Source organism: Blennius ocellaris (genome assembly GCF_963422515.1).
Source record: "Blennius ocellaris genome assembly, chromosome: 23".
Classification (NCBI taxonomy): domain Eukaryota; kingdom Metazoa; phylum Chordata; class Actinopteri; order Blenniiformes; family Blenniidae; genus Blennius; species Blennius ocellaris.
The window spans coordinates 14,649,567-14,793,623 of record NC_137672.1 but is presented as its reverse complement, the minus strand read 5'-3'; the positions used below and the strand labels follow the sequence as shown (position 1 = coordinate 14,793,623).

Below are 144,057 nucleotides of genomic sequence, written 5' to 3'. Positions count from 1 at the left end.
CAGGAAAACTAGAGAGGTTTTCCGTCAACACACCCGCCACCACAGTAAGAACGCACACACATCTTGAGTTCACATGTATGCATGGACACACACACACACACACACACACACACACACACACACACACACACACACACACACACACACACACACACACACACACACACACACACGAAAAAAATACTGCAGGCCTCAGCTGCCAGTTGATTCACACTACAAATGAACTCATAAACTGAGCTGAAGTGGAGATCTCACACACACACACACACACACACACACACACACACACACACACACACACACACACACACACACACACACACACACACACACACACACACACACACACACACACACACACACACACACTGGAAGTAGGGCTGGGTTTTCCATCTGTGGCTGCAGGAGGAAGGACAGGGTCGGGTCAGAAGATATTGTGGGTTTGGGTCAGCTGTGTGTGTGTGTGTGTGTGTGTGTGAGTGTGTGTGTGTGTGTGTGTGTGTGTGTGTGTGTGTGTGTGTGTGTGTGTGTGTGTGTGTGTGTGTGTGTGTGTGTGTGTGTGTGTGTGTGTGTGTGTGTGTGTCTGGTACATGGTAGGTATATTGTGGAGAAGGATGACTGTCTCTGCTTCTCTTCTTTCCTTGTCTTGAACTAAAAAAAAAGAAAAAAGAAAAAAAAAGTGAGCTTAGCAACCACACTCACCAAACTGCAGCGGCTAAAGACATTTTTTTAACAGACTGGAAGATTATTAGTTGGATTCAGAGCATCAGTGTCTGGACATGTCTGTGACATGTCAAAAAGGTCACAGGCAGCCAGACCGTTAGACCAGAAATGGTTGCTCTTGGTTCTCTTTTGGCGGGTTTCTGCTGGAGATTAAATTTAAGGATGAGGGAACAAATGTCTGTCTTGCTGAACCAGGAACCCCCATCATCATCATCATCATCATCATCATTATCGAGAGAGGGGATCACTATTTAAAGTTCCCCTGCTTAGGTTACATCAATATTTTTGGTTTTTCTGTCATTTTTAAAGTCCTCAGAGAGGATATCGAGTTCTTCATAGCATCAGTCCATGCAAAACCCACTGAAATGCTGAATCTCACCGATCCATTCATCCACCTTTTATGTTGCTTTATCGTCAAATCAGGGTCTCAGGGCACAGGGTGAGATTTTCTATCTTTCCCCTCAATGCATCCTTATCTTTTTCTGATTTAATGACAGAATAATATTTATATCCTCTTCGCAGTTAAAAGCTCCTCTGTATTTATTATCACTCTGTTGTCTGGCATCGTTTTATCTTGTGAAAGCAGAATATTAAATGACAGAAAAGATCGAGGTTGAAACATTACACACAAAAGTTGAGTGAGGTACTTAATCCACATACATTTTTATGACTATTGCATGTTGTCTCATGTTTAATAGTTTTCAGATGGATTTCACTGAATGTTGCGCATTTTTGCGTTTTAAAAACACCGATTGCACTAAAGTTACATTACAATAATGTATATTGAAACAAAGCTTGAAATGTGTGGTTTCTGACTAATTGTGGTAGTGTTGAGAACACACTATTGTAAAGGTTTAATATTTACTATTAGTCTTTCGATTAGTATGTTGGCTTGTATGTTTCAAATATGAAATACACATACTTACATTCAATTTGAACAAAGACAGTAAATCATATTTAAATTGTATTTTATAGCATGTAAAAATGTATATTGTGTAAAAATGATACTATACATCCACATACACAATCTGTTTAACTGGGATGTGGAGCTTTTGATGAGAGGAGTCCAGAATCATCAAGAAGTCTGGAAAAAAGAAAATCTTTATTCTATTTTTTTTTCTTACAAATGACACATTTTTACTATATTTCTTTACATGACAACGATTCACATGGCAACGCCTAATCCGTTAAAAAAAAAAGAAAAAAGAGTGCGTTTACGCCGCAGCAGTGGACACACTGACAGCGATGGAGTTAGTATGCCGGGCCATGGGAGGGCGCTGTAGCTTGATTTTGTAACGAAACCACAGACATATGTGCAGAGAACAAAATGCTTTAAAAGTGAAGAAAATGGAGAGCACACGACATCCCTATGGGCTGATGACGCATCGGATGCTATCAGGGGTGAGTCTCAACTGTTAAACTACTGATATGGAGGATAAAACTAGAACCGTGCTGACAAACATGAGTGATACCACGACGGGGCCGCCATGTTTGTTTACAAGTGGATGGGGAGAAGGAAGGGGAGCTATGTGCGCATGCGCAGTAACAGTGCTCTATCGCCTCTGTTTCTGCAGGAGGAAATAGAGACTATGAAAGAATCCGGATACAGTGAATTACAGTAAACAGACCCCCCAAAAAGTTAAGAAAGTTTTGCAATGTCGTGTAGAGTTTAGTTTAAAGGTTAAGTCTCTAAAGTCATGAAGTCACAGATGCTTAAACAAACATATATATGATGGAAATAAAATATTTCAATGAATACACTGAAAAGAGTTAACACAACTACTCCTTCTTGTGTTGGTTTGTATGTCCAGCGGTGCTTGGCTTCACTGTAATATTGTGATCTTAGACTAAAAGTGGAGTCCGTAGCCTAATTTCAGGTTAACTGGGAAACTGAGAACAAAACAACAGCGTGAACTACTGCTTTAACAAATTAAAACGGTAATATAAGTACATTGTATTGTGCTTGTGATTTGAGGATGGTGACAATCTTATATAGTGACATTGGGCTAATTGTCATATTAACTCATATAAAATGATGAATTAACATCTCATTGTGTTAATGATGTACATTATTATTATCATTATTAATGTAGCTGGTGATTTTATCTTGAAGGAGGAAAAATACTGTCAAGTGCCAACTGTAGTGTCTATATCACTGATTCAAGATAGACACGCACGCACGCACGCACACACACACACACACACACACACACACACACACACACACACACACACACACACACACACACACACACACACACACACACACACCTTCTAAAGAAAACACAATTATCATCTTATGGCCCCTCTACCCCAAACATTCCCACTCCAGTTATGTCAATGGAAAACGGAATGTGTGACTTCGTCACTCTCACCCACACACACACACACACACACACACACACACACACACACACACACACACACACACACACACACACACACACACACACACACACACACACACACACACACACACACACACACACACACATTTAATGTGTTGACTGCAAACTGCATGGATGGACGTCCACAGTGTGTTTCTCATGATTCCATGCCAACCAGAGAGAGAGAGATGAGAGAGAGAGAGAGAGAGAGAGAGAGAGAGAGAGAGAGAGAGAGAGAGAAAGTATAAATCTGAATGGGCTGCAGTGGGAGAGAGATGTGAATGAACTTAGTTGAGACACACACATACACACACACACACACACTACTCCGGTGTGAGTCAGTGGATGACTGATGTTTGTATCGCCTAGTGGCCCCATCGTTTTCGGCTGCCATGGAAACCGTGGCGTCTTGAATGACTATAATATCATTAATGTGTCCGCTTCCACTTCTGCCCTGTTATTTTAATCTGTGTGGGTGTCGAAGTGTGTGTGTGTGTGTGTGTGTGTGTGCGTGTGTGCAGACGCCAGTGGATCCAGTATGTAGTTGCCTGTATATAAGCATACGATGTGTATGTGCGTGCACTGCCGTCACAGAAGGTGCAGTTGTGTGTGACTGTTATTGTAAGTCTGTGTTTGTGTCTTATTATGTCTGACAGGATATTGTGCATGTGGTCAAAATGTGTAAGTAGATGTGAGTGTAAGATAAATTACGTGTGTTATTGTGGGCGCAATGACAATGTGAGGAGAGGATTAGACAAAGTTTTCCTGTCTCTAAGATGATGTTTGAGTCAAGTTGACCTATTTACCCCCATGAAGAACACGTCTGCTGGCTCGGACACGTGTCCTTTAACCAAATGTACATCCTTTACTTGTTTTTATATATTTTCACATTGCAACAAATAGGTAACGAGCTGTAAATGGTGAAATGTTCAAGACACACACACACACACACACACACACACACACACACACACACACACACACACACACACACACACACACACACACACACACACACACACACACACACACACACACACACACACGTACACACACAGAACACTTAGCTAATTCAGATTGACAGGAGGAAAGCGGAGTTTCCACAAGGCGATCATTTTCTGCATGAGGACACACACACACACACACGCACACACACACACACACACACACACACACACACACACACACACACACACACACACACACACACACACACACACACACACACACACACGCACGCACGCAGAAGGAAACGTGAATAGAAATATGAACTATTTTTATCAAAACTTTACAAACCCCCCAAAAAAGAAATCAGCTGAATAAATCCATGTACACATTTATATTTATACCTCTGCTTGTACTTCTATAGAATTATAGAATGAACTAAGATTCTGCAGTAAGAAACAAGCTATCCATCGCTATCAAAATGGGCGGCATAGAACACAATTTAAGATCGAGACATTAGGATTCATTTGACATTCATTTATGAGTAAGTTTGCAGCTTCAATTAAGTATTTATTCATATTTTATATTGGCTTTGATGTTCATGATCCTTTGAAAAAAGGAAAGCAGTTTGAAGTTAGCGCCGAGGAATCAGGAGCTGATGAGAATGTGATTCGGCTGCTATTTTGGCACAGTGGCTAATGTGATCTGCATGTATGATTGGGTCAGTAAGTTTTACCCCACAGGCCCACAGCGACCCGCTGTAGTATACTGACAGCACTCAAATATCGAAGGACGCAAAACAACGAAAGACGACAAAGAAAACAAGGAATGGAACAAGCAACAGCATGTATTTATTGTGTGAAAAGCTGCATTCGAAAAAAGTGGAAAAAAAACCCCACTGAATATTTCTTTACATTGAAATATAGTAAAGTAGGAAACTCTGACAAATACAATAACGAACTATCTGCACACTCAGAAAACTAGAATTTATCGAACTGTCTTTAGTGAACCAGTGTGTCTTCATGAAACCTCGTGTCTTTGTCCGCCGTGCCCTCTGGAGAACAGGGAGAAGGGGAAGATGTAGCTGCAAAGAAAAAGAAAAACAGACGTACAGAAGCGTTCTCAGTCTGTTTTAGTGAACTGTATCTCTGCAACACAAGCCTCTTGGGCTCCCTCCATATGGCTGCTACTGTATGTAATTATCAGCATGAAATGACTAAACTGGTAAGATTGTTTGGCATGCTCGCTCAACATGTCGGCCCTTGATCTGCCCAAGGACATCTGGCGTCTGTCTCAACAGATATTTCACGGGAATATTGTCATTTCTGCACATGTAACAGCTGGATTTCCCCAATCCACTCTCATCTTTGACGATGTTTCCTCACAGAGCCGCAGCGCGAATCAGCCGCTGTCGTTCCCGTGAGTGTAAAAGTCAATCACAACTCGCAATGAGCAGAGCTGCTCTCACATTTGCTTTTCAAACAAAGTCCAACAGAACCAACCTGGCCAGTCGGGTCAGAAACCCCCCCTTCGCAGCTGTATCTTCATCATCATCATCATCATCGTCGTCCTCGTCTTCCTCCTCTTCCTCCTCTTCCTCCTCAGCTTCCATGTATCCTGCATCCTCAGTTCCATCAACTCTTTCGGTTGTTTTCTGCAAGAGAGCATGAAAAGAATTGAAACAAGTAGCTTTAAGCACAACATGCTCACGAGTTGACTTCAGGTCTTCGTAACCTTACCTCTGAATTAGAGCCACAAACATTATTGGTAACCACATTATCGTGCACGATGCGGGTTCAGTTGCAGAAATTCATGTTCAATATGAGCTTCATGAGTCTTACAGCTTTATTGGTTTAAGTTAATATAGTTCATTCAGTGAGTGCCAATCTTCACAGCCCAATGCTACGATAAAGTGAAGTATTTGAGAGTAAAATACACAAAGCTATCTTAATCAGTAGAGGTTCTTATGTATCAGACTAAAAGCAAAACACACAAGTTGCATTTCAAGACAAACAGACTGAAATTCTAACGCATGGAAAATATGGTTGAGCAAATACTTTCAGGTGTCAGTACTCGGCATGATGATTGATCTCTACTCTTCACTCCACTCACAAATATTGTTCTACGACTTACATTTTCAATACAGGCCTCTTTGAGCTCAGGTAAAAGTACATTATTCTGAGTTATAGGTAGATGACGCAGACATGTAAAAGCACTATTCATTCAATTTACATTCAGCCACGTGAAGTACGATTAACTTATTAAAATGTTTATCCATCTCTCGAATTTGCTCCTGCACGAATGCGTGGTTTCAAAAGGATCACCTAGAGATCATCTCAGTGTTCAAACCTAATCCCTTTTGAAAGCCTGCTAACTTGGATTGGCATTTCCTTCTCGCTGTTAAGAAAATAAATAACTCAGTGAGCTGACATAACGGGTTTAAATCATTTTTTCCACTTGAAAGTAATGCTGAGGGGGGAAAAAAACTGATAAAGAGAGAAGAAGTGGAAAAAAAAAAAAAAGTCCAAGTGGACAAGTGTAAAAATACAGAATGAGATGAGATGAAAGGGTGAGGAGGAAGAGGGGGGTAATTCTGGGACTACGTTGCTAATCAAACTGAAGCACATCAGCAGAAACACACGGCAACTTGCACTCCCTCGATCTGATGTAATGCTATTATTAACCTTAATCACACTTGTTATCCTACCTGTCTGCGCTAATGTTAGCCCGGGGCTTCAATAAAGACAGAGATGCTGCAAGTGTGTGTGTGTGTGTCTGTTTGAAGATCTGTTGGGGAGGAAATGAAGTTATGAGATGGAAATTGGAAGATGAATTGTTGGAATCAGACAATTTTAAACAACTGCGGGCTGAAATGACTTGAGTCTTTAATTTGACATGGGGCGCTGTGACAAATGAGCTAAATTGTTGGGAGCAATAGCTCAAACAGAAATGTGAGCTGAGGAGACGTACCTTGACCACGTGTGCTGGATCTTCCTTCACCTCTTCTTCTGCGTGTTTATTTCCCACATCCACCGTGCTGTAGATTAGACACAACCGTTGCCTTTATTAACTGACAACATGCACATTTCCAGATTTATTTCCAGATTAATTTCCAACAACTTGCATTGTTCTCGTTCTTCACAGTGCGCAAACTCTGAAGATCTTCATTCATCAAGTCAATCTCTTTTGACATGAAAATAGTTAAGGACACCAGAGCAGAATGATAGATCGAGTAGAAATAACAGCTGTCATTTTTCTTTCTTTCTTTCTTTCTTTTTTGTTTTTGTTCTGCGTTCACACTTGTCCTCCGAGTTGTCTGCTCCCATTTTTCCAGCTGGTTTAACAGAAAAGCACAGCACCTGTCGCTCTCGGCTCTCATGTAGACACAAATACCATCAGTGATGGGCCAGTGTGTCGAGGAACTCTTCAAGAACTGACAATATGTGTTGCGGTCTTTAAGTACTTCACACAGAAGTTGTGCTATATTTGTGCTACTTGTTGTCTGAACTTGAATATCGTTTTTTTTTTTTTTAATCTGCTATTGTGGAGCACCTCTGTTGGAACGTCCTGTGATGGTGACTGTGGTGGATATAATTCGATTAGAAAAGCTCAGTGAGATTTGATTTCCTGATGCTGGAGGGTCTGCTGTTGGCAGGATGTTTACACAGGCTGTGCATCGGAGTGTATCTGAAGAGCCGAGATCCTACAGTACGTGTGAGTTAAAACACCAGATCTTGTTTAATGACTGTTAACAAAAGAAACTTGTTGAAGTGTAGAGATAATTAGATTAAGGATAAGGTTAGAGTTCCTTCGCTTGTTTTCTGTTTCAAGACTGTATGACCCATTAGAGCATGTGTGTGAAGAAAAGTGGTCCTCATAATATGAATCACACACTCATTGGAAACAATTAGCAATAATCATTAATCACTTTAATGATGACTGTTATCGAATGTGACCATATTTTAGAAAATACATCTTTTACAGATAATTGACAATTCAGTGATACCAGAAGTGGCCCTGATGCCTCACAGCAAGAAACCTGCTGGTGGTCTGAAGGTTTCAATGATCTAGTCATTTTATTTCTACCAAGACCTCTTTGCTTAGTGTTGATATTTACATTGAGCGTGAAACCATTTCTGCTTTGTACAGCTCTGAGCTCCGAGACGCAAGGAAAATAGTGTCATTCAATCTCGTATGAGAGCAAATGCAGCCATAGATGGTTCATAAAGCTGGGAAAGAAACTCACTGAGTCAAAGATGGCATTCTTCTGACCTCCATGTCTTCAGCCAACTCCTTTATTATGGCCTCCTCTAGTGGCGACTCTGTCCTACGACGCTTTGGCTTCAGCGCAAGTGAACAGGGTTCAAGTCGAGGTACAGGCACCTTGTTCTTCTATAGAGAAACACACTGCAGTCATTTTAGGAACTTTGTTTAGTCGTCTTTGATTATTGCACTGTACTTTAAGGTAAAGCTATATGACATCCTGTGTGGAGTCCAACAACACAGCTTCAAACTGAGTATTTTTAATCTGGCTGAATGTACTAAAATATGAATTCAGATTATGTGCATTACACCGTGCACATGCATTACTCTAAACATGCAGTGTGTGGGAGATGATGTTAGCAGAAAAGAACAAATCAGACAAGACGCCTGCGAAGCTTGAACACGAGACAATAATCATGTAATATTTGAATTTGATAAAATGTTACCTTCTCCGTTTGAATCCCTGAAATGAAACAAAGAAATCTGCGTGAGCGTGTGAGATGACACCATGCTGGAGCAGTGTCTTATGGTTATTCTTTTTTCCGAAGCAAAATTCACAGCATCTCTTTAATATCACAGCAGAACTCACATCACAGCTTGAAAATAAGCATTTAACTCCTCAGCCAGTTAGAAGGAGGTGATTCTATTATGTTCAGTCTGGCTTTTTTTGATCAGATCCTTTCACTTGTTCAACCACTGATCTAGTCGTATATTCTTGATACGTAGATAAAGACACGGCCTTGAGTAAAAAACAACAACGGGTTACCGCTCATTAAGTTTAACATTGCATCGCAGTTCACTGGGGCTTTGTGTTTGAATGGCTGAGGGCATGCAGTCCTTTCAGGCGTTCAGCTACTTCTGGCTCCATTTTTACCATTGTCCAGGTTTTTCTCCACGTAGAGGATAAGAACATGAGGATAGACTCTCTGCCACGTGAGACCAGGTTCAGTGAAACTCTTCCATGGCTCCTTATCTGACGAGTCCAGCTCAGAAAATACAGATGAATCCAGCTCACGAACAGACAGATCAATGTTGCCTCTTGTTAACACGTACGGTTTTCAGAGTACATTGTTTTTTTAGCAGCATTAAAATGACCAGTGGTGGAGGGAACATTATTGTAGTATGTGGTGTTTTTGGGGTATTCTTTAATTGTGTGTTCTCAACTAAGTGGTTTGCAAAAGTATTCATACCCCTTGAAATTTTCCATATTTCTTCACATTGTAACCAAAAATGTATTTAATTGGGATTTTATGTGATAGATCAACACAACCTGCTGCATAAATGGATGAAGAAAATGTCAATTTCTTGTACAAATAAAAAATGAGATGAGAAAATGTCTTAAGCAACACCAAGACGAGGTGTAAGAGAAATTGGATTTAAAAAAAATTGGAATAATGTTATTTACTTGTTACGAAGGTGATGATGATGGTGAACACGTTGACAACATTGTCTCGCGTTTAGAGTGACAGACGAACAAACTAATGTAAAGGATACATGGATAGACGGTGTAGTGGGTGGAGGAGAAGGGCGTGAGATTGTTCAAGTTGCCAAGAACGGTTCGGACAATTTCCTGGAACAAAAAGAGTGTGGAGTTTTGCACATTAACTTCAATATGAAATGAACAAACCGAACAACGGCGATTAAAACAACAAATGTTGACACAGAAGTGAGTAGGTGAGGCGGTGCACGTTTACCTCAAATTCCTCATGGAAGCCTTCTTCACGGTTGAAATCGACACACCTGATAAAATATATTAAATATCCTATAATACACGAAACACATTACTAATATGAGAGTAATCAGAGCTGATTAAAATATACTGCACTTTAAGTACCGGTATGTCAATTGTAATTGATTCAGATTTCTGATAAAGGTTGCTGACCTCACAATCCTGCTGAGTTTCAAGTGCCAAACATTAACTACTATTTAGACATAAAGAGTATCTTTACTCACAAGGACATTTTTCTTACAGCTCAGTTTTATTCTAAAATGTTACCCCCTCTCTACGGGAAGACAGATCCTGTGGAGCCTCAGATCCTCTTCCTCCGCAGATGAAAAGAAACGTCGACACAAACTTGGGGAGCACACATCAGGGCATGTAATAGTGGTCGTCGTGGGAGGTGATTTTAAATAGAAAGGAGTTAAAAGCCTGAAACAGTATCAAGGGTTCTTCACTTGCCCGAGGCTCAGCGGTCTCCCCAGCTGATTTTAAGGTTGAAGAATATTTTAAAGAGCTTTAAAATACAGAATCCGGAGAGAAGGGGGTGTCGTGCATAGAACACTAATGGTGCAATCAGTAGAGTTTCTCTGGCATCTATGCCAGCTAAAGCTGTAGTGCACCTTGTTTGAAATGTAAGAAATACACTTAAAAAAAGAAAATGATCAAAGGTAAACAATGTCAAGTAACTATTCTTTTCATGCCCCTACCACAGACTCTGTGTAGACTTTGTTCTCAAACAAAGTGATTTCCTTTTGATTTATCTCTGGATAAGCAGTTAATCGGTTGTTGCACATAACTATTATAGAAGATGGTCGCCAAAATGTACTAAAAAAAAAGAGAAGAAAGCACCCCACAAAGTACAATTTCTAGCTCAGTAAAGCTTGGGATTTATCTGGTATCAATAACCCTCACTACTTGGCTGTATGCCTTGGGAACTGGAAACCATGTTTTTTTATGCTTTGACCAAACCATGGGAGGTAGTATACATAATTTAACAGTGGATAACAATGTCTGCCTTGCCTGAAGGTGCTGCCTGGCCTGATCTTGAACTTGAAGATGGTTCCATCCGCGTTAAGAAGTCGTGTTTCTGGGAAAGGGAACACAAAGGGCTGCAGTGGCATGGTTGACCTGCAATGGTTTGAGAAACACAGAAATTGTTAAATTATTGATGGAGTCATGGCCTTCAGCACAAATTGGAAAAAAACTAAATGAAAACAAGACAATTGTGTTTGTTTATGTTGGTAGTCTTTCCCATACATTGTGCCAGCTAACTTGCTGGCTCGCTAGCTATTCCACTTTACAGTTTTAAAAAATGAATTAATAAAACCGTTGCTATTCAAATCAATTTAAAGTACCTTCCTGCTGAAGCTCTTTAATTACCGTAAAGCCTCCAACAAGTAAGCAGCCTCGTCTATGTCTTGTCCTCCTTCACTCCAAATCTTGCCCCACAACAGAACTTCAACAGTTAAAAAGGAGTCTGTCACTCAAATCAAGTGATGCCTTCCGATTCGCCAGCGCCGCTAAAGTCCCGCCTTTCTCGCTTTTTGCTGTCGGTGATTCGCTGGATCCTCGTCCAATCAGGTCTGTGGAACCAGGTGTCACTATGGTGACGGCAGGGGAAAAAACCCGCCCAGGCGCTCACATGACTGTCAGCTGACCACGCGCCGCAGGAACCGGCGGAGGCAGCTAAAAGTTAGCTGAGTTTGTTTGTGTACATTTTTTTCCTCACGTTGGCAGTTTTCCGACGCACATCTCCATCGAAAGGACTCACGACCCTAAAGGTGGGGTGAAATGTTGACCACAGAAAAAACGTGTACTCTCTGCATTCAGTGCGCCACTCAGAATTAGTAATTTTGACGTTGATTTACGTCAGCCTCACGTCCCAGGTGTTTGTACCTGAAACAGCGTAAATTACGTCACGACGCGTGTTCTTTACATTATGTTCCTACATTTGAATGCTTTTTCTTATCAGCGTTTGACTGACATTTGCAGTGTCGCATTGCATCATATAACTGTGCGTTAGTGAGTAAGAGAGAAAGAAATATAAAGTGATCACTCGATTTAAATGACAGACTATTGGAACATTTATTTAATAAAACTGTTTTGCTGCACTAATACAGAACGTGCATTTCAATAGTATCACGTCAAAGACCAGTTTATATCACATCACTGATTTGCATGAGGTTTTTCACTTCTGATGTCTGAAAATGAAACTATTATTTGTGGATGATTGTTATTCAGAGGCGTGCCCAGTTATGGTTGAATGCATGATCTCAATGTTTGTTTCACATAATAGATTAAGAACATATTTTCCGTGATGACATGACACCTATTTGCAGTAAGTCTATTATGTACAGAATGCAACTGTTAAACTTCTGATTTTGCAGGAAAGTACAGTCACTTATCCAACCATAAGTCATATAGATGCCATAGAAGATGCATCATCCTGATAGAAAACATGATGCTCACTAAACTTTTTTTCCCTTCTTTGACATGTTTAGGCAGACCAGGGAATCTAATCAGCTACCACAGTGGACAAAATTGTCTGACAGACCAGATGTCCGCCTCCAGCCCGTCTGTTGCCCTGAACACAGGGGTTCAGATGCCCCTCCTGGGTTTGGGGACGTACAAGCTGCAAGGCTCCGAAGCAGTGCACTGTGCGGTGGATGCTGCCCTGGCTGCTGGCTACCGGGCCTTCGATAGCGCCGCTGTCTACCGAAACGAAGCTGACTTAGGTCTAGCTTTGCGGGAGCTGCTGCCCAAGTATGGCTTGACCAGAGAGGATGTTTTTATAACCAGGTGAGGAACAAGCTTCCACTATTTTTGCAAACATGCATGACTTTCATGACTACAGCTACAGCATAGATAATGTATTTAAAAGGGCTGTTTTGTAATGTTTTCGAGTGTAACAGCTAAAGTCCATAATGCAGACATCGACTGACTGAGGAAACATGTTTGTTTTGGCTTTGACTCACGGATGCTGACGTTGCCTTCTAGTGAGTTCAAGGTCATGAAATTCTTTTAGTGGTCTGTTCAGTCTTTTCTTTCTTGACGCAGTAAGCTGGGCCCTAAGGATCAGGGTGAGAGGGCTATGGCGGGAGCTCTTCACAGCCTGTCTCAGCTGGACTTGGGTTACATCGACCTCTACCTGATCCACTGGCCTGGCACACAGAGTCTTGCAGTTTCTGACCAGCGCAACCCAGGTAGACCTCGCGTTACGTCCGTGTATTCAGTCAGAAACAGAACTGACTGCATGACCTAAAGATTTGATTGTTTGAGAAAACGAATGCAGCACAATCACAGTAACACTTTTCATTTTGCCAAAGACTTTTGAATTATTGATGAATTAATCCTCTGCTGATCAGGAGATTGAGCCGTCGTTTCACATTTCTACTCTCCGCTGTTGCAGTTCTTAAGTAACCTTGAAAATTCGATACCTAATTAATGTTTGATTCCAGGCAATCGAGCTCTGAGTTGGGCCACACTGGAGGAGCTTCACAGTCAGGACAAGCTCAAGGCCATCGGCGTGTCCAACTATACCCCAGCACACATGAAAGAACTAATGCAGAGCTGCAAAATCCCCCCTGCGCTCCTACAGGTACGACCTCAGATAGAGACCGTTTCTAATCGGCGGTGTTGCATATGCATTTGTGGGTGCTTTTCGTCTCCAGGTGGAGTTTCACCCACGCCTGTGCCAGGCAGAGCTGCGGCGGGTGTGTGACGAGCATGGAGTGTGTTTCCAGTCTTACTCTTCGCTTGGTAAAGGAGAGCTGCTCACTGATCCCGTGGTCATGGAGGTCGCAGAGACCTGCAAACGCACACCTGCACAGGTGAATAACCACGCGGAATTTCTCATCTTTTGTTTGACGAAATTGTAAGACCGTTCCCGAACACGAGTGTGTTTCACTTCCCCTCAAGGTTCTGCTGCGCTGGACGGTGCAGCAGGGCGTCCCGACCCTCCCCAAGTCTTCGAGCCCCGACAGGATACGGGAGAACGCCCAAGTTTTCAACTTCACTCTGAGCGAGACGGACATGGACAGGCTGTCGGCTTTAGATTGCGGCCAGAGATATTGCTGGGATCCTTCAGAGGTGGCATGAAAGCTGTTCAGCACTGACAGTTATGGGGAAACCACAGGACACAAAAAAGAATTCAGTTTTTTAAAATCCCGTCTCAAGTCATATTGCTGGCATTGGCCTCCAAAGGGACTTTGGCTAAACGTCTTGCCTTATTCATGAATGTGCTCAGTCCCTTCTGATGTGTCAAATACACTGGGCCATTGTACAAACTGTGCATAGTGAGAATGGAAAATTTAAAGCAAGTTTTGCGACATACTGTTCATGCCATTGTACACCAAAGCCTTTCACGTAAGAGCCTGCTGACTTATTTTCTCTTTATAAGTCTGTTCCTCTGCTGTTGTATTTGGATTACTTCCCATATTATCTTTGCTTTCTGCTGTTCATCACAGATTTTCTTTTTAAACTAAATTCTTCAAACTTTCAAAGCCTCCTGATTGTATTTTGCAAAGTCAAAATGAAGACATGAAACCACTCTTAATTTTTTTTCTTTTTTTATTCGGGACAGCATATTACCAGAGGTTTCACAGCTGTAGAGAAAATACATTTACAAAAGTCATTAAAAACTGAAAAAGTGGAAATATTAAAATGTGACTTTCTCCACTCCGGATTCAAGTAATGCTAAAAGAATGGCTGCAGAACTCCCGGCGACCCCGGAGACGTGGCTCTTCCGGGGTTGTTGTTCACCGCCATTTGTGTCAAAAGCCCCCCCAACCATAACATGACCCTTTTGAATTCTGCACAAGTCATCTGAACCGGTTTTCCTCACAGTCGGGAGAGGAAGCGCTCCTCTACGTAGTCTATTGTGCTTTTTTCTTTTTCGTCCGGAGCAAAAACGCGAGACGCGGCGAGCAGTGAAGTTTTAAGGCGGTAACTGGATATACGGAGAGAAGGCTGGCCACGTGGCTCCACGGCACCGGGCACAGCGTGATACTGTGCTCAAAATTAGCTGAAGTTCATTTTTTTTTTAAAAGGAGTAAAGCATTCATATCTGGCATCAACACCATGCATATATCCTCTGCCAGCTGGTTCAACTGTACGACGTGTGTCGCAGCACACTTTTAGTAGCGACTTGTTAAAATGCACAAAACGGAAATACTGCATTTTTTACTTATATTTTTTTTGCTTCATGTTGCAACTGTTTTTCTAAGAAAAATTATATAAAACAACAAGGTCACTCTTTGTTCGATAGAAACTAGTTTAGACAGTCTGTTGAAGCACAATCAAGAGTTTTGAAGCACCGATGAAATTTTCTGGGACACTTGCTTTAAAATCAAGTTGGGAAAAAAAGTAAAAAGATAAGAAATTTGTTTTAAAAAAAAAGCCAAGATTTTAGTAAAAAGACAATACAAATGCAGCCCCCTTAGCCTGCACATCTGAGCACTTCACAGTTCGACCCTACCGGTCGAGTGGAAGAGAATAAGACACGAGTAGAACAAACCTTTTTTTTTTTTTTTTTACCATTTTCAACAACCACATACTGATAGACAAGTCACCGTTAGCCTAATCGTGTTCGCCGAGCTGAGTAGAAGCGCCGACCCTACGGATGCCAACTTCGGTAAAGGTCACATGCTGTATGGTATGTGCCATTTCATCTCCAAGAATAGCAAATGTAGCATCAGATCAGAGCTTCTACAGGCAAAGCTCGACACGCTTAAGGTCTCATATTAGTCACATCCCAATGCAAAGCAAACAAATTAAAAAAAAACCAAACAAATCTGACACAAGAAACTGATTTGTCTATAAAAAACAGTCTCCACTGTTATATATTTTATATGTGACTGGATTCCCCAGATCTAAATGAGACCAAAGGCTAATGCGCTGGCTCCTTAAACAGCAGATTATTTATCCCACTTCTTTGATGTACGCACAGTCACATTAGTCTCAACATGGATTGTACACTGCCTATTGCTCAGCTTGCCAAGCTAATGGAACAGCATGGAAACCTGCTATATAGAATTCTGGCTGAACTGCCTGTTTAACACGCCCAGGTCGTGCCATTTGATAAAATATCAACATATTTACACATAAAATTCAACAATTTTTTTTTTTTTTGCTCATCCAAGGCTTTATAAAGATAGATTTATATTGGTTTGTGCTTTTATTTTTTTATGTTTAATGTCATCTATAATCTAACCCTGAAGTTTTACAAAAAGATATTATTTGCAGAGCATCAGATTGTCCTTTAACAAGATTGTTCTTTTTATTTGAGAAATAAAGCGGTTACTGGTAGTCGAGTACAGTTGTTTGAAGTGGCGTCGGTTTTGTAAAGTAGCGGAGCGGGAAGCTGGATGAAGGATTGAAACCCTTTCAAAACTGCGCTGGCGCTGCCTGCGCTGATTGTTTTGGCACAGACGGCTCTTCATGAGCTCGCGGGGCGCAAAAATATTTTGGAGCCGAACGAGCCTCAGTTAACGCAAAGACGCTGCCGATGCCAAGGAAGGAAATTCTCAACAGCGCTCAAGGTGGCCTTGGATTGTCAGGTGTGTTGGTTTCAGTTCATTTGTCTCCTCATCTCCAGCATGTTGCATAGCGTCGATGTGAGAGACAACGAAACGTTGAGTATCTAAACTGACTGCTCTCTACAGTGCAGGACTATACAAATCTTGGTTTTTTTCTCTTCTTTTTCTAGAAATCATGTCTCCTCCCGCGACTCTGTATTTCAACAGTCCATCCTCAGGCCGGACCAACTTTTACCATCGCACAACGGGCTGCCCAAACAATATTGGTTACATCACAATCAATACAAATACAAATTTACTCAAATGTAGTTACCAATGACGTATAAAAATGACATGTTCAGGTCTTCAGCACGTCTTCGTGTTTGGACTGTTCTCCTTCCATCACAGGTCACACTGTTCTGTATCGTAACTGCCCCCTTGGCGTCCTTGTCGCTGTCGCCTGATTCCGTTCCTCCGTCGCTCCCACGTAGCGTCCCCCGCTACTCTGTGCGGTCGTGGTTGTGGTTTTCATGGTGGTTGTTCTCTCCCTCGCTCTCCTGGTGGCTGAAGAGGTAGCTCCACCAGCTCCTGGAGTGATGGATCTGTCTGGCTGGGTCTGGATTCCTCAGCTTCTTCATCTCCTGCACCGCGAAGAGAAAAACAGGTTTAAAACGAGGCGCTCGCAACGAAGAAAGACCAAGAGGAAGTTGATGGAGCCACAAAGGGTTCGAGTTTGTCCCTTTCATCAGAAATTCATTCTCACCCCTTTATCCAGCAAACTGTCGAATTCGTCGCTCATCCTTCGAAGCTTCTGGCCGTACTTCTTGGCGGCCCACAGGGCCGGGGGAGCCGATTTGGACCGCCCCCGGAACGGAGCCCCCTCTGTGGGCGTGCCGGCCTCCTCTTCCCCCCTGGCCTGCAGCTCCTCGTCTCTGGAGGCCGTGGAAGCGATGGACTCCGAGTTCAGCCTGATTCGACCAGTTGCTACACCAGGAAAGGAAAAGGTAGGTAGTGGTTGGCGATGAGAGGTTGCGTTACATAAACAATGTAGAGATGATATTTTTGTTGGTAGTAAATGATCTGAGTGAAAACTCCAGGAAGTATACAAATGCACCCCTGTCACGCCACTGAATAAAGACATTTTAAATGCAAAAATAACCCAGATTACTTAAACGGCAATTTCATTTTACCATGACGGACAGAGCCTCTGTGTACAGGATGTCTCTGAGGTTTAGTGTTTTGAAAACAATGTAGTATTCATGTTGAGACACGAGTAGGTGCTGTTTTTACGCTCCTAAACATTGAAACACCTTTAAACTGTCTTTCTTCATTGTTTTGGCTCACTCAGTATGGCTTGGTTGTAAGAAAAATAATGTCTCCAGATGATGGGAGTAGTAGACTGTATGTAGACCTTGTTGGAGAAGCACTATTAAATTCCAGCATGAACAGCACACACCTCATTCAATGTTGAGAATGAATCCCGCTCAGAACTATTTGCTACGACCGCATTGCGCATGTGCAGCAGAAGCATTTTCAAATAATTCAGTTTTCATGTAAGCAAACATGCAAAACACCAAAAGGAGTTTGCAGTTTCCCTTGAATACAGGGCCTAAATGAGAAAGGAACAAATGTTGGCAAAGTTCAGACTCAATAAGGAGACAGTGGACTCTCCTAAGCTCCGTTTTGATTTGCCCTATTATGTAAAGTCTCCAAGATGTTGTCACGATAACCTGGCACACAAAGGCCACGGCTTGAATTAAAATAAAGCACTGTGGGAATCACACCATGAAGAATGGAGACGGTAGCATCAGTGTAAAATGTGGTAGAGGTTTTGAATGAAAGTGAGTGGATGCAGCAGAGCTGGTCACTGTGTTTTCTCACCTAGTCTGAGTTCAGGTAAGGTGAGGTTGTGACGCTGGCGGACATGCTCCCCTCCTTCTGATGTTTGGTTGCTTTCCTCCTCTTCTGGCTCGGACTCACTGTCTGAAATCGTGAACTTGGTAGTCATCTTGACATCTGCAAAGATAAGAGTGATAATACAACTTTGAAACTGGAAATCATAGCGTATACCTCAGTGATTGCATGCACAGCAAAAAAAAAAAAAAAAAAAAAAGCAAAAAACAAAACAAGACTGATCACAGACATGGTATTTTATATCAGCAAAATATCAGTTGAACAACTTTAAGGGTGCAAAAAGTGAGACTGCCGCAGCGTTACTGCCATTTTATTAACATGCAACACATCAGGAAGTTTATCCAGACTCGTAAAATGGCATCGTCCATTGTGAGTGTGATCCGGCCACCTGTGTAACACACCCAGCAGCCTCTCGTCCCCTCCGACGTTAGCCGGTCCAAAGGTATTTCACAGATAAGCGCCTTGTTTTTTGGCAACACGCAACGCAATTTCACGGGGGCGCTATTAACGTGTTGTCACGGTGCCGGCGAAGCGGAAGAAACCCGCGGCTCTGCCCGGTCAAACCCTCGCCGACTCGCCTGTTGTGTTTGTTGTTGACTGAAGAGGACAAAAGAAACTTCCCACAGGGCGGAAGCCGCCGGTGGACAATTTCAGCGAGGAGCGACGCGCGTCGACACGCAAACGCTTGCGAGACAAGTCTACTCACCCGAGGTCTTTACAGTGTGCGGCCGAAAAGTGCGAGAGTGTGCGTTGTTAGCCTCATGCGGGCCGCGGCTGTTGTTGTTCTTCTCCTCTTTTCGCTCCACGATACACTTTAGCCTCGCGCTCGCCCAATCGCAGAGCGTCACTGCTCCGCCGCGGCGCGCTGACGTCACTGTTGCGAGCGAGGACTGGGCCGGGCGGGGCTTTTTGTTTGTCTCCGTTTTTTTTTTTTTTACCGTAATGTGCAGCACACGTGCGCAAGAGGCTTTCTTGCGTGGACGGTGATGTGTGATAACACACAACTTCTTGATCCACACAAGCAGGGCATTCATCTCAAAGGGCCGGGACGTTCTGTGCTTTGTTTGCATGTTTTCGCGGATCCCTCTCCCATATTGTAAACACGAGTTATATGTTAGTAAACAACCATTTCTATTTTCCCTGTGATAGACTGGAGACATTGTCCGTCCTTAACCCTTTGTTGCCAAATAAAGCATAATAAAACAGGGGCCTAAATAGACCTAGGAATTCGTAAGCCATTGACTTTTTAACAGTTTTTTCGATAATATTCTTAAAATTGGATATACATTGACACTGTAGGAATTTAACTGTATAGTTTTGCAAAAGTATAGACATTTTTAAATGTATACTCAGTGCGACAACAACTAAAAGTTTATATCTGTCTATATCTATCTATGAAATTGGGCTGTTTGTGGCTCCTGAACTAAAGTGAGTTTGACACTGGTATAGAAGAAAAAAGTTGCTCTGTTTTGAAGCAAGATATATTTCTTTACTATAACATTTGTAATTAGTCCCAACTTTTTTGTACTCACCTCAGAAATATTTGAAAATTGCAAGAAGAAATGTTTGTCTTCTCTTATAATCACTTAATAATAAGATAGCCACATATAAATATCCTGAAGTCAAAATTAGCAAATAATATTGGCATAATGTGTAAAATCCAATCAGTATTGCGGTAGATCAAAACTTATTATATAACTCCTTTATTTCTTCCATATCTGAGTTATGGTGTGGAAATATGGGGAAATAATATGTTAATAATACCGGTAGTTATAAAAGTGAACTAATGGAGAGGAATTTCACAGTGCAGTTGACGAAAGCTTCAGTTCAGCTACTTTATGTGTCTTTACAAAACATGTATTTAGTCTGACGTCGGGACCCGGCTTTTTATACATGTTTCTTTCCCTGGCCATTGTTGAGCTACTTTATGCTTTATTTGTCTTTATAAAACGTGTTTTAAGTCCGACATGCTTTTTTTTTTTTCCTTCCCCACCGTGATTCTAAACTAATGTTGAGCCACTTTTTCAAAGGAACTATGTGTCTTAATGTGTAAAAATACATTACTGTTCATCCTACGTCACTGAAATGTTACAAATGATTCACTTATTATAATAAGTCGTCTATCTGGGAATCGTCTATCTGGGATGAAACTTCACAACTTGCTTTGTGCCTCTGGTGAAGTGGGAAACACCAACATCTCCAACTGTAAAGAAAATGGCCAGAAGGGTCTCTGGAGACACTCCAGGGGTGCTTTGAGGTGACAGACTGGCCGGCACCCTGTGAGCCCCATGGCGAGAACATCAACAGCCTCACAGAGTGTGTGACCGGTTATGTAAACTTCTGTGTGGATGTTATCAACCCAACCAACACTGTCCATTGTAATGCTAACCACAAGTCATGGATAAGTGCCTGGGAGGAACCAACCCCCCCCTTTAAAGCCTCTCACCTCCCCCCATGTAACCCCCACTGACTGAACTCCCACTGTCTGCACACCTCCCCAGCAGAGGATTGCCCGCTTCAAAGCATCACAGAGGTAGATGTGGAGCTGAGGAGACTCAACACAAATAAAGGGTGAATGGACAACTTGTCCACAGCACTGCGACCCGGACACAGTCGCGGACCTGACTGGTTTTTCCGCCCTGGCAATAGAGTATAAATGCAACCCCGGACAACTCGTTCACGGATGAGATTTCAGAATTTTGAGGAGAAAATAAATCCTGCACAATGTACTTTTACATATTATTTCTAATTGATATTTTCTATGTTTCATATATCTAGTATATGTCCATATATATTTAGTAGAGTATGGCTTTGTTTTTTTTTTGTGCACATGATGACCCCCCCCCCTCCACGTGTCAAATAATTCACCCCAGGCAAAGTAATCTTATTCAAAGATTAAGTTTGAAAATGTGTTGTAATTCCTGGTCTGACCGGCAGATGGGGTGGTTGTATTACAAACTGAGCTGTGGTGGCTTCAGCTCTGCCTCTCTTTGGTCACACACTTGCTTCAATCTTCTGCTATGAAAGGTTGCTATGATTTACAGAAAAAAAAAAGAGAACAGATGATCGAAAACCAACCAACAGCTTATTTAGAACTGCAGCTGAGCGCTGACATAATATCACTTGCAACACGTTGGCATTTTTTCATGATGTCAAGTTGTGGATACACCAGGAAAATTGCAAAATCAAAGCCGGGTCAATTGGAGGGGAATACACTGTTTCTCACTTCCAAAAATTCCTGTTGTGTAGAAATGTCTTTGTCAGTGTGTTGCTTGGAGGAAAGAGCACGGACCCCTTCTTGGTAGAAAACCTGTAGCTGTACGGCTGTGTGCAAACTCCTCTGGTCGTCTCTCGTACTTCCTTCTCATCAACAGGAATATCAAACCTGTAATTATCTACCATTTATATTTAGCTCTGCTTTGATTCCTTTCCTCCAGCCCTACGTCATCCTTCTCTCCCTCCTCATGTGCATTAAGAGGCTCTTGAAGCCCAATGGTTTAGCAAAGTCAGTCGCTGGCACTTGAATATGGGAGGAATAACTGTGTTGTGGAAAGTGCGACTGGATTCGAACTGATGTGATGCAGCTTCTTCTGGTCGGGTGCTTCCAATTATTGCAAATGTGACTTCCTAAGCTGAGACAATCATCTAAAGTCAGCTTTCCATACTCTGGGATTGAGCAGCTTGGGAAAATGTGCTTCTTTGAATTGTATTTCTAGAGGGATTATGTGGAAGAAAAAAAAATTCCAGAGAGTTTTGGTTGGATTTGGGTGACATTTGAGAACCACACAGTTTTATTCATGTTAATCCATGTGGTGTGCTCAGTTGTTACACCATCCATGGGAGCATGTGAAGGTGAGCATGATCCGTCACACTTTCTGCATGGGCAGAATGATCATTCTGGCACAAGCACTGACAAAGAGTGTGTGTTTATGCATAAGTCTGCTGTGTTTAAGTGTAATCTGAAGGAGCCATACAATTAGCATCCATTTATATCTCTCTGTACTAACCTCGCCCTGCCTCCGTGCTCCTCATCTGGTGGTTATTTTGGGAAATGGAGGCGTATGCACTCCCACACTGTCTCCAAACCACCACTCAGTGTGTATGAGTATCCCCATGTGTGTGTGTGGCTTTTTCAAAGCCAATGCAGCAGTGTTTTTAAGCAGCTCCTGAAATGTTCCTTTCAATCTAATGTCAGGTCTGTGCCTGTCTGCTGCTGCTGCTGCTGTACTCGCTGTTCTTTCATATGTTTGCCCTCGCTGTAGCGCCAAGTTCAGCAGTGAACATGTAGTTCAGGGTGAACTACATGCTGGAGCTGGTGACACTGCAGGTGTTTGAATGATGTGAAATGAGAAAGAAAGATCGCAATGAAAAAAAAAAGTTGACTTTTTATTCCCTGCAAAAAGATCAATTCTGCACATCCAAGTGGGAACCAGACACAGTGAGGCACATAAGACACTGGCAAACTATTAGATGATAAAGGATGAAATACTGGAGGCGAACAGAGATTTAAGAAGTGTTTGAGAGCGAGAGAGAAGTGAAGAAACAGGAGAGGCAAGGAATAAGCAATGAATGTAACAGAGTTTGATAATGGCGCACGTGGAAAGACTGGAGCACAGAACATAACCTACATCAGAGTGAATTCTCTCCTCCAGCCTGCTCTTTCCACGACAGCCCTTTCATCACGGCTCCCGGTACATGCTCATTATACGCAGACCGCTCCCTCGCCGTGTAACTAAAGACACCCTGTGATCATAGGGCTGACATATCGCAGCTTTCTAATTTGATCCACCCCACCCTTGTCTAACCTGCTGGTATTACAGTCGAGCTTTTCTAAAAACTTAAGTCGGCTGAGTTTTCTCTAGCGGGTACTGTTCCAATAGAATAAATAGACTCGGCTCTTGAACTTTTTCCTCAAACACATCGGATGGAGGAAACTATCTCATTGCAGCTCATGTTTTCTCTCTTTGGTCCGTGTGGATTGGATTAACCATACCAACTCTTAGGTCTGTATACTGGTGTGGAATACAAGTTGTTTGACGTTGTTTAGTATAAAACACAAAAGTGCAACTACCTTGACTTTGTCAATAAGTAATCCACCCTCCCTCTTAAAATCAATACTATTTACACATTCCGTTGACTGCAGAGGAACCACAGTATAAAGCGAAGAAGCAGTCTGCCTGTGCACCAACAGTTCAGTGTTTTTGAGGAGACAAACAGTACACCAGCTTCAGAATTTGTGGTAGCTGAAGTTTCTCTGGTAAGAGCCAGATTGAATGTTTCTTCATCTGCCGTGGCTCAGTTGGTAGAGCAGGTCACCTTACAATCCAGAGGCTGATAATCAGATGCCCCAGGCACCTTAAACTGGCTCCTCGATCATGTGTGTTTGATTGAGTGGGAGAGTGAATTAATGTGACTGATCATGTAAAGTGCATTGAGACTTTTGAAATGAAAAAAAAAGTGCTGTATGAGCACAATCGACTTACTATTTCTATAAAGCCCTCGGCAAGAATGTAACCGAGCAGAATTCCCAAAATGTGCTTGGTTGACAACGTACTATGATTAACCTCTGGCTTGCCTTTCCTGGATGCTGTCTCTCCCTCCCTCCTTTATTCTGTCATAGTAGCTTTATAAAAAAACAACCAACTCTTTAATATCACCCCTTATGAAGGAGTTGTCTTCATGTGGTTGGCGTGGTGTGGGTGGGTTCAGAGAGTTATGGCGGGTGTGTATAAAGGCTGGTCTGAAACAGAATGTCCTCCATATGCGATCTTTGAGGTGTGTGCTTACATGTCTGTAATTGTGGATTTTCCGACATGCTCTATTTTTACGCCACTCTGGCTTTTTTTGTACTGTCTCCTAGATTATGTCTGCTCGTCAGCAAGACATAATCTATAATTCTACATCAGATGTCAATTGATCCCAACTTCTATCCTACATTGCAGCCGTCATAATTACGATGACCACTAGATGGCCCCCATGAATCTTTCCTTCTGATTCCAGTGGATGAAGCTGCTGTTGTGGCGTTGATGCCTGTTCATGCCAGATTTTGCCAAACACCAAATGAAGTCAATTTTTCCCATTACAATTAACAAGCCACGGACATTTCAGTTACTGTGCACAATGCCTCTGTTTCCCCCCCCCCCCCCCCCCCGTCTCGAACATGAGCGGCGGGTAATCCATCCTCCTTAAAGATTGCATTTGGTTTGTTTTGACAGTGATGAGAGGCAGGGAATTGGATGGAAAGGCAGAACGTGGACCAAAACAAGCCGCGCTTTCAGCTCGGATGAAAAAACAAGGTATTCGCATTAGTAAATTCATCTTCCTCCCTGCCTGATATTTTTCCTTTTCGTTCCACCAACTCACCCGACATTTGCCTCTTTACTCTTTCGTCTCCCATCCACCTCGACTGCATCTCGCCTCTCTGTGTTGATTCCTCCATGCATTCCTCCTCCCATTCATCACCGCTGTTTGTCATTTTCTCACTTCCCTCACCCCCCCTTCTCTTTCTCCCTCTCTGCATCCTTTTCTTGTAGTTTCACTTCTGCCTCCCCTCTCTTTTCCTTTAACCCCGATCATTCCATTCGCTCTTGAATCTGGGTTGCTTACTGAACTAGTTCAAGACCTTGCTTGCTGATGGCATCATTGCCACTGTTTAATTGATGCTGTTTGATAGAGACAAGCTGCTTATTGAACTCAGTCAGGCGGCAACACAGTCTGAAGGGCCTGACTGGAAAGAGGAACGAGTTTAAACCACGAGGTAAGTAAGCCCTTTTTCTTAAGGAGGCAATTCCAAATGTGGACCTTTAATTTATGAAGAGCTGCGAGTGCATTAAGCCACAACATGGTTCAATCTACTCGTATTTATACTTCTCACTCTCAGTCTGTGAACCCCATTTTTCTTTATTTTACTTTTTATTTTACTCTAGCCTCAGTCTGGAGTTGGCGAAGTTCTGCTGAGGTGTGCGGAGGCTGCAGCACAATTACAGATACAAAGCACTGAATGCTAATGAGAAGTTACTCTCTGACTGCTGGCTCCAGCGGGTCCCAGTCAGCAGAACAGAAATGAGATGAGTTACTGTAACATTAGCATAACAATACAAATGTGCGCTAAAATAATAAAATAAAGGCTGTGATAGATGGCCGTCATTACGGAGAAATGAATAGGGGCTCATTTGCCATCAAACCAATGTATTCCTCAATCTGTTCCCCCAAGACTACTGGATTTTGTTCAAGCTTCACACAGGGTTGCGTGTCAGATATTCAGCATGACTCGGATTTTGATGTTGTACAATGGGTAAATATGTAGGCTACTTGTATATACAGTATATGTGTGTGTTTGTGTGTGGTGATATGAATCATAGCGAAAGGTCAGTATTGCTTGGGGGGGGAAGAAACAGAGGAGACAGAGTGATGAATTGCACTTTGAGATCATTTTCCTTGCACCACCGCAGGTTAGATTGAACCGTGCAGATGTACAGTGTGTATGAGACACTATTTTAGAAAAGCGCAGGTTCATGCATGTGGAGGTTCAGCATTTCTCAGAGGATATCCATCGTGGAAAGTTTCAAATAATACATTTATGTTGTTTTTGAATGTAAATGTGCTTGTATATAATAATGTAAAATTGTGCTTCAAGCAGAAGTTTTGCATCACATGCAAATTTTACACCTTTTCAAGAATTTGAAATAGAATAGCTGCACTAAAAACTAAACTACACCAGGCAATCATTAGAGCAGCATTAGCATTAGAATTAAAGCATCCTGATTATGTGGTAATAACCTGAACATACTGAGGGTATTCCAGTTACTACAGGTTTATTTCTTCTTTTGAGATTTGATGAGGATGGGATAAGTAGGATACAACCCTCTTCTCAAACAATCTTTGATAAGGAAAGGACTGGAGGAAGACTACGAGAAGATTTTAGTAATTACACTTGTGATTTTGTTGTGGAGCGTATTTGTCTTTATAACAATCACATTACATTATTCAATTATAAAATGTGTGTTTTGTCAACTTCCAGGTAATCTAGTGATGTTGATTCTTCATGATATATATTATCACAAAGTGTTTTGTAATTTTTATTTGGGCAGAAAATCCAAAAGGATCTCCAAATGATATATCTAAGTTTTTTCACTATGAGGAAAAATAACTGTAAGTGGTGTGAATTTCAAACAACGGTTTGTCTGGAGTTCCTGTTTCAGACATTGAGAAACAAACAAAAAAGACAATTAAAAAAAAACCAACTCATTGACTGGAAAAAGTAGTCACGTTTGCTGTCAATATTGCACGTTAAGATGTGTACTTAAAATCATACTGTGATGTCACAATATATCTGAATAACAACAAAAACCCCAACATCTTTACCTTTTGACAATACACCTGTGGTTCAGCTGCTCCTTAACAGGGTGGCACAGTTGATCATGTGATTTCATATTTAACTTGACAAAACTTCATCACTCAACGTCATTCTGTAGCCTGAACATTCATGCCTGTAACTATCTGTAGAGGGATTACAAATGCATTTCTAGGGTAAATCAGTACAAAATATACCAGGACAAAGATTCATGACCTCAAGCCACATTGAGCCACTGCTCACAAGCCTCTGGTCTATACATAAGCATGTGCAGAAGGTTTTTTTTTTGTAGTCGTGTAATTTGGCTTGAATTGTATTTTTGTCCAGGGTGGAGCTGAAAAAGTTACATTTCTCTGTTCCGCTTTATGTTTTTGCAGTCACACTGTCTCCTTCTGGAAGTGTAACTCTCCCCCATGACCTTGTTTCACTTGCAGTAACTTCTCGGTTTAAATTTTTAAGAGCGCCATTACGCAACAGGAACAAGCGGCAGTGGTTCAGGAGAAACTCCAACGCGTTTAAGGGAGAAAAATCTCCATCGTTTTTGGTGATGAAGATGACTGATTATAAGGAAGCACTTTCCCACGACGGTGCAACGCTTCCTCAGCTGAGGCAGACACAAAGACACAAATCACAATGAATTGTGGCAGGAGGAGACATGCAGGGGTTCTGCGTGTGTGTGTTTGTGTGTGTGTGTGTGTGTGTGTGTGTGTGTGTGTGTGTGTGTGTGTGTGTGTGTGTGTGTGTGTGTGTGTGTGTGTGTGTGTGTGTGTGTGTGTGTGTGTGTGTGTGTGTGTGTGTGTGTGTGTGTGTGTGTGTGTGTGTGTGTGTGTGTGTGTGTGTGTGTGCGTGCTATGGATCTGACTGATTCCTGCTTCCTGATTAATCAGCAGCTCCGTTTCAACACAGATCAATAACGCGGCTGCCTGACTTAGGTGGTCCGTAGCTCATCGCATGTTTGACTGCACGCTGCAGCTTTACGACATGACCGCTTGCCTTGTGTTCAATGTGTGTGTGTTTCAGTAGGTGGAGACAGCCATGATTAGAATAGAATAGAACAGAAGCTGCAGTACATGAGAGGGTGTTGTTGCATGTGCACATATGAGCAGAATATTAATTCAGAAGTTTAACTTTGATAGTGATCGATGACACAGCGAACAGTGACAGATGATTTAAAGCACTTGCACGGCTGTTAACTGTATAGTAATCTTGAGTGGACAGGAGTAAATTAGCCAGTGTGTGTGTGTGTGTGTTTGTGTGTGTGTGTGCAAGCAGGCGAGTGTGTATGACTCTGCATATTTCAGCAGACGCAAGAGGGGGTTGATGTAGTGGGACTCATCTTTTCATACTTTCAAATGATCAAGGCTCATTTGCTCGCAGTCCTCCTCATCTTCATCGAGTTCAGTTTCACGGCTCCCCTATGGACCGTACTCAGCATGACTTACAATTGCTTCGGTGGTCTGACACAATGAGTTTGATGCTGTTCATGCATAATGAGCCGCCAACAACACTTTATAAGGCCTGAGATAAGACAGAATGGCTGTATTAGTAGACTGCTGTGTAATCATGTCCAATATTTGAGCTGTCTTCTCCAGTGCATGAGGGGAATTTCAAATGGATTCCAAAGAGTTTGGCCTCTGTTACACTTAATTTTGTTACACTTAATCCCAGTTGTTTGTTTTCAGAAGCACTCTTTTGTACACTTTCAGCATCAATGGTTGTCTTAGCCTCCTGATTATTTTATTATTATTATTTTTATTATTTTATTTTAAAGAAAACCTTCAAAGTGATGTAACTGCAAATACGTATTGTGAAATAGGTGAATGTTTTCATCAGGAACATTGGCTAACAAGGTAATTTAATTTAATTTAATTTAATTTAATTTAATTTAATTTAATTTAATTTAATTTAATTTAATTTAATTTAATTTAATTTAATTTAATTTAATTTAATTTAATTTAATTTACAGCAATAACAACATATACTGAACTGCTTTCTTCTGCTTCCTCCTTGACAACAGGATGCCATAGTTTGGAACACATGTTGAGTGTGTGAATACAATACAGGAACAAGTGTGCAACACTGGTGGGAAAAAAATGTCTAAAAAATTCTCTGAGCCCAGATGAACCACAGAGGATCAGGTGTAGAGGACAGTAGTTGGGGGCCAAATCAGCATGAAAAAGAGCCGGCCCAGCTTTTACCAGGCTTTCTAGCTGTGCCAAGAGCCTGTGCAGCACACGACACAATGCAACATGCATTGTTCATCTCGGGGAGTCAGTCATAAAGCAGCAGTAATGTTTACCTCCAAAGAGAAATGAGGTGCAAGTGTCATAATCTGTCGCCTTTGTACCATAGAAAAGTCTAACTTCACACCTTATTGAAACGTAATTCTCCTTTTGGACGCTGGTAACTTGATACAGTGGATTTGAGACTGTATTTGCCTTCAAACTGTCACACTCGCAGCAACTGTTAAAGTGGCCTGACCTTGGCTAATTAAAGCAAGGTATTTCTGAGCTTTTATCTTATTCGCAAATGTGACAGTTCTCATTATTTTTCCGGAAAAAAGGTATATAAGGCTGCGAAACACCAATGAGCAACTTACAAAGAAAGTCGGTAGCTGGAGGTTAATAGTAACCCCTACTAACTGAATATTCTGTGTAATGCACTTCTCTGAACAGAACCTACAAGCAATTATTTTCTTTTTGTTGAAGAACAAAATGGATCGAAATACACACTCCCCCCCCAAAAAAAGACCAATTCCCACATAACAAAGAGTAATCATTGTCCTACAGGTTTATGATCCTCGAGCTGAATAACCGACTTGAATATTTCATGGAAAGCAGCAATTATCCTTCAAGCTGAAACTGTTCACACATGCTGCTTTCAAAGGCCCCTCTGCACTTTGGTGCCGCCGCGACGCTTCCTTATATTACGGTCGCGAAACGGAGGGTGCCGCTGAGTCTCCCATTGCCATAGAAACCGAGTAGAACTGGTGCTCTCACTGAAGATATTGTGGTTTGTTTGGCAATATAGTATTGAGGCAGGCAGAAACACATTCAGAGGTGAAGGGGGGAGGGCTAATTGGCACTGAATCTGTAATGTTTTGATGCTGTGCGGAGGGAGGAAGAGTCGTGTCAGAAAACGACAGGTGGTGGAGTCTCGGTAATCCAAAGAAATGACAGTGCAAGCGGAGGTCTGGAACACCAACAGTGAAAGTACAGTTTTTAAATTCACTTTTTTTCATTTACACTTTGTCATTAGTGACAATCAGCTCAATTGCTTCCTGTCGTCGGTGCAAGTGTAGATCAGCGATGTATCACTATTACATCCCAATCAATAAGACACTCCCTGCAGCAGTGGGCGCATCGGCATTTCCAATTGGATGATATGAATCGTGCCAGTGCTTTAGTTTGGGACTATTATTCAATGACTCGTAGCATTCAGCTGTGAAACAAACGACGATATGAGCCCAATAAGGTATTTATGCTTTTTAAATGACTTTCTATGATCACCTTTACAACTGTTTTTGTTGTTTCTCTGGCAATAAGAACGATGCTTCAGGTGACGTTCGATCGCACATTTAAGAATAGTTACCCTTCGTTTTAGCATTAAACAACACAATTAGTGTTAAAGGAGGAGGGTCATGCTTTTTGAAAAACAAAAACAACATTGATTGTGTCTTTTAAAGGGCAGTTTTCTCTATTGAAATTCAATGCTGGGTGCGTTCCAGGGCCCATCCATCTACCCACACCTCCTCTACATAAACTCTGTAGCTGTTTATTTTCATATAACTGTGTTTACTATCGTTCTTTATTTGAATGTTCAGGCAGAATTAATGAAAGAGTGCATTTAAGGAAGTGTATTATAAGAAACACCAATGTAAATTTCTTTTTTTACATATACCTGCAATAAAGATTACTATCAACCAAAGAATTAGCCTCAATATAAGACTATCAAGTGAAAGTATAGACGTGTTCCCATAATTGTTGTTACTATACATTATATTGCCACACAACAAAGAGACATTGAATAAAATTCTAGACGATTTAGGGTAAAAATCACTGCAAATGATGAGAAAACACCTTTACATTTATTCTTTTACAGAAAATCTATTTCAATTGTCCGCATAATGCAGTGGACAAGATCTCGCTTTAGAATGGAAAAAAAAAAAAGATGCAAGTATTTGAGTACAAATACCAAGAGTGACTGACGACTTACTTTTACCTGTAAACATGCTTTTGATGCACATGTTGGAAATGGATGCTGTCACTCTGCTGTACATGTAGTGACAGAACTATGCTTGTTTGGATTTGTATTTTCAGTAGCAAAGAGTGTGGCAGAGCTGAAAAAACCCTAGCTTTTTGGTGAGTAATGACTCTGAGCAGGATCCTTTTCCCATTTTCAAACCCAGCCTGCCGTCTTCTTCATCATATCACACGTGCCACCGTTGACAGGAGCCTCGGTTCTGTCCGTGTCGCCTCTGCTCAGGCGACGTCAGCGGAATGCGCGTGTGGGCGTGGTGGACATGGTCGCATCTGCATGTTTACATATATTTGTTTCATGCACACGTTGGCACGTCTGTGTGGTTATGCAGAAGCAAATGCGCTTGTTTGTCCGGCTTATGCACTTGTGGTTTATGAAGTAGGTTGAAATGCATTTTGACACGAGTGGTTTTGGGCCTGAGTGTGTGTGTGTGTGTGTGTGTGTGAGGTGTATCTCTGTTCTCTCAGCGTATAGGAACTGTGTGTTTGTGCATGATGTTCCCTTGGGGTGTGAATTAGCTTGCGGTGTAAGGGCAATGCTTCACGCTGAGACAGAACTCTGATCAACTGTGCCGAAAAGACGGATAATGTAAAACTACTCCCCTCTCTCATTATTTACAGCCATCCCTGCACTCCTTTGTGTCAACACCCCCGCATCCTCTTCTCCCTATCCACCTCCTCTATTCCCTTTCTCTCCCTCATCCATCTCTCACCTCTCTCACGCCAATCCTCTGGGTCCTCTTCTCTAAAGAGGTGGAGGAAGGCAGAGCCTATCAGTCTCTACCAACGTTTGTGTGTGTGGTTTTTTTTTGTTTTTGTAACACACAGCCACATTCAGATATTACAGATCAATGATAACACCGGCTTTCATGTTTTCTTCACAAGCAGTGTACATTAAAAGCATTACCACCATTTGGAGGTTAAGGTTCGTATGACTCCATTCTCTTGGGTGGATTTGTTTTGCAATGACGTTGTCTCGTCTGTCTGAATGTGCATTGAATTAACAAAATCCAAACAACACAGCAACGACATAATGAAAGTACCCAGAGGTTCACATTCATACAAAAGAGAAAGCATTAACAACAAGACACAACACATATCCACATAAACACCCCTGAGTACACTAAAGATTACAACAAATAAACAATGGCAAGTAATATGCATACAACTGGCAGAGAGAAACTCAGTGAGCAAAGCAGTTTTTAATTTGTTTTGTGTTTAGGAATTAGGAGCTTCTGTCTCAAGGCAAGAAGCAGGAAGTCGCTGTTTAACGGGTGCAGGAGTTGTCATTTTTGAATAAAATACACCAGCTCCTGTAAGTGTCTGGTGTGTAGGGACATTTGAGTGTACTTTCAGCTTTTCTCACATGAGCAAACTTATGATGTTATAGAAGCAAAAATTTCCCAAAAAATATTTTTAAGAGTTAACTGCAGCCATTTGGAAGTTTTCTTACATGTCACTAGACAATTAAGTAAAGTAGCAGCAAATCATTTTGAAAAGAAAGTCCAATATAAAGAAACGTCTCTCTCATTTAAAAAAACAAACAAACAACCAAAAAAAACGACAGCAGGTGCATCACTTTACTTCACATGCAGTAACCACAACAGTGATTATACAATAAGGTAATAGGTTATATTAGGTAGTATGGCTTTTGGACTCAAGATAAGCATAAGCAGGAATTTCCTCTTTTAACTGGGTTGTGGCCACATTTTGCTCCTCCATTCATACTATTCTCATCTAATACTACTTTCTTTCTTTCTTTCTTTCTTTCTTTCTTACTTGTTCTACCTCAAAAAGACAGTTGGGGGAGAGAGAGAGGGCGAGAGAGCGAGAGAGAGAGCGAGAGAGAGAGAGAGAGAGAGAGAGAGAGAGAGAGAGAGAGAGAGAGAGAGCGCAGGAGCGCACGGGGGTGAAGTGCGCTTGCTCCGTTGCCGCTGCTTCAGAGGCGGAGAGGCTTTTATTCAGCTGCTGAATGAAGGAGCTCACGGAGGGAAGGATGAGCAGATAGAGGGACGAGTCAGTGAGTCAATGACCGGATCCCGACCCGAGCTGTCTCCACTCTGCCGAACCGGTGAGCCAAAGCAGGCAACCTGTGTTTTTTTGGGGGGTTGTTTATTATTATTTTTTTTACGTTTTTACTGCGAATATGCATTTATTATAATTGTTTGTTTACACATGTGAGCCGAGTGCGTGTGTTTGGCATGGAGACCGGTGGGTGTGTGGAAGTAGTGTAGAGGCACGTAATGCATGAGGTCCGATCACTCCGTCAGTCACGTTGATTGCAGCGGCCAGTGTAATTTGCGCAAATCGGTGCCTGCGTGCGTAAACGAGGAGCGATAAAAAAAATAAAAAAATAAAATAAATATATATATATATATATGTATATATCCATACCTCTGACATTTACCGGAACACTGAAGTGCCCTTCATGACCGAGAGTGTCTCTGCTGCTCAGGTGTGTGCGCCACAGCGCAGCCCTGCCTGTCCAATTAGGGAACGGTCTCCTCCGCTGAGGAACCGCAGACTCGTGCGTAAGACGGCGGATCTGAGGAGGAGAGGAGCTCTCAGCGGGAGAGGAAGGGGAGGTGAGAGAGAGACACAGAGAGAGAGAGAGAGACACTTTGGGGGATTTTCATGAAACCAACAAGGGCGCAATCCCGGCCGACGAGGCTCGTGGATGTGCTCAACGAGTCGCTGGTGCCCCGAGCGCGCTCGCGCGCCGGGGCGTGGATGGACCGCACACCGGGTCAGAGTGCAGGAGGGGAATTGCAGCCTCATAGTGTCGCTTTAAACAGAACATGCATGGACTCATGCCTGTTCTGTTATTGGGGGACATTACAGCACAATGAATACATGTTACGATAAACGAAACGGTGGTGTGACGATGGAAATGATGCTGCCGGATCTTTGGAGTGATGGAGCTGCTGGTCATGATGATGGGACACGGAGACTTGAAAAATTGTGGCGCTGAAGACAATGCTGATATGATAATGGTGCTTTTATGATAATAGCCGGACTGTGGTGGCATGTTGACAAAGATAAGCAGGATGAAATGTTGCCAGCAATATTGATAATGATGATGATGATGATGGTGATGGTGGTTGTAGTTTTATGATCACAGTCGAGCAGAACGGAAGCATGGTGATGATAATGTCGAGGATCTTTTTTTTCCCCAACAGTGTTGAATTATTCACCCAAAGATATGTTCCCCTTTCAATAATTCAAGGGCCCAAGCTGTCGAATAAAAAGTAGGTTATAAATTAATTTGCATATCTCACACTATTTCCATTGCACATCAGCAACAATAGGTCTTTTTCTTAAGCAGCTTTTTCCACTCTCTGGCAGTGCTTTTACTGAGTCGCTTTGGCTCATGGCTTTTGCCAGGTGGTAATTGGACATTTTAGAAAATTGGAACTATATAAAGCTGCTATTTAAAATAGATCTGGGATTTATTTTGACAATCTCAAAATGCATGTGTGAGTTAAGTTGTTAGAAAGTACCCTCACTTCATGGGCCATGACACGACAACAACATTTCTGTTGCTGACTATGAGTGAATTTTAGCAAAAGCTTCATAAAGAGACTATCCATCCAGTATATTTGTACAACCAGACACCCTGAACACAGCATCAGTATGTGCAAAGTAACTGTAGATGACGTCAACTGTCAGGAAGCCAAAACACATGCATTTATTCATTTTTTTTATTTTGGGAAGCAGCCTAATCCCAGAAATGTCAATATTAACATTGATTCGGTCGGACTGTCACATTGACTTTTTGTGTGCACACAAATTGTGTTTCCGTCTTACCTGCTAAGTCTGTGTGTGTTTTTGCTGCTGCCAAAAATACTCGACTTTCTCTCTCTCTCTCTCTCCCCCTGTCTGTGCCTTCCTTTCCTGTGACTGTATCCTCAACTAATCCATTAATGACTTAAACAACATACGAGTTTCCTCACTGCACAGGGTGGTAACCCACATCTTGGCCTCTATTCTTGTCCATGTTAATCTGATTATGTGTATCGCTGGCGCCGGCCTCCGGTTGCTTGTGTTGCCACAAGTTAGTGAATCCCGGGAATCAGCATCGTGTCTGTCCAGTGGCTGAGAGGGACAGGAAAGTCCCTGCTTTTATAATCCTCTTCTCTCGTGCCTACGTTTGTTTGTTTGTGTGTAAGTGTGTGTGTTTCTTGTTTGCTGCACGGTGGAAGTAGAACCAGTGGGGGGGTTGTTGTTGCAGCCCTGGAGATGGATGCCGTGCGTTGTGAGTGGTGTGGCAGACGAAGATGAGGTCAACACTGCAGGAAAGTAGAAAAAGAAAAATGACTCATATTAGATAGAAAAACGGGCTTGATGAGCCACAGAAGCAACAACACGGGCACAAGTGGTGTCTACAAATTACTTGCCACATTATGTTTTATGGATAAAACAGTTTCTGATGGCAGTAATTGATTATTGATTTGAAACATTTCCACCTGAATGGACCCAAAGGGACATTTTCCATAAGATACATTTAAAATACTATATGAAATATGTAAACGGCCATCAATGTCAAATAAAATAAAGGGAACATTTGCGAAAAATGCTTCACACAATTAAAAATACCTAAAGCTTTGATTTTTAATCTGAATTAAAGCAGAAAGATAGACCTCGCTTCATTGTTAGACAAATGTGCTTGCAGTGCTTTATGGTCAGTTTAAATTAGTGGTAAAAGTATGCCAGGAGCATACTGCCACCAATGTGAGAAAGAACATGACCTCTAGTGGTCATTGTAGTTATTACAGCAGCAATGTAGACGTAGCAGAGGGTGGAGATGAGTGGGTATCAGACTGCATTCAGGGTGGTTTTTTTTTAATTTTTTTGTTCTTGCTGTATAAAACTTACAACAAAGATGTGAATCTTGATAACATAATGACATCTGATTTCCTTATTTTTGTGCAAAGTAGTATCAGTAGATACTATAACGGCTCACATTTAATGTAATTTCCACAAAACTGTGTTAAACAACCTGAAATGTCTCTTCAAAACATGCAATCTGAAATCCTCTTTGCCACAGTGATTCTCCTCGGACTTATGCTTGCAAAAGCCTGGAGCTCCTCAGGTTGCACGGTTTCTGCATAATGTAGTGTTTTCACAGCCTCAACCTCACAGTGTGGATTTAAAGCTCATACAGTTTAGCTCGCAACAACACGGAGTGTTCACTGCTTTACTATCTTGCTTGGCTGTTTTCTTTGTGTGCAGAACGACGTCCCACCGTGGAGACGTTTGAGAGTTAATTTTTAATTAAAAAAAAAAAATTGAAAACAATTTTCCTTTGCAATTTTGACACTTTGCAGTCATGTCACCGGCCAGATTAGACCCTCTGGAGGCTGGATTTTGCCTGCGCGCCCTATTTTATCCACTGCTTGATTAAAGCAATGCAACAAAAAGCAGTTATTATTGCAAAAAGTTGAATGTTCCCCGTAACCCAACCATGTGGTTATGTTATCGAAATGAATTCCAAATTAACAATTAAAAATCAGTTTTAAACTTTCTGCTTCTGTAATCATTAATATTATGATTGCTTTTTAATTCGCTTTAATCACAAGTACCTTTTTTTCCCCAATGTATCTTCCAGCTTAAGACCATTAAACTTTGAGCTTCGAAACCAGCTCAAAAAAACACATTTTAATCTCTCTGGTGTCTAAATACATAATAAAGTCCACTCTATCTCCATCATTTGTTTAGACTGCTGTTTGAATCAGAATAATTTCTGGAGGCATTTTAATCTCACCACTATTCAACACTGGGCCACCCCTGGAGGTTTAAAGTGCGGCCTCCTGCCTGCAGGTTGATTAATTAAGTCACTGTGACAATAGAAGGTGAAGACAGTGATATATCGAGGTGCTCACCTCTTCGCTGACTGTGACGCAAAGTCTATTGTCCTATCTTGTTTTTTTTTTTTTTTTTTTATTGCAACGGCTGACATTCACCAAAGTGCCGAGTGTGTGCCGACGCTGCCCTCACAGTTACACCTCAACACTGATGTGCTGAGAGTGAAGGCCAAAGACTGGGGCTCATAACATTAACCCGAAGTCTGTCAAACTCAAAGCTCGCCGGCCCGTTCACACATTTGTTGAAACCACTTGCACAAATATAATTTCTAGCGCGATGAAAAAGCCTGGTGTGGCAACCAGGTTAAGAAATACTTGAAAGTTTGCTTGACCTATTTTGATAAATGCAGGTGAAAATTAAAAATCCAATTATTTCACCACCGCCAAGTATAAAAAAAAGCTAAAGAAAAAGAAAAATCAATAATCACTAACACACAATATGGGATTCAGATATATTCTGAGTGAAACACCTCTTTGAGTAAAAAAAGAAAAAAAAAACCCTCTATAAAGATGAGTAGTGCCGACCTTACATGGCCTTAATGTCCCTCGCGGGGCCAAACGGGTCGTTCGATCTCGCCACATCATTCGTTCCACACGGCTCTGTGATCGCTCCCAAAGCGTTCCTCCCGGGATTCATTTGACACGTTTATTGCCGGATAGTGCGACGCGCCGACTGGGCAGTGGCGTCCGACGTGGCAGCGGCGCTCTCACTTGCACGGCAGACAGACTCGGCCGTCACGCTCCTGCACTCCGCCCAGCCGTTCACAGGGCAAAGTGACTCATGGTGATCTGAGCTGTTGATAGCTGGAGGCACTGAATGCTGCATGCAGCGGCCTCATCGCCCCTCATATCGACCAAATCAAGCTTCTTGATTGGGAAAAGCACAGAAAGTACAGTCTTGTGGTGCCACTGATTCCAACAATATCACTTGCGGGTGTATCTGTTGTTTCTATTTACCAAACACAGTGTGTGATGAATACTGAGAGGCTCCAGCAAACATAGTAAATTCAGATTGAAGTTACTTTTTTATGATAACAAAGACATAAAGACTGGTAGTGACACACTCCTGGACTGAGACAATCCAGAAGCTGCAGATTTGTTACATATGCATGAATGCAAGCGAAGAGATAGAAGTGTCACTGCAAGAAATCTACTTTTATTTTCACCCCGGTGTGACAAGTTTGTTTTTCTTTGCTTAGTTTTGTGAAGTCATGCTCGGTTTTTTACTTATCCTTACAAGTAAGTGACAAACGTTGATAACATAGTGTTTAGATGCGTCGCTTTTCCCCAAACGCTCATTAATCAGCTGTGGAACGATCCGTTCTGGATGAGGTGGAGATGCAGAACTATGCAAAAGCGGTCGCCTCAATAACACAGCGCAGGAACAAGTCATGGAATGTGGCTTATATGTTATGCACAGCATGAATTTCACAGCTCGTACTGGAGCCTTTCTGTGCATGTGTGGGCTTTATAATTTTATACAGGCATTTCAGTTTCCTCAGGCAATTCAGAAACATGCATACGAGGTTGATCGACAGTTCTAAATTGCCCTTAGGTGTCTCTGAGTGATCGTTTGTCTCTCTGTGTTCACCTGGTGATGGACTGTTGACCTGTCCAGGGTGGAAGCGGCGCCGTCAGCGAAGATCTGCTGCAGTCCCACGAGACGCTGAAGTTGGTTGGGGCTGTGCTGAAGATGGATGATTGTGGTTAAACGACTGCTGTTCTGTTTGCACCCGGCGTACTCTCCTCGCTGGCCGCCGGAACACATTACCATCTTAAATGAATGGAACTAATTGTCGTGTGTTCTGTTATTTGGTAAATGCAGCCTGACGCCACATGATCCTGGTGAAAAAGCCAGTGTGACCGTCGCTCAGTTCACGGCGTACTGCAATGTTTTGTAATACGTTCAGGTGTACAGCATTTGCACCGTGGTCACAGTGTCTCTGAGTAACAAAGTTAATCATCTAGAAAGATATTTGACACAATAATAATACAAATAATAGATATATTCGATGCCAACTTCCATGAAACTAAAATGTACATTCTAACTATACGTCATCCAGCGTTCTCTGTTAAAAATCCTCCAATTTCACAGTATGAATGATCAAATAATTGTTAACTTTGTATGTTTTTATTCAACATCCTTGCTCCCATTCAGATGTTTTGTTGCAGCAAAACTGCGACATAGGCCAAACTGGGTGGACGGATAACTCATCCACAAAACTGCAAACCCGGACAATTCGTCCACGACTAGTTTTATTTCAGCATTATTGATTATTAATAATAACACTGATACAATAATACACTAGATATATGAAACATATATGATAACGTAGTATCAATTAGAAATAACATGTAAAAGTACATTGTAGAGGGTTTATTTTCTCCCAAACATTCTGAAATCTCATCCGAGAGATGTCCTCGAATCCCAAACTGAGTCCCTGCAATACTTTTTTTTCTCGTGATTCTAAGGCCTCATTAGCATTCAAATGACTCATTTTAGCATGGTAATGTAGGATCTCAGTTGCCAGTCATGCATAATTGCCAGTGCATGACTCTCATGCAGAATTAGTCACGGAGGTCCACTTGGCAAGGCCCCTTGCCCAGGTTATCTCCTTCATCTTGAAAGATTAGCAATGCTATGACATGACCACTGCCACACTCGGTTCATGTTCTCAAGTCCTCGACTCTTCAAAGTGGGGAGCCACGATTATCCACCGCAGAATGCAGAAATGTGCAAACACCAAGATGACCAAAAGGCTTTTTACAAATATAGACGTATAGAGGCACTTGATGGCACCGTCATCACTGTGGTGCCACCAGATGATGTTTAAAGATGAGCCGGGCAATGATATGCAGAGGTTCACCCTGCTGCTGCTAAGAATAGAAAACACCAAGGTGGAGGGTGGGTGGGAGGGTGTGTGGGGGGGGGGGCATTTGTTTCATGACTAACCTCAGCATCACACACAAACACACACACACACAGAATATGTGATGCCGTCTGTGAGCCTGTCTTTCGCTGTGTGGTTGTAGCTGTCTGTTTTTTGGCGATTCACCCGCGCAAACTGTCCAGGAGAAGTTGTTATTGTTGCCTGCGATGTTGTTATTGCCTCAAATTTCCGACAGGGCTTGACGCTTTAGCAGCATGAAACTGCACTAAGTGGAGGAAAAGTGACAAAGGTGTTTACGATTTCTAAGAGATAGACGACGGAGCAGGAAGCGGCCCTGCTGCTGTCCTTCCATCAGTGCCAGGCCACATTCATGGGAAATCTGTTCTTTTCAAATCATGAAAGACATGAAATGCACAATCACAGATTTAACCAGCCAACTGTGAAAATGGGAACTGATGAAGAAAACATTGACCTTTACAATCTTTTCTGCCCTCGGCCAGATTTTGGAATTTCAGCACGATAAACAAACCCAAATCCATCGCAGCTCAAGCCAAAATAAACAAGCCTCAGCTCTGTGGTTAAGGTCCATTCAGGAAACCCAATTAGCGCCCCAATCCATTATTGAGAGAGAGTAAAAAAAAAAAAAATGTCACAGAAAGTCACCGCTAGTTTCGAACCCTAACCTCCTCAACTGCAACTCTACTGAATAAAAGGAGCAAATCTGTGCCACCTCCATTTTAGCCCCGGCTCCCCATGGCAGCCTCTCCGTTCCAGCAGTTTGAGAGCTTCGGAGAGTTGAGCTCGCTACGCGTTTTGCTGTACGCGTTTTGCTGACCTTCTCCAAACAGTGGCGATGGGTTTTGTTTTAATAGCCGTTATGGGTCGGGTGGAAAGAGTTTCAGCTTTCCTGAATGGACTGACATGGATAGATTTCATCAGAGGCCAACTGTAGCACATGTACTTTCAAAGAGCAAGGAGCAAAAAGAAGAGTGCAGCGAACCACTTTCGAGTGTCCACTGGTAGTTTCGCAAATGTAAAATTATATTCTGGTGGGGTTTTTTTTTTGCTCTCCGTGTGTCTGTCTTTATTTCCATCTATGTGCCCTGTCATTTTTCCTGCTTCTCCTTCTCCACCCTGTTTGCACTGTGTTCCCTCTTTAATTTCCCTGTCCGTGGTCGCTGTGCCTCTGTCATCATTCATCGTACGCCATCTTTTAACTTTTAACTGCTGTTTCCTCTCTCAGCATGGACAATTCCAGAAATAGTTCTCTGTCTAAAATGTGTTTTTAGATAAAGTCCAATAACATTTGGTGCTGTTACATTGATGGTTTTGCTTGTCTCGTAAGCCTGTCTGTGTGGAAGGAATTTAGGAATTTATCTACCAACCTTATTGAAGAAAAGCCCTCATCTAAATTTCACACAAGAACCAATGCACATACTCACACTTTAGTTTTTTTGAGAGCTGCTCAATACCACCAACAAGTCATTAAGTATGAAATCTTTGTGAAAGATACTGGACATTTTCTTGGATGAGATCATTTCTAATTTCTAACGATTGCTTAGCATTTTGGAAATAATATTTTGGTCTTGGTATCCTTTGTATAAAAAAAGTTCAAGAATATCAGTCGGGAAGCGTCTGTTGATTTCACACAGACATCAATACATATATTTTATTCCCATAAGCTCCCACATAACATAAACTAATAAAGTAACTTCGGACTCCCAAAGTATGAGAAATTGTCTTTGTTTTTGTGTTTCTGACTCTAAGAATGTAAATACAAAAATCATTTGTAATGAAATTATATTTTTCGGTGGTTTTCTGCAATTTTCTTATTGATGTCTGATGTTTGTTTTGTTGACTTTCTTTCTCTGAGTCTCTTCAGGCAGCTTACCTCCCACCCTGAAAGGCAAGTTTGTAAATAAACCCAATTGTATTAAAGTTATGATATAAATCCAAAACCACTTTTCACCTCTTAAAAACAAAAAAGGCTTTCTCGAGGGGAGTTGTTGACATTGGTGGCCATTCTCGCTGACATTGACAGTAATAACCACACCTTTCCAATTCAAGTAGCAAGTTGGCCCGTTGCTAATATGAAAATATTGATCGGTGCGACTTTAAAAAAAATCCTGCTGTTCTCTGTGAGAAGTGAGATCTGATACCAGAAAGTAGTAATTCCTTCAATCTTAATAACAGTGTAGAACTGTGATGTGAAACCCATGCGGAGAAACGATGAAGCCTCCAGTGTTGTTGGATGATTTTATTATGATAGCTGAAGACGAGTTGTTACACTTTTCTATCCCTCCCCTTCTTTTTTTTATTCTTGTTTTGCTCTTGCTTTCATTTCCCTGCTGATTTTTGCTCATTTACACTTGTTCCCACATATTTTCTGCTGAGTACCTCCTCTCTCGTCATTCCACTCATCAGATCTGCTCTTCCTTATCCTCTCAGATCTCCCAAAATCCCCCATCTTTCTCTCTCTCGCTCTCTCTCTATGAGTGTCATGTCCGCCTCCCCTCTCCTCTCACCTCTATCTCCCAGCTCGGCCCATTACCCCTCTCATCCTCCTCACCTCTCGCCTTCCTCCATCCTTAGTCTGTCACTCCACTCCAGGGTTGTTTACTGCCTCTGTGTCCCCTGCTTCATCACTCTTCACTCTTCCTCTTTGTCCAATTTCCTCCGTCACTCCCATACGTCCTTATCACTGCCTCTTCCTGCTCTTCTCAACATCCTTTGAATCAGTTGGGATTTTTTCCCTCATCCTGCCCTTAAACCATTTATCTTAAATTATTTCCTAATATTTCACATTGTATTCTTGCCATCGCTGCCCTTTACCCCCCCTCCTTTTTTCCCCCCTCCTTCAATTCATTTGTGTGTAATCTGCCACAACAGCATAAAACCCAAACCTGGATTATATAATCTGATAATAGTCCACACACACACACACACACACACACACACACACACACACACACACACACACACACACACACACACACACACACACACACACACACACACACACACACACACACACACACACACACACACACACACACACACACACACACACACACACACACACACACACAAGCTGTCCAGCCATGTTGCATGCATGACTAGGGGCTGGTTCTGCATGCAATGAGTGTGTGTGAGCGACTGTCTGTTCGCGAGTGCATGCAGATGCGATTGTGAAGCTTGCTAGTGTTATCTTTACTTGACCAGGTGGTTGTGTGTGTGTGTGTGCTTGTGTGTGTGAAGGTTTAGAAGGACTGTCATGACCAGGGATTTTATGATTGGATTTGAGAAAGGATGAGAATTGAGAAATACTGAGGAGAATATAAAATAAAATGAAGCACAAGTGGACTGCAGCCACTTCAAACTCCAGTAATCCAGTCTGTTGTCATACGAGCACCTGTATTTGTCTTTCTTCACTAACCTGTTTGAAAATGCCAGGTTTCTTTTCCGGTCGTTCTCCCAACAGTGAAGTCAAATTCCTTAGCACTTGATGTCAAGCATGAACGTTCCATGGTGTTGGATGAAGTTTTGTGTCCTTTCAAAGTCCCACGGGCCGACTTCAGAGTGTCCAATTTCTAAAGGGCAGGAGTGTCAGTGTGAATCTGATATGAAGCTTGTGTTCTTTCAGTTTTCTTAAAATAACTGTTTCCCTTGAACGGCACATTGGGGAATATGTTCTTTCCCCCGCCTCGTTCTATTCACACAGTTCTATTTACGGGTGTCACTGTCAAGGTTTGATCATGCAGGGGAAAGCACCGAGCTAATGAAGCGCTCGCTCCCTTTTAAGTTCATTAGTTTTACCTCAGCTCTGTTGCTCTCATTTCCTGAACACAAACAAATCAAACGGCGTCTTGTTATCCATCTGCTCTGTTATCAAACTGTACTGCTTCTTGGCAATGCTCACAGATGCATACACACACACACACACACAGGCGCCTGCACAGTGTGGCACACCTCCTTTTTGGCATTCATTCCAAGAAGCCGTAATTTCTCATCACCACGGGGGTATTTACTTTTGGAATTAAAGAAATGGAGGGGAAAGAAAGCAGAAGAGTGCCAACTCTTTATGAACACGGCTGAGCGTGAAGCCAGAGGACTTTTAAATCTCACTTTCTGCGCTCGAGGAGAGCCGCGACCAGGCGGCGGGGGTCTACAGCAGACCAATCATATAAAAAAGGATTAAAGGAGGCGGGGAAGGGAAGGTGAAAGATGGGGAATCAGGAGATGACAACGGCTCTGTAGAGTGACAGAATCCTCAAATGACAAATGTAATACTAGTTTGATTTGTTAATTAGTTTTGAACTGTACGTTGCAACCTCTAGTGGTCATAGGCTGCATGTTGGTGGTTTGATAATAGAAATCAGCCTTTAAGGTTGGATGTTCTTTCTATATGCAGGTTTTCTCTTTCCGAAGACAAAAGATTCAGATTTTAGGTACTACCGGTATGTGTGTATTCGTGTAGTCATCTGTCTCTTTGTGTTTGCATGGTCTAATGGCCTGGCCACGGTGTATCCTGCACTGGATATCGTGGTATAGAATATGGATGGATGGCATTCAAGGTTAAAGATTGACTGTACAAAAATTATTTCCAAATAAAATGGGACCAAGACAATTCAAAGTTATGTACTTATAAAGTAGTTTTAGTGCCAAAAAACTTTACAGGTTGAGAAATTAAGTTGTTGTGGCCGTTTTGTGGAGTCTTTGGTTCTCAAGTGAACACATTTTTCACACAACCCGAAATTGCGTGAATCTGAGCTCCCGGAGTGGCTTAAATATATTCAAAGTGCAACACAACACGACAAAAACTATATTAATCTTCTCGTCCCTTTTCAAGTCAAGGGGTTTCTGTCCTGCAGAGTCTATCCAAACAGCAAACATTTAAAAACATGATGAAAACTTTGAATATTCTGTGCGCCTTGGTGACAAATGTCACATACAGGAATCTGTATAAGTATAAGCTGCAATGACTTTCTTCAGTGGGGAGCAAACCACTGATAGTAGCATGTTTCTCAATCCATTCATCCATCTATATTCTGATCCACTCAGTTCCATCCAGGCTTCACAGAGGAACCGAGAAACTCACACTTCCTTTAGGATCTGGGTCAGGATCATATAGCTATTGGCGACACCTCAGGGCCGCCGTAATGAGCTCCAACTCACTGTCCACTTGGAGGTCCTGTAGCTCTGCTCCAAGCTCCGCCCACATGCTTGAAGTCCTCACCCTATCACAAGAAGTGAAGGCCGCCCCCCCACCCCCTTCACATTGGGAATAAAAACAATTTTAGCTGCTTGTTTTCTTAATCTTACACTGTTAGTCACTACCCTCTGTCCACCGGCGTGCATGAGGGCAGGGATGTGTGCCGACCAGTAAACAGAGCTTCGCCTCGCAGCTCAGCTCGTCCTTCACCGCTGTAATCCGCTACGTGCCGTCGCTTGTCCCAGCGAGCAGCATTTTATGTTACTTCATACATTTCAAAGACATTTAAAAAAAAAAGAAGCAATTAACACTATATATAGTAATTTAATGAGCGCATGTTTTACTGTGTGTTACACCAGATTGTTTTGATCTTTTTAACCCACTTTGTTTGTTATCTGATCTTTTTTGGGGGGATTATTGCGACAATCACACTCACAAAACAAAGCACACAGTGGGGAAACGCTTACATTTTGCATACAGATACTAAACTTTTTTTGCCTTCTTGCTTTGTAATCGTCCCGAGATGTATCCTTCACCCTCTCAGTGGAAATGCTGCTTTTGCAGTGCTGCATTAGTATCAACAATCCCACCATGTCTTAGATAATGTACTACAATGTACACTGACAACATTTTCTGCAAAAGGAGCACATTGACTGTTCAAAGTGTATCGGCTTCTAATTCTGATTTTTAAAAACAATTATTCTGCCTTATTCCTTACCCTATGCAGGGCTGAACGGCCTTCATAGGGATGAGGATATTCTGTATGTGTATCCCCATGAAACTCTGTTTTCCTTGTCCCTTGCATTTACTAAGGAATTGCAGTTTCATGCACCAGTTAGCTTGACCAAATCCTCACTTCGCGGAGCTTCACAAAGCGATAGCTGGTCTCCTGGAATCTCTCAAGTCTGTATTTCTTGTAGTGTTTGTAGTTACACTCAGACATGATTTGTGCTGAACGTCTCAGGCCATTTCCAAAGGCTTGCACTGGAGTGAAAAGGTCTCCAGGTTCGGCTCAGTGCGGACAATCCTGAGTTTCTCTCTGTGTATGCATGAGTGTGTGTGTGTGTGTGTGTGTGTTTGTGTTAGATTGACAGTTTTCCATGTTGATGTGATGAAATTTCGCGGTGAACTCTGGTTCAAGTGCATGTATGTGTGTGTCATCGGAGGCCCGCAGCATGAAAAGAACACTTAAATGAACACCCTACACTGTGCATGTGTGTGTGTTGCCAAGTCATTGTACCAAAAAAGAAAAAAGTCCATACGAGTCAAAGAACAACCTAGAAAAGCCTACATGGAGGCATGGTGTGTTGTCATGGGTATGCTAAGTATAAATGTTCACTCACAATGTTCACATTCATTTAGTTATGCATGATAAGTGTGTCTGCGTATTTTTGTCTTTGTGTGTTTCGTTGTGTGTGTGTGTGTGTGTGTGTGTGTGTGTGTGTGTGTGTGTGTGTGTGTTTCGGCTTGCAAGCTCCCCCAGGCTCTTTGCTTTCCTCTCTGTGTGTGACATTAGCAAGGGACGGGAGTCTGAGCACCGTGCTGCCAGTACCTCTCAACGTCACACACACACACACACACACACACACACACACACACACACACACACACACACACACACGCACACAAAACAAACAAACGCAGCCTGGCAGATACTGAATATGAACATCTGCAATCTGACTTTGTGCTCAGGGAGAGCAGAGTGCGTGTGTGTTTGTGAGCGTGAGTAAAACATATCTGTCTATACAACGGCAGAAAGAGATTATGCTGATTGTGGCTTGCGTAACGCCATACGTGTAATGTGCATTATGAGATTGCATACATTACATTATGTGGATTATCTAAAGCCACAGCTCTTGACTGTCAGATTGCCTGGGCCAGTTAGTGAGGGACTTACACGCTCCCAGCGTGCAAAACACATCTGCTTGGGACACTCTTGTTCCCATTCTATTTCGTTTTTCGCTCATTTAGGAATCACCTGGACTTCCTCTGGTGATATGAAATATAATACAATGGAATTGTGGGGCTGATTGTTCACAATACTCCATGAGAAATGAGATGATTAAACCAAAAAAACGTCCTCGTTTGCATTACTAATAATTAAACAAATTAGACCAGCGCGTATACATCAAGTGTCATGCTTTATCTATAATACTTGACGAAGGACAGGCAGCTGTTGTACATGCATCATGTCACCTTGACAAATTGATTGAAATAATTATGTGGACAGGTGGTGATTCTATAGTTTATCCAGATTATAGGATATTAAAGTTGAGGGGATCCAGTCATGTTATTAAAACATGGCATGTGTTAAGCAGGATGTTGTCATTGAATTGCCATTGAATGAAAACTGTTCTGACGGATGGAGCAGTGGTGGCCCAGAGGTACATACTGTATGTTAACCAGCATGCGACTGCTACCCACTGTGTGTCCTCACTGAGGCCCTGAACCCACAACTTCTAGGAATACATCAGGAAGTTCCTCCAGAAATGTCGATCATATGATTCACTGCGTCCGGCGTGTGAGGAAGTGCACCTTCTTCTTCTATCCGTGAATATACACTGTTCTTAAAGCAGAAAAACTCAAGGGAGATTTCCATTCATTTAAGGCAATGATGCTGGTGTCAAATTACAAACACTTTGCGTGAGAGAAATTCTCTGCAAGCAGGCCAGTCAGAAAAAAAAAGCAATGAATGGAGATGAAAGCAATGAAAGCAATTTGTTATCTAATATCACACATAGTGATATTAAATAACAAATTGACTTGTTGAATGAGACCAATACTTCTTCACTTGGTGCCATTGGTCACTCATAAAACACTTTATACAGGTTCTTACAGGATATAAACTGATCACATGCAAAAGGTTTCCAACTTTCTATGTCAATGGACTTTGAGCACAATCGTTTTGTTCACACATATAGATCTTCTTGTCTCTTGTTTTCAAGCCTCTTGGCCTCCTTAGGATGTGGGTTGTAGCCTACTTATCACTTTACAAATAACTTTCAGAACACATCTGGCAGACGACACAGCTTCGTTCAAAATTTCTCATTAAGGCCTATTTAATGGAATTCACATTGACACTCAAAACAAATCTTTGTTGAACTGAAGCTACCTAAATCCCTGCCTAAAATTAGGTTTAAGTGACAATTTAGCTGGTCAAGGTTTTCCCTTTAAAACTGAGAGATCCCACTGGCCGACTTCATTCAGATATTTTCCCTCTGATTCCTCATTTCTTTGTACAGGCGGTGCAGTTATTAACCTCCAGCCCCAGAGCCACTTTCATTAGGTTCTTTTTCTAATGTACGCAGGACTAATCTGGAGGTAGAATGAAACATTCATACCTCACTTCACCATTCATCTGGCTGCTGATACTTCACCAAACCTCTCTGGCCTTTACTGCCTAAAGGGTCTCTCGCCGTTTTCTCATTTCCTTCTCTTTATCACTCTGCCACTCTTTTCTCTTATCATCTGCGTTGTTCTTTTCTTTGTATCTATCCACATCTTCCTTTCCTTTCCTCTCCTTTCTCCGACCTCGCTCTCTTCTCCTCTTGTGTCTTTGCTCGTCCCCTTTGCCTCCAGCAGCGGGACGATCCGTTGTCGGCTTCAGCCGCAGCTTCAAACATGCTTTAGATGAATCAAAGGACATATTAAGTACAAACACACACGTTTATGCACTCGCACACGATGGCATCACATGCATGCATCTCCATGTCATCACAGTGAGCGTGTTACCAATTGCGGGCTTCAAAGAGTGAATAAATGCAGCGCAGAGTGTTATGTGTGAATATTCACATGTACACACACACACACACACACACACACACACACACACACACACACACACACACACACACACACACACACACACACACACACACACACACACACACACACACACACACACACACACACAATTCCGAACCCACCTACTCAGATTACACACACGAGTACATACAATTAACATCCGTGTATGAAATATGTATGAAAGTGGAAGTTGAAACATTTTTGTGTGTCAGAGAGAGAGAGAGAGAGAGAGAGAGAGAGAGAGAGAGAGAGAGAGAGAGAGAGAGAGAGAGAGAGAGAGGAACATAAAAGTGCAGCAATTGAGTGTCTGCCTGCCTGTGTAATGAAAGCTTGTTTTCCTCAGATCCGCTGGGTGAGTAAGGTGTCGGGCGATGGTCAAACACTTCAAAAGCTGTTTCATGCCGGCCTCAGTGAGGTGCCATCGACCTCTGAAGCTGTGGATCGATTGACCGGCCTTAATTTGACTCATTTGGGGAAACAAGCTCCCCTCTTTCGATCTGAGAAATTTACACAAGTGCACACATCCATTGACACATATGAGGATATTATACATTCTGCAGGATAGACCATTCACTCTCACCGGAAACAAGAGACATCTTTATAGTTGTAGAAGTGCAGTGTGTTGTCAGTTCCACCACCTGCTGATTTATTACTGTTGTACGTTTGCATTTGTGTGTTTTGTTTTTTCTGTGTCATCGATATCAAATATCGCAAAAGTACTTTATATAGTCTTCAGGTAATTATCTGCAAATCTTCAGTCATTAAAAAAAAAAAAAGATTGTTGCTTTTTCACTTTCTTCAGTCACATCCCGGCAAACTGTCATCAGATTTAAACTGACAACCATTGAGTCACACTCGTAAATCTTCTGTGTACATAATGTGTGAGTGTGTGTGTGAGTGTGCGTGTGTGTGTGTGTGTTTATTGACCTCCTTCACCCTCCCTGCCAAACCATGTTCCAGTTACAACCTGAAAGAAAGAACCAAAAAAGCCCAGAAAACAGTATCGATCCAAAGATAGAAAAGCAGCCAGAGGGTTTGAACTAAACTCATTTCTCTGAGGATTTCTCATTTTTCTTGTCTCTGTCCCGCTCAGGCTTTATCTCTCTCTGTCACACACACACACACACACACACACACACACACACACACACACACACACACACACACACACACACACACACACACACACACACACACACACACACACACACACACACACACACACACACACACACACTCCCATGCAATCACCCACTCCTCTCATACCCGTAATGATAATGTTAAAGACTTTTGTATCTCATTAATCACCATAGCAACCGCATTGGACCTACTTTCTATTCCCCTTTTCTTTGTTTTATCTCTGTGCCCCCTTCTCTCTCTCTCTCTCTCTCTCTCTCTCTCTCTCTCTCTCTCTCTCTCTCACTCTCTCTCCCTCTCTCCTACACACACCATGCAGCCACTTAAATTCAGCATTGTATTGGATATTACACTCCTGGAGCACACTCATTGTATCTCTGGTGTTGTCGCAGGAGAGCGACCGCCAGCGCTATTGTATAAGTGCTGTGTGTCTGTACATGTGTGCCCATTAGTGTGTTGGGCAGAGAGCGAGTGGGTGAAGCAGAATGATCGCCCGCTGAAGGCTGTGGCAGGTGTGTGACCCCCAAAGGGCAAACTCACATTGTTAACAGACCTCCGTTGCATCTGTGTGTGGGTCTGCTTGTTTGTAAGCTCCGGGATCTTCGGCATTACTTTGTAACATAGATTATCAGTGGTTATGTAGGTTGTGGGGGAAAAAAAAGAAAAAGACAAAAAGAAGGACGACTGAAGTTTGTGTGTTTTGATGCAGGTGATAACATTCAAGATGTCTTTAAGCGAAAGCAGATGGAAACTCAAATGTTACTGGAGCATAACGCTACTTAATTCATTTATGGTGTGTTTGTACGGCTTTCCAGCTGACAGTGTACGCATGCATGTGCAGTTGTCACCCGGAGGGTTTTTTTTTTGTGATAAACACAGCTTCATACCAGCCAAAGCACAAAAGAATGAGGGATGTGAAATGTCGAAGAACTATTTAAAGAAATGCACTGTTCTTCTGCGTTATAACAACTGCCAGGCAGCGTTTGAATCCAAAGCAATAATCTGCTCCTAAAGCTATGGTGATGATTACTTTTGCTCACGACATTGATCTGTCTGCTTCATAACAAAGTGTGACTCGAAAATATTCAAATATTCACACTAAATTAGACAAGCCTGTCAGGTATGTACTGTGCGGTTTTGGCCTTTTCGGGATGAGCGATGAGTAATCTTGACAATATTTCGAGATCACCTTTTTGACAGGGTCTGAAATTTCGCAAGCGCCGTCCGGCTACATCTCACGGTGTGACTGCCACGAAATGCAATGTGGACTACATCCACATCCTCCGTTTACATCCTGAGCATTTCACTGCATGTATAATGCTACTAAACCAACTTTGTTTGCTTTGTTTATTAATCCCCTGAAGGGACTGGTGGCGTACCATGACGATGTAAATATTTATATTGTGCTTAACGCAAAACTTTAAACCCACAGACGTTAAACTTTAAGGAGCAAAATCCATATTAAATCTGCACAGAAGTGTTACGAATGGTGCCATTAGCTTCATCTGCTCTGGTTTCCAAGTAGGTTGAAATCTGGTGCTGTTTACTTGAAGAAGCTTTTTGAAGCTCACATTAACACGTGGAATGGAAAGAGACTTGACCCAGATAAATCGGCAGATTCCAATGTACTCATGCCAATTAAATACTCTATGTGGGGCTCCATAGACGTATAGACATAGAAAAGGAGGGTTGATCTGCATTTGCGCCAGAAGGTAAGAGCTAAGGTTCCTTGTTGCGGTTGTAGTAATTACCATTGGGATATAACAAGCTGTTTTAGTGCATTGCAACTTAGCCTAGGTCTTCTATTTTTAATTATTAACAAGTAGTTAAAATTTGACCTTTTGGGGGAGCTTGATTCACCCATTTCAAATACTGTCAACCCAAATAGGAATCCTCTCTATATAAACAGCATAGATCTATATGTAGGATGGTATACTGTACATGCAGTTCAGTCCGATTAATTGTGGCTTCTACTCATCATATTAATAAAAATGGAAAAAAACTGTCAGGGAGGTGATTAGTGGGCAGGGAGAAAGACTATAAAAGTATATTTTCTCTAATTAAGACACATTACATACTAGTAAGTGAAAATCGATCAGAAGAATCATACACACTGAGTTTCCACGTGTGTGGAAGCAAATACATTGCATTTACCCACGGAGCTTCATGTAAGCATCCAATTATTATCTCTTTTCCTCTCATATTATCTGTTAATCATGTGTGAAACTTGTGGTTTGGTTTATGCATGTGGGTCCAAATTCAAACGGACATGAGTGGAATTGGAGCCAAGTTAGTAACTTGTTAATTTAGCCTTTTTTTTTTTCCCCCCGTGGCTATATTTTAGTTGGTTCATTTTCAGAAAATCGTCTGAGAGTCTCAGTTGCTGCCTGCGCCAGACTAAAGGACATTAAATCAGAAGTACTCCTGAAGGCACTGGGCGCGGGGGATATTGCTCTCAGCAGGAACTGGAGATTTGAGACTCCAGAAAAATCTATAACGGCTCCAGAACAGTGGAATATCAATTGTGTCTTTCCAACTGCTTCAAATCACAACCTTGAACGAGCTTTTCAGTTTGACCTTTGGAAATGTTACGGACACTCCGGCTCATCGTTCTGTATGGTTGTTTCGCACTCGCAGGCACACGTGTCGATACATTCCCCTCGTACACGAGGCGTGGACGTGCTGTGTCATAGGTAAGTGCACGGTATGTGAAGCTCTTGTTTTTGCTGCCGTCAGTGTGACAGCGCTGCTGTATTTGGTGCCTGAGGCAAGACTGCTACTACCCAACCCCCCCCCCCCCCCCCCCGAAGTGACCTGAGGAGAGCAGAGACGTGCCGGTTGAGCGACACCGACATCCCTGCAAATACAACACAGACATGCCTACAAAGATATGGTTCAAACGGTGTATTTTGCAGCTCTAAATTTGAAGCGAGATACAGGTTGAGCGGACAGAAGTGGTTCGGCGGAAAGCTCGGCTGCGTGTGATCCGAATTTGAGCGGTCGGGTGTCAGGCGGCTGAGCCCCCGTGGTCGTGTTGAGGCGAAGACATCACCGCCGTACGACTTGCAGCCAGAGCTGTCATCTGCCGACCCGTCTGGCTGCTGATATGGAGCGCTCCTGCGGGCGCACGGAGCCAAATGGTGCCGCTTGCAGAAGGGAAGGAAAAGTAATCTGAGCAAATATTTACCAGCTCCACTTGCCAACGCGAAGTTGTCTGTACCTTTGTGGCGCTTTGCTTTGACATGAGGAGCTCTGGTGAATTCGACAAGTGGTGGTGGGCACCGTGGTCGTTATCTGAAATGAGTTTGGTGGGAAAAACAATCCCAACTGCTCTCCAGCATCTCACAGCTATATGAACATTTGATAAGTGAATTAAGGAGAACAGTGTGGTAAGCATTGATTTGCTGAGTATTCAGGTTTTGTAACGGTTTTATTCTAATTTGCAGTTTATGAAGTTTTCATTACACACAAATTCATCTCAATAAAACAGCTGTTTCGATCTATTTTTCAAGCGTCTGGTGTGTTTTGGAAGTTGCACTTTCTGAGAAGATCAGTGATGTTTGATGCCTGTGTGCAGAGCATGGAGTTTTGAACAGGCATTGATTAACCATGGGAAGCACCTAACCTGACCTGAAAATGCAATTGTTACAACTGTTCAAAAGTCTCCAGTCGACTTGTTGTATCTCAATGTTTCAACTTGCAACCAAAGTTATTTTATAATATTTTTGACCAGTCTGCTGGTGAATTAGCTTTATTCAATGTAAGACAGTTATTATTATTATTATTATTATTATTATTATTATTATTATTATTATTATTATTATCACCACCAATATATTACATTTAATTAAATATTTCTGGTACAGCATTATTCCAAACCGATTGTTACACGTGTTAATATGTCAGTGACAAAGGGCCATATAGTCAACAGAAGCATCCAATACTCTTATATGTCGATTATAACAATCCACTACATTAAGTACATTGAAGTGGGCTCTTCAATTCCATTATTATGAAACCAATAAGTAACAATAATAACTTGGGTGACTAAAGTGCAAATGAGGTGCACATTTTTTCTTACTAGACTAATTTCTTGCTACCTAAAGAGGGCAGATGTGAGAATGGTTATTGATTTCAGCATTTCACTTGCTTTCAACATAACAGGGAATAACATTATCCAATTTCATGATGTATAGTTTTGTTTACCGTTCCAAATACGAGTGTAAATCTCCTGTAAACTGGACTCCAATGAATTCAATTCAATTTAATTTCATTCATATAGTGCCAAATACGACACGGTCATTTCAAGGCACTTTTCCAGAGGGAAAAAACCCAACAAATCCACATGAGCGATGCAGTGATACGACAGAGGAGAGAAAAGCAGAGGGCAGAGACCGAGAGCAGCAGACGTTATGGGGTCATACATATTCTTCTTACCCCTCATGTACATCTGGGAAATGCTTTTAGATTCTCTGCATGAAAACAAAACGGTCCTGTCGCTCTCTGGGGAGCTCTCGGGCCGGGTCAGACAGCCAGGTGGTGGCAAAGTCAAACTCCCACTTGTGAAGTGTGTGAAGACGGGTATGACTCATCTCCTCAGCCGACTTGCACACCTTTTGAACGCATTCGGTGTGTGTGTGTGTGTGTGTGTGTGTGTGTGTGTGTGTGTGTGTGTGTGTGTGTGTGTGTGTGTGTGTGTGTGTGTGTGTGTGTGTGTGTGTGTGCCTTTTGGCAAATGCCGACAGCCAAACAGGCAGTCAGCTGGAGCAGTGAGTCACTCAGTCAGTCCCCCTCGACTCAATACCTCTCAGACAAGACCGAGACACACTCTCGAGGTGTGAGCATGTCGGGGTGTGTGTGTGTGTGTGTGTGTGTGTGTGTGTGTGTGTGTGTGTGTGTGTGTGTGTGTGTGTGTGTGTGTGTGTGTGTGTGTGTGTGTGTGTGTGTGTGTGTGTGTGTGTGTGTGTGTGTGTGAGTGTAGGTGTTTGTCTTGTGCATGGGCTTACATGTCACACTTTAGAATCTCATTAATGTGTTTTGCATCCCCGTGCCTGGGTTGCATAAGCTATGTGTCCCTGTGTTGGCAAACAGTGAATTGATAGCTGTGCTCGTGTGTGCTGGTGGGTGTTCCTATTCGAAAGTAAGCTCCATGTTTCTCTTGACCTTTGAAATTCCCCCAGTCAGTCACACGACGCTGCTTCACCGAAGATCCACGTGCACGACTCTTTCCATGTGTGCATGAACTGTCTCTGTAGGCACAGAGAGACAGAAATAGGGAGAGCGCAGAAGAGAGAAGGGGAACAACATAAATGTTTAATTTCTGAGTTGAATATGTGCAATTTTTTTATTCTTTTATATCGTTCATGTATAATTCATAGCGATGTCATGAATTGAAGGGAAGAAGTCATAGGAACAAAAACAAAGTGAAAGGCAAAATAAAAAAAAACTGAAAAATGTAGAAAGAGATGTCTTGGTCCTGGTCTGGAAGTCAAAGGCCATTTAAACACAGATGATTCTCGCGAAATAACCATTTAACTGCAAGTTAATAGGTGGTGGATGTGGGCAGGAGTTTTATTGCAAGCCGAGGTCTCGCCTTGTGCAGTATGGATCTTGGCTGTGATCAATATGTGAACGCTTGCAATGGTTTACAGCAGGATCTGTGATGAATACATTAGCAGGTAATTGAAATGCATTCAATTAGAGATCAAGATGGGAGCCTGGTTCAAATGATGTCTGTGATTGGGACTGAACAATGAAAATGGTCTTTCTTTCTTGAAATCGCAACACATTTAAATAAAAAGCTGATTCTAAATCATCTTGCATGACAACTATTTCCAGGGCTGACATGATTACTTTTGCTGAGCTTGACTTACCCACTGCCTAATTTGTAGCCATATGTTTCAAAGATGCTGATGTGAGCAGATGGCGCTCTTTTTTTTATTGCACCGCCGAATGTACAAATCAATAGCGCCAGAACGAGCAAACCGGTGGAAAAGCGGACACCGAATAAATAAAACAGGAAGACCAAAAAGGAAAAAGGTGGTGCGGAAACCGAAATGCAGAGGAGCTGGAAGGCAAGGGAAGCAACGTGACTCTCGGTGTTGGTGACAGACGTAACTAAAAATAAAAAAGGCTGCGTGATGAAAGTGATAGAGGAAACAGATCGAGGTGAAAAGGTGGTGAAAGAGGTGAGATGCAGGGTGGCTGCAGCAGGTGGAGCATGGATGGATGATCACTGTGGAGATGGAGTGTGAGACCAGATTAAACCTAATTAGAGTATATAATGACTTTTTGAGGTGAAACGAATAGATGGAAATTATAATTCTGGGGATAAATAATGGAGGTGTACCAGCATTTTAATAAAGAATGACACCGAATTCATAATACCATGCATTCTGGGATTGTTGGAACGGAAAAAAGAAAAAAAACACGAAGTGAGTAATGCAAAAACTGGAGCTCTGATCCAAAATCACAGAAAAAGCGGGTTTAAGGAAAAGAAATCTCGGCTGCCATCTGAGCAGAAGATGAGAGTGTGAAAATCCCCTGAAATAAAAAAAAGGGGGAATTCAGGCAGAGAGCCTGAGAGGAAAAAAAATCACCCGCTGTCGAGCAAGAATGGAAGATTTCAGTGATACATAATGATTAGCAGTGTTGAAGAAAGATAGAGGAAAGAGCATATGTCTGTGGATGGTACATGAAGGAAGACATTTGGAAGAAAAAAAACCCCAAAAAGAATAGTCTGGCGATGTCCCTCAAAGTGCCGCCTCAGCTTCATAGTCTTGATGGAAAAATAGAAAAGAAAAGATGTCATATAAAAGCCGTATTGGGATCATAGATGAGCTGTATAAAGAATGAAAACACAACAGTGATACTGTAGGTTGGACCAGATAAAAACATCCAAACCGGCTGATCTCTTGAACATAAGTCTTACATGTGAATGTGTGTTCAGGTAAGTGCTGCTCTAATGGGAATACTTGGCTGAATGAAAGCAACGACCACCTCTCGACACTCCCCTGCCTATTGTCTGCAGGGCACACACACACACACACACACACACACACACACACACACACACACACACACACACACACACACACACACACACACACACACACACACACACACACACTGCTTCATGTCGGTCCAGTCAGGGTTTACGTCTCCGGTGTGCACATTCATGCGAGGAAATCTACAGGTGCCATTACCGTCACAGCACTGTTGAGCAGACTATTGGATTTTAATGGAGTTGGAGCTCAAGTAGCTCGCATATTACATCTAATACAACATTTAGCCACAGCCAGACTGTATGATTGCTCAAAAGTCATTGTACCAAACATGGATAGTGCCGTGGTTAATGAGGGGAGGCGGTGATCACATGAGTTTGAATCTCAGGAGAGGATGAAGACAAATACGCTTTTGCATGTTGGTTGAGAACAGCTGTGAGCATTCACCTGAGGAAAGGTGGCAAACTGTTGAAGCTGATGACATAATGTTGTGCACAGAATAACACATGATCCATTTTTCGCGTTTTCCTTCATGACTGTGCAATATTGTGTCCGATAGATCTTGCAAAAATACTGAGATGAGTTTATGCTGAGGGATTAATGTACAACACACGTTGTGATTTATTTGTTGATGATTCCGTCTCTCCGTGACTTTTGTTTTCAACCTCAATTTTAATATGTTTTATGTACCTGTACCTTAAATTCTGTCTTTATAACGAGCTCATGTTGGTACTTTGAATAACAAGACACACAAACTGCATACAATCTATCGCTTCAGTGTTCAAATTTACCATGCTTGATCGAAAATATATAGCAAATGAGGCTTTCTTTAACTACTTTCTCTATTGCCGTGCTTTGCAAAGAGAATTAGCACAATTGAGGAGGCTATATGAAGCAGAAAGTCTCTGGTACATATGCTGTGCAACACCACAGACCACATTTACTTTGCCTGCCGGTAGACAAGTGTGACAATGGTTGAAATAGACAATCTTTTCATATGTGAAAGTCCAGCACTGGCACTCTGACAGCAAATTGAAAGGAGCACCATGTTGAGAAATTTAAACCTTCTCAAGAAAGAAATTGAGGCAAAGGCGCTGCAATCCCGCCGGCAGCACTGCCTCAACTGAGGGATGATTTGGTGGAAGTGCAGAGCAGGGACGACAGCTGCCGAGTCTCTCCAGACCCGTAAGTTGGACGCTTACACCTTCTGCTATGCCTGGATTTAATATTTCACCACTTTAAATTTTACTGGAGGGCTCGGTCGAGAGCCTTCTGAGACATGTATATAACTGTCGGGCAAAAGCAGGGTGACACAGAGGCTATTTGTTGGAGTGTCTTTGAGACGGAGGGGAATTTGCATGTTAAATGACTTTGCAGCTGAATATATTTTAACCTTATTTGGACCTAAATTGTTTATAAGTTTCGCCCCATATCTAAAGAAACAGTGAACGCGTGACTTCATTTTCTCTGAATGTTAATTGGAACAATGGTGTGCATGTGTGGTCCAGGTACGACAGGGGTGTGTGTGTGTGTGTGTGTGTGTGTGTGTGTGTGTGTGTGTGTGTACAGCTCCCTGCAGCTCAGCCAGATGGTACTGTCAAGTGCAGACGACTGAGATCTACCACTCTGACAATCTGCGCTCCATAGGCGTTTGTTTACGTTGGTACGCGCCCGCATGTGCACCGACGAATCCGAAGGTCAGGGTGACTCAGGGACCGGCTGCACCTGTTTTGTCAGAGCCTCCGTTTAACTTTGTCTCCGTCTCCTCTCGCTCTCCGGCACCGGGGCGGTTTCACCCACGGCTACACTCGTGGAGCGTGCTCAGCATAATGAAGCGACGCCGACTCACACACACACTCAGACACACGAGGGCAGCAGCAGTAATTAACGGCGAACTGTGAGAAGCCATTATCATTACAGGAACGAGGTGGGATCAGACGCTCCCACCTACATAATGGACAATTAGTCTCCGCATCATCAAGTGTCCAGCTGAAATTTCCGGGCTCTCTTCAGGAAAACAGGAAAAGAAACATTGATGAGTTCTGCTCAGTAGATCAGTGAGGTTGAATTATTTTACTCTTGAGACAGTAATGTCTAATACTTTGGGAATATTGTTCAGGCTTTGTTAAGGAAGCTTTTGTCAAAGCTTCAGTTGTCCACACTAAAGTTAACTGAAGTCTTCACATGAACGTTATTTAATGTTACCAAAGAGGACACTTTCAAATGCCCTTTTCCAGGAAAAGAAGCCGTTTAAACCACCTCAGGCAACACCAGATCTTTTCATGCGCTCACTTTCAAGTCCGACCCCGGGTGTCGTTAGCGTGTTTTCATGACTCAGTCCCATCCTTGTCTTCAGGTATTTGCGTCGTTGAACCTTTCCTGACTTTGAGATTCAGAAACCTGATCTGACGATAGATATTTTGTGGCTGGAGATGCTTGATTTTGTATTCCTCAGGTGTCACTAACCTAATTGAATGACTCAATGCCGTCAGTTCTTCTCTCGTCCATTGATATGAGGGAGCACTTCGTCTGCTCAACAAAAGCCCACTGTCAGTGAATTCTAATGTTTGGTGACAACAGGGAGTCGGGAGTTGTATCTCTCCAGGTCATCGCATGGGAAACGTGCTAAAATTACAACAAGGTCTAGAATTGACCGTGGCGATGTTGACCTTATTGCAGGAGAACCACATCGTAGGGATACTTGATGGCTCTGTGCTCAATCAGCGCAGATCAAATCTCACTTTCAGGCTCCAGTCATATGATATCATATATTCCTCCATCTATGTGGCAATAATCAAACTGGCCACGGACATGCAGTTGCACGGACACCATCTAATCCAGTGATGTAGCGCTCCATCCTCTGCACATTCAGTAGGCGTCGTCATTGTACTTGCGTCATTGCGTGAAAATAAATATGTCATCACTGGCGATGAGTTGACCTTTAAAGGCGACATATTCTTGGGGTAACTTGAGGTAATCGCATCCTGCGTCGGCTTCGCGAAGCTCCTGCGGTTACGGGATGAATTCCGCCTTGTCACAGTGTAATGGGTTATTTCAGACAGAAAGCATTTTAAAATTAAACATATAGGGCTCGTCTGCTCGCCTGAGATGAATGCATTAGAGGCCAGACAAATTGGTTAGAGCTAATGGAGGCGCGGTGAAGGCCATGGCCAAACCGCGCTGCACTGCTGCTGCTGCTGAAATTGATCCCTGTCTCCTCTCCATAGATTACATTTGAAGGTAAGATCTTCGGTTTGCGTCTGTTTGTATTCCTGCCTTGCTCTCTCTTCCATTCTTTATTGTTTGATATAATACACTTGTGACTCTGTATGCATATTGTAACTATCAGAACAATTCAACGCAGCAGCCTATCATGTGGTAACGGATGCTTTATTTTCCACTCTGCGTGATCGGAAGGCTTTAAGGATTCCGTGCAGGATTCTGCATCTTCCCAGCGGCTTCTATATATGAGTCAAGATTGTGTGTGAATCTTCGTGGCTGTCATTGTGATGGAGCTCGTGTTTAGGGTTTTCATTCCTCCTCAAGGTTGTAATGGAAATCCACATTGTCTATATTAGTTAGGCCGTACATCTCCTTCACTCCCTCACTTTGCCTCCTTTTTATAGTGCTGCCTCATTTCTTCTGCTCACTGTTGATGACTCTCCCTTCCCTTTTCTGTCACATTTCAAATATAAACTGTTTTTATATGCTCTCCTCTCCTCCTCCTCTCTCTCTCTCTTCTCATGTCTTCTCCTTCCCTCTCCCCTGCCTCATACTCTATCGATTGCGCCTCCCGTTAATTAACAGAATTTATTTCTAATGAGCCAAACACTGATTACCTTGTTCCAGTCGCAAGAGCAGTCTTTTGTAATGCTACAAACACGAGGTCAGAATAATCAGACTGCACTCAGCCAACAGCGTCTCGTCACTGCACCACGGCTGATTTGAGTTTGTTCGTGGTCAGTAGCTGCAGCTTGTTGAAATTTTACACTGAACCACTGGGAAGTACTCTCGCTGGTTCAGCTATCCGGCAAACAATTACAAATGCATGATCTATCTGGAGTTTTTCCAAGAAAATAGGGCATATGTACCTGAAATGTCTCACGGACATTGTTTCCCGGAGCTACGAAGGTGTTGTCGACGTGTGCATTTGTGAGTTTGTGTGGCAGCGTCAGTACAGTATTCTTTTTGTTTGTAAATGTATATTTTGAACTGACACCAGACGAGATCGCTCTCCTCCTATACATTTGCTATCTTGATTCGATGGAATAAAGATAAGCAATCATCACAAAACAAAAATAGGTATAATACGCATTTACAGGCAGATGTTAAAACCGTAGCCTGAACCCACTTTGACTAGATGATCATTCAAAAGGACTTTTAGGTGCTGGGCTGAAAAAGGTTGAAAAAGCAGCACAGCTAATATGACACAAAACAGTAGCTGGCACTGTTAAAACAACTAAAAAGGCTGAAATTACTAAAAATGTGTTTGTTTGAAAGATGGCCAACAAAAATTTAAACTATTAGACCCACACAAACCACAAAAGAACAGCAGCGAAAATATAGTAAACAAGTCCACTGTAGATTGTAGTCTACATTTCCTGAATATAACCTAAGATAGGATTTTTTGATGAACAGCAAAACTATTTCAAACTTTGTTTTGGGCTGCAAAGTGGCAAAAACAATTTTTTTTGTCAAACATTGCAGACCCTGTTCCTTGTCAAGTTGTTTGCTCACACTGCAGCAATGTCGTCTCCAGCATAAGAGCAGGGATGATGTGTCCGTTAAAGAGGAGGGATTATTTATATTTAAGGGAATGGAGTTAACAACATTTACTGAAGTGAGAGCGTAAATGCAGCTTAGCAGCATCCAGACGAGGACCTGCTTCTATTTTCTGTCAGACCTAAAGTTCTATTTGGATGAAGGAGACTTGTTTAAGCACATACTCTTTTCTCCAATCAATGCTCACACAAGTAGCCGGCTAATCCCTCCACTGAGCTCCTCAAACAGTCAATAAAGCCCCGGTGCCGAAGAGAAGACCCGAACAGTGGTGAAAGCGAAGAGTGTGGAAGTGGGGCTGCTGATATTCTTTGGGAGATGAGCATTCAAATGTGAATCTGAGGAGAGTGAATTGAAGTGACAGTGAGACAGCATGTTGAAAATTGTGCGTCCCTCGAAATAGTACTGTGTCCTCGATCCTTCACGCCGCTGTCTGCTTTCATTTATGTGTGTGTGTTTCTGTCTGGATAGGTGTGTGACCTTGAGGTAACAAGGTCCATTGAGATGTTGATTGCCGGGCCTCGATGGCAAAGCTGTTGGTAAATCTGTTATTTGACTGGCTGCCAAATCCCCCGCGAATTGTCACCTCGTAATCTAAATCTCTTTCTCGTTCATTGTCTGCTCATTGTTTCGGTGCCTTCCTCTGCCCTCTTTCTGCCTTTTGTCCTTTCCTTCCCGAGCCTCACGCTCGGACTGGATTTAGCTGCCAAACCCCCTTATCTGTGGCTGAGCCTGTGCTGCTGCGCACGTCTGTGTTCGCCGCCGTCTCTCTGCTAATTGCACCTGTTAATAGCGCCGCCAGCCTCGCTGCTGAGCTGTCCTCGTCATTACAACAATGGCGGCGAAGGTCTGTCCAGATTCATTTTCATTTAGCGTGTGTGTGTGTGTGTGTGTGTGTGTGTGTGTGTGTGTGTGTGTGTGTGTGTGTGTGTGTGTGTGTGTGTGTGTGTGTGACGACACTCCTGGCAGGAACAGAGATCATTCTTTTCTCCACAATAGTAAAGGTTCATTCCAACTACTTTGCATTGTGAACAGCCAACAGCAATGATTTGGGTGCGCTTTTCGTGTGTGTGTGTGTGTGTGCATGTGTGTGGTTTAATTGTCTGTGCAACAGTAACATATTGAAGATCCCTCTCTTCTCACTCTGCCCTTCATGTGTCCACCCACACACACACACACGTGTGCGCACAGCTATGTCTCATAAACAATGTGTGGGTTTTCACTAGAACTGTTTGCACTTTTGGACAGATTGTGAGCACAGATGCATGTTTTGGTTCTGTGTGTGTGTGTGTGTGTGTGTGTGTGTGTGTGTGTGTGTGTGTGTGTGTGTGTGTGTGTGTGTGTGTGTGTGTGTGTGTGTGTGTGTGTGTGTGTGTGTGTGTGTGTGTGTGTGTGTGTGTGTGTGTGTGTGTGGCTTAAGCAGTAGAACAAGTTTCGTCAAACAATAAAAATAGACACCCAAGACAAGAAGCACACTTTGCACAGCCCATCCTGCCAGAACATGAAACTGTGGGACAGAAGAGTGCTGCTACAGTAAGAAACTTTCATCCAATTAACCGATACTGACGTATATGTAGATCCATTTATGTCATTGGCAATTTTGGTTTGGTTAGGTTTCACCGTCTCAAAATATTCAGGTTATAGTAACAATTTAGGAGAATTGGAGCAGGTAATATAACACAACGAGCTAATTGAATAGCTGTAATTTTCAACCCAAATATTTCATCAATAAATGCATTAAAAATGGGTTTAAATGTGGCTAAATTACTTTTTTACTTGTTTTACCTGATGAGTCACAAAGACAGCATGTGTCCCACTGGCCGCCTATTGTCAATGTTTGATTTCCAAGAATGAAAACACATGCTTAGATCCTGATATTGTGCTGGAGTTACTGTTACGGCTGCTTGAAAAGAACAGTTTTAAGGCACCCAAAAACTATTTTGTGAAATTGTTGTCATGAGGAGCATACATGTGTACTGTGTTGGCACTGTAAGGGCAGTATGTGCCATGTAATATGATCAGAATAGAGGAGTTCAGTTAGTAGGCATAAGAAATGACAGAACAATATCACATAAGAGGATTTAAAACTGTAGTTGTGGCGCTGGAGTAAAACTTCATGATGTTTGGTTTGCTAATGTAGGATTACCGGTACTTTACTCTGTCCGGCAAAAACAGCCAACAGTTTTCACTCAATGTGAAAATGAGACGTCCGATCTGTGCGCTATTATGAACCATTGGTCTCTGCAAAACCATCGCAAACAGCTGGAGGACTTCTTAAAAAGAAAAAAAGAAAAAAAAAAGAAAGCTATTGTTCTACATTTTTGGATACTCCGTGTGTCTGATGGTCGTCTGCTGCAGCTTGTAATTGTAATCTCCACTTAACAGTGTAATTTATGAGGAAAACCCTCTTATCTAATTGATTTAGTTAATGTTGTCCCGGTGAACACTCTCATTACTCTCCGGTTTCTCCCATCTGGCGCGTGCATGCACGCACGCACGCACGCACGCACGCATGCACGCACGCACGCACGCACACACACACACACACACACACACACACACACGCAAATGGAGTGCATCACCCACTCATTTCATACTCATAATGATAATGATAATAACTTCCCTATCCCATTAATCACTGTGGTAACGCCACAACAGCACAGAGGCTCACTCGGTCTCTGCTCCCCGCTCTCACTTTGTCCCCCCCCCCCCCTCTGAATGTTCCTCCCCTTTCGTTCAAATATCACCCCATGCGACACATTTGCTCCTTTTACGCCACTCTGAAGATAAGTGCTGTCCTGCTTGTTGTTCGTTTCCAAAACAATTTTGCTGCACGGCGGGGGGGGGGGGGGGGGGGGGGGGGGGGGTGTCTTAACTGTGTCACACTGCAGCTGAAAATGTTCTTTATGAATCTTTCAAGGCAGACACGATCTCATAAATATGTAGTGCGCGCAACTGTCTGATATAATCAATTGCAGATATTCCTGAGCGATACATTCCCTGACCATCGCTGTCATTGTGAGTTCACTTCCTGTCCAGGCCGATCACTGGACACACGGGTGATTTAGTCTTAATGTGTGCATTATGTACTTTCTTTAGCTGTTGGTTAAACAATTTAGATGTATACAAAGTCGCTAGAATGGTCATGGCAGGTGAAAACAATCTCGTCAAATCAAATGGCTGTCATATATGTGGTAGGGAAAACCTGTGTTACATATTATCCACATTTAAAAAAAAAACAACAACAAATACTCATGAATCTTGAAGGACCGCCATGACAACTTGGGTCTTCTATATATTGCAGTTCGTCCATGGGTGTTGAGCAACAAGTAAAGGATTACATATACATACATGTATATATATATAGAAGGAAACCGGTGACAACAGGAAGAAGGGAGAAAGTGGAAAATGGCTGACTTCAAGCACATGATTGGCCTCGTGCTGTTACTAGGGTGACTAATAGGATACCAAACTTATCATTACTTTAAGGCATGAGGAGAGTGTGTGAAAAGATAAAGATAAGTGTGTCTTTGAAGAAGAGAGGGTAGTCATGCAAACGGAGGCTTGAATCCACAGACAGGTACACTGCACTTCATTACTCCATAAGAGGGAGATCAGATAGGGATTAATGCAGCTTTGAATTATTGTTCTTGTGTTGTGCTTGTTGTCTTTCTCTTATTATCTCTCTCTCTTGTCTATATTCTTCCTCTCCTCATGAAACGCACATACATGTTCATGCATATTGCTTCTTTTCCCTTCACTCTATCTCCCCTAAGCTCTATGTGACAAGGGGATTTTCTTTAGTCTTTTAAAAAAATTTTTTTTTTTTTTATTGAGATTGCTTTAATGTGGCACATAGGAGGGAACAGGGAGAGTGGAGGGAAAGCGAAAGAGATGCAGTGAGGCACTAGAGGAGTAGTGAGCCAGAGAAAGGGAAGATAAATGACGGCAAGGTGTTTAAAAAAAAGCAAAACAAAACAGGCAGAGTTAAAGACTAAAGCGATGAAAAAAAAAACAGATGGGGCAAAGACCATCCGTGGAAAGTAAAGGAGGGGAGCATCGGAGGTGAGGAGAGGGTAGAGGGGGAGCAAACAGATGGGGGAGAGAAAGGGGGGGAGGACGACGGTAAAGAAAAGGAGAAGAAAGCAAGAGAGGGTTGCATCATCTATCTAAAACAAGCCCACGGGAGGAGGGGGAGGAGGAGGAGTAGGAGGAGGAGGAGGATGTGTGTGATGATAAAAATTTTCACCTTCAGTGACTTATGTGCAGACACAAACACACTCATGCACACACACATACACACACACACAAACACACTCACGCACACACACATACACACACACACATTCTGTGGCCTCTTCTATACTTGTATATTCAAAGCAGCCTCAGTTTCACATTAAAATCACCACAGTGCTTTTACTCATGTTAATGTGCAGTAAGACTACATGCCTGTAGGTTTCCATGTTGCTTAACATGCCACGCACGCACGCACACACACACACGCACGCAGGCACGCACGCACGCACGTATGAATGACAAATACAAGTAGACTAATAATGGCTATAAAATGCCTTGTTTTAACAATCTGATGCACACAGTCTGAAGTGCATTGCTGTAATTACTTATATCAAGGTCTCCTGTTGCAGTTTTAACTGCAGCATCAGCGCGTGGCTCCTGTGTAGCAGTTGTGTATTTAGCGCTCTAATGGATCAGAGGTTAAACTTATAATGGACCAATCTCAGAGCCATCTTCCATTCCTTTTGTAAGCCGGGACCACTCACACATTGGCAGCAGATCTTTGTTATGGGTCTGGATTTGCCAAACAAAATTAGGAAAGGAGCTTTAACGTTGGGGCTGAGGAATAACGGTGTCTGCTGTGAAACAAACAAACTAACATGTAGCCCCTGTCCTCCATGCCTGGGCTTGTTTATGGGTAGATAATCAAGGTATAGCTGTGCAAAGGGTAACGTGCGTAGCCAGTGCACTTTGGGAATACATACGTGGATCCTGCTGCTGTTTGATGTTGCAAGACTGAAAATATAATTATGTGCCATTAAAGTAAAGCAAATCACTGCATCACTGACCTGACACACAGATGCACGCAAGTACATTTGCTGTTTTAACATGGCTGAATGGGAAGGTAAAAAATAAAAAATGACAGCAAGGCCTGACTCAGAAGAGCACAGACACTTGAAGCAACATTGCACAGAGTGTGAGAAATTGCCATAAGCATCTTTTTCGGGTGTTGGACTACCATGTGACGCCACCGCAGTCGTTGTGCATTTTGACTGTGAGTCTCTGGAACCTTTCTGCAGCTCTACTGAAGAGATGAAAGACTTTTATTTTGATTTTTTTCCCCCCCTCATTTGTTGTTTTGACGACGACGGTGACGAGCATTAACGGATTGGTTGAAAATCTCCCATCTGTGTCGACCTGGGCTGAAATCTTGTGGCTGTGAAGGCTACGACATGTGAGTCCCTTTATTTTTCTCAGTATTTGAACGAATCAGGGATCTCTGGCACCTCATGGATGAGAACATCGTCATCTCGGAGCAGACCGATACCTCTAAGACAGTTCCGTCAGAGCATAAAGGGCGCCACTCACAGCAACTTTGTATTGATTTGTAGTGACCTTCCCTTCTAAGGGGACAAGCAAAATGTCCTCCACGGCTCAACGCTGTCACGAGATCCCCTTCCTGGGGTCGAGCCTTCAGGCCTGTACCATCCTCTTGCTCTGGCCCAGTTGATGGGAATGTGGTGAATGGTGACTCATCCCTTCAGACCAGTGGCTATGGATTTTGCACCACTGAAACGTCGAATGTGCATCCATCTTTGTAATGAGAAGTTTGTGCATGATAAGGCTTCTGTACATTCCCTCGTTATGCAACTGTGGATGGACGCTTGCCTCAGACTCTGATCATGTCTTATACTGACTTCATGAACACCTGAGAAGGCTTGAGAACATTTGTTTTTCCTTATTCCTTTTTCCATCGCTACTCCGTTACCCAATTTAGGTTATGGGGTGGTGAGACTTAATCCCATTGGAATATTTACAGATTCAACACTGAGTTCCAATCTCATAGACATTGGTTGAGTCCAATTAACAACAAGAAACACAAGTTTGTGAAATTATTTTGCGTTGCTGCAGGCTGGAACGGTGGCTGAAGAGTTTATGGTCACCAGTTGTCCTCAAAAGCATGTTTTTTTTTAACTGTCAGAGGAATTCTGAAAACTCCTACCTGAAAGGCCCACAAGCCCAGAATAGAACCGGGGATACTATTGTCGTGAGGCGAGAGTGCTAACCACTATGTCACTGTGCACTAGTTCAAATGTATCTGATTTAGTTTTTTCTCTATTCCCCTGACAGCATGTAAACATGCGCTCACTACTGCTGCTACAAAAATCCATCTTATTTATGCATTTGAACAAATATATCTGAATCAAACACCCTTAAATTGACACAACCGTGCTTACAGACACACACACACACACACTAATATGCTGATACACACTCCACACACAGAGCCAGCGTCATCCTATCATGCATCATCTTCTCTAGTATTAATGTCACAGCCCATTAAAACCCTTTTAACCTCGTTTGGCTGATGTTCTCGCCTACACAAACTTTCACATCCGTGCAGTGTGGTGACAAAGGGTAAGAGCATGAAAAAAGGCCTTGCTGTTATAAAAAAAACTTTGGCTGCGGGCCAGTTTATCTTTCCACTGTACGAAGTTTCATGTGACATAATAAAATGCCGAAGCAATGGTTAGATTATATCGCAGGCGATCTAAACAGTAGAAAAGAGATACGGTTATATAAAAGGAAAGGAAAACAGCTCGGCTCCTTCAGACGGTATAATATTAACCCATGCTGACTTGGTAGCCTGTGGTGAAATTTAGCCTGCATCACTTTTGCAGATAACTTCACCCTTCATCCTCTTTGGAAGATATTTTGAAGCTGAATGAAATCTTACCACTTGGAAAACAACTAAACCAAAACAGAGATAGTTTTCAAAGTGAAAGGGCAGGTTTCAGGGATCAGGAGTGTGTGTACTGGTGAAACCGAGAGGGGCCACGATCCTAAGCCATGAGATTACATGCAAGCTTGCTCTGCCTGTGTTTCTCATTCTTAACCTCTCTGACCTTGGCCAGCGGCTTGATCCGACTTTCTACTCATCGTATGACTCATCCATACATTGAAGACAACGCTCTACAGCAGCCCGGAGAACGTGAAGCGGGTTAGTTTTGGTCCTGAGTGCGACCTACTTTTGAATGCCAGCGCAACCAATAGCATGTTTTCGGTTCCTGCATCAAAGAGCAAATGTGGATTTTTATGAATTGACTTCTGGTTTGTTGCAAAAGCAATATGATGTACTGAAGCTCAGGATTGGTAACCGACTGCAATGAAGACAACTGCTGCAGCCAAAGACAAGGTTTATAATTTTTAAACACTATATATGAACTCCAGCAATACAAAAACATACTCTTATTAATAAGTCTGAGTTCAAATCCGTTGCTTAACTTTGCCTATAAAGACTTCTTTTTAAAGTAAAACTACCTCACGAGAACAGGCAGAAACATTCAAATAAAATCATTGTTGAGTTAATTACTGGTTTGTTTGTTGTTTCGTGAATTTAAAATCTAAGGAAATTGTGTCAACGGCCGATTTCAAGATCTAACGGAGATGGAAACATGTTCAATTATTACCAGATATTAGGACTATGTTGTTCTGATGTACCAAAGCTTTATGTGTAGAAATTGTAATCCTTTCGCTTGAAATAATCCAAACTATCACTTTAGAATGTGGACTATTGATTGCATTTCGTCAGCTGGCTCACTGTGACTTATATTTCCAGACTTAATGACATGGTATTCTCTTTGTTGTAAACCGTCTTAGGTCTTTTCCCCACAGCCATGACAGATCATCTCCAATAATCCGTGTAAAACCCATGTCATATCCGTGTGTGCGAGTGCGAGTAGCTTTGTGTTTTACGTGACGGATGAGCCCGAAGCAGATCAATGTTGAGCACCGTCCTGTAGGGAGAAACACTGAGTGACCACACACATACACACACACTGACATGCCAAATACTTCACTGAAGTCATTGGGAAATTTAGCAACAACAGCCTCAAAGCAAATGCACCTCCCACTGGACTAAATAAGATTTTCAGCGACTGTAGTTTTTATTATGTCACACTTGCAAGTCTTCTAAACCAAAGTGAACAGGTGCATCAGGAGCTGCTCCAACCTCTGGAGGGAAAGATTTGACGCTGTGTAAAGCCGCTTATGCAACAGTTTTGAAACGGCGCGCTCCTGTATGGTGAACGCAACGGACTTGCTCTCACATATTAATTCTTGAATCTGTCTGTGAATCTTTTGCTGGATCACATCGTGTAAGTGTAGACAGTAACGCTGTGAAACATGCTACAGATGTAACCGACAGCTGTCAGTCCTCCTCAGAGCTGCACAGAAACACACACACACACACACACACACACACACACACACACACACACACACACACACACACACACACACACACACACACACACACACACACACACACACACACACACACACACACACACACACACACACACACAGATAAATCATAAACCTCAAGCTCATTGATGCATTGCTTTTCGCCTCAACTGTAAGGCTATTTGGAGAGGCTGTGTCTCTGATGTCTTTCTTTTCATTCCACTGGGCTGCGCTTGCTATCGCCTGAAATCTGTGCTGTGCTGCGGAGTATGGGCAGCACTTTGCAACACTCTCTAACATGCTTGGACAGCTGTATCCACGGCCCAGTGGGGCGCGTTTGCCATCGCCCCTTAAATCTGCTTAATTACGCATCTCATCAGCTCTTCAACTCTCCAACCACTCGAAAGCTGTAATCCCACAGCCACACACACACACACACACACACACACACACACACACACACACACACACACACACACACACACACACACACACACACACACACACACACACACACACACACACACACACACACACACACACACACACACACACACACACATATTCATGCTCAGCCCCACTTTCCCCACCTCCTTCTTTATCTCTGCCTTTCCATGGTTTTATCTCCTCTCATTTCTTTTTTTTTTTCCCCTCCCCACCTTTCTCCTTTCTCCTCCATGGCCATCCCCCACCCTGTTGCATCACCCTTCTCTCTAATCTCGCATTCGTCAAGGAACCGAGCTCTCTGGGCTCCACAGGCCAATACGACTCCTTCCAACAATCGCTGCTCCCTCTTGGCTTGGCCTTGCAGCCTCATTGCCTCCCCATCCTGCGCCCTACGCCACCCCCCCCCCCCCCCCCCCCCCCTCCCCAAGCCCGCAGTCTCCATGGGTGCAGCCAATGATCAGTCAGGCGTGCAGTTTTTCAGTCGTGCACACGCAGCGTCACCATGCAAACGTTCACGCACAGCACAACACCGGACCAAACCACCCGCAAACACACACGCACACACACACACACACACACACACACACACACACACACACACACACACACACACACACACACACACACACACACACACACACACACACACACACACACACACACACACACACACACACACACTGGCTTCGTCTCACTGTCGTTTACTCTATGTAGGGAATAGAAAAGCACTTTTTTTTTATAGATCGAGAGAAAGAGGAATGAATAACTCAAAGATGAGCTACAACGATAATATATATTTTTGATAGTACTCGAGAAAAAGTATCAAGAACAGGCCAAATATAGAGTGAATTAACACTTAGTCAACGATGCAAGCTGTCGTATCAAATCCAATAACATCACAGATACATACACCTTAAAAAACGGAGAAAAAAATATTTCTGGCCTTGAATATATATAAAGAAAAATCCTTGTCTCCTTCCTCCTTCTTTTGGTCACCAGGAGGAGGCAAAATCAGAGGATGTCAGGTTGCACTCAAAGCCTCAAAGGTCTGAAATGAAGCACGATTGGATAGCTTTTGTGCTTCCAAGACAGTAATTAAAGAGTCAAAAGACTGGAGGTGCAGTGGGCTGCCATCCACTGTGAAAGTAACCTTCAAATAACACCCGGATTCCTCCCTCCGTGGTTCTTCGCAGAGAAATCAAGAGAGATTCAACTGTATGCAGATTTTCTTTAATGTGCGTCTCTGTGATTTCCCCAGGAAACAGAGGCACAGTTATTTGCAGCTGAGCCAGAAAGTCAGTGATGTAAAACCTCCGTGGGACAAGATGATTGTTACCGTAAACAGCTTCCCAATTTTAATATTGTACGTCAGTAAGATATTGAAAAGTAATGACGCATGAAGACGCATCACTTGGGAAATAGACTTTATTGTTTGGGTCCAGTCAAAGTTGAGCCGCTACCAACTAAATAAATCTGCCGAGTTCAGGCTTGTGATTGGCAGGAAAATATCTGCAACTTTGAGACTGCTTACAGAAGTAAAAATGAACGTCAAAAGAACAAGACATGAGAAATAGATATATTAATCAAGTAATTGTACCTTTGACCTATATAATGGTACGACATACCTCATCTGAGGTGATGACAGGAATATTAGAAACTTTGGAGTCGAAACACATGTGAAACTCTATATATTGATTGGAGAAGATTTCGTGAAACAAACGTGACTGAATTCCTTCAAACTGACTGTTTAAAAGTGAAAAGGAGTTTAGAATAACAGAAACATTTCTTCACCAACGGATTTGAATAAAGCTGATGATAAAGGTAACAGGCCAGAGAGTGACAGCAGCTCTGCAGCTCATCCATAAAACCAGATAATTGCATCCCAGTGAATAATTTACGTTTAGTAATCTGGTATTATGCCACCATGGGGAGACGTTGCGATTCAAAGTGAGATCCAGGAAACAGCGTAAACAGATACCTCTCTTCAGAGAGTATATAAATCCAGCCCGAGCCTTCCTCTATCCCGATGTAGTTATATAGAAAGGTCGTCATCTGGAGGCCAAAGCGATATCGTAAAAAACCAAAACAGTACCTACGCTTTCCGCTCACATGCTCCTCGGGGTGTTTGGAGAAGTCACAGGTGATTTGCACTTGAAACAGTGATATGATCTCACTTCAGTTGGCAGCCATCGCAATGCGAAAAGAAGGAATTATAGTGTGAAGGAGTGGTAAAATGACAGTGTGAATGCTAGTTAAGCCCACGATGAGTCAAACTTCATTTAACCCTGAGATAAGATTAACCCCCTTCTGTGTGTGTGTCGGTTTGTGTGTGTGGTGATTCATGGTGCCAAACAGGGCAGAGCAGCAAGGCACGGCTGATGTGATATGAATCAACAGCCATGGTCAGTGCTCTTACTGCTTTCAATAACCGTGTCGAAGCTTGTGTGTGCGTGTGTGTACGTGTAGGTGTGTGTGTGTGTGTGTGTGTGTGTGGGTCTGATGTGCTCTGCAGTGGGCGTGAGTATGGACATTGTCTGCCTTCATCTCGTCCTCCATCTCACCCAGCACATGTTGTACTTACCACTTTTATGAATTCATATTTGAAGCAAACAATCTGTTTTATTCGCTGTTCATTACCCTTGTTTATTTTTTTGTTTTGTTTTTCTTACATTGGTTTAACAATTAGTTCATCCGATTTGTGTACTTGAGGACTTGTAACCTGAGGTTTGCTGGTTTCAATCCCACTATTTGTCTCTGAGACAAAATCAATCAATCACTCTCCATCAACTCTGCTTAAAACTGTGTTGTTTCTTGCGTGTTTTAGTAGAAATGATGCTTGCTCTGTCAATATGCACACTCTTGTGTTGTTGTTGTTGTTCCTGTGTTTCAGTGAGTGATATACTGGCTTTAATCTATGTGACATTTACATTCCTTTCCCTCCCACGGATGTGCCAGCTGATTTGTGAAATGTGAATGCTTTTCATATGAAGCAGCAGCAGCGGCATCGCGACGTTTATAGTAAACAGTCAGGCTGATCTAAATGAGATGAAATTATTCCAGATTATAGTGTGTGGGCAGTCTGAAGGGTCTCTGGAGCAACCTGCAGACTTTGCTCTGAAAATAGTGGTTCGTCCAAACAGCATGACTTTCTCACTTCATAAACAATGTCAACACCATAATTTGTACAAAAAATAAGCAAAATTCCAAAAAGGGTTCATTCAAAACTGTCAAGCGAAATATTTACAAGATAACACGGGTACATTGACTTTCAAATATCAAAATTAGTTGAAATAAACAGGTTTACAGTTAAATACATGTCTCCCACCACTGTAAACCATTAACAGTTAATAACTTGAGTCTCTTCACCTTTCTAAACTAATGAGCTCTTTTTTCATCCCAACCTCATAAAAACCTGTTATTGGATTCTCAGCACATGTATAGTCATCAAAAGTATTTGCAGCCCTGAGATGGTTGAGGCACATTCACTGGAAGTTCCGCCTCTCAAATTCAACGACTATGAGTTCAGGAATAGCTTTTCTGTATAGTAACTACTATATATTTAGTGCTGTGCAGTTATTACAGATAATAGAGATGCAGTGACTCTTGACTTTCAGATGAAGCCTGACCACTTACACATTTAGCTGCAACTAAAAGAAAGAAAGAGATGTTTGCTTTTCTGTCTTTTTAAAAGCTAAAGATTGAAAGAAAATAGATGTCTCTGTCACCACATGAAGCTTCGGGATACCCTCACACCTTAGGCTTTGTAGAAAGTTTTCATATTGGTGACACAAGCTTTGGTTTTTCTTCGTAGGAAAGGAGATCAGTGGTAGTGCATAATTATATTCTATAACCAGCAGATTTATTTCATACAGATTCATCAGTAGCATAGTTTTATTACATTCTTGCTTCGCAGAATAAATATAGGCTGTTTGCTTTCATATATTATCACTCCTTGTTCCAGACAGATGAAAAAAAAAGGTGTAAAAGGTGACGACATTTTCCGATTAATTCCGTTATATTTTACCGTTTTCACATGATCAAAGGAATTAATTTATGCAAAGGATTTTTCTAAATTCTCACCAGTGTTACAGGTTAAATCATTATTGCGTCCTACATGTACACAACCTTTACTTCGTTTTAAATTAACCTCTTGAAATAAACTCCGGATTTCAGATGGGAGAAGTTAGTTTGCTGCCACATACAAAACTATTATGAAGAATTTCTTTCCTCCTTGTTATACAAAAGTTTTCCAGTGTCAATTAGCAATGGGACAGTTATCATTCGCGCACACGTCTGCACGCGAACACCCGCCGACCGACTCGCGAGAACAGTAAGCACACTTGGCAGGTTTGTATGTTCGTGAGCGGATGAATGGATTCCGTGTGTGCTGCGACGTGCACGCACTCCTCATTTACATACTCTACATGTCTGCCAGCAGGCGAGCACATGCATGAGCATCCCTGTCAAGCCTGAAGAGGCCCTGGTGTGTGTGCGATCTGTCAGAATGATTCATATCTTACGGGTGGAGGAGCCTTTGGGAAACAGGGAACACACACACACACACACACACACACACACACACACACACACACACACACACACACACACACACACACACGCAGTAACACACAAACGTACACAAGAAAGTCATGTGCTCAGCAGATTAGGACGTTACTGTAAGATTTGGCCTTGGCCTCAGACCATGAGAAAATAAAGCCAAGGCAATTTATCTTCGCTGTAAGGTAACTGATCTATGCAGCATTTTAAAAGAGAATGCCCAATCAGTGAAATTGACATCTGCCAGCTTTGTCTTCCCTCGTTCATCTGCTCTGTGAGCAGTCGTCTCTCTGTCATGCAGTCTTGGACATTCTTTTTTTTTTATATAACAATGTCACACTCAAGTTAGCTTTAAAAAAAAATCAAACACCAGCTTGGCCAAGAAAAGACTAATAGCTTTTCTGAGCACAAGTGTGTCCATGCAAATTCTACTAAATAGCTTTACACAGACTTGAGCTGTTAAGCTGAAAACCAGCAGAAGCTGCATTTCCAACCCCGAGCCTTTTAATTCTGCCCTATCTGCACGTTCGGAATTCACACTCACCCAGCCACTATGTTATATCATCAGGAAACTTCCTTTATGACTCCTTTATCGACATTTGTGCCAGCGGATCCACTCCACATATTGAAGAGTAAAACAACAGATTTGTTTATGGATGAGGGCAACATGAAGGCATGGACTGAGAGGAGGTGTGAAAGAGAGAGCAGGCGGGGATATTGAGAGGTGCTACAGACATGAAGTGGGGAGCGTGGGCGGCGAGGGAGACGAGGGACAACAGGACATTAACTCGGGGATGGGATGATGATGATGATGAGGACGAGGAGGAGGAGGTTGCCGGAGAGGGTGAGAGGAAGTTGGTGACAGAGACGACTGTGACGAGTGAGGTGAAGAAAAGCTGGAATTCAGAGGAAGGAAAAGGACGAGACAGAGCAATGGTACTGCATAGAGTTTGCGGAAACACAGTGAAGTAACTATAAGCTAATCTCATCAGCAGTGAATTTGAGTGACGATGTAACAGTGAAAATTATGACACGATCTCTCAGTGATGATTGGTTTTCTTTAGATTTAGATTTAAATATATTCTATTAATAATATTGTGCTTAAATTCAGGCTTCAATTTGCACAAAACATATTGAATAATCAAATAGCTAATTAAAACAAAATTCTTCTTGAATTGAACCATGTAGACAATGACAAGCTGTTTTATTCCAGCCAATACTAAGAGCCCTTTACAAACTAGCGTCACCATAAGCTAATGAGCAGAAGCCCGAGTACATGAAGAAAACGCATACAGGCAGAGAGAGAACATCTGAACTCACATGTAAATCCAGGATTATTATTGCTGTGAAGAGATGATACTAATCCCTACACCAATTTACCGCCCTTGACAAATGAGGATTGTTTTAAACATCAATATCATCTTGTAATGCCGGTTCTCCATGATTATAAACAACAGATTGAATTTTTTTATTCTTCGTAGTCTGAATACTGAAAAACAAACAAACAAACTAATGGTTAGTCCATTGACTCTGAGTTGCAGCTTTTTAAAGAAGCTCCAAAACAATCGATTCATTCATCAAATCAACGACTTCCGTTTTATATTTGAGTGCAAAAAACCCCCGAAAATAACCGGTGTTGTGTGTTTGTGCACGCATGTGGAATGTGTTTTTAAAAGCCTTAATACCGGATGAAAAAGGAGGAAAGACGAAGCGGCTCCAGAGTTGCCCCGGGGCTCCTGGCTTCAACCTGTGGTGATTACTGCAGACAAACAGAGGAGACAGACACCTCAGAAGAAAATTCCACTTATTTTGCACATCAGAGCAGGTTTGTTTACACACTTTCTTACGACTATGCAAAAAAAGAAGTTGCATAGAGTGACTCAAAATGTGTGAAGTCGGTGAAACTGCCCCGAGCAGGCGGAGCTGAAGTCTGACAGCAAACAGAAGAATGAATATATGGAGTCGGAGGTGCTGAAAATTCTTCATGTAAGCTTTAAACTCCAGCAGCTCCAGGTTATGTTTGCTGCTTTTGGCTCGACACGCCCATCTCCTGGACCAAACCGTCAGTTTTATTATGACCAAACCAGGTCACAAATGGTGTGCAAAGTTGTCAAAATGCATTTGCATAGGTGCAAGTTGAACCAAATGCAGTCTATTTTCTAGACTCTATGTACTTTCTGTGAACAGAACAGTAGCACACAACAGAGAAAGGTTCCAGTATTTCTTGAATGTACATGTCATGTCCACATATATGTGATTAATTGCACAATGAATGGAATGCAACTGTTTTACTTTATTTCTCCAATGCACATCGTTTTAAGACTAAACAAGATGGAGAGCACAAAGAATAGCTTATAAAAAGCAGGCGACGTACAGAAACGTTCTAAAAAGGTTCACATATATTTATATTGAGCAGAATTGACAGAATCTTATGGCTTTAGTCTCTGTAAAATTGACTTTCTGGATTCAAACCAGCATTTTGTGAGATCGCTGTGGCAGCATTTAATGCAATGGGGGAAGTCCTCTTTAGCGTAAAAGCGTAAAAAGCAGGAAACCAATGACGAGCGAGACCAGAGGAGAGGAGGGTATAGACGGCCGAGGAGAGACGGGACTTGACTCTTGAAGTGACGGGTTGCTGTCGGAGCAGCGGGACCCTGGAAGATAGATGAAGACAGGGTCAGCAACTCCACACTAATGTCACGACTGATGACTAACTGCAGCTGTGTGTATAGGTGTGTGTGACCATGTGTGTTTGTGTGTACGTGTGTTTGTGTGAAAACACGGTCAGGTCAGCATTTTTTTTTTGTCCAGAGCTGACTAAGTATGTGTGTGTGTGTGTGTGTGTGTGTGTGTGTGTGTGTGTGTCAGTACAAGGTCAGCAACTTCTGCCGTTCCAGGCCGACATGTTTTGTGCGTGAATTCATATTTGTGTCTGTGTACTTCATGACATTTGTGTAAATGTTCATTGAACCCGATGTTGACAAAATTAAAATGTGTTCATCTGTTTTATGGTGCATTTTCAGTCTCAACATATCGAGGAGGCAGCCATATTTGTTGTGCTCGCTCCTCTCTCATGGAAACATGGATGATTTGTTCCTTTATTGTTTACTTCACCATTTCTAATAGTGACTTTTGGATTACAGATCCGCTCATGATTCAAGGTTTATTTCCTTTTTAAGAATTTGCAACACAAAAAAATCATAAAAAATCGATCACTAACTCACTTATGATATTTCAGTTTCTCCAAAATCGTATTCTCCACATTCAAAAGAGACAAGAGGTGAAATGATAGTTGCGTTCAATTATTTTGACCTTCAGCTATATACTGCAAAAAATTGGCTTCTTTTTTGGGATCTTTTCATTTTGCTTGGGCCTTGACTTGCTGGAGAGATTTTATCTCTGGCTTGGCCCCATATGGATTAGTGTGAGGAAGCTGGATGGATGGATGGATGGATGGATGGATGGATGGATGGATGGATGGATGGATGGATGGATGTCTGCATTTTCATATCAGAAATTAAAAGACAACACAAACCTTTCATTAACGCAACTGTTTGTACACTTTTCAGTGATGCACTGTGATGCTGTGGGCATAATAATTTTGTCATAGAATTAAATATATTTACTTAGCTTTACTTTTCATCTCCATCAACTATGATGATGAATCTATTCATTTCCTACAAATATTCTCTCAAAATATTGTACATTTGAAGGATGCTGAGTTTGAAGGCTGCAAAATTTCATCGAAGCAGCCATTTTCACATTACATGCAAAAAGATAAACTTTGGTTATACATATATTAAGATGTTAATGATACTCAGTAACGGAACAGCAGGCTGCAAGAATTTGTACAGAAGTTGTCATATTAACAAATTCATCATTGTCAATCTTGCCTCGGAATATCGCTCGCTTAGTCAATATGGTGTTCAGACTTGTTGAAAGAATATTAAACACACTGGTGGTTGAAGCTCTTTATAAAATCTAAATATGACATTTAATTAGTGAAGCCTGGAAGCTTCGATAATATGGCAGGAAAATTGTCTTCAGTTCACTTGATTCATGTTTCATAGTGTCTCAGAGAGAGTAAATCTTTGAATCAAGGCTTATGTGGCCATTTTTTATTGATAGAAAGGAGATGATTTTACTGCAAAAGAGGCTTCAGTGTAAGATGTGAATCTCTTTTTCTGCTCTGAACATTCCTCACCTCTGAGATGCACATCAAGCTTTTCAAATCTTTTGCCGCAGAGATCCGCGTTTTTCATCTGAGGGGCTTCATCTGCTTCATTATGAAGGAATGTATCACTTCAGGCTCTTTCTTGGACTTGGACTCACCATTCATGACTACTTCTATTGCCTCCTTGTCTATTTCTGCAGTTCAAACGTGCAGTGAAGTGCAGTTTGTGGAGTTCTAATAAACTGGGACACGTCGTCACTTCATGTCACTGATAGAAGGTTTTGCTGACAGAAAATCAAAGCTGACAGTATGTTTTTGTTTTTTTTTTCTCACCATGTGCTAACAACATCAAGCTCTTTCAGCATGTCTTAATTAAAGACACTAAATGCTGATGGAAGTGAAGTGAAAGGTGTTACAGTCGTGAATATATTTAAGTGAAGTTTGTTAATTACTCTTCCCTCCCCCTCCAGGTTTTGGACTCCCCCCACACTGAGCTAACCCAGTAGCGCCCACAGGAGTCCAGCCAAGGCCTTGCTGCGTCAGCAGAGATGGCTCCTGCAGCCATGTCTGCGCCTCCGTCCTCCCCGACCTGCCTCCACACAGGCCGCTCCTCCGCCTCCTCCTCCCTTCTTTTCCTCCTCCTGTCCTTCGTCGTGCTGCTGTCATGTCCTGCGTCGGTCCACGCGGAATCTTCGGAGAAGAACTGCACAGCGAGTGGAGACCCCTGTCAGGAAGGTGGGTCGGCCTCGCTGTGAAAACAAACCGCAGTGTGATCTGACTATAGGGATTAACATGATTGCATTTGTACTGTCGATTTTCTTTTTTTTTTTTCGTACTTAAACCTTTCAGCGGGTGCAGCTTAACTGAAAAGGTTAGGTAAGAGGAAAGGTTTAGCATCTAGTTCACTACTTGAATTTCTGGAACCGTGAGCTTTTATAACACATGGATGTGACGTCCCACTTCAGTTCACCAGCGACGCCCACCAGATTTCAGACAATGACAAAAATAATAATTTCCTCCGCTTAGTCTCATTGGTAGTGTCCTATTTCCAATTTGATATATTCAGTGAACTCTTATGTAAGAAATAATGGTTAAGCATTCAATTTATGCTCTAATGGACACAGTAGATGCATTACATTATACGGCCTGACTGCATTAATGTGTTTATCATTACTTTGACCATTCTCATCGCGCATTTGAAGCAAGTCCTCAATGTACTGTTAGCACTGGCCAGTGAAACTTTATAGAACAGCGATTGCACACACTAAAATAGACCACAGTTGAAAAACATTTTGTGACAAGCATTAAGCTGTGGACCATTAATAATCCCTGTAATTTTTCTATGGTGACTTACTCAAATATCGTATCAGTTTAACTTCAGGCCTTCGGTTATATATTTTCTAATGAGGTCCTAAATTAGTCTTACTTAGTCTAAATACCACACGTGACAGGTTTGTTTAATTCATCACTGGTGATTTCTTGACTATCCATCCATCTTCTATACTCCTTCGTTCAGCTATAAAATCTTTGCAGGACAATATACCATATTGGCCGATACTCAACTATGATTCAATGGGGGACAAAAGTTCGGACTGGGACATCCCTACTCTTAGATATACTTTTGCTCAATAAATACCGAACCTCTAGCTATTGTTGTACTTCTAAATGTTAAAAGTTTATACTTTTATCACTCTTGGGCCCTTGGTGTTAAGGAGTTATAGATACTGTTTACATTTTATATTTGTTCATAATTCCCATCGTGAGCTAACCAGTGTCCCACTTTAAATCAAAGTCTGTTTTTCTTAAAGATATTTCTATTTTATATTTCTGTATCACTGAGAGCTGAGGTCGAAAACCAAATAACAAACACTGCAAAGCTGCAGGGCCGAACATTTCTGTCTAGACTAATTGGGAGCTGTTAATGGGTCCTTACCCGGGCTCCTTCATCAGCGGTTATCAATAACATGTAGGGACACCAGTCACCCACAGACATGTCCATGGAACTAATAAAAACCATCAGCAGCCGTTCAGTCGAACCAAACTAATTCCGCCAACTTATCATAATGCCTAATCAGGCTGTGGCTCCCGCTGAGCTTTTCACAAGATGCTTTCCGGAGCAGGCTGAGTGAGATTAGAGAAACAGAGATTATTGAAGCTATTACACAGAACTGTTGCAACCAAATTGTTGCATGTGAGTCATTGCTTTATTCATTGTTATCTGACTTTCCCTTTGTCTCCAGGAGTGGTGCTGCCTGTGTGGAATCCACAGAACCCCTCAGTGGGGGACAAAGTGGCTCGAGCCATTGTTTACTTTGTAGCTCTCATCTACATGTTCCTGGGAATGAGCATTATCGCAGACCGATTCATGTCTTCTATAGAGGTGGGCTTTGATAATACCTGTCTTTATTACAGTGCAACAATATAGGACACAAATGCACCGTGGCATGTTGAGAAAAAAAGACTCAGACACCACGAATGGCATTGATGTAGTGCATTGATTTCCTCTTTCTTTTCTTCTCCTCTTCGCTTCAGGTCATTACTTCCCAGGAGAAGGAGATCACCATAAAGAGGCCGAATGGTGAGACCACTACAGCCACAGTCAGAATCTGGAATGAGACCGTTTCTAATCTCACTTTAATGGCCTTGGGTTCTAGTGCCCCAGAGATCCTGCTGTCTGTTATCGAGGTTGGTGCACTATGAGCTGGGTGGCTACACATTAGATTAACCGATACGGAATTGTAATGGGAAGGCAGTAATCTCATTTCCGCTCCGGCTGTAGGTGTGCGGTCATGGTTTTGAGGCCGGCTCCCTGGGTCCCAGCACCATCGTGGGCAGCGCTGCCTTCAACATGTTCGTCATCATCGCCCTGTGCGTGTACGTGGTCCCCGAGGGCGAGACGCGCAAAATCAAGCACCTCCGGGTGTTTTTCGTCACGGCGGCTTGGAGCATCTTCGCCTACATCTGGCTCTATCTGATTCTCAGTGTCTTCTCCCCCGGAGAGGTGGAGGTGAGCAGGCATAAGTGAAAGCTGCTGAAGGAGGAGGGTTTGAAACCCCCCGGGTCAGGATAGAATGAAAAGATAGGAGGTTAAAAATTGGAGTTGTAAACCCAATCTTGTTTCTCCGCCAGGTGTGGGAGGCGGTGCTCACCTTCCTCTGCTTCCCCCTCTGCGTGGTCCAGGCCTGGGTGGCTGACCGCCGCCTCCTCATTTACAAATACGTCCGCAAGCGTTACCGTGCCGACAAGCATCGCGGCATCATCATCGAGACGGAGGGAGGAGCCGACGGTGGAATGGATGGAGGAGGTGGGGGCGGAGCGCTGGGCCCGGGGGGCTTCACCAAGATGGACATGCTGGAGCTGGATGGACAGATCGCTCTGAACTGTCACAGCGGGGTGGATGGAGGGATGATGGAAGAGGGAGGAGCGAAGGATGAGGAAGATGAGGCCAGGAGGGACATGGCGAGGACCCTAAAGGATCTGAAGCAAAGGCACCCGGATAAAGACATGGAGCAGCTGATTGAGATGGCGAATTACCAGGTCAGCAGCACACAGTCTCATAGTGAAAACAGCAAAATCACTCAAAGGAACTTGGAAATAATTTACTTAGCTTAGCATAAAGGAAACAGCCAGCCCGGGCCTGTTTGGTTGTTATAAATCTCCCACTTATATAAACATTTACTATTTGTGTTTGGGCTTTGGAGAGAGAGATAAGTTAGGCTGCCCCTCTTTCAACACATGAGGCTATGCTGATTGTCTGCAGGTGTTGTAAAAGAATTATGATTACCGTGAAAAAACTCAATAAGGAGAAGTCGTCTTATTGGATAATTAAGTTTTCTGAAACCACTGACTGGCCCTGTGCACAATAACAAGCAGGGAAAACCAGCCTGTGTGCTTTGAGTTTTGGCTTAAGGTTGCAAACAAATAAACAGTAATGAGTATTTCTCTCCTTTTCCATCAAATATCAAATATTTTCATATTGAATTGAAATCTTCCATCACTGGTCATATTCGCATAACAGAAAAAATAAGTATAATGTCAGACTTCTCTGAAATCTTCTTCACAAACAAGTATTAGAATATTTTATTGGAGGTGACCATTAAAAAACAGGCTGGTTTGAAATATATTGTGTCAATGCATACATGAGATAGAAAAGGTGCATTACTTACTGAATTTGTTCCTCCAACAATAGAAATTTAAGGTTTCCCGGTGACTCTAAATTCTCCATAAGCCCCATTTAAATAAGAGAGTTTGTGGTTCTCTGTCCCTTTGTGTTTCCTCTAAGATGTTAAATAAACAAATTTGAATATTCGTTAGTAATCACCACATGGCTGTTTCAGTGAACGTGGATAAAATGTGGATAAAGTCTTCTCATCAATACGTTTACAACACAAGCTTTCTGCAGTGTAATTTAGCTGGGTGATTATGAGCTGCCTACACATTTCTTCTGCGTTGCTCTCAGACAGAAATAAACACAGTTGTTGTTGCCACCAGTTGAAGTGATTGACAGCACTATAACCTGTTGCTACCCCTCTGCCATCCAGGTGGTTTTTGTCCCGGTAAGTTACATGAACAATCCATATAGGAGTGTGAAATCTCATCTCTGACTTTGGAAGCCGTAGCTTGGAAAAAGAAAAATGTAACTTGAGTTGACTTTGCTGCCTTTTTTTCTGAGCATTCAGCTTCGTGTCACCTGTTGAAATTAAAGCTTTATGAAGACTAAAAGAGTAGATCAAACATATAAATGTAATTCTTCTCCATGGAAATCTTAAAAAAAAAAAAGGCTACATCTTCTTCATGCCTTTTCTTGAGTCGTGCATTAATGTTGTCCCAGCTATTTCTAATGATGTTAACAACCAAACAAATGATCTAAATTCAATCAGGCTGATGGTAAATTTCATTACGCTGCTTGTCAAAGGTGTCATAATCAATTCACCGCCTCTACTTGACCTTTACTAACCTACTCCTAGTTTATAGCTTGTGGATAAAAAAAGGCAGATGTGTAGTTGAAGAGAATATCCACTGAGCAGCTGGCGAGATCATGAGAGAAACTATTGTTAATGGCTAAGCTAAATACTAAGAGCTTTTTTCTTCTGCTATTTACATTTGTATGATTAGCAAAAATGTTGATAAATGAAGATTTTCTATTCTATTCTATTCTATTCTATTCTATTCTATTCTATTCTATTCTATTCTATTCTATTCTATTCTATTCTATTCTAAATAAAGCAGTTAATTCAAGGATTTAATGATCCAGTCTTCAAAAAAGTATTATACATCCTTGCAAAAGCTGAATTCATTGAAAGCGAGCAATTTGAGCTTAAGTTATCATTTTTGGGGACGTTTAGATTTGTGATTCATTATTCAAGATTCCAAACTGTGCTTTGCTCTGAATCTAACCCTTTGTGAAATTCGATATTTAGTGGCGCCACGAATTAATCGACTTGTTCGGTTAATCGGTGCTCATCCCTTAAGGAAGAGGAGCTGTTTTTTTTCTCTGTAATATTAGAAATGTCCCTGAGATTTCCATTGTGGAACAGGTTTCTCTGTCTTACCCAGTGCTGAGTTTTCAGCTGTAGAGTTAGTGAGCCTGTTCTCCCTCTCCTGCTTTGCGCCCCTCCTTCCCTCACCTCCTCTCCAACTTGCATTCGCCTCTGGATGGAGGGAAGGAAAGGAGTTTGGCAAGCTCCACGTGCACCGGACAGCTAACAGATGTTTGTTTGCATCCTCTGCCCACAGCTCGGCGCCATAAATAAGAACAGCAGCCGCTCTGTAGATTAAACCTGACTGGGTAAATTAAAGTTCTCGGCAGTCATAATGAATCACTGAGTGAAAAATGAAGTAGTTTGGAGGGGAAATGGAGCCAGGGAATCTTGCTCAGTGAAAACAAGTCGAGTTTTTAGGTTGACTAACAATAACTAATTCCTTCCATTAAAATAAGTTCAGATTTTATGAAGATTCGGCTGTAAAACTGCAGACTCACTAAATTCAAATAAATTGCAGCTTTCGCAGCTCTGAGGCCACATTTAATCTAATGATTTGCACTGCTACAGTGGCCAATTTGTTCATTTTCAATTTGGTAAATCGTTACTGTAATAGCTTACTCGTCAGCCGTTTTTTTTTTTTTTTATTGAAATCATTACTTATGGATTGATAAGCCTCATTAGAGCAGAAATTTCTGCTAAGAGGGCCAGCCACTGAAGCGTGGTGCTTATGAAGAAGTTAAATCGATCTCTCGGAATGTTTTTTCCCACTTATTCGACTGTTTTACTCCAGTTTCCCTTTCAAAAATTGCAGTCACATCTCCTCAAACGTAGAATCCAGTTGGAATATTAAGCCTCAATCTTTTTAAGTAGCTGTGTGAAAATGCCGCTGACCTTTCCTCTTGATTTTAACTTCCCCGCGGAAGCGTAGGAAGAGACTCCCAGGAGAGACGAACCTTCCAATTACGCTGCAAACGTGAAAGATTTCACAAAAGTATCCGGACAGAGGCGAATTAAGCCCCCGGCGTGAATCATTTTATTAATGAACGTCTTTGTTCCCTCTTGATCAGGTCCTGATGCAGCAGCAGAAGAGCAGAGCGTTTTACCGTATCCAGGCAACCAGGATGATGATCGGAGCGGGCAACATCCTCAAGAAGCACGCCGCCGACCAGGCGCGCAAGGTGAGGCGTGTGGAGCCCCCGTCCCCTTTTCATCCGATCACTGGTGCCAGTACACATTTGTTCTGATTGCGTTTGTGTGTGTGTGTGTGTGTGTGTGTTCCAGGTGGTGAGCAGCCATGAGACCCAGGCACAGGAGGACGACCCGCACACAGTCCGGATGGACTTTGAGCCCTGTTTGTACCAGTGCTTCGAAAACTGCGGCTCCCTGAAACTGACCGTCGGCAGACATGGTGGAGACCCCGGAGTCACCGTCAAGGTTCGTGTGCGTCTGTGTGTGTGTGCAAGTGTGTGAGTGTGTGCGTGCACGACTACATAAGGAGTGTGATTTTAAGTAGCCAAAAGACCAGGCATGACAGAAAACAAAAATCCTCTCTCTGAACCGATTTCACTCACAATTCTGGCTCCTCTTCTTGTCTTGAGCTGATCTCACTTCAGGAGGCTTTTTGAGCGTCCTTGTCGTTTTTTTTTTTTTTTTTTTTTTGATATAGAAGAACAGAGGAGTCCAGAGACACACAAGAGGCAACACCTTTCTACCCAGAGTTTTAGATTTCAGATCAGGTTGGCTCAGTACGAAAACACATTCTTTTTCAACGTCTCATTGATGTTGAGTTTTATGCCGGCCTCACGATTCGAATGAGCGATATCCCTGACAGAGGCTTAGCCAGTCGGTTGATATGATATCTGCTTTGCAAGGTTGTTTCTCTCTCTCTCTCTCTCTCCTCTATTTTCCTCCTTGTATACAAATGAAGCTGTGATCAGAGCTGTCTGTAGCGGTGAACTGACGGAGTGGTCGCCGTCTGCCATCTGTTGAAGAGAGATTCTGTTAAGTGAAGTGGTACATTTAGCCCACACACAGGCTTTCTCAGCCCGACAGGGCAGCACTTTACAGGAAAAAGAAATATTATTTTTCTGCCAAGCAAAAAAGGGACCTCTCAAAGACAGCACTTGTGTTTCATCGCCACCTTGTTGAAAGTTTTCAAGTGACTATTTGTAATCCTCGGCTGCTGAGTGAGCCTCCGACTTGTACTGAAGAAACCCTCAGTGCACTTTATTGTCTTACATGTTCACGCTTCAGGCAGGTATTTACAGCAAAGTAGTCAAATATTGCTGCTTTATGTCACTGACTTGTTTGCTGACATGCTATCGGACCAGCTGAGACCAGTGGGGCTTGTTTGCAGCCGTTGGTATGGTGTCATACCAACCCAACACTCAAAGCCTCGAGGGAACTCTCTTTTCAATTGAACCTGCTGTGACATGGATTTGAGGGCTCGTCACCTCCTTCACGTCGAGTCACACCGTATTAACATCTCAGAACCTCTCTGTTGAGTTTGGGGCCCCTGGTAGTCCACCTCAGCCCGCTGAGCTTTGTCCGAGTCGGTGTCTGCCCTCCAGACGCCTCCAAACCAGATTAAAAGACAAACGATCCAAAGGTTTTATGGAAGAATAAGCTTTCATTGAAAAGCAACACAGAGCTTTGCTTCAGGTCGATAAACACCAAATCTATTCTGCTGCCGTGCAACTTCAGTTTTCCCCAAATCAGCACAACATAGATGAAGAGGCCAAAGTCAATATGGCCTAAAGATCACGCCAAAATACGCAGCTGCAAGAAATACGGATCAAAGGGAACTTAGGTTCTTATTGAGGACATATGACAGAAACAAATATGGAGGCCGTAAACAACATGCCGAGAGAAAATTTGTATGGAGGGTAAAACTATGAAATCAATAATATTGATAGTAGTTCTAATTGTATTGTTTAAGATGTATTTTCCTAAATACAGTAAAAGAAATTCATTCTTTATTGTTGAAAAATTAAACATGTTTGAGCTCAACTATGTAGAATAATAAATGTAAACCAACAATAATACAGTATAAATATGCCACAGTTTCATGAGGTACATATTCACAGGGTTAGGATTTGTGAAGAAACCACATTTGGGATGATATCGAGGTTGAATGTTATGATAATAATCTACTGGGAATCATGAAGAAAAGGGGAAATAGATGAAGTTAAAAGACACTTTTCAGAACAGATTTAATTGCCTCCAATGCAGGAACCGCATTGTATTTTTTGATGCTTTTATCAACATGTAAGTATTTAATTTCTCCTGTGTCAACTCAAGAAATAAATAAATGATCATGAATGAAAACATTTGTTTGTTTTACAGTTATATAACTCATATTAGGGTTGTTTGCGTTACAAGGCCCAGCCTTAAATAAACAATATATTAATTGCTAGCAGACGTAGGGAGGGAGAAAAAAAAACCGCAAAGGTGAATATATTCAATGAGGACATAGAAAAACATGAAAAGTGGCAGAAGAAGAAGAGGAGGAGAGTTGGGAAGCTGTTCTCAGTGCATCATGGGTGGTCCCCCAGCAGCCTGGACCTATAACAGCATAAATAAGAGATGGCCCCAGGAATATCAGCCATCTGAATGGACGCATTCAAAAATAAGTTTCACTTATGCACATTTCATGAGGCTCTAAAAATAGAGCACACGGGCAAGCGACTGACTACAGCAGCGTTCACAACACAGACTCACGGGTTTATCCACAAATATAAACAAATCCCTCAAATAACCTCTTTCATTTATTAATCAGCTTCAGCTCACCTTCTTCTTCCGTTGCAGGTGTAGAAAGACACTGACCAATTATCAGACAGATGGAGAGGGCAGAGAGAGAGAGAGAGGGAGAGAGAGAGAGAGAGAGAGAGAATGAACAGATTACAGAGAAAGTTTTGTTGTACCATGTTCAAAGTCTTTATTATTTGAATGTATCTGACCGCAGGGCTTGGTTTAATGAAGCTGTTTTTCTTGTTCCCTCTCACCCTCTGTCCCAATCTCCCAAATGTCTCTCTTCTCTCTCTTCGCCGGCCCTCTCGTCTCTCCCCCTCCCTCTCCTCCTCCTCATCCTCCTCCTCCTCTCTGTTCTGCCTTCTCTCTCTCTCTCCCTCCATCTCTATCTGCCCTTTTCATAACTGCTCACTTCTGTTTCATCTTTGATGGCTTTTTTTTGCCCCCCCCGTCAATGCTCGCCTCACCCCCTCTTCCCCACTTCCCCTCTCTCCCTATCTCTCTCTCAGGTGGATTATCGCACAGAGGACGGTACTGCCAACGCAGGCTCAGATTATGAGTTTGCAGAGGGAACGCTGCTGTTCAAGCCGGGAGAAACCCTCAAAGGTAAAAAAAAAAAAAAGAAAAGAAAGTAAAATAAAAGGAATGCGTTATGACATATTTTCAAAAAACATGTCATTGAGACTGATGCTCAAACATTAAAGGCCATCTGCAATTCCTGGGGCAGATGAGCTCCAACAAAATAAAAAGGAATTACTTATCCAAACTCTCTGCCAATTTTATAATATTATATTTATGATATGATCTTGAGAGTTGAGTTAAACTTGACCAAATCAATGAAAACTGAGGTTCAACACGTGTTCAGCAGACACTGTATACACGAGTTCTGAGCGTTGTCTCTTTTGGGGTCCACTACTCATGGCACGGCACCAGATACGAAGAAGCTGGTGTCAATTTACAAGCACTCATTGCTGCACTACACAGCAAACTCAAACTCAACGTTGCTGAACCAGCGATTTTCTGGACGTGTTAATCAATTGTTTCATGTTCTGTGTCTGCAGTGTCGGTATGAAAAAGATGATGATGGTTTTAAAACTGTTAGATTGACTTTCTGCACCATTTCATGAGTTGCATTTCAAGTCTTAATGGGGTGTGTGTTTTTCATACTGAATGCAATAATATTGTATTTGAGCTGATGCACGTTTCATTGCATCTCGCCAGATATTGGATTTCATTTTCGATGTTTTAAACAGTGTGTCAAAGCAACTCTCGTTTTTCTCAGAGATCACCGTCGGGGTGATTGATGACGACATCTTTGAGGAAGATGAGTACTTCTACGTGCACCTGAGTAACCCCCGTGTGGTCGGCTTCCCCGAGATCGGCACTGCCCCTCTGGATGCCAGCGCCACCCCGAAAGCCGTGCTGGGCGACAACCACACCGCCACGGTGACCATCTATGACGACGACCACGCAGGTGAAATGAGCCTTTAAATCCTGTAGAGTAGCTTTTACTGGCCTTGCGTGGAGGACTATTGGGTCGGACTGTGTTGAAGATGTTTACATTTTCAAAAGTGTTCCTTTAGTATCCATAAAGCCCTATCACGAAAACACTGATTTAAGACTTCAAGAGCATCCAAAGAAAGATAGAGTGAGGGAGAATGAGTGGGGAGCCTACTGCACATTATCTTCAATCAAGAGAGAGTGGGAGTGAATCTGTTATCTTTCACTATATAGAATGTACTATATACACTACGTGAGAGCGGAGGTGCTCATTAGCCTCGCTTGTTTTCCAGTGTTCCACTGAAAAAAGTTTCTTTCTTTCATTTTCTCTCTCTTTCTTTCCTCCTCAGGCATTTTCACCTTTGAGGGTGCCAGTCAGCGGGTGAGTGAGAGCGTGGGTGTGATGGAGGTAAAGGTGCTCCGGACGTCGGGCGCTCGCGGCCTGGTCGCCGTCCCCTATCGGACCCTGGACGCGACCGCCAAGGGAGGAGAGGACTACGAACTGGCCGCCGGCAAACTGGAGTTCCAGAACGACGAGACCATGTGAGTAATCCCCGGCGCTTCCCTGGCCTGATGAAACGAGGGCAACAACGGGTCAATGACACATCCTGGCGTCGGTCTCCATTGTGTGCGCCTGACTTCTGCTCACAAACTGCTGTTTTGGTTAATCGAGTGTCTCGCGGTATAAAAAGCTCTATTAGATAGATAACAGTGTTATAATGTCACTTCTCGAGGTGGGCTACTCTGCATTAAATGCTTGCACACACGTGTGCGCACACGTAGACGCCCAGCAGATTGCTTCCGTGTCCTTGGGCACATACATTTTTAATATGCTGATGTTAGCGGTGTTAAATTGACCAATACATAAAGCGGTTGGGAATGCAGTTTCCTCCGGGCCTCCTGGGGCCTATAAAGCGAGCACTCTGTGTGTGTGTGTGTGTGTGTGTGTGTGTGTGTGTGTGTGTGTGTGTGTGTGTGTGTGTGTGTGTGTGTGTGTGTGTGTGTGTGTGTGTGTGTGTGTGTGTGTGTGTGTGTGTGTGCGCGCGCGAACGCAGTTTGCTGTATCTACATCTGCCAAATTGACTTTTAGATGCAAGAATGGGGGCGTTTATGCACAAAGAGTTTTTTTTTAACCACTTCTCGCTTTTGAAAATGGATAAGTGGTTCGAGGTGTTTGACGGTGTTTTTATGTCGGGAAAGTCAGTGTATTCTCTCAAGTCCAGTAATACAGAAATGTGCATTCGTGTGACTTTTGAATGATAGCAAGACCATTCAAAAGCAGTTTTTCTGTGAGTGTGTACACAGAATCGTGTGCGTGCCACTTTTTGACCTTGAAAGGACATTGTTGGCTTCGGGGTTTGAGGTTAGAATTTAATCATATGTATGTAAGTTTAAAGGCTGGTGATTTACGGCCTCAGTGGTCATTTCAGTCCAACTATAGATGTGCGCATGTGTTTCAGATCTTCAGTCACAGACGGGCAAGAACTTTTTGAAACCAGACAGCCTCTAGGTAGGAGTGTCATCGCAAGGGCACAGTGTGTGTTTGTGTGTGTAATGAAATGATGGGCTATCAGTGACGCAGAGAGTGCTGCTGGTGAGCAGGGAGGTCAGCCGGGCAGCAGAGAGAGGGAGCGAGAGAGAGAGAGAGAGAGAGAGAGAGAGAGAGAGAGAGAGAGAGAGAGAGAGAGAGAGAGAGAGAGAGAGAGAGAGAGAGAGAGAGAGAGAGAGAGAGAGAGAGAGAGAGAGAGAGAGAGAGAGAGTGGTGTAAGTTGGTGATAACTGTAGAATGAAGGTTGTCCTCTGGTCGCCTGGTTGTCCATCGCCGGTGCATCAGCACGGGGAACAAAGTGGAAAGCTGATGTCAGAGGAGCTCGGATCGCGCCAGATCAGATTAGCTGAAAGTGCAGCGATTGTCGGTGCTGCTGCAACAAGAGGATTAAAAAGATCACACAGTGAAGTATGCCTTATTGCCGAGAGATTGCAACTTTGTGGGTCAGGAGTAAACATGAAGTATCTTCTTTTGTGAGAAGTGGATTAGCCATGCAGCGCTCGTCTGTGTGAAGCTGCTGAAAATGACTCCGGGGATCATAAATAAATAAAGTTTATTTAGGTTATCGCTGGATTAGAACAGCAGCAAGCAGCAGTGTGAGGGAGAATGTATTTCCAGTTGCACCGTTGATTCATATCTAAAGGATGACGTACTTCACCTTGGACAAACATATGTTTGTGTGTCAAACATGCCCAGATGTTAACATCACAACAAAGCCAGAGAGCCTGATCGACTGCAAGGTTTCACTCGTGGTGTTGCGAATGTTGAGAATCACGTCTGACAGAAGTCCAAAACAAAAGTCACCATCCATTTAGCACCTTTATCATCGTGACGATGCTATAGATTAATATAGAAAACCGCAATACGATTTGCAATGTCGGAAGTTTGCAATGATTATAATTGTGTGTTTTAAAATCATTTAAAAGGCGAAAGGCATTTCCACAGCTTTCCTCAACTTTTATTTTTTGACTTTTCTATTTTCAGTGTTCTGCCTTTTTTTCCTTTTGGGCTTTCCAATCAGTTCTGAATCTCTCGTTGTCAGTGATCATCTATTTTCCAAATCATCTTTTTTTTTTCTTTTGCTGTTCGCACCGATGCGTTTCACTATTTCCTCCAGCAGCATGTGCAGCTCCATGATGTCACATTTGACTTTGTGCTTGTGAGCGCTCAGGACTCCATTCAATTACTTATCGGTACATGGAAAATTTATGCAACAAACACATACGATTTCCATCAGATTGTTTTGTTTGTGTCCAACACACACAAAATCCTTAATTTGAATACTGCTGTTTGTTCATGGTGTCGATAAAAATGCACACACACTGAACATTACTTTCATTAACGTGGTATTTAACATGTAATATATAGGATCTTTGCATTTAAGGCCAATAGTTTTTTTTCTTTCTTATTGGTGTTTTAACTGTTACAGAAAATAATGTGAGGAGCAAATTGGAAATTATATGTAATATAATGCTGTAGGAAACCAGAAGAACACACACATGCACATTCACACACACAAGCAATTAAGTCTCACCATTCAGCTTCTGCATATTTATGCTAAGTACATTATTGTACGTCCACCCCAAGATAACCTGCATACAGATTACTTCTAACCAGCTCCCTTAAATGGATTTGTATGGATCTCAATGGATTGTCATTGACGACGACATTCATTGTACTCAGAGGATGATCTCTGATGACTTTGGTGATGCTTTTGTGCAGTCAGTGTGTCAGACTTTCCACTCATACTGATAAATACACCAACAAATATCCCGGCTTCATGCATTTGTCCCAAATGCAGTTTAAATGTTTGGAATTTGGAGATACATATGTCAATGTGTCAAGAGATTCTTGATAGTACTTGTTTGGTGACCATTTGTTACCATGGTTACATTCTTACCTGATATGGGAGAGGGGGGATGTTAGGATGTAGCTGTAGCTTGGGATTTGATCCAACACCCAAGTTGGATCAAATGCAATAGAAGGTATGTGGATACGATCAAGCCGCTTCGCCTGGCTCACATCGTCACTGTATTTATTTCTCCGAGCGCCACCGTGCTTGAGCACGGCCGCATGCTCCCATTTTCCTGCCGGATGCGAATGTCCTCTCCAGGCCTGACGCGAGGCGGGATTATTTGATGTTGCTCTGGAGCTTCATTCCCACTTATCCTCATCTCTGTGGCCCATTGCTGGTCTGTGCTTTCCAATAAAACCCCCCCTGAAGAGAAGAGAGCTGAGGAGGAACGAAGGGAAGTGGCAGTTTGGATCCAATACTGAGGAAAAGGAGCTGAGAGGCTTTGAAGCTTCTGCTGTGCGGAAGCTGGATGAGCAAGAGAGGCAGCAGAAGGGGAAGGAGGACAGGAGGGGCTGGATCGATAATCTGATGTTTCCATGTAAAGAAGTGTGAGTGAGCCAAGTGAAGAAAACCCCTGTGGCACATGGATCAATCCCTCCCGCTGTTTCCCGCCCCGCTCTTTTATTTATTCACCTCTGCTTTTATTCCGCCTCTTTCATCTTCTTTTCACTGATCAGTGCGTTCTATGTTACGTTCTTTTGTGGCTTTAGTATGTACACTGCTTCATTATCCACACACAGCCACCCTCTCCCTCGGTCTATCGCTGTTTCATGGGGAAGTCCAATCAGTCGTCGGGTTCTCGTTTAAGGTGGATTAGTGTCTCCCTCATTATCACTGTCCTATAAGCTCTTTGTCTTTATTCCTAAATATCTTTCTATCCGCTTTCTGTTCTCATCTGCAACAATTCTTGTGTGTTCTTTCGGCTGCACTGTTTTCTCACCTCTTTTCATCTTCATCCGTTTGAAGCCGATGTCAAATATCACCTTCCTGCTCTCCGCCAACCTCAACCTGCTCTTTTAATCTGCTGCACTCGTTTGTCGTTCCTCCCTCCATCGACCCTCTTCTCCCTTCTCTGTCTTTGCCTCATTACGTCCTCGCTGACTGTCAACCCAGAAATGACTTTCTTCCTTTCTTTCCTTCCTCCCGTCTTTCTTCCTGACTGATGCATCTCCTTTCCTACCTGGTTCCTTCCCTTCGTCACCTCTCCCTTTTCCCTCACCTTCATGCCATCTTAATCCTCTTCTTTTTTTTCCCTCACCATCACCCCTTTCAACCTCTCTCCATTTGCATTTCCCTCCTTTCTGCATTTCACCTTGACTGTCAAGATTTCCCTGCCAGTTTTCCTTCCTCTTGCTGTCTTCATCTTCCCTAAACCTTCTCTCTCTCTGCCTTTATTTCCCTTCACTTCTTCACCTTTCCGGAATCATGCACCTCATCATTTCCTGTCCCCATCTTTCTCTTTCAAGAGCAAAGTAATTTTGCCACAACCCAAACATGACATGGCATCTACGCCTCCCCTCCTTGACTTTTATTCCTCCCACCTTTCCTCTCCATTCAATCCTTGCGATAGTTCTCCTCCCCCAGCGTTGTCAATTCCTTTCATTTAAACGGTATTGTTCAGTCCACTCTCCTTGTCCACTCTGCCCTTTTGGAGTGAGCTTTCATAAAAGCTTGGTAAGACGGTGAATGGGTGAAAGGGTGGAAGAGAGAAAGGAGTCTGGGCGAAGGAGAAGAAGAAGAAGTGAACCAGGTGCTGCTGAAAGTCTAAAAAGTGCTGGAGCAGAACTGAAGTGCACGAGAGAGAGCGTGAGAGAGAGAGAGAAACGAAGGAAACGAAGGGTGAAGAGAAGGAAGAGGGAATTTCTGCTCAACTTCATGTGTCCTGATTTTATAATATAAATTAAATTTGCATTGAACCCACATGGAAAGATAAATTCTGTCTTATTTGACTTCCAGTTACCATCATGAATCTTGGCTTCAAAGAAACTCAATTAATTTCACACACTAAACGCAGCTTTATTCTCTCCAAAGAAGCTGTTTAGGGAAGTTGTGAGAAAAAGGAAGCAGTTGTCTTTTATCATTATTGTGCCAGAAAATCTGCTTTGTATGAAAAATTTGCCGGCACTGCAGCTTCAAGAAACAGCTGACATAAAAGAAAAAAGAAAATCTTCTCACGTTTAATGATGTTTGTTCGACCTTTGGGCTCAGTTGGGCCTTGAAAGACTATTTACGCAAACATTACGGCACCATTGATCTGTGGTTGCATTTATCAACCAAAAACATTTAGATGTTTGACAACAGACACTTTTTTTGAGGTCGACACAGTCGAGTTTAATGTTGGAGACAGTAGATTCCTCTGAATAAGTCCAAGTTTAAGGTCTAAAAACAGTTTCTTTTAACCCATAATACATTTTTAAACATTGTGACTATTGTGAATTTGAATTTGAGTTCAAGATCAGAGGATGAGGGTAAGAAGATGTTGAGTGTTACTTTTTCATGTCATCCTGTCCTCTGCAAACAAAAACTGCACAAACACTGATTTAATATTCACAGAGGAACTCACACACTCCACTGGCTTTCTTTGACGTGAACGTCCTCATTTTATCTGGTGCTCCACCACATAAATCTTACCTTCAGGCTCCAGTAGATGTGTTTTGTACTTTACCACCTCATATCTATAAAACTGATTAAAAAAAAAAAAAAAAAAATGACAATGGCCATTATTTTATTTATCTTGAAAACACACAGGAAAAGTAGAATTTCAGACAGTTGCATTACTCACCAACATGTTGGATGGCGCTGCTCCCTATGGTTCAATAATACTTCCTCTGTATTCAGCGAATTAGTGACCTTTAAGGAACACAATCTCTCAACATGCCCAGTCGATCACAGGTTAACTGCCAAAGCTCCGCTCAAGAAACGGGTTTGCATCTGTGGTGAATTCAGAGCGGTTGTATTTCGGGCTCAGCGTGCTGGTGTGCAATTTATTCAGTGTCACTTTAGTGTCAGGGTTGCTGTGCGTCTATATTTGTTCTTTCTATAGACTCCCATTCTACACATCAGGGATAAATTAATTCTTTGTGTTCACCCAATTAATACTTCTTTTATTTATCACTCGGTTGTGCCTCAGTGCAGCCTTCGAGTCTCTCAGTTTCTCTCTGCAGCGCTGTATCTGCCTCCTTTTCTCTTTCTGAGTGTTTTTTTTGGTTAATCAGATGACATGTCTTTGCACACTAGTAGAGACAGTCTGTGTGTGTATTATATGTGTGTGTGTGTGCCTATGAGCGTGTGTGTGGTCTAGTCCCCTGGCTGCTCATTATAATTTGAAACAGGTGTCGCCGCCAAACTGTGCCAACGCCTGTTCAATTACCACCTTGCCCTGTGTGTTCGTGCTCACTTTACGTACCAAGACATCTCTAAACATTTCTATAGAATATTTTATTGTACATTTAACTTTGCATGTCAACCTCCCAACAGGGCCATATTACATCTTAACTATGCTCCGTGTAGTCTTGCCCTTCTTGATCATTTTTTCTCCAACCTTCCGAAGAATAACGTCGTGATTATGAACCACATTCATTCAAGCCCTTAATCACTGTTGCATTGCCCATCGAGCTCTCGGCCCTTGCCTGCCTCACATGCACTTAACAATATACTTCATCCCCAGAGAAATCTGAAGCGAGGCAGGCTCTCCATGCTTTGATTTGATGCTAATTTTAAGTGGGAGGGGTTTAGTGGAGGGTAATTCCATCACAAAAATGCATAGCAACACAGTCCAATGAGCTCATTTCCAAGGACGTGTTCCTGTTATGTCGCTTTCTAATTGGATCATAGAACTTCCCCCAAGTGCAGCCAAATTACATCCCCCCAATGTTGAGTTTTATCTATTGTAATCCGAGCGCCCTGCCATGTTTCATTATGTGTCGATGAAGCCCAAACTCGACTTCTTAGTGTTTCTGACAAAGCTGTCAGAAGGGCTGTGATCATGCATTAGCTGCCGGTGAAGGAGAAGTCAGCTCGCACGTTTTAAACAACACGTCCTCCCTTTTGGCGAGATGTTTCTTGGAATTAGGAGAGAGAATGAGGAAAAAAAAAACATGAGGGAAAAGTGAGGACGCGTGTGTTTGTGTGGGTGTCTACAAGCATGTGTTGCACTGCTTGTGAAGTGCCTGATATTTGCAACCTGTTTCTCCGTCTGTCACCGATGTAGGGTGACTAACCCAAAGCTGTTCCAAAAATAAAACATTCTTTGAACTCAAAATCCCCAAAAGCTGTGTGTCAGTGTGTGTGTGTGCGTGTGTGTGGAGCGCAGAACAATGCGGGCGTATGGGTAGAAGTCACAAGACTGCGTGTGTGTGTGTGTGTGTGTGTGTGTGTGTGTGTGTGTGTGTGTGTGTGTGTGTGTGTGTGTGTGTGTGTGTGTGTGTGTGTGTGTGTGTGTGTGTGTGTGTGTGTGTGTGTGTGTGTGTGTGAAAACACACACACACACACATTTCGCCCATCCCTCTTATCGACACACTAATAAACTGTTTTATCATATTGACATTAAACCGGTTTCACTCTGGATTGTTTACCAGATTCGAATGAGTCGGAACAGAAACAAGAAAAAAACTAAACTAAACTAAATCTAAGCGTGTCTCTCATCGTTGTTGTTTGCCTCCTCTGTGTGAACGTGACACACCAAACCTGCGTCACAGTGTCCTGGTTGGTTGGTGTGTGTGCTGCTTCCTCCTGGGCATATTTATGCAGCATTGTTAGAATAAGAAAACATGCTGAAACCCTTCAAGACAATAAACAGCCTATGATGTGTTTGGATTTTCATGGAAGCTACATTTCATAGTTGTTTGAGCCATCGTATAATTAATCAAACGTATTTTGTCCAAAATGTTGTTTTAAGTCTGGTTTCGGTGCCGTTATCAGGACTGAGTTCCCTCAATGTTCCTGACCAGTCACACAACAAAGCAGACGATTATGTGTTTAGATGGGCTCTTTTCTTTCCATGGAAAATTGCTACATTAGCTGTACCTCTGCAGTGTCTGCTTTTGGTTTTTCTGCAGGGTTTTTTGGATCATTTTGGTTTTGCTTTTTTTAAAGAAAATAAAAATGTCTTTCAATGAAGCCATTATGAAAGCAACTTTTCTTTCAGGATTTTTTTAATAAGAATAATTTACAATATATTAAATATCTTTTTATAGTTAGTTAATGAGTTAATATAATTATCCACGTGAATGTGTTTCCGATTGTACTTCAGCTCAGTCCAGTTTTAGTTAAAATCTATGCTATTGGTATTGTTTTAGTTATTGATATACTAACATTTTCATGTAGTTGCATTTTGACAAGGCTTTGACAAGTTTAGGGAAAATCCTGGGCATGTTCCCATTCACAGTTTTGTTTTTGTGAATATTAAGTGCATGTGTTTGTGGGCTTAACTGCCCTGTGACATAGACGTTCCCTCTTTTTAGTTTATCTTATTGTCTCTACTTTGCTCCTGTCATAATTACTACACCCACTAGAGGGAAGCCTTATACTTCACCTCTGACATGTAGGAATTGGCAAAAAGAAAACTGTTGTACTTTACATTTTAGTATCGTCATGTAATTTTTGTCTATAGTTAGAAATACGTTCCAGGTTTGATCTATCTTTAGGCCTTTTTTCTTCAAGCATGAACGTTTAATCCATCATTCATTTACATGTAGTTCCAGTTTTAATGCTGTTTTTAGATGTACTTTATTTGTTGTATTGTTCAAGCCTCACATCCTTGTAAGTTCACGCAACCGGCTGTTAATTGAAAAACTCCTTTCTGCCGATAAACATAAAGGTTTCCTTCATATTCATCCGCACGACGATGTTATGCCTTTTTTTTTCTTCCTCCCCCTGTTTGTTGCCGTAGCAACTTTTGGTCCATCCCATTGTTTGTGAGACAAAGACGAGACAACAATAGGAAAAGACTGGAAAAATAGGGAGAGAGATAGGAGGATAAAAGGGAGAAATTATGTGAGTTAAAGATGAAGCTTTGTTGTTGATTTGCTTCCACGGATTTGTTTCATCTGCTGTCGTGTGTCTGCGCCTGAAGTCTAAGTAAGAAGGATGGCATCCATTATTTCTCTCCTCCTTGTGAATATTTCATAGTTTCTCTTGAAGGTTTGCTGTAAGTTTGTGAAACTCCTGAGAGTTCGCGTACGTCTCCATGTGTGAGATACACTCCCATTGTTTGTTGTTTAATTAGTAAAGCAAAACATTCACTGGCCAAGTGGATTATGAAGATTAAAGAGGGAATCACATTTCGGCACCGTCACGGTCTGTGTGCGGGAGAGAAAGACGGAGGACGGCGAGCGGCGAACGGCAGGAAAAAACAACCACAGAGACGACGGAAGCGGAGAGGAAATGAAGCGCGCATGCTTTTATCCTCCCTCTCCTCTTCTTGTTTCTCCACCTTCTCCCTGCCTTTAGGCTCTTATTTCCTCCCTCCACCCTCCTGCCTTTATCCCCTTATTTTTCCCTTCATCTCCTCTAATGTCAGAGCAGTCAAAGTTAAGTAGCTTAAGTCAGCATCTTTAACAACTTCACAAGCCTTTTCAGCGTGTGTGTCCCTGTTTCTTTTTTCTGCGTGTGTGCGTGTGTGTGTGTGTGTGTGTGTGTGTGTGTGTGTGTGTGCGTGTGTGTGTGTGTGTGTGTGTGTGTGTGTGTGTGTGTGTGTGTGTGTGTGTGTGTGTGTGTGTGTGTTTGTGTGTGTGTATCAAAATCAATGCCGCCGCCACCATCCGTCATTTGCCTATTGACAATTTCCCCATTCGACAGTGATCCGCCTCACAGAGCTTCACACACACACACACACAACTATGGCTTTTGTTTGAACCCATTTACATTCCCGCCCTCCTTCTCAGGGTTTTTGTCTTCCTGTGACCCAGTAAAGAAAAAGAAAAAAAACAACCTTACCCAGTTATAGAAAAAAATATTTTTAGCAAGAGCACTATAGTGTACAATAGCTCCAGTAAAATGTGGCATGTATAGCAACCAATAATGTATAATGTGTAATAATTGCACACTTTGATTTTAATGTATAATTTGCCAAAAAGTTAATTAAAAAGCTAAATATTTTACTACAATCATAATTGATAGTGTGCTCAACAATATGTATCCTCAATGACTGAGCATGACGACTATGCCATCCGTGATGCTTGTTTTTGATAAGAAAACTGCACAAAACCTGCAAAAAAAACCTTTTATTCGCAGAAATGCTGCTACACTCATATGTTATTACAATATTGGGATAATTTATTACACTTTTGATGTCATTGTGTATTAAATTCTTAGATTTTAGATCAAATATGATGATATTGGCACAAATATTCTATTACACTGCCGACAGGCTTTTTTCAGCATTGGCTTTATTACATATAAAATGGCTAAAATTCATACATCATTGGTTGTATTAAGATGGGCTGTAGCAGAATGATTAAAAACATGCTTGAGGAGTTTTCACTTTGAAACGTTAACCCTTTTGCCTCCGTTTCTGTCTTTTTGCACCCCTGTTGATGTTGTGTTGTCGTTCCCTCTGTGTATCTGTCTCTTTGTTTTACGATTTCTCCATTCAGCATCCCTGTCACTCCCTGCCTGCGCTCTCTGCTTGGGCTCTCTTTTTGTACTTCTTCACCCAGCATCTTCTCCCCCCTGTGGTTGTTTTTTTTTTTTTTTTTTTAGCCTCACAGTTCCAGCAATTTTATCTGCCAAGTACGGACACACACACACACACAAACACGCCCTATGGTAAGATTTAGGAGTCGCCACAGTAAACACACACACACACACACACACACACATGCTCGGCTCTTGCCAGCGGATCCCTGTGATCAGGGCAGCGCGGGCCGCACACACCCTGTAATCACAGCCCGGAGACCTACCAGGAGCTGTGGCAACAGGCCGCCGTCCTTCCCGACCCACTGAACCCGCCCCTGCTCCCCGCTGCACATCTGCCCCAGGCCCCACGCCCTGCCAAGCTGAAACCATATTAAAAGCCTCAGTGGTGGGTTCAGTGACCAGCAAGGCCAAGGCGGAGGCTTCGGGGTGAGTGGACTCGTGGGCGTCACTTGGATTTATTCTGACTGCAAGTTTTCAAACACTTTGTGAGCAGAGTCGGTGGCTGGTTCAGGTGCTGCAGATTTGACCATGTGTGGCGCGTACAAACAGAGTTTGTAATGTTAGGAGGCCACGTTTCAAGAGACTTACAGCTTCTGTTTTGTGCTTCCCATAAATCCTTTTCTTTTTGCTGACGAGGGAAATAAAGTTGTCTGCCACTGACAGAAACTCTGCACGTTCATCCTTGTCTTCAGATACCCTTTAGCATGAAATACTGTAGTGACTTATAATCTCTAATATTGACCTTAAAACATTATGTACATGGCTGTCACTGATAATCAGTAATGATTAATCTAATAATTATTTGGCCATTGATTTGTTGGTTGTACATTTAAAATTGAAATGTCATTTCTACGACATGATGCCTTCTATGCATCCGCGAATTCTTTCGATTTCGCCCCCGTCTCATATGTCAGTTTTAAACTTTTTTATCTCCGTCCTCTGACATGCCAGAGAGAAATTGGTGAGTGATGTGCGTCTTTCAGGTCCGTTTGTTTTCCTCCACTTATTTTGTTGCTGAGCGACTGCGGGCACAGCCTCACACTGCCCAATAGTTTACCCTCTGACTGGTTTGAGGGGATTGTTAAATTCTGCCGGAGCAGTGACCTCTGTTTGTGCATGATTGGACGCCTGTCTGGTGGCAGCAACAAGCAAATGAAATGAGCTGAAATTATAATTTGGCCTCAGACCGTAAGAGCGTCTGCTGCCGTCCCTCTGCTAGGAGTACTGCACGAGCAAACCAAATAGATTGTGATGGAAGTAAATAAATAGATAAATAAATATTCTGATTGCAAAAAAAGCAGCCGTGGTAGCAATCAGATGCAATCAGCCGACAAACGTTCGGATAACAAGTTGCGTTCATGAATACATTTGTAAGGTCAAGCTTATTGTCGGCAGGTAGATTAATTAAAATATATATATATATTTTTTAACATTCTGCTGCTACGATTTGTAGCGTGTACTTGATGGTAATAACAGGATTCAGTCTTTCATTCAGCTCGCTTTTTTTCTGGAGATGTACTTTGACACGAAAATATGTGAAGTAATTACAATGTGATTTAGCTGTTTCTGCACTCTCGATCACCGACAACCTCCTGAATATAGAGCTGGTTGTATATTTTATTCAACCAGATGCTTTAAATTATAACTAAAGGAAAGTTTTAAACTGCTGACTCACAATCCACCCAGGACTTGTTCTTGGTCTGTCTCATAAGCTTTCTATCTGTGTTTTGTTTTTGTGAGTCCAGTTATTGTCATCTTGTTCTTTATTGTCTGTAACCAACACAACTTAATTCATTATGTATACAGATATATACACCACACACAGAGGTTTTAACTTTTTTGGTTACAGGCCCTCAGTAATCGCCAAAGTTTCAAGTTTGGGGTCCATTTATAGTTTGAATTTAGCCTGATACATTCTGTTCTGAAAGTTTTTGGTAGATATATAGGAAATTAGAGAGTAGAAACAGATCCATCTTGAAACTGCTGGTGCTATTTGGATTTGCTCTCATGGAAACATTAAACCCAATAAGAAAAGACTTCTGCTTTATTAATGGCACTTAAAATCCTTTTTTTTTCTTTGCTGGAAGTGGGTGGTTTTCTCAAGAAAACCATTTTCTTGGATGACTCCACTATTATCGTCATAATTTGATCACTTGTCATCTCTGCAAGGAAGGCATCAGCTGCTTCAATTCTTTCACTTTAACTGTGAATTGTGTTCATATAGGATGAAAGATTTAGGCCTCTAAAGGTGAGAAATACAAGTACAAGTACCTGAGATAGCTGAGAAATATATTGAAGTATGAAAGTATACAGGAGTATATAGACTTTTGTGGGTCTCGGTCCAGAGCTTGAGAAACTCCACTGTGACATGATGAATGCAAACTGCTGTGGAAGAGTGATGAGCCAGTTCCTGACTGCACTACCTCAGGATAATCTGGTATGATACACACACACACACACACACACACGCACACACGCACACGCACACGCACACACACACGCACACACACACACACACACACACACCGTGATGTCAGAGTGATTAAATCACTAATAGCTTGTGGAGGAGACTATGTGACTCACACAAAGCTCTCTCTCTCTCTCTCTCTCTCTCTCTCTCTCTCTCTCTCTCTCTCTCTCTCTCTCTCTCTCTCTCTCTCCCTCTCTCTCCTTCCAATACAGTTCCTCTGCTTCTCTCCATCTTTTCTCCATTTAACTCATTGTCTTGTTCATCTCACTTCTCCCATCTTCTCTCCCCCATTATCCAGTTTCCCTCCATCCTAATACTGCGCCCCCATCTGCCCTTCTTTCCTCAACATTCAGGCTCCTATCACTCACCTTGTGTCTCCTTTATTAATCTCTGTATTTCTTTTTGCCCTCCACCTCCGCTCCATCCATCTTTTCCCCCCTGTCGTCTCTTCACTCCTATTCTTCCCATCACAGACACGTTCTCTGTCTCCCTCTTCATTTTACAGGATGATATATCATCCTTCCCTCTTTTATTGTCCCTCCGTCCGTTACCTCTCACCTTTTTCGCGCTCTTCTTTGCTGCACTGCCTTTTCTTCCCGCTTCAATGTTTGCCCTCCATCTTTATCACCCTCACTTTATCATCCTCCTTCCTTCTTTTAAAGCCTTTATTGTTGTCTCTATTGGCTGACGTTTGACCAATGTTTGTCTGCTGATGAAAAATCTTAATTTTCTCATTCAAAAATCTCTGCATTTCAGTCATTGAATAAACATACATTCATTCAGTAAGCGCACAGACACACACTTGCTGTCTTTTTATAAGCACTCTTTAGTGTACTCCGAGGCTCGTGATTATTGAGTTCTTCTGTGTGCCATAAATGCATCGCCTATAAAGCTTTGGTGTGGAGACGACGTTCGGTTTTTAATGGTCCGTAAATACAAATGGCGAGCAGCACTGCAGGTGAAGGGTGAACACTGTCTGCAGAGGACAGAAAGAACAAAATGAAAGAGGGTTTTTTTTTTTTTTTTTTAATGTCTTGCTGTGAAAACCAGGCACGTCATTTCATCAATGAATCTAAATGTTATTGCATCATCCTGGGATCCCAATGCAACTCTTATTGCAGTTGGGAAGTTGTAATCAGTTCTATTAACTTCGGTTTTTCACACTAGCACTGCTCAATGCACAGCGACGTAATCACTTCCCGAAGACTAAATACCCTTGATGGACAATGATGAAATCTTCCCATGACCTCCAGGTTATAAACACGCTGCAGGTAATGTGAGCGATAGATAAAAGATGGACGACACGGGGGGTGGGGGGGGGGGGTGTCGGCGTCAGTGGAGGATGAATGGGTTCTGTGGACGGGCCGTTTACGGAGGGAGAGTTAGAGAGAGGAAGCAGGCGAGGAGGTGAGGCAGACAGACCGAGCGGGGAGAGGTGGCGAGAACAAACGGGGGCAAGTGACAGCTTGAAAGAGGGGAGAAAAACAAATAGGGCAGGAGGAAGAGAGGAGGATGAGGAGGGTGGCTCACATGAAGCAGAGCCAACTATTGGCACGGTGGGTGGTGGATGGAGGGATGAGGGGAATGAGCGAATGAGCCTGATGGGATGAAGAAGAGAAGAGCGGTTGATTTTCATGCGTGTGTGCGTGAGAACCGCTTTGGCCGACAGCCCTGCACAGGCCTGGCAGTAATTGGCGCGTTGGCATGGCGGCACGACCGCCCCGCTGCTTGGACGCGCTCACCTCCAGCCTCTGACGCCCGTCAATCAAGCCGAGGTGTCGTTGCTCACACACAGCGACGTGCGCGGACACCGCATTCGCCACAACCTTGACTGGCAATATTAATTTTCTAACTGCTGGCCTTTAACCTGAAGCGATGCCCTGAGCAAATTCGCCCTGTTGTGTTGCCAAGCGTTGTCCACACACACTGGTCTGACCTGAATAAGGAAGCAGAGCAGCGGTGGCTGGTGGATGAAATGAAGTCTGGGATGTTAAAGATTTAAGTGAGAAAGCAAGTCTCTCTGCGCTCCACGCTTTGAATGTTGCAGCTCTGATTTGGTGTCTCTTGACAGATGTCTGAATGTTTGACAGATTGTGATTATTTCCTTCTTGTTTTATTTATATTTGCTTGACTGCACATTGAAATGGAAATGGCGCCTGGGGATAAATAGGTGGTGAATCTTGAGAGGAAATGTGGAGTTTGGGGGGGGTGGCAAACTGTGGCTCCGGGGGAAAAACAAAATTATACAAAAGACACACTGGCCACTTTAAAACGTACACCTTGGTGGCATCTGGTTGGTGTGTTTGATTCCTACGTCTGGGATTTGATCGAGATTGACATGATGGCATCACACATTTGGGACAGATTTGTCAGCTGAAAGTCCCATTTTACTGTGTCCCAAAGATGCTTTATTGGAGTCCAGTTGTTCAGTTGAAAGTATCCGTCAGACGTTGGTACACTGTGGTCATAAAGGGATGGACGTGGTCAACAATAACACCCAGGTGGGTTCTTTAAATAATCCTCCATTGATACTCAGAGGCTCAAAGAGTCCCAAGAAAATACCTTCTATAACATTATACTACCAGCGGCGAAGATACAAGGCCTTTAGGGTCAGTTTCCTCTTCTTAGCTGACAGCCTGCATTTTTTTTCTGCTGCTGTTTATAACCAGCTTTGACGTCTTGCTCTGTCAGAGACGGTCTTCTGCTCAATTTGGTTGTAATGAGTGATTATTTCAGTTGCTGTTGTCTTTCTGTCATCACAATCCAGTCTTCCCTCAGCAAGCCCAGACAACTGCTGTTTATTGCAACTTTTCAGTTTTTCCTGATAATTCTCCATAAAACTAACATTTTTATATGAAAACCACAGTTTCTGAACTGCCTCAACAATCATACCTGCTTCAAACACCCAAAGATCACCTTTCTTCTTAATTCATATGTTTGGTTTGAGCTTCAGAAACAATGTCTGGATGCATAAATACATTGAGTTGAATTAGATTACTTACTGTATTACCAAGTATTTCAATTGTTATATATATTCTTATACATGCAGTTATGTGAAATGAAATATGGAATGTAACAAATTACAATAAATAAACATGCATGATTGTCTTTTAATTATTTTACTTATGTAGATTTTTAGTCGAGAAAGTTGTGCAAACAAGATCCAGTTACCACAGTTCAAATAAAAACATGTTAAATGGATCATATATATGTTAATAAATCATATAATTCTAGATGTACATTGAGCACAGTACTTTTTCCAACATCAATTCCAAAAAATGTTTAGCATATAAAATCCAAATAAATGATGCCATATTTCATTCACTTAAAAACAAAGACAATATATCAGACAGAAGATTTGGTCTTTGGTTTTCAACACATCTTAAATTATTGTTACAGGTGCATCAAGAGGCCGAAAAAGTAATAATAAACAACTCGAGGGGCATTTTGCAATCGATCAGTTTAACTGGCAACGGTTCAGAGATGTGACTGGGTATAAATAAAACATTTTGGAGAGGCAGTTTGTCTCAGAAGTAAAGATGAGCAGAGCTTTACAAATATGTGAAAACAAGTTACTTTTCTAGATCTTAAAACAGTTTTAGAAAAAAGAAAAAAAAGGGGGGGTTCCCTGAAGATGTTAACAATCCATGATATGATCAGAAAAACTCAAGCGATCTCCAGAATTCACCGGGGAAAAAAGTTGAAGGTCAATGAGAAATGCACATCATCGTTACTCTCAGGAACCGGAGGAAGAGGAAGAGGAAGAGGAGGAGGAGGTATTCTAGTATATTGATGCACATATTGATGGGTGGTGAGATCCCATTGCTCCAGTTTCACGTTTAAAAATTACACTTTTCCATTCATAGCCCAAAGACCACGAGGGTACAAGTCAATGATTTACGTGATAACCATGGAAACGTCTTTTGAAATGGCATTTCACTCTTTCAATTCAATGTGGTGAATAAGCCAGAATAAATATTATGATGATAAAGACCAGTGATGATGATTAAACTAATCTCAATTAAAGCACAGGGACGCGCTCTCTTGGCTCTAAACCGTGAAGCAGCTCTTCAAAGCCTGCGAATAAAGGTCAATTGGCCAATTACAAGCATAAATCACTTAGTGAAATCTGGAGCCGACAACACACACTTCATACAGTTTATGGTGGGTTTTTTTATAGAACTGGGACACAAAATGAGTTTATTCTTTTTTTCAGGGGAAAACAAAAATGATTCATTTTTCAATTCAAACAACAGACCGTAAAAGCTTGTGAGGCAGATTTTTCCTTTGTGTTGTGACATTCTTCAAACAGCTTGCTTCTCCGTGGCAGCCGCTTACTTGACCGGGACATAAATATGTGATGAGCCGACCTAAAAGATACATGAGAACAGACGAGAAGAGAGAAGGAGAGCGAGGAGAGACGAACGAGGGATGACACGGGGAATGGAAGAAACCGCCGTTCATTAACTTCCCTCCGTCTTCAACGTAGCGTGTTGGCGATTGTTTCCACCCGTGATAAAGATGGAGAACAGATGGCTTGGTCCTTCCGTCCGTTGGTCAGCTGATTCAATCCTCTTTGCTATTTGTTTGATGCCGTATTTACATTTAATAATTAAACGTGACTCGACTATAGAACTCCCCGCTCCGACCCCTAAACCCTCTCTTTCCTCCTCCATCCATCATGTCTACCATTTGTTTCTCCACGCATCACACCCCTCCGTGAGAAACTGGCGGTAATGTATAATTAAAGCGGCTAAAAGGGTTTGCAGTAGGAAGAGGACTGGAAGCAGCGGCCGCGACACTTGAACAACATCTTCTGAAACAAAGTCCTGTCGGCTGCGTTGTGCATTAAGCCCGGTCTTGCAACATGACAAGCCCCTTAAACACAGCTCTGAGCCGTCGCTGTCAAGATAATGAGTCCGACACGGACGTGGTCCAATGCATGCATTCATGTGCAGCAATTTACATTTATATAAGATGCTGAAGAAGTGTTCACTTTTTGAATAACAGAGTGAAATGTGGCTCTTGCATTGTGCAACACTTCGACAGCCCATTAAGAATCTTTATACTGCTGCTGCAAAGTCAATCGACATTTGCTTTGGGTCATATATTCAACGTCCTTCAAGTAGCATTAGCCTAACATGACGGCGGTCATCAGTTCTTATCAGTCTCATACTGTACATATTGTTGAGTAGGGCCAACTTTTCTGTATACCGTTTTTACCACACTGAAGCTCCTATGATTTGTAAATATTCAGTAATTACCAGAGGTGGCAATTAACCAAGGTGTTGGACTTTAATATTGTCTTCAAGCAGATTTTTTATTTTCAGCAGGTGTGCATGAATATTTATCGTTACTTTTGCAAAAGCAATGGTGATTCATGTATTATTGTAGGCACTCACTCGTTCACTACCACAGTGAAGTACATTGTCAAAATGTTGTTTTCTGTTTAACGAGGTCTATGAAAAGATCTCTACCTATGTTTACCTGGACAAAAGTGAAACACTGGTCTCTCACTCTTTGCTCCAGCTTGACCGACCATCTTTCCCTATTTTATTCATTTCCGAGAATTAAAAAAATGGCATTCAGTTGTGCTGACAACATTAGAATAATCAGATGTGTTGACCTTAATAGTCATGTTAATCTAAAAGAGTAAATTGTGTTTAACTGGAGAAACTATAGACTCATAGACAATGACTCCACAACTTTACATGATTTCATGTGTCTCTGCATCTCTTTGATTATAATTATACCCATTGGAGAAGAAACCACCTTGAAGCTGATCATCTGGCTCCATTTGGAGAATGTGACTCCTTCTATACACACACTGAAGTGGCTCTGATGAGAATTGAAATGTCCATTAAGTTGGGCTGACATTTAAATTATCCTGCAGAAACCAATAACGTAATAATAACTGTCATTATCGTGAGAACATTCCGTCAATATTTAGAACTTTTAGGTTAATCCATTGATGGTAGGATATTAGATTATTGAGGTAGCATCACAAAATCATTAGAATTTTTTAAATAGAGAAAGTGCAATTATCTAAAAAGACATTTTTACATGGTTTTGTAATTTGTAAATTACTTAATAAAAAAGTTATAGTAAATGAATAAAGCTCAAATTCATACATATTTTTATTATATTATAAGCATGTTATTATATTGTTACATTTAAAATGCGCAAAGACATTACATTATTATATTATTGATTATTTCTTGCTCCAGAGCTTCAGTAGTAAGATGCTCCAGATATTATGATCTGTCTTTATAACGGCAGCGGTCCCTGGATAGATAAAGCAACATTCGACTCACCAAATAAGTTGTGTTATTGAATCATGTTTATTTAAATTCCAAACTTCTCCCCATGACTCTTCATCCATGGGACTGAGTAAAACTGAGAGCAGCCAATCATTCCGATTTGAAACCTTTGGCAGGTCTTTAACGACTCTGATGTGGGTATATTTGGACATTAAGAGGCTCAGTTGGAGAAAGCAGAGGACATTTGTTCCCTGAGTTTTGTCCTAAAGGCATCACTTGTCGCTGTAACTTCCATGAAAGACACTAACATGACTGACTGCAGCTACACTGTGCACTGATACATAATTGTGTCTATTCTTGGTTAATGATAAATCCCCTTGCCCATCGGCGGGTGCACACCATAAACCTGCACACGCTGCACCGCTGCACATCCACATTTGGTATCGCAAATTAAGCAGTGGCGGGTGAAAGTCTGCCTGAAGGACAGAATAAATGGCCGCCCTGTGGGTGAATAATAATTATTCTAATAAGCTGCTTGTCGCTGTACAGGTGAAGCTTCCTCACCTTGTACCATTTTTCAGGACTGAGCAATATCCACCGCTCCTCCCCGGGACAGAAGCAGAGTGGCTTTGCAACACAAGCCATTACATAAGCCACATTACATAAAGTCACAGTACCAAAAAGCTCTCAGTCGACTCACGGACTCGTACATCAACCCCGAGGTTGGGTGATTCCTTCTGGAGCCAAACTGTACTGCATGATACCTCTATAACCCAAAACCCTGTCACTCTGTCAGCTGGAGATCCTGCTTTTTCTTTTCTTTTCTCTGTGACAGGAATTATGCAAAGAGGTTAACCTGCCATATAAAAAGTAAAAGCCTGAGTCTACTTATTCTCGGTGATTGGCATCATTGAGGCTCAGCTCCTGTCAGCTCTCAATCCCAGCTCCCATTCCCTCAGTTGTTCTTTCATATTTCATACAGTTTCTCCTCTCCAATTTCATTTTATTCCTTTTGCTTCCTCTTGAAAACTGTTAAGTGCATTCTTGCCCTCGTGAGACCATCTTGAAGAACCACATTGCTCACAGCAGACGTTGAAAGAGAAGTGGGAGGACATTTCTTTTTCAATTAGGAGGGATACCCACAGAGGCTAACTTGATTTTCTTTTTTCTTCTTGCTCTTATGCTAAGTATGAACATTTCAGAGGAATACATCTTCTAAAATTGGAAGAGACACACAGAAACAACAAGCACATCTGCAGATTACACCCCCCGGGGCAAATCCAACGGAGAGTCACGTGTCATATACTTTATATTTGTCGTAAGAGAATATCCCTTTACTCATTCATGCAAATGAAACGGGCTTCAGTGAGAGAGAGAGAGAGACAGAGACAGAGACAGAGAGAGAGAGAGAGAGAGAGAGAGAGAGAGAGAGAGCATAATGGTACAGAGATGGAGAAATCAAAGTGTGTAGCCTCATGTCAGTAAGTGTGCAGAATTTGCACTATACGGCTGCGTATGCACACTGCATGTGTGCGTCACCTCCTGTCTGCTCCATTCACTTTCACTTCCAAACTTCACACACACACACACACACACACACACACACACACACACACACACACACACACACACACACACACACACACACACACACACAAACACACACACACACACACACACACACACACACACACACACACACACACACACACACACACACACACACACACACACACACACACAAGACAGACCTCGTCATTCCTCCTTTTTTCACCCCCCACTGCCTCAGTTCCTTTTCCTCACACCTCCCTTCATTTCCTTTCCATACAAGAGTCCCTTTTCTTGTTTTTCTCGTCTGTCTTTGCCTCTTTTGTCATTCAATTGCTATTTAATGAGGCTTTGCTGACATTGATTCAGAGCACATTATAATGCGCCCAAATAGAAAAGTATTGCTCTTGTGTATTCAATATCCAACTGTATATTCATAAAGAAATTGCTCTTTGGGCATGTTGAAGCTGAGTCCCTCTTTTTGGCAATCTTCTCCTCCATTCTTTCCCATTATAGTTGAAATTTCTGACTGCATTACATTTTCTTTCCCCTCCCCTCCATCGTCTTCCTCCATCCTCTTTCTCAAATGTATTCCCGGCGGAACAGAGAAAAGTAGCTGCTCCGGATTATAGGACGTGCAGTGTGTGTGTGTGTGTGTGTGTGTGTGTGTGTGTGTGTGTGTGTGTGTGTGTGTGTGTGTGTGTGTGTGTGTGTGTGTGTGTGTGTGTGTGTGTGTGTGTGTGTGTGTGTGTGTGTGTGTGTGTGTGGCAATATTTGATGTGATTTTGTGATTTATGACATAGCTTAATCTAGCCCAGCATAGCGCCAACTGGATTGCATTAGCAGCAACGTGTGCACGTGTGGCTGATGTGAAGACGGTCTTGTGCATGTACATTATACGACATGTATAAGCGACTGTGTTGCGGGCGTATATACTGTACGTGTGTTTGGGGGGGGGGATGGTGGAAGGGATACAACGCCGATACACTCTACACACTCTCACGGTTTCTATGCCAACCATATATGCTCCATACTTCCTGTAAGGGTTTCGGATTGTGACACACTTCTTCCCTCCATTTCATTCCTATTTTTTTCCTCCTTTTTTTCCCTCTGAAACAACATGTTCCAAGACTGCAGTGTGAAATTGAAAGTTCTCTCTGTGGGTTTGAGAGATGGTCACTACTTCAGGAGTGGACTGGAGTTTAATTTCCAGTGTGTTCTCCATCTCACACAATGATTTCACATTTGCGCGTCTGAAATAATCCAATTACAACTCGGTTCGGAGTTTTGCACATTAGCCTAACACGCTCAAGGCAACATTTGTTTCGCATCACTTTATGAAATGACAACAACATCCAAACAAAACTGCATTCAAATATTTGATTGTTTGATTTTGTATTTGTCCTGATTGTAAATTCCGAATTTGGCACGTCAAGTTTAATTTATGCCTCAAATTATCCACCTGCATAATTGCATTCCAGCTTTTCACACAAAATTCTCCAGTTCTTAATTAACTTTTCACATCGCTTTGTGTTTTTTTTTTTGGCGTCCACCATCGATTTCCTCGGGCAACTTATGTAGTAACTTCAGCTTCCTGGGTGCGTCACTCAAATGTTTTAGGCTCTCTGAACCCAAAAAGTAGCATCTGTATCAGCTTCCCTGCGTAAACAAACACCAGCTGTGCCTACAACTACCGCAGATTAGACAGTTAAGTCCTCCGAATGTTGCGTGACATGATTTCCAAAGCCCCGTTTGACTGTGCGCGGAAAAACTCTGCTAAAGTCGACCAATTTTTATCACATTTGGAGGGCATGTTCGCTTTTTACAGAGCAGGTTCGGCACTAAATCCTCGGAAATAAAACTTTTTTCCCTGTTATAGTCTTTAAATTAAGTGTCTGCCACACTCACCTCTTCTCAGATTGCATCAAATTACTTTAAATTTCCTTCATTTTATCCTTCTATAGCCTCGACTCTTCCGTGTCCACGTCGTCTGCCCTTCTTTCCTCACCCTCAAATCGTCTCCTGCACCCATCCATCTCCGGCTTCCCACGCACATCAGAGACTCAACTTTATTACTCACCACAGCTGGAGACCACTTAGCAGGAGCGAATGTGTGTTCGTTATGCAGTCTCTCATTATGCCCTCCATGATATCGTTAAGGGGGGGTAATATCTTGCCCCTGAAGAGCTTTTGATGTCTCTGACTCTCTTCTGCCGGCTTCCCTCGCACTTGTTTTCTTGTGTTGTTTTTACTCAGATGGGAAGAAGTGAACCAAGGATTTTTTTCTTTTTTCCCAATTTACCTGCTTAAGTAAAAGTGTGTGTGGTTGTGTGAGTGTGAGAGAGAGAGACAGATAAAGAGAGAAATGATCTGACCAGCTCACATCTCTTCTGTGTTGTCTAAAAGCTCAACCTTTCTGAATTGTTAGGTGTCTTCACACTGATTTGCTTTGTTTTGAAGTCTTTCCCACACAGTGTGGTTGTCAACAACGTGGAATGTTTTACATTTTCGGACAAAAAAAAAAAAGAAACTTTGTTCATAGAAGATCAGCAATACTATAAACCAAACAACTCCTTTGGTTTGAAGCCATTCGCGTGAACTTAACTCCACACGTGTAACATTATAGAAAGAAAAATATACAGGTTGAAGTGCAGAAGTTAATCAATAAGTTAATCCTGAACAAGAATCAATTTGTGATGCATGTTGCTTTGAAGCATCTCATCCATACCTGATTTATCAGATCTGGTTAGTATTGACATCTCTTCCAACATTACTAGTTAAAAGATATTAAGGCACGTGGAAGTTTCTAGGGAATTGGAAGTGGACCAATTGATCTAAACAAACGTGAACCTGAAAGTGTTGTAACATTACCACAATCTGGTGTGTCTGTCACTTGGACTCAAACGTGCATTGAAATATACAGACACTGTTCAGATGTCCGTTGAAATGGATTAATTCGGTTTGCAATGAAACAAAAGGAACTGATAAAATTTACTAGGAGAAACATCACTGAGAGAAGAGCAGAAGGAAGAATGAGCAATTTCCACCACATTTACAATGACAAACACATTTTATAGTCTCAAATTACAAGTAGAATAATGGGTAGCTTCACTCTTTAATAGTTTTGAGATTGGATTGCTTCTCAGCCGTACCGAGCAGCATGAATGGAGTCAGTGTATAATGGGGTATTGCCTGCTTTGAATATTAATGCAGAAGAGTATTACAGCAAGTCCTACAAATTTTACTTCCCCAATTAAACCTTTGTGAATGATTTAGGACATCTAAAGTAAAAAACGAAAACTGTAGCAGGCTGATTCCATTTGCAATGTGTTCATCTCGTTTCCTCTTCATTGAGCTCCAACAGTGATGGTCAAGGAGTTTGAAGTTTTACTCTGCAGTATTTCTATCATCTTGAGCATAGTGCGTCAGGGCAATTTTCCCCTTGTGCATGCGTGTGTGTGTGAAGGACAGATTTAGAGGTTCCATCAGATTGAGGAACAATAAACTGAAATTTGAGGATAAATCAACCTCACTCAAGAAAATGAGTTGTTAGCTGAAGGAGTTTGATGCTCTCTCTCGCTCTGAAAAGTGCGGCGCGCCGTTTCTTATAGCCTGACACCTACACGTATGCGCACACGGGCACACACACACACACACACACACACACACACACACACACACACACACACACACACACACACACACACACACACACACACACACACACACACACACACACACACACACACACACACACACACACACAATAGCTGCAAATCAAAAGAGGAACTGGAGCCAGAAGAAAATGGAAGGAGATGGAGACAAAGATATAAGGAGAGGTTTTGTCCATTAAGTAATGCAATGAGGTCTCAGCTAATCAAATCAAACGGTCGCACAGTCATTCACTCCCAGAAAAACTTTGGAGTGACACACACACACACACACACACACACACACACACGCACACACACACACACACGCACACACACACACACACACACACACACACACACACACACACACACACACACACACACACACACACTCACACACACAAACAAACAAACACACACAGATATAAAAACTTACCCAGTTGATTTACAGCTCCCATAATTCTGTTTGTGGGCTTTTCAATCAACAATACCTTTTCTTGACCTTTTTTCACTCTATCACTTTTTTTTTTTTTTCCTCCCTCGGTCTCTATTTCTGGCAGTGGGAGCTCTCTGCTCAGTGAACCTGGGATTCACTTTGTGCGTCTGCGTCTCGTGTCAGTCCGTTGACAGGCCGGGGCGCTGAGGCTACTGTCTGACAGAGGAACTTTCTGGGGAGCAGGTGTCAAAAAGTAACAAGGTAGAAATACAGACAGAAGACGGGAGCATGGGGGGAATAGAGGGAAGAGGGGGGGACGAGGTGGGAGCGAAACAACATGTTGCATTTGAGATTGTTTGCCAAAGAAAAGCGTTGCATCTCTTCAAGCTGGACCTCACTGCAGGGTGCAAAATACAAACGTAGACCCGGTCAGAGCCCGAAAATCAACTTTATTAGAGAGGAATTCTGCACGAAAAATTGTAGTTAAAACCAGAGGACCAAAAGGAAAAGCAAAGGAGCAGCGCGAAATCCAAAGGGAAAGAGAACATGACAGAATGGAGACGGTAATTCATAAAAGAAGCATGATATGAAGACATAACAGAACTGAACAGGCGAGACTAAACGGACGCGCCAACAAGGACCTTCAGACAGACTGAGACTTTCTTTATAAACTCGGAAGAGATTATCGAGATTGACTTGGACACATCTGACAACCATCAAGGTGAAACACGAGTTGATGGGGAAACGAGGTAGTGGAATGTATAGGGGGATTGTGCTCATGAACACATACATGGAACATGGAACCAGAACATGGTCTTGACCCAGGAACACGTGGCAATGGCCTGACTGACGTTAAATTAAACGAAGGTGATTTGAGCAGACAAAGAGGCGACATAACATACGACCTGATCTAAACACAGACACGACTCGTAATATCAATGAAGGACACGTGAAGGATGACAAGACAACGACGTGACAAGTTCAATTTAGCGTGAGGGAAACCAACCGGACTTCAATCTTCACAGCATTTGTGCCGCTTATATTTTCACACTTTCATGCCCACATAAAGACACACTCCAGACTCTGGATGCGAGACCATCATTTCCCGTCCCCAGACCCGCGTTGTCACTGACTGTCAGGTCACCAGTGCAGCTATTTCCAAGCACTGTTGTATAAAAACAACAGGGGGAGGTATTAGAGGTTCAAACCTCCATACCAGCTGTATTCACATGTATAATTAAGAACTGATGCTGGGACAGACTCTGACCTTCAGTGACTCCACGGAGAGCCGCCTACGAAATGAATGGGCAGGTGAATTTATCACAAGGCACAAGAAGTAAATGGGATGATGTGACCTTATGTGGTAAGAGTCAGTGGAAAATGAGAGCGAGTGTGAGGCGGAGGAGGTGAAGAAGAGGCTAAAACACAAGTAATGGGATGGTGGTGGAGAGACGAGAGAGCACAGATGGGAGTGATACTACGGCCAGTGCCGACTGTGAATAATGGAGGTGCTGCAGTCAGCGTATGTGCGAACATGTGTGTCGTCTGCGCCGTGCAAATTGGCTCGATTAATGCATACTGCGTTCCACGCTCTCCCCCAGGTGTTTAGCGGTAACGTGTTTTTTCATGTTTGCGTACGTTGTCTGTGCGTGAACTTGTGTATATGTTTTAGTGTGTGTGCATGTGTGTGTGTATCACCACTGACGCATGAACCCATGTGGGGGTGGCTGCCTGTCTGCTCAAAACAAACCGCAATCTGTGCGGAGTATTTCATGTAAAACATGATGTATGTTTGTCTATACGTGCATTGCTTGTGTTTAACCCCCCCCACGAGTGAACTCGATGTGTGTGCTGAGTCGTAGCCTCACACATCTCAGCAGAGTCGGTTCATTACTCATACTCCGCTTCAAGCCTCTTTCCCTTTCCATCCGTCATCTTCTTTTCCATCTCTTTTTCCTTCTTCTCCATCCCGCTTCTCCCTTCTTTCCACCTCTGCTTAGAACTCACCTTTGCTTTCACTCGCTTGGCTTCATTGTCATCTTTCTCTGTCTTTAGTGTTTAATGTTGCGTTTCTCCATATTTTCCCTTTAAGGCACCACATTGCATCCGTTGTAGGATTCCTTGAAACTGTGGCTTTTGGGTTTACAGATAATTAAATTTTTTACCTACATGACTGTGCAAAGAGTATCAGACACAGATAGGGAGAACATGTAAACTCCAGACAGACTCAAAGCTCACTCCGGACTTGAACTGGAGAACTTCTCGCTATGAGGTTGACCATCACAGAGCAACTTCACAGACGTTAATGTCTCCATCTTTCATCAGCCACATTTTTAACTAATGAAAATAAAAAAGTTGGCATGTATAGGTTAGGTCACACTACATGCAGATAATGAGACATTTTATTTCAATTGACATTAAATTATAGAACATGCAACCCCCAGTCCATTCCACCTTCTCTCCTGTAGCGCTCGTATGAATACACTGGCAAACTATTTCTTACTTTTCTTTCACTTCCGACCAAACATTTTCATTTATTTCCAACACCGTTGGCTGCTCAAGCTGATGTGGTGCTGAAAATAGCAAATTCGGCCGGCTTTATCAACTGTTGCTGTGACAGCACATCAATGGAAACAAAGCGTTTCCACTACTGCAGCCTTCCATCACTCCCGTCCGCCTCTCTCTATCCTCCGCAGGTGTCTTCCTCCCTCCATAACTCTCTCACTCTCCCGTTTTGATCTGTTGAACTGAAGCCTATTTGTGGCATCAGAGCGAACGTGGTTGACAGTGAAGCATATGATGACACAACCAACTGGAAATGAAAGTTCACTCTTCCTCGCTGCCTGTCACATACTGATCGACTGTCGAGTTAAAGATTATCTCTGAGCAAAGCGGGTCTGAAAAACACTATGGACTGAAAACTAAAGTTTCATGTCTACTTTACTTCCCTCTACTGTTGGGTCAGTTTAAGCAGTGTGTCATTTCGCTGACTAAAGGGTGCTGAAAATGTTGTCATTCACATCCAGGCAATCACACAAGGCCACGCTGTGGCAACCCACTGCTCCTGGCAAGTTAACCATAAATAGAATGGGTTAAATACAGACAGGTGTTGCACCCCGGGGATCGATGAAATACACTTCATTTCTTTCTCTCTATTGTTTAAGTGTTTAACATGATGCACCATACTGACTCGGAACAGTCAATACCCACGATGCACAAGCACAGCCATGCTGGGCCTCCTTTGTAAAGTCTCGTTACCTTTGTGTGTGTGTGTGAATCTGACTGCGTGTGGTATCCTGCCAGAGACTAGTGACCTTTCTTGGATGAGATGGGCTTGAACTCCGCACAACCTCGAGTGTGATAAATGGCTTCCAGACAATGAATCCGTTAAGTTGTGCTGATCTTTGATCCATCCACACAGAGGGCTTCACATCACAATATATAAACCGAGCCCATGTATGACGGGACCAGATAAAGGGCAATGGCTAAAAATCTACCTTTGAGATATTTGAGTGGGACGGCTGATATTTGCTTCATTCGTTTACAACAAACAGAGGACAGTCTGCCATTGAGGCCGTGACCTCATTACCTCCTCATTGGCTCTATTTGCACAGAGGACAGGAGGCATGAGTAAATACTTACTAATGACAGTGTGCAGGTGGAGTCTTGGGTGAAGGTGTGGCTGCAGGAAGAAATATCCTTTATTTGCTATTTCCAAAATGCACCTTCGTGTTTGTCGAAGCAAGTCAGCAAAACAAGACAGTATTTTTAAATCAGGATGTTTATAGTTCTGGTGGTTCGAGCAAACAAAATTCTGCAGAGTCCAGCCGAAAGCCACAAACAGAACAGTCAATCATGTGGTCATATAGTCCAAATACTCCACTTTGTTGTCCAGTTCATGTTGTACATCTGCCAGTTGGGTGAACAAAACACAGTCCGTCTCATAAACTAGCTTGTCCAGCGTAGATATATCTGTGCCCGCTGTTCCTCCAGACTCAGCAGTAGGAAGTTCAGCATGAACAGATTTAGGAGGCTACATCTGGCCATTGGTGTGGAGAATGAAGGATGTTGTTTACTTTACTGCCTAAAACTCCATGTTTATTCGCACAGGACTAAATTGCGTCGTTAATTATCCCCTCAGTCACGCCGCAGTTTTATGAAAGCTACTAAAACAATATTGTATTGCGACGATGTTTATCTACGCTCACAGATCTGTTAAAAACACATCCCTTCTGCGTTTTGGTTTGCTGGGTTTTATCTCCCATCGTGTGCACGCCGCTATTCTGGAACAGGACACGTTTCCCTTTTTTCCAATTTAGTTGTTAAGCTCCGATTGCTTCGCTCGACACCTCAAAACTCTTTGCGCTGCATTTTCGGGTTTTCCTCTGGGTGCCCCTAATTGAAAACGTCTCAGCGGCGGCTGCTCTGTGCATCGCATCACTGTCAGCTGGAGAATTATTCTATCTGGGCCTGGGGGAACGTTTGTAGTCTCATATAATGTGACAGTAGGTAACATTAACCTGGCCTCCAGCACTTACTGTATAGTCACATGGGCTCCTCATCTTCCCCTATCGGAGATGTCTGAGAAAAGAAGAGGGTAATCATATTTACTTTTGCTTTCCAGATATATTTGCACTAATGAGGGATCCTTATGTTGCTGTATTGTCAGTTTTTAGCACATAGACGACCTCCTGTCGGGCACGAGCCTCACAGGATGAAACTTTCTGACTTTTAGAAGACTCCGCAACCTCTCACTAAGAGGGAGAACATAAAGCTGAAAGGGTAATTATGTGAAATGAATTCAGTGGGTCCCAACCCTCTCCTTTCGCTCTTACAGGAAGATCATCGAGGTGAAAATTATCGACGATGAGGAGTATGAGAAGAACAAGACCTTCACCATCGAGCTGGGGGAGCCAGTTCTGTTAGAGATCGGACAAAAACATGGTGAGTCTGCTTGTTTGCGGAACTTTTTTCTGTGTGTGCGTGATGTGAAGAGGCCTGGAGGAAGAGAAAACCCCACCAACTAAGAGGAGTTATTGAACAGCAGGAATAGTGCATTGTTATACAAATTAAAACCAAGAAATAAATCTAAAAATGTGGACATCTGACGAAGCCCATATTTAAAAGCATTAAAAACATGACAAAAAAAAAAACTGCCTTGTAAAAAGGCAGTAGTCCTATATTCAGATTTGTCTTCTATTTTGAAAATACTGGAACTTCTTCACAGTGTTTGACATTCTTGTCCCCATAAACTCGAAGACACTTACCATCAACATAACGTAAATGTCAGAGAGCCTTTATGCTCAAGTCAGTTTTTCTTTTGTCTTGTTATTTCTTATTTTTAAAGATAGTTGTCAAATACCTCATAACAATGACAGAAAATTCTCCACTTTTTCAAGATCTTTTATTGGAAAATCTTCGAGATTTATGGCAACAGACACACGTTCGGTCTTTGGCAGGTGGCTAAATGCTAAAATTAACCTGGAGCGAATGCAAATATAAAGCTTCTCCTCTCTCTAATTGTATAAAATATATTGTACTACCTGAACAGTTTAAAAGAAGGATCAAAAGAGGTGCTTGGTGTGTGATGTTTCACTTCATTTATACATTGCTTTCTTTTCTCCTTCACAGTCTAATTGCAATTTGCACCATTAAAGGGATAATCTATATGCTTTACGCTGCAAAATATTTCAAACTACTCAACAAGTCTCCGTTGCTAATTCATTCAACGATTTTGTCCAATCAAGCTTCTTCTCATCCTTTTCTCTGTTAATACTGTGGCTTTGCTTTGGGGATGGCTCGAATCGATCGCCATCTGATTCCCTCAAGGAACCTTGTGACTATATTATGTATATAAGAGTCAGCCTCAGTTGTACGTTATGGTCAAGAGTAAACAACAGGCTAAAGTTGGTATTTTGAGCATGTCAGGAATCTCTGAGATCAACAAGTGGACGTTTATAAGGAGTGTTCTGGTGACTGAGGTTCCCCCTGAGACTCATTGTCGAGATCTGTAATAAGCTTGGGAATGAGCTGGAGTACGTGACATGTAATACTCCATAGTCCCAGTGAAAAGCTGTGTTGTTTTCAGTGTCGACCATTAGTGGGTGCTGTATTTCTGCAACGAAATCACCGACAGTACGACGTAAACAATAAAGAAACAGGACCTGGATTCCTTCATTGTTGCTGTCGATCTACTTGCATAGCGTACAGAGCATTTCCAAATAGTTGCACTTAACTGATTAAAAAAAAAAACTTCAGTGACTCCAAAAACATTTTGCCAAAACGTATTGAATGTTTGCCGTTGTCATCCGAAAACGTTATGTAAACAGGGCCGCTCACCGCTGCACCGCAATGCAGCAGCTTTTAACAGAAACATCAGAATGAAATGAAGTTGAAACTTCTTTAAAGGCAAAATCTCTTCTTTTTTTTCATCGATGTCCCAGGTAACATGTGTGTACAACATGGAAATAATCCCAATGTTTCCATTTGTGAATAATAGCAGATTTCTCTTCAGTGTCCTTCCAAATTAGAAAGACCAACTTCGGTCCACAGTCTTAATTTGAAGCCAGAGTCTCTTTAATCGTTCTCTTTCGACACACAAGGACTCTGCTGGTGGAGCAGAGATCCACAGTCTAGATGTCGGATATGAAGATCCAACAGCCCAGGGCGTGTTTCCCCACATGGAGAAATAATTGACTTTCAAATGCTGTTACAGGCAACGTATAATGGCGTTTACACACACACACACATATGGTATCACATACTGTTAACAGCTTTTCAATTATAGCAGCCTGTATTAACAACGGCTAGTGTACGTGAAGGCAGAGCGAAGGCACATATGGATGGATGAGAGGGGGAGAACGGTGCCATGTATGGTGATTGGAAGACAGAATGGCTGGGAAGAAATGTAAATTGCTCTTAGTTATTCATAGTTGTATTAACACGCAGTGCTCGACAGATTGGATTTCCCATGTGGCTCATCTATGTTTAAATATTACCATATACATTGTCAGTTGTCGCTGATTGCACACATTTCATGTCACGAGACCTCAGTATTAGAGTACTCTGCTTTGGACAAATTAATGAAATAAGATTTCAATCAATTGGTGTGTAACCTGTAATTTAAGGATAATAGCATGACGGCTCCTGTATTATCACTAAGTTTGAGGTTACGTGCAATTAAGCGCAACAAGGAATGTTTTATGTCAAGATCTGTGTCTGCAGTGAATAATTACCCCGGCCAAGTGAAGGAAATTATTTGTAGATTTGTATTTATTTTCTTCTATATGACAGACAGATATGAAATAGTAACGGTAACAGCAGGCATCTCAATACTGAATCAGGTCACTGCCTAAGTCCAGTTGACCTGATTCAATTTGCATTAAGCTGAATGATCACAGGTTTTTATTATTATATATTTTCACATGACTGTGAATTGGGTAAAGTGTATTATCAGATATACTATTTCAAAAAAAGGAAAAAAATAAAAAAAAGCTGGCTTAACGTCAGATGAGGTAAACCCGATGGCGGTCTCCGGGGAGTTGTCATCTGAAATGCAAAGGATGTTCAACACAATCTTTTGCATTAGTCAAAGCAGCAGTGTACTTCTGAGTGGCTTGTAATGAATTTTTGAAAACAGTGTGAGCCCAACTCTCAGTTTCAACTTTGTAATAAAGCTCTTATCCGTAGCCTGGAATAAAGACACGCTTGCTGCAGATAAGTATGAAACTGTCTGAGGTAATGGGGGGGGGTGGTCTGGTTCTGTTTCTGTCGTATTGTTGCGAGAGATTACGACAAAGAACAAAGAAACAGTAATAACGACGTGTCAAAACACAAGTGGAATGCATCTGGGGGGGACATTAACCGCAGCGATGAATACGTAAAACTGTACAACTAATGGTCCATTTGTCTACGATCGTGCAGGAGACTCCAATGAGAACAAGCCCTTGGTGGGAGCGGAGGAAGAAGAAGTGGCCAAGATGGGCTGTCCCAGCCTGGGGGAGCACACGCAGGTGGAGGTGATCATCGAGGAGTCCTACGAGTTCAAGGTAAGTGTGTGTTTGTGCCTTTGTCATGTATCAATACCAGTGATTGACCATCACATGACCACAAGACCTGAGCTGCTAAATGTACGTGTTGCGTTCGGGAGCCAGGAGAGAGTTATTATGTCTCATTTAGAGTCGAGCGCAAATATGATGTGGCATGTTTTGGATAGAATTATAAATCACTTGTTCTGGTTGTGGAGTTGCAGACTCCCGGGACTCCCTTCTTGTTATTTCAGTACCTGAGGAAGACAACAAATATGTGAGAATATGTGCGCTGCCAACTCAATTCAGCACAGATCAGGTTTTTCAAATAAGAAAAGAGCTGGTCGATCATTCATCCAGGGAAACAAAACTAAAACTGCTATCAATTGTAATTTAGCCATGCAGATGAGTTGTGTGCAGCAAAAGCAACATTAGAAGTGTCTGTCGTTTTTTTATTCTTTGATTCTATTTGTTCATAGATTTCAATTGCTCATTTGCCCATTTGTGTCATCTTGTTGTGTGTGTGTGCGTATGTGTGTGTGTGTGTCCTCTCATGTGCATGTATGCAGCGTGCTGTCAATACACTTATTCGGCGCAAGAGACAGGTTATCTATCTTTCTTATGCATGCAATACTTCTGTCCTCTGCTGAATAATGCCGATATGTTTCTATGGTGTTTCACCACATCTGCATCTATAAATCCTTAATTCGCTTCCCCCACATTGGGATTCATTTGCGATTCCTCCTTTTGAGACGCCTGGAATACAGCAGGTTTTCTGCTTTATGCCGCAGACGGGACACGGTGCAGGGTCTTCTCAAAGCCCTGCCAGCCGAGTTGCGATAACTACTGCGAAAGTTGCTGGGAGCTGTTTTCCACCAGCGTAGTTTATTATTCCTCTGCCTCGCTGCTTTAAACAGAAAGCTCAACCGGTGTGCTGGAAGGATGTTTTTTTCCTTTCCTCGATTTCATCTATAAAACGTGGCATCACAGCGAGTTTCCTTGCAGCGTAGTACATTAATTAGCTCATCCTATACCTTGAACCTTTTTCACGCGTTCTGATCTACTGTATGTGGGGCTTTAATCAAACGGCTTTAAATCTTCTCTTTTCTTCTTTTCTGTGAATTAACAACTTTTTTCCTCCTGACTTGTGTGTCCTTGCATGTTTGCTCCTGTGTGTTTGCGTGCACGTGCGTTATTGTGTGCGCGTGTGTGTGTAGAGTACAGTAGATAAGCTGATCAAGAAGACAAACCTTGCCTTGGTGGTGGGAAGCAGCAGCTGGAGGGAGCAGTTTGTCAGTGCTGTTACTGTTAGTGCAGGTAACACACACTCACACACACACTCACACACACACTCACACACACTCACCCAGGGCAAAATACATCACTTTGATTTATCAACAGTGGTTACGGGCGACTTAATTTTTGAAAGGATGGAAGATGAAAAACAGTTTGTGTCAGCATTTCCTTATGCATTTATTTTAAACTATTCATACCCATCTGGTTTTCAAGGGAAAGGTCTGACATTTTAGGATGAAGTGTTTATCTTTGTTCTGAGAATCACATCAGAAGAATGGTGCAACTCGAATATCTGTAATCAAAATATGAAGCGACCACCCATGGCCTGCCGGCATAACTTAGCATAATCACGGGGCCAAAAAAATACTAAAAAAAACAACAAAAAAGCAAACCTGACTCTGTCCAAGGATGTTTGTATAAAGTTTAAACCTTCCCTGTGGTGTATTTTGAAAGTTGAATCCAAATCTAAAAAGAACTGTTCAAGCAGCAACTTTTTGATAAAAACAGGCATGTACTTTTTCACGTTTGTTTCGTTTCTCCAATTTAAATGAAGAAAAATTACTGAATTATGTAATATTGTCATACATTTCCATCACATTATGTAATAATGCCGCATTTTGTAATAACTTGTTACAAATTGCAACAGTTATTACAAAATGTGGCTGTTGCGCACATTTTTAAGAAAATTTCATAATTTGGTGCATTGTGTAATAAACTTTGTCCTTTTTCCATATACATGGTTCTATGTTTAATAATTAGGGAACATTTCATTTCTCCAGCTGAATTAACATTATTTGTCAGCCTGTGATTTGCATTTTGTAATAACTGTTGCAATATGTTGCAAATTATTACAAAATGTGGCACATTAATACAAAATTATTACGTAATGAGGTGAAAATGTATTACAATGTTAGCTATTGCACCATAATTACATAATGCGGTGCTACAAGGCTTCTTGCCAAGTATTTTGTTGTATTTATGCAAAGCTATATTAAAAAAAAAACTATATTTTGCATCATTTGGCAGCCTTCGATTTCTCATGTAATAATGTCTGAATCAACATTTACGCAGTATTTACGGAGATGTTTAAATACCAGTGTTTGCGTCTCAGTCTCGTGTCTCTTTTCCTAATTGGGCCGTGTCTCGTTTCCCGCCGCCTGCAGGCGACGACGACGAGGAGGAGAGCGGCGAGGAGCGCCTGCCGTCGTGCTTCGACTACATCATGCACTTCCTCACCGTCTTCTGGAAGGTGCTGTTTGCCTTCGTCCCGCCCACAGAGTACTGGAACGGCTGGGCCTGCTTCATCGTCTCCATATCGCTCATCGGCGTCCTCACGGCCGTCACCGGCGACCTGGCGTCCCACTTCGGGTGCACGATAGGACTGAAGGACTCGGTGACGGCGGTGGTCTTCGTGGCGTTGGGAACTTCAGTGCCAGGTGAGGCGGAGTACAAAGTAATTTGCATAATATTATGAGAAACAGAATTGAGCAGCCGGTGTGATTTTTCACCGACTTCCACTGTGACCCACATAAAAAAGAAATAATAATAATTAAAAATGGATTCCCACTGCTTGGTGTCACTCTACAGAACAAATACTTCAGTATTCATACATAACACTTGTGTTGACTGGAGATGAAATGAGCTGCGTTGTTTTCCTCCCAAAGTTCGGCTGTGGCAAACATGCGAACGAACAAATAAAGAGACTGACTGATCCTCCTCCATCTGATTTCAATGGCAGCTGTGCTCATATACACGGACTGGAAATCAAAATTGGATTGTAAAGCCCTCGTCTCCATCACAGCCTTCAGCCCGGGCCTGTCTGCTGCGCCTGGAGGCGACGCGTCGTCCCAGGGCTTTAATTCAATTCCCCTCCCCGCTCCTCTCGCCAGCCACTTTACAGTTGCCTCCTCCAGATGATTTATAGAAACAGCTCCTCTGCGAGGCGATAACTTCGATGGCTCGCTGCGAGATTTCCAGAAACTAGTGCTGCGTTGATTGAAAGCTGTGAATGTGGGTTTGATATCCATCAGAGGCTCGTTTCTCCCACAAACGCGTGATCGTTAATGCAAATGTTCTAAATCTCAGTCCATTCTCCTGAAATTCGTGTCTCTCTCTCTCTCTGTGCCCCCGTCACCCTCGCACGTCCCGCCCCAGCTCCACTCTTTATTCGTTACCTTCTGTCCCCTTCCTATTGAATGTTGTGTTTTTTCTTATTGTGCCATCCATCATTTTGACCCCTGTGCACTGCTGTGCTCAGGTGTGCCTGTGTGAAAATGCACTTAGTTGTTTGTTTGTAAAAAAATGTTCTCCCGTTGAGGTGATGCAACTTAACATGCTGTGAGTCCAGCAGGTCATTATAACTTCCAATGGGAGTGTGTGTGTGTGTGTGTGTGTGTGTGTGTGTGTGTGTGTGTGTGTGTGTGTGTGTGTGTGTGTGTGTGTGTGTGTGTGTGTGTGTGTGTGTGTGTGTGTGTGTGTGTGTGTGTGTGTGTGTGTGTCTGTGAGGGTGATCGCTATAACTGGTTGGAAGCACTCCTCCTCCTCCTCCTCCTCCTCCTCCTCCTCCTCCTCCTCCTTCTCACTCTAAATTCATGAAAGCATTTCTGCATTATTACATCAGAGACACACTCGAGGATTATCTGCCCAATTTATACACAATTTCACGGAATTCAGGCAATTAGCAGGCCAGCGTTTATAGAAAGCTCGCAACCTGCCTGTTTGAGACTTGTGCGGAGGCTCATTTGTAACCGTCTGAGTAGGTTTAACAGCAAATGGTGTTTGATGGCGACGCTGAACAAGTCCAGCAAAGTTCACAGATCACAATCTTGAGTTGAAAGTCTTTAGCTTCCAGTTTATCTCTACATTAACTGAGATTCAAGGGTTTCGATCGGATTGCGTCAGGCATATTGAATGAGCGCTGTCATTTCTTTTCAATCCAGTAAATATGTGGTGGTAACGTCTGAGTTTGCAGTTATTAGCAACAAATATGGTTTCACCTTGGAAATAACTTGCAGTTAGGGGTTCATCATTCATTCAGTCTGTCATTATTTGGGGTTGTTTTGACACAAAAACTGAGGCAAGACTTGGATAAGATAGTTATTTGTTGTCACACAGTTACCGTTTAGCTTGATTTAGGAACCAAAATAGATAAATTTTATTATTATCATTAATTTATTGCTTTTTAAAAAATGTGTCTTGAATATGATAACCTTCCAGGATTTTAGAGTTAGGCTTATCTTAATGATAATGAACGTGTTTTGCGGCTCCATTGGGGTCCCTCTGTCAAATTTTTCATGGGACAACTCACTCACTGAGCTCTGTTGCTCATCCCACAAATGCACGATCCTTACTCGACGCATTGAAAAAACAAGTTTATGTATATTTTTGGTGTACCACATGGCTCCAACACTTTTCCCCAGGCCTCAGTCTTCATCCTACTATCTGATAGCGACCTTCTCCCTCTCGTCTCGTGCCTCCTGGTGTACGCTGTCATACCCGTCCAGCATTACGAGGCACTAATGTGAAGCTTCATCACTCATTTTCAGAATTTGCCGTGTCAAAACACACAGTGGGCTTTCATTTTGTGTGCTCTGCCACCAGCAGGGATTATAATTCATCCCTCCATCCCAAAAAAAAAAGAAGTTTGGAGGATAGTTTCTGTATTGGGATATGAATTTCTCCTAATCTCACTGACATTCAAATGAGAACTGAGATCCCTCCTCTCCAGGCTGTCTATAAATAGAAATAAGCCGAGGAGATAGGCGTACAATAACTGGCAGCTGTTCCCTGCCAACCCAGTTGTCGAGTCTCTGCGCTTTTCATCCAATTCCTGCTCGTCTGCTTGTATACACCTACAGCGCTTTGCAGCATTCACCATATCGGGCTTTGCGTGTGATGATAGCAGCAGGCAGCTTTTGGTTTGTCATGTTGTTTCTGAAGAAATTGGATGGAAAGAAAGCAGCCAAGTGACTTACAGGAAACAATACAATTCTGGTCGCTTGCAACGGTTCGGTATACAAACGTGTACACATGTATTTAAATCTTGGTGCTATTTCTTCTATCTGCGGGCTTTTCCAAATCGCTGATTTTCACTCTTTACCGCAATGCTTTTTGTCCTCATGCTCATTATATCCCACCGGGTCGCCGCTGAACGCAACCAGACTCGTCATGATGCTCTTCCTTAATGCCGTTCTTGCACTTTAAGCGTAACTCGCAGTCAAAACAAGCCCGAGAAAAATCTCTTAATTCACATTTAGGAACTTGGCTCTGCGAAAGTGTAACGTACTGTATTTGGCAGCCGCTCAAAACATTTGATCTCCACACTCTGTCCAAGTGTTCTGTAAATTGAATGCATAAATATTCTCCTCGACACAAATTGCCTTGGAGTGCCTGCTAATATTACTCAGCAGCTTGATCTCTCTTCACCTTTTTGCTTCTGTAAGTTACTCCAAGCACGAATGCGCACCTCACGGTTTCAGTTTTGCAACTGGATGTCACCTGAAGCTCATTCCTGTACTCCTGCTCTGCATTATTTAACAGTTTTGTTTTCACCTCAGGTTGATAGTCTCCTTTTATACCTTAAATCCAGCTTGCAACTTTGATTTTCCTTTGCTGTTTGAAGTAATTGCTTACAGCTACGGGAGAATCCTCTGACAAGATCAAGCCGCTGGCAACATGAATCACTAAAATGAAGCGACGGAAAGTTTTAAGTGGTGTTTTTGGGGTATTTTTACTATTCACTGTATTTTAAAGAGCATATTGTGCTTCTAAAGCTTAATTCAAACCTCTCACCACTGTGTAGGACGCAAACTTACAAAAGCAGTTCTATTTTTTATTTTTTATTTTTTTAATGCTGTGCATTAAAGCTGAGTGTTGCTGGACTGTTATGTTATGTCAGTGTATCTTAATAAAATGATCATTCCAATGAGGTTTGAATGAAAACGGGAGCAAGAAGTGGTGCTTGTGCTCTTTTTTTTTTCTTCTCTGCAACTAATTGGAGGAGGTCACAGTTGGCATGAAATCTCCACCCACATTATACATTTTAACTGGATTGCAGGAAATAGAAATACACAAATATGAAAACAGATAACTTCGGTGTTTAACCAGAGCTGACCTCAACGAGGTACTCAAGAGAAATCTGAAACTTTAAACTTAACCTCAAATACATTCAACTGACTTTTTTTTTTTAATCCACCCGAAGACTCTCTCTACGAGATTTTAACCCTTGACGAAATGACCTAAACCCCTAAAAACGTCACTATGTTCTTTAAAAACTGGACCCTTTCGGTCAGACCTAGAGCAGACTGTACTGATACTAAAACATCGGGACTCATCAGTTTTTCCAAGGAATTTCCCCAAGGGGATTAATAAGGTATGATTACTTTTAGTTTTAGTTTTAGTATAAACCAGACACAGATTCTTGGCTCGACCATTCAAGGTCTTTTGAGTGACATTTTTGGTGGAATCAGCGACCAAAATTGATTGATTGAATGTGAGACGGTTCAGGAAAGTGACTGTTGAAACCTTCCTCCTGTGTCTCCCCTCCAGACACGTTTGCCAGTAAGGTCGCCGCCATCCAGGACCAGTACGCCGACGCCTCCATCGGCAACGTCACCGGCTCCAACGCCGTCAACGTTTTCCTGGGGATCGGCGTGGCGTGGACCATCGCCGCCGTCGCCTGGCGCTCCAAGGGCAAGCCTTTCAAGGTGGACCCGGGGAACCTGGCCTTCTCCGTCACCCTCTTCACCATCCTGGCCATGGTGGTCGTGCTCACGCTGCTGTACCGGCGGCGGGCCGGGGTGGCCGGCGGCGAGCTGGGCGGCCCACGGACTTGCAAGTTGATCACGTCGCTGCTGTTCGTCTCGCTGTGGCTGATTTACATCATGCTGGCTTCAATGGAGGCCTACTGCCATCTACCAACGTTATAAGTGGAGAGGAGGGAGCGAGGCCTACTGCCACAATGGAGAGAGAAAGAGAGACAGAGAGAGAGAGAGAGAGAGGGGGGGGAGTCTGCCGAGGGGAATTAAAACACAGGAGAGGCAAAGTAAGAAGGACTCACTCAACTTTTGTTGGAGGTGAGTGAGAAATGCTTTTTATTCTAACCATATTTTAGTGGTTTTCACCTGAGAAGAGGGCAAATCTTCATGAAACCTTTCGAACTGATGTCAGAACAGTTATTTTTATCGCCTCTTTTAACGCCGGATGAACCTCCACTCTGGAATTTTGGGATGCACTCAAAGTAAGTTGAAAAATCATTAAGATACAGCGTTCATGGATGATAAAATCTCGGAGCAGTTTCAAACCAGAAGGGGGGAAAAAAAGTACTTTGCAGGCCTTTTGAGGGAAAAAGTAAAAACTAGAAGGTTGAAATTGAAAGGGGAAGGACTGGTGGCAGTAATGAAGTGTGTGAAGTGTGTCATGCGTAGTGTTTCTGAAGAGTGTAAATAAAGAAGAAGACGGAAGGTGAGAAAAGGAGCAGGAATCTCCCGCAGTCACTCTTCACTTCCTCTCTCTCTCTCTCGCTCTTCATCATGATGATGATGATAGCAGGTCCTCCCATCGTTACCTATGAACTATAATGCTATCAAGTGACTTATCACTTCTAACTCCTCACACACACACAAACACGTGCACAAACATACACACACACACACACACACACACACACACGCACACACACACTGAGGCCCTCAGGTGATTCTGCAATAGAGGACCATGCACCAACTTGCAGGCAAGATAAAAACTGACCTTTTTTCTTCTTTTTATTACGTTTTTCCTTAATGAATACACTGTGCAAAACCTTAACCCTTACAACACACACACACACACACATACACATACACTTGCACATACACACACACACACACAAACAACTATCTTCAGTCCCTCCCTCTTGCCTTACTTTGACCTCCCCTGTAGGAATAGTCTTAAAGTTGTGATAATGCAACGCTGTAGTCGCCAGAAACCAACTCTCTTTTAAATCGAGCCAATCCCCAAGTCCTTCTCCAGAAACCTTCATACCCCCCAACCCCACCCACCCCACCCTGCCCCAACAACACACACTTTTTTTTCTCCTAAATTTTTAATGGCGTCAAGTGTTGTTGATGTTGTCACCGTGCAATTGTAAAAAAAAAAAAAATAAGAAGAAAAACAACAGCATCAAAAAAATAAAAAAGTTCTATGAATACAGGATGGAGAGATTAAAGACGAAGAAAGTTGTACACGCTGGATGTGAATGAAGATTAAGACGTTGGATTTAGCTCCTGGAACAAATCTGTGCAAAGAGGGCGTTAAGAACCTGTGATGATCCAGCGTGCAGAAGCAGTGCAGGAGCCGTTGTGCACCATATGTCAGTGGGGTGCACCGTTTACACTCTGAACTGTTGGGAAAATGTGAACAACAAGGAGCCAAGCGGGGATTCCTGCAATGCCAAGAAACAACGACACACTGAAGGAGTGGCTGGAGGATTGTAGGACGAAGAGGACGGTGTCGTTGGAGACAAAACGAAACGACAACCACACCGGGTGTTTATAGTTGTACATGAGGACCTGCGATACTTTTAGAGATGTTTGTGAGAAAATACAAAATGTATTTAAGTAGTGTTAAAAAAGAATCTATTGCTTTGGGAGGAAATGAGAAAGATTTGCGTTATATACATATATATATATATATATATATATATATTTATATATATATAAAAAATTTCAAGGTATTTCAAGGGTGAAATATTGAACGTGTCAGAAAGGGGACCGGGATGGAAAAACGTATGGCAGCTCTGAAATATCACTTGACTGTTCTGCACCAGTTGGAACAATTCTTGATACGCGACACAAAAAAAAAAAAAAAAACCAAACAAAAAAATTGTCTCTGTTATCCAAAGATTTGACGTCGTCACAGTTCATTCGATAAGATAATTGTTCATTTTTTTTTCAGTGTGCAGTTTTACCTTGCAGGTATTGTGCAAATCTCATTAGCTGCCATTTAGTTAGTGCAACAAACTGGCAAAATGAACTCCGTAAGTGTTGACACTATGACTCAATGTGGTGAAGATCTGCTATGTCTTATGGGTGAAACTGTGCTGTTTATTTAGATTTGTTTTTTTTTTTGTTTTTTTATGTGTGAAGTGTTTGTTGACTCAGGCATGGCCAGTGTGAGAGTGATGGTGAGATAGCGCCAAGGTTAGAAATGAGAATACCACTTAATATGTGTAGTCAGTCATTTTTTTTTTTTATTTTGTCATCTGTGTTTGTATGAGAAAGTTTGTGTATTCCCTCCCCCTCCACCCCCCCACGGGCTGAACTGAACGACAGAGGGAACAGCATATGGCTTGTCAGTGCAGATTAGTATGAAACGCGTCTCCCTTGTTAGCGGCGGTGTAGAAAGAGAAGGAAGCGGGTGGTTTTTCGCTCATTGTGAAAATCCTCCTAAGAGAAAACAGTAATTTGGCTTTGTTTTTTTGTTTTTTTGTTATCACACAGTTCACCGGGAGAGAAAAAAAGGAGGGGACTGAAAACAACAATTTACCTGCCCACCACTTCTTTTGTTAAATATGAACCAATTACCCAACGCCTGTTGCTCAGACCAGGCGAAGCCTCAGTGCTTTTAAGAAGGAGAGATGGCTTTAAGCTAAAAAAAAATAAAAATGCATATATGTCTTTCTCCCTGAGCTCTAATGGGATGTCTTCATGTCACATCAGTTTTTATTCTCAAAGCAATAAAGTGAAAGCAAGGAAATATTCCAAACAAGGAAGGAAGAGAATATAAAAAGCACCAGCTTGTGTGATTCCCCAGAACAGCTGTTTTTCCCAGCCAGAGGCCTACATTCATTGATAGAAAGAGTTTGGCCAGGTGCCATGTTGATCTCCTTTCAAATTTTCTTGGCCATAAACCGTCTGAACACACCCAGTGAAATTGTCACACTTGCTCTTAATGACTTTTAATTCAAAGGAAATCCATTCACAGGAAGAGCTTGAAATCAAACATACGTGCTATAATGTGTTGCATGTGCAAGTCCCTGAAACGGCGCCGCTCTTTTCTATGCGCAACACCAAATTGCTGCATTGGAAGCAAATGGAAAGCAGCGCCAAGGTCTTCTGAAGTGTAGGCTGGAATAAAATCTGAGTGAAATGTGTGCATCGCATCTGAACCTGAAGCTTACCGACACTTCCACATCTCAACTATCAACAACTCTTCAATTTCTGTTTCTTCAGCCTTTCTTAAAACGTGATTTTAATGCGTCGAAGGTGATCGATAGGTTTCTGACATGACACTCCTTCGTTGAGCCTTCAGGACGCACCCCAGGCCATCACTCTTTCCTCTTTCTGTCTGCTTTTTTTTTTCTTTTTTTTTTTTCTCAATGACTTAAGCTTCCGTAACAGTTACCGGTTTAAGAATGAGTGGGGAGGATAATAGTGCTGCTGACGCCACAGGAACACAAGAATACTGGGCCTGATTTAGAATTGGAGGCTTTTTAAAGATTTCTAAGCCTTGCTGGGGGATAGCTGTGTGTGCGTGCGTGTGTGTGTGTGCGTGTGTGTGTGTGCGTGTATGTGTGTGCTTTTTAAGTGAGTGAAGAGATGCAACAACATTTTTAGTCTTTTGCCTGTTGCTTAGCGACCATCTCTCCGCGAGCCGCTGTCTTCTTGCCTGTTGCTGGTGTGTGTGAGACACTGAGCGTGTGTGTGTGTGCGTGTGTCATTCACTAATATTTTTCACTTTGTTCGTTTCCCCTTCTTCCAGTGAACGTCACATCTCCCTCTATTTATTTTTCCACTCGTGAAACTTCCACACGTGTTCATCTTTTCTACATCCATTGTTGTTGTTGTTGCTTTTTACTTTGTCCCCCCTGTGCCTCCCCATGCATGTGCATCCACTGCGTGTACGTCCCGGTGGGTATATCTGTGCCTTTGTGTGCGAGCGTGCGCGTGGGTCGGTGTACTAAGCTCCTTATAAGGGCTCGCCCTGTGTGTCTGAGTCCCGTATGTTGGATTAATGAATTGGAATGCCAACCTGACCCACACTATAAATGCCTGGAAATTGGATTCCATGTCTGGTGTGTGCATTTATATGTGTGTGTCTGTGTGTAACAGAGAGAGGGAGAGAGAGAGAGAGCGAGAGAGAGAGAGAGAGAGCAGGGAGACTGCAGCTTCTCCAGAAATGTCTGTCATTTAACACTTAACACTGAATGGAATGCAGGTGCTTCTCAAAAAATATCTGAATGTAATTTTTTACCAGAATTTCATTCAGAATTCCATATTTTGAGGACTACTTAGATAAAAACTGAAATGTTTCCAGTATTTTCAGTAATATTACATTATAAGTGAGAAAAATCAACAAGGACACTGAGGACAAAGAAAACAATTATTTTTTTGAATATATATTTTGAATGTTTTGTCAAAATAATAGCAAAACTATAAACTTTTTAGTGAGATGCACCTGTATTAGTCCAACGAAGCCCCGGTACTGATGCTGGGAGATTTCTGCACAATAAAGGGCCGCTTCTCTTCACTGTTTATCGGTCCTTCCTTCAGTCTTCTGCCTGAATGTCAGAACCATTCACAGCATTTATAGGTCATACTATTTGCAGGAATTGACTAAAATTGTAAGTAAGATGACTTTCTTTCCACTGCTTCTTAAAAAAACAATCCCTGCAAATGTTGTAACTGCTTTATGGGGTCCAGTAATGCTACAGAAACGTCCTGTGAAGGAATATTAGAGTTGTCAAATGAAGACTACATGATGCGAATACGTGTTATTGTCTAAGATGGGGCAATTCAACTTTTTTCCAATGTTTCTGGCAAAGAAATGTCTGTCCAGAACGTGCAGAACACTTTCCTTACAGTTATGACATTTAGCATTCACTTGGTCTCAAGTGTGTCCTGCTGCAGATGTGCATCCCCTTCATTCACAGTCTGGTCGCGAGCAAATCCCGTATAATGGAGAGACTTTCTGCCTCTGTTTTGCCGTCTGTATGCAGAAACTTCCCTCTGGTCAGTCACACAGCCTCACGCTCCATCTGTGAATGTGTAACTTGAGACAACTAATGGCAAATATTTGCATTTACAAGGCCGGTCCTGCTGTCGCAGTCCGACATGAAAAGCACGAAGCTCCAAACACATTCAAGAAGTATATTTAAATAATTGGTATCCAGGTGAAGCAGGAGGTTGGCAGTGATGTTAATGCAAATAGCTGCTGTCAGTCAGTTTTCATGATCCTGATGTAGTTTGTTTCTGTATGAATATTTTCTAAACTTGTTTTGTTTTTTTGTTATATGAGGACAAGAGATAAATAAATCTATAAGTAAATAATGTTATGGCTACATAGAGACAAATCATGCAATGTTGGCATTGTTCCATAGTCTCAAAAAGACGTGGAGCATTGTGTGTTTTAAATATTTTGGAGGCTATTCATGGCCTCACACAGCAAAGTGGAACGTTGATCCAATCAGTGGGAGGTGAAGGCTCCGCCCACTTATGAATTCTACCCTCTGATTGGCTGTTTCTCCAGAACAGAATGAACAACGGCCAATCATGCTCCACTTCCTGAGAAATATCATGGTTAAAATGAAAGTTTCAAACTTTTTGAAGTGATAATATTGAGCTGAATGTTACAAAAGTATTGGTTTATGCTATGACCATTTGTTTGTGGTTATATGATATATTTTGTCGTCATTTATCTATCTAACTATTTATTTTATAGCGTCTTCTGTGCTTCTTTCACGAGGCGCTCAGAACATGAAGACACTGTAAATCAGTGGCCCCGCTATTTCCACACAGTGTTGAGGCTCTTGTAAGCTTTAGTAAATGTTGTGGTAATGTTTTTGGAATGAGTTAAGTCTGAACAAATCTGTAAAGACGACATTTTAATGCTTGGCCACTCCATGATTTCAACACATCTCTCGAGCGTGTGTGTGTGTGTGTGTGCATGTGTGTGTGTGTGCATCCATTGATCAGTGTGTTATTTTGTTCTTCTTTTCTCTCCCTTCCCCTCTGTTTGACTCTTACTCTCTCGTACAAGTATTTATTTTCCTTTATTATTCAGTTCTCATGCAGCCCTATTATTTAAGGTCACAAAGTGCTTTTGATATTCTTTGATTTTTGTTTTCCATTCATTTCATTTTCATAATTTTTCTTGTATACGTTTAATTTTCATTGTATTGTGTTGTTTTTGTGATTGGTTTTGTAAAGAAAAAAAAAACATCCAAAAAAAACATCCCTTGGAGAGTAGAACAACATAAGAGTGTGCTCTTTTCCGTGTGTGTGTATGTGCGCGCGTATGTGTGCGTGCATATCAGTCCGTCCAGGAGTGTGTCGATGCATGAATTAAGCTCATTCTGAATACAGTGTTGATGTTGGAAATGTCGTAGTAAAGAGTAAAGTATTTTTAAATGCTTCAATGACATGATATGAAAAATGATTATAGATGTTTACAAAGACCAAACGTTTCTTTTTGTTTTTCTCAAAGATGAAATAAAACTTGACCGGTAAGCGCTTGCAGTGTGTGTGTGTTCTGTTTCTACCATAGAAAGACCACCACTTTGTTCTTTATTCCACGCTATACTGTCAGACATTCATCTGGTTTTATTTTTACACCACTTTATCCAAAGAAGGGTCATGGATGGACAATCCCAGTCAGCCAATGTCGAAACAATTTTAGATAAATTAAATGTGAAAATGTGCTCACAAGTGTCTAACAATACAACAGGAAAAAAACTGAGGCGAGAAATGCATAAATATGGAATAGAGACCCCGAAATAGGAAAAAAACTAACAAACAAACTGATCAGGTATGTCTTGTTCTTATATTCAAGAATGTATTTGCTATTTATTATTAAAAAATGCCATCAAGATTTCAAAAATGAAAAACAATCTCTTTATGTACCTAAAAAAGCTCATTTAAAACCTTTTTTAAAGAAAAATTGTGAAAGGAAAGAAAATTACTGAAGTAAAAAGTGAATGGAAGGTGTCCAAACTATGGGCAACGTTAAATGAATTTAATAAAATTAATAAACTTGTAAAAGATTCCTCTGTCTTTTAATATTGAGGTGTTTCTATCAGAGGCTTTGTTTGCTGCAAGCATTTCATTATTAAAACATTACAAGTGGAGAGTGAGCGCCTGCGACACACGACTGAACACATTCTGAGTCTCTCTTTTTATCTTGGCTCTTTATACAAGGCTTAATTTGATTTTTTTTTTTTTTTTGTTCCCCTAGTATGATAATGCAACTGTGAAAAGATCAAATCAGCCTCAGAAAAGGTTCAAATGACACCGTGGCCATTACACAGTTGTGTTATTGTGTTGAAGTTCTGATCTGACTTGTTGAACGACGACTAGTTTATGTTACCTGAGAAAGTCAGCCAACGCATGAAGTCTATGCTGTTATTATCCAAGCGTTTTGTTTCGTTTTATTTTGAAAAGTGTGCGAGGAAACCTTGGCATAAAGATCCCTCTGAAACAGAAGGTCAAGGTTAAAGTCAGTCGACACGCTCTTCTTATTCATGCATTCATTTTACATTAATTCTAACGAACGTGAGCTTTTCTATGAAAGCCTGATAAACACTAATACAGGCTGAAGGAGCTGGCTGGCACACACACACACACAAACACACACACATACACTTGGGACCTGACCAACACTCTGCACGGTTGCTCTGTTGGCCAGTAAACAGCCCCTCGGTGCTGCCCTCATTTGTTTTCAGGCTCTTTGGGAATAGCAAGGTGAGAAGACTAAATTAGCCTCGACATGCGTGTGTGTGTGTGTGTGTGTGTGAGTGTTTGTGTATCAAAGACTGAACTAATAAGGATTAAAACAAAAAGGCTTTGATGTGGAGGTTTGAAAGTGTTTGTGCCCGATTTGTACATTTCTGCATCGTCACGCCTTGCCCCGTTCTTCTCCGTCAGCTCGAGCCCGGCGAAGTGGCAGCTGCATATTCCCACACCGAGCCGGCGGGAAGCACATCGGTGAGACACGTCCTCCTTCCTCCGCTGGAGGAGAACGAGACGAAGAGTAAACACAACAGTCCCGAGGGAGGGAGGGAGGGAGGGAGGTGGAGGAGGAGGGGAAGCATGAAAGAGTAGGGGGAAAAAAAGGAGAAGATGGACGGCGAGAAAGAGGAGGAGAGTGGTCGAGACAAAGTGAGGCTGGAGACAAACTGGAGCATGATGAGACGGGGACTGATGGACATGATGCCGACACAGATTCACCCGGTGGGATGCGGGAGAAGACGAGACGTGACACGCCGCGGTGATCGTCTCTCCTCTCTGGGGGTGGAGGGGTGGGGGTTGGGAGGGGGGTGGGGGCCTCCATGTTTGCCTCCACACATAAAAAGATTTTCGACACTTCTTTAGTCGGTTAATTGGCGCCGCAGTTTGAACAAACAGCTTATTAAGTATTCGTCGCACAAAATTAAAAAAAACGTTTTCTCAGTGGGGAAGAGGTGAAAACAAGAAGGCCGACTTCCGTTTCTCGCCTTCACAGACAAGAATGTTCACAGTCAAGGAGGAAGCAACGCGCAAACATTGTCGGGGACGATGGGAAGAAGTGAAGGTGCAGAGTGAAAACGAGACGTCGCGGGACGAGATCTCACAGTGACATGATTTGTTTATCGGGGCTCCCAGACTTCCTGGAGGTAGAAGCAGGTAGAAGCAGGAGCACATTTCTCATTCCGGATAAACTGGCGATTAATCCCACAAACCAATCGTCTCCTCCGGGACTCTATTGTGTTGCTGATTACTGCGGATTTTGGAGCAGGTAATCAGTGATGGATTATTTATTCAAAATATCCTTCCAGACTCTGCACCAGCAGCAGCAGCAGCAGTAGTGAGGGATGAAGGGAGGAAGAGAGGAGGAAGAGATAAGATAACCTTCAAAATGGGTTTAGTCAGTGGGTTTACACTGGTTTCTGGTTTGTTATTTGTTAATTAACTAAGTTTAAATGGGATATTTGGCCGACTTTTGGAGTTTCTTTTAAATAGTTGTTTGTTTGTTTCTAAGTTACCTAGTTTATAAATACCTTTTGGACTGTTTCTTTTCACTGGTTTCTAGTTGGTTTTCAAATTGATTTTCAACATGTGATTTCTGACCAGGATTAAGTTGTAGCAATTTCTATTGGTTTTTAACTGGCTTTCTGCTGATTTTAAACAGTTTTCACCTGTACTTTATAGTTTTGATGGGTTGTTAACTGATTTAATGTCTTTTAGATTATTCAGGCTGGGTTTTTATTAACTGGTTTTGTCCAGTTTCCATCTTGTAAATAAACATTTTCTACCCATGGTGAATATGTTTCAGACTGATTTTTGGCTGGGTTTTAGTTGGTTTCAACTGATTTTTAACATTTAGACTAATTGGTTTATGCACTTGGTTCAGACTGGATTACAGCTGGTTTCTGCCTTTTAAAAGGTTTTGTTGAGCTATTTAGGTTTGTAACTCTTTTTTTAAACATCTTTTTTTTTTTTTTTTTTAAGAGTTTTAACATACAAAACGTTTTTAAAACCTTTTAAGAGTGAATTTGCACCCTAACAAATGAGCCGTATCTGGTGTCAATGAGAACGTGTTCACGTTTTATCCACATAAAACCCCTTCATCATGAAACGGCCTCTGTTGACGATCTGCTTTCGTATCACGACAAACCGCACAATAACAATAATTAGTTGTGCATCAGATTGAGGCCGTTTCAATTTTTGACCGCTAACTTTGTTTGTTTGTTCATGACTGCAGCGTTTGTAAACACGTTCAATGACTCACTGTCTGCTCTGATAATTGTGTTGATTTTATCGTTGCTCCCAATGAGAGAAAGTTGGACTGCAGTTTTTCTTACTTCGGTGCATTGATGTTTGTTTCGTTATGTTGGCTGTGGTCATCGTCTTCCAATATGTCGATGCTTTGACCCTAAATCTGGCCCTTAAAGTGATACGACTGTACTACGTGAGTGAAATCCATTACTCATTATTGTGGGATAATAGTAATCTATAACAAAGAACAAGCTGGTTGAGGATACATTTTAAAATCTGCGATAAAATGGTGTTTTGTAAAAGAAGTTATAGAATTTCAATACAGTAATATGGAGTATTTACAATAACACTCTCCATTCTAAAACCAAGAAATAAGTGACATATATGAAAAAGCACAAGCAGCAGTGAAAATTCTCCACGTGATCAATGGTGAATAAGACAAAACAGTCACCTTTAAGCTCCATAAGAAGTTAGATGTTTATTACTGAATATTCAGTCATGTAGTTTATATTAATTATGTAGGAACAATAAAATATTACATCTGGATCGTTGTATAGTATTCCCTTTATATCAGACAATCATATACACTACATATACAGTGTTAACACTCGCTAGACGTCTTGTCTAATGTGTTCCGCATGCCGTCTTTCACAATTTGAAGCCAAATGCTTTTGGCTTTTTAATAATTTAAGTAGTCCGAAAGTATAAGATGGTCTCATTACTGGAGGAAAAAAAAAAAAAAAAGAAAAAAAAATTGGAGGCGAGGAAATAGGACAGGGACAGAACACATGACAGCCAGAGTCCTGAGGGCGAGCCACAGGGGCCAAACTCGCACCAAATGTCTAATAAGAGCAAAGTCCAGGAGAGAGTGTGGCGATGAAGTGAGCGTAGCCTCGCCTCGCCTCGCACGCCACTGAGATCGCGTCCCGAGTACGATATTGTGCACGCTCGTCTTAAAACGAGAGTTTTCCACAAATAGGAATTGGAGGCTAAAGCTCACACCTGATGTGAAGAAACCTCCAGGCCTCATTCTGGCGGGAAGGAAACTTGCAAGCGGCGTTAGCGCGCAGACTCAAGAGAGATAAACGCAGGAAGGTCAGGAATTAAACTGTACTGAAACAGAATTGGGGATAGAAGTTATAAGGAATCCTAACATGAGAAAGAATTTTAGATCTCAATTCTGCATCTCAGCAGACCTCAGTGTGGCGCCCATTCGTAAAAACAGTGGCTTGTATTTGTACATGCGAGGCTTTAAAATGACGACAGTGCTCATGCTAAAGATTTAGCACAGTGTTTTATCGACCCTGGTCCTCAGGGAGCTGCTGCCCTGCATGTTGTACACGTCTCTCTGCTGTCAACACGCTTAATTAAATACTTTTTTTTTTTTTTTAAACAGTCTGTAGGACCATAAAAACAAAGCAGGTTGGAGCAGGAAGTAAAGTAAAACATGAAGAGCAGGAGGACGGTTCTCAAGAAAATGTATTGTCTGTTTATGAATGATTACGGTGTGTCGTGCCCCCTCTAGTGGTCGAACCGATTACAACAGGGACAATGTAGAATTCCAGTTCGCACATTATTAAAAGTGACCATTTGAAATATATGAACACATACTGAAAACAAATATATCAGAGATGTTAATGCAGAACTTGAGTTGTATAGTATGAAAGTATTGATTTAATTTAACTTTTGGAACTAAACCACAGCTATTAGCTCGTCCCTCCACTTCGTTTAAATTTAGTTCCAAAGCTCCAGATTTGAAAGAAATCTAGATTTCCAAAGAGAAACAGGTTGAATCATTATAAAATATTGATATCTTTTGATGGCTTGTTGCATCATGTCCTACATTCGTTTTAGTCCGTTTTAGCGAGTTTCCTAAATATTAGTAGTTATCGACATATTTCCATCTAAAATGTGGCCTTTTCTGAAAGCGAATGCAAAGTTGCAAGACTGACAGAAAAATGTTGATTCTTGAAGATTTGCATTTAAAATCACTGATACTGCGTCTGCAGCAGGGTTGAAAAAAGGTTTACATTCTTTGGCCACGAGGTGGGCCAACTACCAAAAGTAAAACCTGGTAAACAAGTTAGGGAAAAAGAAACTTTTGAATACGGTTCATGTACTTTACTGATTAAATAAGTAACTGTAATGGAGCAGATATCATCCAGCTTCCAGAAAACGTAGGCTGTAACCACTAATACGCATTTTACATTCAATTAAACTAATTTGAACTCGATTTAAACCTCTTTATCTCCGAGCCTCAAGAGGGACACAAACAGGACTTTTGCACTGTATGTACAATAAATGAATATAAAGTGAGTCAGTTACACCAGTAAACTGACTTCGGACTTCGGAAACTAACCATTTCAAACTAAAATAAGCTGGTTTTAAGCAATTAAAATAATAGCTTGGACTTTTTGCCTTAATACAGACGTATTAACTGCTTTCTTTTCCTGAATAGAGTTTTATACTATGATGCTCAAAACACCTTGTAACTGTACCGTACATGTAGTTGTTTCCCTCGACTGGGTTTCAAACGTCTACAAAAACAGTTTGTTTAAATCTTTTTGAAATCCTGTTATCACCACACACAAAAAAAGTGCCTCTCAATAGTACCAAATACATGGAAACTCAAAGTGCAGCAGACAATATTGAGAATGTACCCAAACAACCTTTGTGGCAGAAACTACTGATAGTTTACACACACAAAAAAAAATGGTAGAACTCATTGGAAAGTGGTTGTATTGATGTTCACATAAAAAAAAAAAGGTCTTGTACAAACATCAAAAACAGAGCTAAAAGTGCATTCAACAATGATAGGGGATGTTTGATTTCCTCCATTATAAGAATAAAAGCCCCCCTCAAGTACCTGAAGTATAAATCATAAAGTCCTGCCGGGGGGGGGGGGGGGGGGTCGGACCACCCTGAGGCTTGAAGCAGAACCACCTGTGAGGAATGTGTCGACAGTTTTGGCAAATTACAGGCAGCAGCCTCGCCTCTGAGCACATCATGAAATTAGTGTCCAAAATGAGACGGTTGAGCAAAATCATTTCCAAACGGCACGCGGGGCAATCTGTTAAATGAGCAGAGCTCGGAGGTCGGTATTGGCATTTCGGGGGAAAAGCGCCGACCCCTGCAGGTTCAGGCTGCTGTGGCCGTCCAACTAATGACCCATGAATTAAACCAGCAAGTATTGGCAAGCTGGACAAGGCAGAGCTGCACACTTCCAAGTGCATACACAAGATGTGACGAGAGAGAAAAAAAAAACATTTTTAAAAAAGTTGGGAGGGAAAAAAAAAAGAAATCCATTTAAATGTGCGACTGTTTACAGATTTGAGTTTTAGAGGGAGGTCAGACAGACAGGCAGCCAGCACTCTTTGAGGGAGGGACGTGAGAGAGGATAAAAAATTTAAATTAAAAAAAAGTACTTTTTCATCC

At 42.1% G+C, this 144,057-nt stretch overlaps 3 protein-coding genes across 4 annotated transcripts; 2 read left to right on the top strand and 1 right to left on the bottom strand.

Annotated features, from left to right (window-relative positions):
* Window positions 1-11,713: 11,713 nt before the first annotated feature.
* On the top strand, window positions 11,714-14,533 carry LOC308146850 (putative oxidoreductase YtbE). Its single transcript, XM_080518803.1, has 6 exons — window positions 11,714-11,819; window positions 12,540-12,837; window positions 13,096-13,241; window positions 13,497-13,636; window positions 13,710-13,868; window positions 13,957-14,533. Exons 2-6 carry the CDS (start codon window positions 12,596-12,598, stop codon window positions 14,134-14,136), a joined length of 867 nt encoding a protein of 288 aa, XP_080374929.1. The 5' UTR covers window positions 11,714-11,819; window positions 12,540-12,595; the 3' UTR covers window positions 14,137-14,533.
* An 87-nt stretch (window positions 14,534-14,620) lies between these two features.
* badb (BCL2 associated agonist of cell death b) lies at window positions 14,621-19,322 on the bottom strand. Of its 2 annotated transcripts, none has more exons than XM_080518804.1 (4): window positions 19,174-19,322; window positions 18,435-18,569; window positions 17,317-17,537; window positions 14,621-17,194 (listed from the first exon to the last, which is right to left on the bottom strand). In XM_080518804.1, exons 2-4 carry the CDS (start codon window positions 18,559-18,561, stop codon window positions 17,054-17,056), a joined length of 489 nt encoding a protein of 162 aa, XP_080374930.1. In that variant the 5' UTR covers window positions 18,562-18,569; window positions 19,174-19,322; the 3' UTR covers window positions 14,621-17,053. The 2 variants fall into 2 exon arrangements, with proteins under 2 accessions (XP_080374930.1, XP_080374931.1); XM_080518805.1 differs by lacking the exon at window positions 19,174-19,322 and adding an exon at window positions 18,856-18,952.
* Window positions 19,323-33,112: 13,790 nt separating this feature from the next.
* slc8a4b (solute carrier family 8 member 4b) lies at window positions 33,113-137,322 on the top strand. Its single transcript, XM_080519121.1, has 17 exons — window positions 33,113-33,150; window positions 79,900-80,164; window positions 81,670-81,809; window positions 81,962-82,114; window positions 82,209-82,436; window positions 82,559-82,966; window positions 85,980-86,090; window positions 86,194-86,346; window positions 89,172-89,268; window positions 89,945-90,136; window positions 90,513-90,705; window positions 120,409-120,515; window positions 123,495-123,619; window positions 124,168-124,203; window positions 124,816-124,915; window positions 126,058-126,330; window positions 130,442-137,322. Exons 2-17 carry the CDS (start codon window positions 79,978-79,980, stop codon window positions 130,819-130,821), a joined length of 2,883 nt encoding a protein of 960 aa, XP_080375247.1. The 5' UTR covers window positions 33,113-33,150; window positions 79,900-79,977; the 3' UTR covers window positions 130,822-137,322.
* Window positions 137,323-144,057: the final 6,735 nt, after the last annotated feature.

Bases quoted from the DNA above. Each gene is read 5' to 3' on its own strand.
- LOC308146850 (XM_080518803.1), top strand. From the start codon at position 12,596: ATGTCCGCCTCCAGCCCGTCTGTTGCCCTGAACACAGGGGTTCAGATG. The intron at 12,838-13,095 runs GTGAGGAACAAG...TTCTTGACGCAG, and splicing joins GAGGATGTTTTTATAACCAG to TAAGCTGGGCCCTAAGGATC. The intron at 13,637-13,709 runs GTACGACCTCAG...TTTCGTCTCCAG, and splicing joins TCCCCCCTGCGCTCCTACAG to GTGGAGTTTCACCCACGCCT.
- badb (XM_080518804.1), bottom strand. From the start codon at position 18,561: ATGACTACCAAGTTCACGATTTCAGACAGTGAGTCCGAGCCAGAAGAG. The intron at 17,538-18,434 runs GTGAGAAAACAC...TTCCTGGTGTAG, and splicing joins CTTACCTGAACTCAGACTAG to CAACTGGTCGAATCAGGCTG. The intron at 17,195-17,316 runs GTGAGAATGAAT...TTCGCGGTGCAG, and splicing joins ACAGTTTGCTGGATAAAGGG to GAGATGAAGAAGCTGAGGAA.
- slc8a4b (XM_080519121.1), top strand. From the start codon at position 79,978: ATGGCTCCTGCAGCCATGTCTGCGCCTCCGTCCTCCCCGACCTGCCTC. The intron at 82,967-85,979 runs GTCAGCAGCACA...CCTCTTGATCAG, and splicing joins TTGAGATGGCGAATTACCAG to GTCCTGATGCAGCAGCAGAA. The intron at 124,916-126,057 runs GTAACACACACT...CGCCGCCTGCAG, and splicing joins TGCTGTTACTGTTAGTGCAG to GCGACGACGACGAGGAGGAG.